Here is a 114043-nt window from a genome sequence, read left to right as displayed (position 1 = left end):
TGTCTAAGACCCATGTGGCTGCTCTCAAGGAATAGAAGGTCTTGATATGTTTTAAGATTATTGGCTAACGCAAAAACTACATGATTTTAGGATATTTTGTTAATACAGATACATAGTGACATGGAAAAATCTAAAAAAATGTTTTAACATAAAAACTTGATTTAAATAATCAAAATGAAGTGATTCCAGCAGAACATCCGCCTATAAAGTAACTTTTATTGAATCCAACATTAAATCATCCAAATGCAGGGGAGATAGGACAAAAGGCTTGCGCATTTTGGCCATTTGTGTTAATCATAACCATAACAGGTAATTTTCTGATGACAAATTCCCTTTAAAGGTCTACCTAAGCACAATGTTAGAAACGTTAGCAAAGCTTGTAGAATATATCCTAACAGCTCAGACCTAAGATCTTAAAATCATTGTAATAAGGGTTTTCTGCAGATATTGTTGCTGCAGATCTTTTTTATGTTTTTGAGGTGTGGTGGTTGTATTCAAATCTGTCAAATACCTCAAATAAATGTGAATAAAACCTTAAAGTGGCTGATTCTCTTATTTTACGGCTTTCTACAATTATCCACTGCTTGTACTTGTTCATTTTTAAATGTATCAATCGTTAGGGATTCTTGATTATCCTTGCAGTTATGATTGTGGATGTGGGTAGAACTGACTGCTTATCCAAAGTAACACCCAATACAAGTCAACAATTGCCTATCACAATTACTTTTTGACTCAAACCCTTTAAAGAGTAACTAAACTTTTATATTTTTTTAATATGTTGTCCCTAATCCCCTAAAAAAAAAGTTTGTAATATACTTAATTTTTTTTCTGTTTTTACTGTACTTTTATATGCCTAAAGCGCACCATGCCGTGTACGCTTAAAACTCTGTTCTCCCTACACAGCTGACAGCTCAGCGGTGTACGGAGTACTCATTTTATGAATGTACTATGTCAGGATTAGCTGAGCGGAGCGGGCTCCTGCCTGTGCCTGCTCCGCTAAGCTAAGAGAACTGCCTGCTCCGCTCACCCATGTACTATGCCAAGAGTTAGTAATTGTCTGGGGAGCACGGGCAGGAGCAGCAACGAGCGCTCCTGCCTGTACTCCCTGCGCAGCTGCAGCCCCATTCATAAAACGAGTACTCCGTACACCGCTGAGCTGTCAGCAATGTAGGGAGAACAGAGTTTTAAGTGCACACTGAATGGTGCGTTTTAGGGAGGAAAAAGTACAGTAAAAATCGAAAATTAATAAATAAAGTACATTAGAAAAAAATTATTTAGGGGATTAGGAACAACATATTAAAAATTATTATAGAAGTTTAGTTACTCTTTAACCCCTTAAGAACTCGGCCCTATTTCACCTTACGGACTTGGCCATTTTTTGCAAATCTGCCCAGTGTCACTTTAAGTGCTGATAACTTTAAAACGCTTTGACTTATCCAGGCCATTCTAAGACTGTTTTTTCGTCACATATTGTACTTCATGACACTGGTAAAATGAAGTAAAAAAAAAAACATTTTTATTTATAAAAAAATACCAAATTTCCCAAATATTTTTTAAAAATTGCAAATTTCCAAGTTTCAATTTCTCTACTTCTATAATACATAGTAATACCTCCAAAAATAGTTATTACTTTACATTCCCCATATGTCTACTTCATGTTTGGATCATTTTGGGAATTTTATTTTTTGGGGATGTTACAAGGCTTAGAAGTTTAGAAGCAAATCTTGAAATTTTTCAGAAATTTTCAAAAACCCCATTTTTAGGGACCAGTTTAGGTCTGAAGTCACTTTGCGAGGCTTACATAATAGAAACCACCCAAAAATGACCCCATTCTAGAAACTACACCCCTCAAGGTATTCAAAGCTGATTTTACAAACTTTGTTAACCCTTTAGGTGTTGCACAAGAATTAATGGAAAATTGAGATACAATTTCAAAATTTCACTTTTTTGGCAGATTTTCCATTTTAATAAAAAAAAATTCCAGTTACAAAGCAAGGGTTAACAGCCAAACCAAACTCAATATTTATGGCCCTGATTCTGTAGTTTTCAGAAACACCCCATATGTGGTCGTAAACTACTGTACGGGCACACGGCAGGGCGCAGAAGGAAAGGAATGCCATACGGTTTTTGGAAGGCAGATTTTGCTGAAGTGGTTTTGTTGACACCATGTCCCATTTGAAGCCCCCTTGATGCACCCCTAGAGTAGAAACTCAAAAAAATGGCCCCATTTTAAAAACTACGGGATAGGGTGGCAGTATTGTTGGTACTAGTTTAGGGTACATATGATTTTTGGTTGCTCTATATTACACTTTTTGTGAGGCAAGATAACAAGAAATAGCTGTTTTGGCACCGTTTTTATTTTTTGTTATTTACAACATTCATCTGACAGGTTAGATCATGTGATATTTTTATAGACCAGGTTGTCACGGATGCGGCGATACCTAATATGTATACTTTTTATTTATTTATGTAAGTTTTACACAATAATATAATTTTTGAAACCAAAAAAAAATCATGTTTTAGTGTTTCCATATTCTGAGAGCCATAGTTTTTTCAGTTTTTGGGCGATTATCTTAGGTAGGGTCTCATTTTTTCCGGGATGAGATGACGGTTTGATTGGCACTATTTTGGGGTGCATATGACTTTTTGATCGCTTGCTATTACACTTTTTGTGATGTAAGGTGGCAAAAAATGGTTTATTTAGCACAGTTTTTATTTTTTATTTTTTACGGAGTTCATCTGAGGGGTTGGGTCATGTGATATTTTTATAGAGCCGGTCGATACGAACGTGGCGATACCAAATATGTATACTTTTTTTTATTTATGTAAGCTTTACACAATAACAGCTTTTTTAAAACAAAAAAAAATGATGTTTCAGTGTCTCCATATTCTGAGCCATAGTTTTTTTATTTTTTGGGCGATTGTCTCAGGTAGGGGCTCATTTTTTGCGGGATGAGGTGACGGTTAGATTGGTACTATTTTGGTGGGCAAACGCCTTTTTGATCGCTTGCTGTTGTACTTTTTGTGATGTAAGGTGATAAAAAAATAGTTTATATAGCACAGTTTTTATTTTTTACGGTGTTCATCTGAGGGGTTAGGTCATGTGATATGTTACGGACGCGGCGATACCTAATACGTATACTTTTTTTCCCCCTATTTTTTACCAATTTTTTAAACTTTATTTGGGGAAAATGACGTTTTTGTTTATTTTTACTTGAAACTTTAAATTTTTGGGGGGAAAACTTAATTTTTTAAACTTTTTTTTCACTTTATTTTTTGTCCCACTTTGGGACTTGAACTTTTGGGGGTCTAATCCTTTACAATGCATTCCATCACTTCTGTATTGGAATGCATTGGCTGTGTGAATAATACTGTGTGTATTACTCATACAGCTTCCGGCCTGTGAGATCCAGGGGGCTTGATTTCACAGGCTAGTCACCGGAAGGCAGCGCGATGCCTTCCTTAGACATCGCGCTGCCTTCCATGCCATCGGGTCCCCCCTACAGCCGCATGGGGACCCGATGGCACGCCCGATCGCAGCCGCAAATCGCAGGTAAAGCCGCGAACCGCAGGTCTAATACGGGGGGGTCACATGACCCCCCCCCGGCGTTGTGACAGGATGCCCGCTGAATGATTTCAGCGGGCATCCTGTCACAATTAACCCCCGCCGCAATCTTTTTTTAAACTTAGGACGTACCTTAAGGACTCGGGAAACAGGGCATACCGGTACGCCCTAAGTCCCTAAGGGGTTAAAGGGTTTGTCTGTTTCTTTGTATATTGAAGACCTATCCTCAGGATAGGTCATCAATATCAGATCAGTGGGAGACCGACTCCTAGGAGCACTGCATTTTCTTCAGGCCGCATGCACATGGCCGTTGTGCAGCCGTTCCGTGCATTGGGGACCGCAATTGCGATCCCCAATGCACGGGCAACATCGGTGCAGCGGGCAGGACAGAATTCAACATGTCATATTTATTTGCGGTGCGGAACAACGGAAAGAAACACCACAGAAGCACTCCATAGTGCTTCCAGTGTTCCGTTCCATGACTCCGTTCCGCATCCCTGGAATTGCGGACCCATTCAAGTGAATGGGTCCGCATCCATGATGCGTGGTGCACACGGCCAGCGGCCGTGGATTGCCGACCCGCCATTTGCGGGCCGCAATACGGCCACGGCCACCCAACGGCCATGTGCATGAGGCCTCAAACAGCTGATTGCCAGGGATTCTGTCAGTCGGACCTCCACTGATCTGATATTGATGAGCTATCCTGAGGATAGGCCATTAATATAAAAAAAAGCGGACAACTGCTTTAAGAACGTAGCCAAGTTTTAAGGCTTGATTTTTCTTTTTGTTAGTTTGTTTATCTTGGCATTTCAAAAACCCCCATTTTTTGGGGGGTTTTCCATGATCATGGCCATATGAGGGCTTGCTTTACGTGGAGAAAGCCGGAATTAGACTTACCGGTAATTCAGTTTCCACGAGATCACCACAACGGCCACTAGGAGATTGACCCCTGACCTCTGTAGGGGCAGGAACAGAGAGAGGGTTTAAATCCCCCCCTCCCACCACCAGCACCAGTGTGTCCAAAATTACAGAGACAGAAAATAGGTGGTGAGAATTTTTTTTTATAAATCGAGAGGGTATTACTTCATAACCTCCCAGCTAAATACTAAATAAAGGGTAGGGAATATATGTGCCATTGTGGTGATCTCGTGGAAACTGAATTACCGGTAAGTCTAATTCCGGCTTTCCACCTCATCACCACGACGGCCACTAGGAGATATAAAAAATTATAACTTAGGGGGGGGCGACCGCCTGAAGGACTTTACGTCCAAAAGTCTGAACTAAATAGGTCTAGTCTATAATGTTTTGTAAAGGTGTGAATGTTGGACCAAGTAGCAGCTTTACAGATATCCTCAAGAGAAGCTCTGGCCCGCTCGGCCTGGGAGGAGGACATAGCTCGGGTAGAATGAGCTCTTAGATTTGAGGGGCAAGGAAGGCCTTGGATCTCATAACAGATAGAAATGGAATCCTTAATCCATCGTGTTAGGGAAGACCTAGAAGCTTTTAGACCCTTATTCTTACCTGAGAACAAGACAAACAGGTTGTTGGTTTTACGGAATCCTTTTGAAACTTCAAGATACCGTAAGGCTGCGTTCACACGGGCGAGATTTCCGCGCGGGTGCAATGCGGTAGGTGAACGCATTGCACCCGCACTGAATCTGGACCCATTCATTTCAATGGGGCTGTTCAGATGAGCGATGATTTTCACGCATCACTTATGCGTTGCCTGAAAATCGCAGCATGCTCTATATTCTGCGTTTTTCACGCAACGCAGGCCCCATAGAAGTGAATGGGGTTGCGTGAAAATCGCAAGCATCCGCAAGCAAGTGCGGATGCGGTGCGATTTTCACGCATGGTTGCTAGGTGACAGTCTATAAACTGTATTATTTTCCCTTATAACATGGTTATAAGGGAAAATAATAGCATTCTGAATACAGAATGCTTAGTAGGTGATCAATTGAGGGTTAAAAAAAAATAAAAAAAATTAACTCACCTTCTCCTCTTGTTCGCGTAGCTCCCGTCTCTTCTTTACTTCTCAAAAGATGAACTATGGGCTAAAGGACCTTTGGTGACGTCAGATCACATGCTCCAATCACATGGAACATCACCGTGGTGATGGACCATGTGATTGGAGCATGTGATCTGACGTCACCAAAGGTCCTTTAGCCCATAGTTCATCTTTTAAAGAACTAAAGACCGGGAGAACTACGCGAACAAGAGGAGAAGGTGAGTTAATTTTTTTTATTTTTTTTAACCCTCAATTGACCACCTACTAAGCATTCTGATTTCAGAATGCTATTATTTTCCCTTATAACCATGTTATAAGGGAAAATAATAACATCTACACAACACCGAACCCAAACCTGAACTTCTGTGAAGAAGTTCAGGTCTGGGTACCACAGTAGGTTTTTTATCACGCGCGTGCAAAACACATTGCACCCGCGCGATAAAAACTGAACATCGAAACGCAATCGCAGTCAAAACTGACTGCAATTGCATTCCTACTCGCGCGGGTTTGCCGCAACACACCGGGACGCATCCGGAACTAATCCGGACACGCTCGTGTGAACCCAGCCTAAGACCGAGCGTCTTACATCTAGTGAGTGGAAACTAGATTCTCTATCATTAGAGGGATTACCACAAAAGGAAGGCAAAACTATCTCCTGGTTTCGGTGGAAATCGGATACTACTTTAGGAAGAAACCCGGGATCTAACTTAAGAATAATTCTATCATTGGTGATACGGAGATAGGGTTCTTGTATTGATAGAGCTTGAATTTCGCCTAGCCTTCTTGCGAACGTGATGGCGACCAAAAACTTTAGAGAGGTCTTTAGAGATAGATGTTTGGTGGAACAACTTGACAGGGGCTCAAAAGGGGCAAGTGTTAGGCCTGTGAGCACCGTATTGAGGTCCCAGTTGAGGATCCGAGATTTTAGAGAGGGGCATAGCTGAGAGGCTGCTTTCATAAATCTTCTGATCCAGCGGTGACTGGCTAGATTTTGATCGAAGAAACAAGCTAGGGCCGAGACCTGTACCTTCAAGGTGGAAGGTCTAAGACCTAATTCGAGACCCTGCTGGAGGAAGTCCAAGATTTTCTGAAAATTGGGCGGCTCTAAGTTTGGGGCAGTGTTACCGATCCAGGAACAGAACCTCTTCCAAATCTTTAGATAGATCGAGAAGGTAACCTTCTTCCTACTCGCTTTCAGGGTAGATATTACTTGGTCGGAAAGCCCCTGTGATTTCAACCTCTGGACCTCAGGATCCAAGCTGATAACTTGAGGAAACTCGGGTTTGGGGGTAAGATTGGCCCTTGATGAAGCAGGTCCCTCCTGGAGGGAAGAGGCCATGGGTCCTCTATTGATAGGTTTTTTAAGGAAGGGAACCAGCTCCTTTTCGGCCAATAAGGAGCTATTAGTATTAGAGTTGTATCCTCTCGGTTGAGCTTCTGAATTATCCTGGGAAGTAGAGGCAGGGGTGGAAACGCATAACAGAGGTCCCAGTCCCATTGTATCGTGAGCGCGTCCAGCGCCCAAGGATTGTCCCGTGGGTTCAATGAACAGAACGTTGATACCTTTGTGTTCCTCTTGGAGGCGAACAGGTCCACTTGTGGAGTGCCCCATCTTTCTACTAGAATCTGAAACACGTCCTGATTTAGAGACCATTCGGTATGGTCTATTAACTGGCGACTGAGATAGTCTGCTTCCACGTTCAGTACTCCTTTGAAGTGAATCACGGAAATGGATCTTACGTGGGACTCCGCCCAATTGAAGATCTTTCTTTGCCACGGACATCAGCTTCTCAGATCTCATCCCTCCCTGGTGAGAGAGGTATGCTACCATCGTAGTATTGTCGAAAATAATTTTTACGTGCCGGCCCACGAGAAGGGATTCTGCGGCTTTCAGAGCTTTTCAAACCGCTTCCAGTTCTCTGAAGTTGGAAGATTGAGAGCGGGTTGTTGACATCCAGGAACCCTGAAAGAAATTATCTCCCACTTTCGCTCCCTATCCTTTTTCGCTTGCGTCTGTAAGCACTTGAATGTAGGGAGTCTTCTCTCAGGTAACTCCCAAGGACAGGCTGTTTGTGCTCTTCCACCAGTCTAAGGAGGTCTTCACTGCTGGAGGGATCAGAACTTTGTGATCCAAAGAAGACTGCTGCTTGTTCCAAATTCTGAGAATCCATGACTGGAGAGATCGGAAGTGGGATTGGCTCCATGGGACGGACAGAATGCAGGACGAGAGAAGACCTAGAAGACTCATGGCTTCCCTTATGGGACAAGACCTCCTGTTCTGAAACCGTCGGACCTTCAACTGGAGGTTTCTGACCTTGTCTGGTGGGAGAAAGGTATGCTGAACCCGGTATTCCAGGATGACCCCCAAGAACTGGATTGTGCTGGAAGGTACAAGATTGGATTTCTTCTGGTTCACCAACCACCCTAGATCTTGGATGAGAGACAGGAAGGTTAGTGAGTCTGTTCTGAGTTTGTTCTCTGAATTTCCAATCAGGAGGAAATCGTCCAGGTATGGTATAATCACCAATCCCTTGCGCCTCAGGAAGGCCACCATTTCGAACACCAGTTTCATGAAGACTCTGGGAGCAGATGATATCCCAAAGGGAAGGGCCGTAAACTGGAAGTGACAGGTTACCCCCCTGTGGTCTTGGATGGCAAATCTTAAAAGATTTTGAGAGTCTGGATGGATTGGGACGTGGTAGTAAGCGTCCTGAAGATCTACGGAACACATCAGAGCATCTCTCCCTATTAAAGGAATCAGGGACTTCAGGGATTCCATCCTGAATTTCCGATATATTATGAATTTGTTCAGGTCCTTTAAATTTATAATAGTCCGGAACGAGCCTTCCTTCTTCTCTACCAGGAAAAGATACGAGTAGAACCCCTGTCCTAGCTGTGTTGATGGAACCTGCATTATCACGTCCATCTCCAGAAGGCTCTGAACTCCCTGCAGAATCTTCTTGCGTACGTTGGAGGAGCTTGGGTTGGTAACAATGAAGCAGTCTGGGGAAGATGAAGAAAGTTCGATTCGGTATCCGAATTTTATGATGTCCCGGACCCAAGGGTTCGGGGTAATGGACTCCCAAGGAGCCAGAAAATTCTTCAATCTCCCCCCGACTCTGGCGTCATTGTTTATCCGAGGGTTTGTTTTGAGAGGAGGAAGGGTTATTTCTACCCCTGCCCCCTTTCGGATAGCTCCAGTGTCCTGACTTCCCTTTATCCCTATAAGATTTTTTCTGGTTGGTGGGGGCCCGAAAGGGATATTTCCTTTTATAGGGTCTCTCCTCTGGGAAGCCCTTTTTCTTGTCCGCAGCATTATCTAAGATGTGGTCCAGGACAGGGCCAAAGACATATTCCCCCGAGAACGGAATGGAGCATAATTTAATTTTTGAAGTGTTGTCTCCTGACCAGCTCTTCATCCACAGAGCCCGGCGGGCCGCGTTGGAGAGGCCGGCGTCTTTAGCAGCAAATCTGACAGATTCTGCCGAGGCATCTGCCATGAATGCCGTGGCGGACTTTAGTAAGGGGAGGGACCTTAAGATTTCTTTCGTAGGGGTGTTATCCCTAATGTGAGACTCTAATTCATTTAGCCACAGCCCCATGGACCTTGTCACCGAGGTGGCAGCGATATTTGCTTTTAAATTAAACATAGCGGCTTCCCACAATTTTTTTAAAAGACTATCCGCCTTCCTATCAATGGGGTCGCATAACTGGGAGGTGTCCTCGAAGGGCAAGGCAGTCTTTTTATTGACTTTTGCCACTTGAATATAGATTTTTGGTGTTTCATTGAAAATTTTTCCTTCATTAGGGTCAAATAATAGACGATTCCTGAAGGACCTGGACACCCCCAAGCGCTTCTCTGGATTGGACCATTCATCAAGCACCATATCTCGTATGTTTTCGTTGATCTGAAAAACCCGGGTTTTTTTAACCCGGAGTCTCCCGAACATCTCATCCTGTACGGAATGGGCTTTTGAGGCTTCTTCTACCCCCATGGTGGCCCAGACTGCCCTTAGTAGGTCTGGCATTTCTTCCAAGGAAAAACAAAATTTCCTATCTGATTCGGAAGTCTCAATATCAGAGGATGCGTCCTCATCTTCCCAGGCTCTGGATGATGAAGCATTTTCCGCTATCTCCTCCGAATCCGATAAAGAAGGAGATGGTCCCCTCCGTTTTTTAGATGGAGGCGGGTCCCTGGGTAAGGAGGAAATTTGGGATAAGGAGGATTTTACTTCCTCGTGTATCATGGATCTCAACTCGTCAAAAAAGGAAGGCTGTTCTTCGGAAATAACGCTAGAGATACAGTCTTTGCATAATCTCTTGCGGTAGTCGTCCGGAAGCCGTTTGAGGCAGGACACACACTTAGCTGGCTTCCTGACTTTTTTCTGAGCCTCCTTAGGGACCTGGGAAGAATAACCCCAATCAGCCATGCTAAATACATGCAGGGATATATAGCCTGAAAGCCCCAAGACAGAGAGGTGGAGGAGGAGGAACGAGCAACCTTGTACAGTGTCTTTAAAAGAAGTAACAGGGCAAAAAAGCACTTCCCCACAGGGGAACTTACGGCAGGCGGCACGGAAGGGTCTCCAGGGGAGCGGGGCTCGGTTGACATGACGGCACGCTCACTCACACACACCGCTGAGACATTCGGCGCTTGTATTGCTGGCGCCGAAGTTTTGAACTGGAGACGCATCCTAAATGACGTCACTTCCTCCGTCCAACGGAAGTGACGTCTGCCGCTTTACCTGAAGCGCTTAGGCGCGCACCCGGCTACAGCCATGGAGGCCCGGCGGGAGATCGTGGCCCGGGAGCAGGCTCACATATCATAATGGAGCGAGGCCTCCCTCCTTCACCCCTGCCCAGCATTAGTACGAAGACCGCAGGAGGGCAGGGGGAACACCAGGTAAGGTGTTACGAAGTCCATCATCTTCATCTCCCCACAGGGAGACTTTCTCTGCCCCTGTCCTCTGTAGGGACAGGAAACACTGGGGCTGGTGGTGGGAGGGGGGATTTAAACCCTCTCTCTGTTCCCGCCCCTACAGAGGTCAGGGGTCAATCTCCTAGTGGCCGTCGTGGTGATGAGGTGGAAAGTTGCATTTAATGCCATCGTTTTGGGGTACCTCTATTGTATTGTGTAAATTTTCACCCCTTAACAACAAGCAAAGTACATGTACAGCAGAAGTCGTCACTCGCAGGCACCATAGTCACTAGTTTTCTGCTGTTTCAAAGAGCAGAGGCCCGGGGCTAATGTTTGCGATCGGCCATAAGACCGATCGCAGACATTTAACGCCTCAGATGCTGTGGTCAAATGTGACCAGCTGAGATCAGGGAAACTGTTACCTTGTAGTGATAGGTATCGGAGCCTCGAGCAGGCTCCGACCTATCATTGGTATATTCCAATACAGGCCTACAGGTGCCAGTACTGCACTGGAATATACTGAATTGTGCATTCTGTAATGGTAAAATATCATTGCAGAACACAAATGGCCATCTATTGATTGCTTGTTATAGTAACCTAGGTTGACTTAAAAAAAAGTAAAGCTAAATAAAAATATAAAAAAATGTAAAAAAATTAAAGTTCAAATCATCCCCTTAACCTAAAATTAAAATAAATAATAAAAAAAAATCAACAGCAAAAGAATCACAGGTGGCACTGCTGATGCGTGTTCACACTGGTGCGTGCCTGCACAAGCCTCTCGATACCTCCAAACAAAAAACAGCAAGGTGGTGCACAATCCAAAAGATAAAGTCATTAATTCTTGCAAACTGAGATGAAGAAAAAATAGGCAGCACTCACCAATGGTTCATTTGCTTCTTTATTTCAAGCAGACAAGTGCTTCATGCGGCAAGGTAGCAGTTAGCCAGATTCACATACGAGTGGCGACGGCTGTTTCGCGCACGAGTGATCGCGCTTCCTCAGGCCACTACAGGAGCACGTCCATACGTGCTGACCTCTTATATCCCGGTGTCAGGTTGCCATGGAAACCCACAACAACCAGGTGCCGTGCACACAAGAGATCATTAATCAACATGTTTTAACAAAGAGATGCAATATTACAAAAACGCATTTAAATCATTGCGGTCATTCAGACCAAGCTGACCTGTTGCTCCTGTACAAATGATCCACTTTGCTTCTTTTTGCAAAAGGGGCGGTGTCTGTCTCCTCCTTGAACTGGGTATTTATCCCTTACGGTGAACGGCATACTGAAAATAAATTAAAAATGGCCATTCACCATTTTTTCCTCAATTCACCTCCCATAAAAATTAAATAAAAAGTCATACACACCCCAATGAAAAGAACAGATCGCCCCCTCAAAAAATATCCTAATACAGCTCCGTAGAAATAAACATAAAAATGTTAGGGAGATCAAAATATGGCAATAAACCAAGAATTTTTTTACAAAGTTTTTTTATTTTTTATATTAAACTCAAGAAAAACTATACATACCGTATGTGGTATTGTAATTGTACTGACCTGGAGAATGAAGGCAAGAGGTCAGTTTTATGGCATAGGAAAGCCGTAAAAAACAAAACCCATAAAACTCTGGAATTGCATTTTTTATTTCAATGCCACCTTATTATACATCTTGTTTCTCCTTATGTGTTTTTTTTTATATGTGTGCCCTTCTTATATATCTTTTAAATAAAAGTTATGTTTTATTTTAAATTCCAAGGCGCTGGACCTATTGAAAATTTGTTACTGAAGTCTCTCATAACCCCAGATCTGGAGGATTCATCCATGCTGCCTTTTTCTTCATATTATGTGAGTGTCTGGATTACGCAAATTTAGAATGAGCTGTGCAAAAACCTTTTTTTTTTTTCTTGGGGAAATAGTATGTCACTGAGTGACAAGTGGTTAAACGATCGTTGTCGGAGTACCACTTTAAAGGAGTATACCAATAAGACAGTTATGGTAGATCCAACGTAGAACAACCCTTAAGATACATACTGTACAGTCACCCAAATTAATCAGAGCCCAGACAAGAAAATTCATTCAGACCCCAGACCACACTCCAAAATAAATTCATACCACAGATATTAGCTATACGTACTTCACAGCACACATACACAAAGAATGGGCCCTGGAAAAACAATAACTGGCCCAATGCTGTAGGCAGGTCTAAATTGACAGAAGGCAGGGCAACACAAATGAGCAGGGCCAACATAATTACACAGTAGATAAGTAAGCAATGCCAACACAAGTAGGCAGGATCAGCAGTCCCATAGTGCAGAACAAAATACCACAGCATAGCATAATATACTGCCCAAGAGTCTGTCGCTCTGTGGTTGCCATCAATAGCTGCCGTGTTCTGTCATCCTTTTCCAATAGTTTCTAATAAAGATATGGAGAAGGGGGATTAGAGGTGAGATGTGGGCCAAAGCACCAAGCCAGCCCTACCTTCAGCATGCTGCCAGGACTTCCCCTAGTAATGACCCCTATAGTGCCCCAGTATTATGCTCCACTGAGATCATCTCATCATTATTTACCCAGTTGGTGGCAGTGAGGAGGGCTTGGGTGGTCCTCTGGGCATTGGCCCACCAGGAAATTTCCCTGTAGGGTCTTTCACCAATCAATCCCTGGTTTTGGCACAACAATGTAGAATTGCTGCAGTTCTGCACAAATTGTGCAATTTTTGTCATGTTTATCGAAAGTCCCCAAAAAACCTTGATGTGATAATATAAGGTTATCAAAGTCTTTTTTCTATCCATATGCCACCCTTTGCAGACAAGAAAAAGTGCCACGAGGGACTAGACGTTGATGAGGAAGAGGTATGGCCAGCTGAGCATGGAGAGTGACTGCCACTTCCCTATAACCTGTTTATATTCTGCTCTCCACCAATATGTACTGCAGAGGTCCTACACACTCAGCACACCTCAATGTGTGTGTGAGCCTCCTAAATTTTGGTTCAGTGGGGGGTGGGATGCTTGGATAAATCAAAGTTAACCCTTCAATCGCTGCAGCAGAAGAAAGTGCAGGTTCTGGAGTTCTCATCGTAGTCTCCTGACCTGAGCACCGTTGTCACTTTGGTGAAGAGAACTCGCATACTGTATGCATTTCATGCTGGACAATCAAAGAATTTACGGGATCTGGAGAGTTTGCCAAGAGGATTGAGCAACTCTGCCACCTGAGAAAATAAAGAGCCTCGTTCACAACAATCCCAAATGACTACAAGCTGTCATTGATGCAAAAGAAGGCGACGCATGATATAAACTTGTAGCCGAGATCAGGAAAATTGTTGTAATGATAGGAAGGAGCCTGCTTAAGGCTCCGATACCTTTTACTGGTATATTCAAATACAGGTCTACAGGTGGCAGCACTGCACTGGAATATAATGAATTGTGCATTCTGTAATAGATAAAATACCATTACAGAATACAAAAGGCAATCTAATGATCCAGATAACAGCCAGCATACCTTACAATGGCAACCTTGTGCACCATGAGATATTCCAAACCAGCTCTAATCTAACTGAAAACCAGTAAACCTTAGTTATTTTGCATCTGTTGGATAGCTTGGGTGGACCTGCACACCTAGATCAATATCATTAGGGCGACAAAAAGTTTTCTGATTGTCCTAACATAATATTCAATAACCTTTCTATACAGTTTTGTCATGTAAAAACTAATTTGCATAAACATGGGTATATGGGAAAGACATGCAAATGAGCAGAATCTGTTTTGTTTATCAACTGTCATAAGACTATGAAAACCAATAGATGGTGCTATTGAGTTATGAACAGCGCCCTCTATTGGTTTCACAGTCTTATGACAAGTCTAATATTCTTGTCAGAAGACTATAAAAACCAATAGAGGCCGCTGTTCATAACTCAATAGCGCCATCTATTGGTTTCATAGTCTTCTGACAAGAATATTAGACTGAGTCTTATGACAAGCTTATTAGTGTAGCCTTTTGCATGGAAAATTCACGAAAAAATTTGCGATTAGAATATTTGCGATCTACACTAGGATGATATCTGACACTGGGAAAGCTGGGTAATAACTCTCGATCTACACTGAGTTATTCCAAACAAATGAAGTGGGGGGCGGCACAATCAAGCAAGCACTGGATTGATGTGGAGCGGTCAGTGCAGGTAGCAAGGCTGGCGAGGAGACACGCACTCGGCGGTGCACAGCTGAGACAGTGGATAGAATGTAGCAAACTCCGGTAAGTAGGAAATGAACAGCGGCACTCACCAGTGTGCGATCACAGACGGCAGCTTTATTCCATAAGAATTAAGGCAAGGGGCAGACAATTCAAGCACGCAACTGACAGCGGCGGCCGTTTCGCGCTATCTGCGCTTCATCAGGCTGTGCGTCAATGCGTGCTTGCGTCAATACTCCTTTTAAACTCAGGTGCAGGTTACCGTCATAATGACAGACGAATCAAACCGCATCTGAGTAAGAGGAGATACATTTCAACAAATACAAACAAACAATGAACAAGCAAGAAATCAGGGACAAATACAAACACATCGTGCACATATGTTTAGACGAACTCAAAGAAACAAATTTGAAAAGCTTACTTAAAGAAATGGGCTGAGGTCATTTCTATCATTCACCCCAAGTTCCCCTAGCGCTTGTGTGCGCAGGACCCACCTGGCTTCCCTCTGCAGGGGGGCGGGGATGGTCTCTAAACCGGAGAATGAAATGCAACTAGCATCCCCATTATGGGCTTCTCTAACATGTTGGATAAACCTCGGGCACCCCTTCCCTGTTTTAATTGAGTTTAAGTGTTCCCTAAACCTTTCAAACAGGCACCTAATAGTCTTACCGATGTAATATCGTCCGCAGGGGCACAATAGCAGATACACCACGTGGCTTTCGTAAGCCCACGGCGACCAACTCCTTGCTCCACCACGACAGCTTCCATCCATACAGCGTCAAAAGAGCCGTACCACACGGCCAGTTTGTAAGATTGAGACGCATTAATAGCAAAAACAGTAGTTATTGCAGTCAGGCCCAAGATCTTAAAAAACGTCTAAAAGAGAGGGGTTATCCGGAGGGACCACTTAATGAGGATATGAGGAAGGTTGAAGAGGATTTTTCCCAGGAGAGCCTACTTAGTAGAGGGATTGATAAGAATAAACAAGGGATTGCAGACGCCAAACCTACTAGGTTTGCATTCTCATTTAAATACAGTCCTATGGCAGAGCGCATCCGCTCCGTTATTTTTAAGAATTGGGACGTATTGAGAAGAGATGCAACCTTACATGAGCTCACTGTGCAAAAACCACTGATTTCCTTTAGAAGGGCCCATACAGTAAGGGACAGATTGGTTAGAAGCAGGTTTAAGCATAGTAGGAGTGAGAATTGGCTGAATAGCAATTTACCCAAAGGGAATTTTAAGTGTGGCAGTTGCTCGTTTTGCCAGCATAATTCCCTTAAGAAGTGGATTGAATTTGGGGGTATCCAACACAGAGTCAGCACCTTCATTAACTGCAGGAGCACATACGTGGTGTATCTGCTATTGTGCCCCTGCGGACAATTTTACATCGGTAAGACTATTAGGTGCCTGTTTGAAAGGTTTAGGGAACACTTAAACTCAATTAAAACAGGGAAGGGGTGCCCGAGGTTTATCCAACATGTCAGAGAAGCCCATAATGGGGATGCGAGTTGCATTTCATTCTCCGGTTTAGAGACCATCCCCGCCCCCCTGCAGAGGGAAGCCAGGTGGGTCCTGCGCACACAAGCGCTAGGGGAACTTGGGCTGAATGATAGAAATGACCTCAGCCCATTTCTTTAAGTAAGCTTTTCAAATTTGTTTCTTTGAGTTCGTCTAAACATATGTGCACGATGTGTTTGTATTTGTCCCTGATTTCTTGCTTGTTCATTGTTTGTTTGTATTTGTTGAAATGTATCTCCTCTTACTCAGATGCGGTTTGATTCGTCTGTCATTATGACGGTAACCTGCACCTGAGTTTAAAAGGAGTATTGACGCAAGCACGCATTGACGCACAGCCTGATGAAGCGCAGATAGCGCGAAACGGCCGCCGCTGTCAGTTGCGTGCTTGAATTGTCTGCCCCTTGCCTTAATTCTTATGGAATAAAGCTGCCGTCTGTGATCGCACACTGGTGAGTGCCGCTGTTCATTTCCTACTTACCGGAGTACACTGAGTTATTACCCAGCTTTGCCAGTGTCACATATTATCACTGACTTACTACATTACATAAAGTTCGCTATATAGCTATATATTTGTTTTTTAGAATATTACGAATATTTTAAAAAACAAATATAGAGCAATATAGCGAATATGATCTCAGCGAATAGTCTTGTCATAACACTATGCAACTAATAGAGGGCGCTGTTTATGAGTCATGACTCATTAATCATGACTCCTGAACAGCGCCCTCTATTAGTTGCATAGTGCTATGACAAGCCTATTAGCTGCTGTGAGTGAATTGTCTTGTCATAACACTATGCAACTAATAGAGGGCGCTGTTCATGAGAGATGACAAAACTGTATAGAAAGTTTATTGAATATTATGTTAGGAAAATCAGAAAACTTTTTGTCGCCCTAATATTGATCTAGGTGTGCAGGTCCACCCAAGCCATCCAACAGATGCAAAATAACTTTCAAGTTCACTGGTTCTCAGTCAGATGAGAGTTGGTTTGGAATATCTCAGTGCACAAGGCTGCCATTGTAAGGTATGCTGGCTGTTTCCTGCCTCATGGATAGATTGGGCACATACCTGGCTTTTAGCATATAGCCTTAGTGTGGTTGTCTATTGTATGTCGTACAAAATAGGAGTCTAAGACGCATCCAGCTATTCTCTTAATGCTGTTTCTAAACCATTTTGATGGGGTTTCCATCAATTTTTTACCTTTTTTTTTTTATAAACCAGACATCCTCTTCTCTTCCGAGCAAGGGGTGCCTGGGGTTCTCCCATTGACTTCCATTGTATTAAATTGTATTTGAGCACCCAAATTATTCGGCCGAGCACTCAGATCTGCCGAGCATAGCGATGCTCAAGCTGAACAGCAGTTCAGCCGAGCATGCTCGCTCATCACTAGCACCTAGGTTTTAGAGGAGGACAATAAGAAAAAAAATATATATTTTTCATTAGACCTCAGATCAGACCAGCAATCAGACCAGCAATGTTAATCAGACCTCAGCTCACAGACCCAATCAAACCCCCAAAGCTAATAAGACCTCATATCAGACCCCCAATGTTAATAAGACCTCAGATCAGACCACAGCTCAGACCCCAATGTGAATGACCCCCCAATCAGACATCAGATCAGACCCCCATGCCTCAGATCATCCCTCATGCCACAGAGCTAATACAATTTAAAAAATCTACTTACCTCTCCTGCTCTGGGGGCGCCCCGGGCTCCCAGGATCCAGCTTTCTATCTTCGTCCTGCTGTCGTCTGTGCTGTGACCCGACATACAGTGTGAGGTCAGAGAACGTCCTCATGCTGTGCGCAGTCACAGCACAGCCGACAGCAGAGGACCAGGAAGCGGTGAGTACAGAGCCCAGGGAGCATTGCATTCACCGCTTTCTGGTCCTCCGGTACTAATCAGTGCTTCCATTAGTATTCGCCCCATAAGATGCAGTGACATTTTCTCCTCTCTTTGGGGGGGGGGGGGGGGGGGGTCTTATGAGGCAAAAAATACGCTATATGTTAATGGAAAATTCCAGCCCTGCCATTACCCCCTTCCTCTTGTCCCTTCCAGAGCTTGGTCTGGTCACCCCATGAAGTTCCCCAGTCTTTAATAGGTAACATTAGTTACAATACATTCCCTATAATAATCAATAAAGAGGCTCAGACACATTGTTTGCTACCTCATTTATTGACTTATTTATTAACAGGCCAGTGGTTTTGAAATGGCCCTGATGATGGTGAACCCCCAACTCATCCTTCAACACTCAGGGGAGGAAAAAAACCCTAGTGGAGGAAACCTCCAGGGAACCATGGCTGAAGGACTGCCCTTCCCCTGGGCAAGAGGGTAAAAGCCATCATTAGAAATGAGGTAGCTAAGGAAAGTCCAGGTAATTTGTCAAATCCAGTATTCGGAAAGTCTGGTAGATGCTGAATCTAGAAAATCCGGTAAATGTCAAATCCGGTATTAGGAAAGTGCGGTATAATGTCACATCCAGTAATGAGGGCAGAGACCAAGCCTGGAATCTGCCTCTTGATACAAAAGATCATTGTCCAGCACTGTCATGATGGCTTCAGTTGTCTTGGTGCTCAACCCCTTGGATCTTATTGGGGGTTTTCAGGGTCCTGGGTCTTTTCTCTCAGGCCAATGGAGACACCTTCTCTGGACAACGTTAAAGACAAACACTGAGGAAAAAAGAAGAAAGACCATTAATCATAAAATAGCTCTATATATTATATTACTTCTCTGAAATGTTTCTGGAACAAACAAGACCTTCACACGACCTTCTACTCACCTGGAAATCTGTATAGTTCATTAGTGGATATATTATCAGGCCAACAAATCCAGGCCACTCGGCCACCATGCCTGTCCTAGTGTAGATCTGCAGAAGACAGAGGGACAGAATGGAGGATTAGTGCCTGGCGGTGCTCACCAGCAGCTATGGTATGGAGTGAGATGGGAGGATGACATGTCCACCAAGAGCTTCTATATTAATGTCTATATTAATGTCACACAGGACACATGGATTACAGAAGATGGTGAAAAGTGATATGAACTCACCTCTCTGCATCGACCGGTACATAGCTGGAAAAAGTCGATGGTCATACACGCAGAAACTGGAAAGATGTGTTAAGGAAAAGTAACAATTCTATTATAATAATGTGTCCTATACTGTCATGTCTGATCTGTGCTACGGTGGGGTCAGAGGGAGCCGATAATCTCCTAGTTGCCATAGTCCAGAATTTGCCAGAATTGTCTTGAATTTTCAGACACTATGATTCAGGTTGTCCCAGGCCTCAAATAGATGGCTTAGGTATATCCTACCAGTATATGGGATTCACCTGACAGGTTTAGGGGGAAGGGGGTGTCTGGGGCATGGGCTAAACACCCCAAGTTTACCCACAACGATGTTGGTAAGTGTGTTATCTCCAGTGTATCCAACATATAACATAGCACTATACAAGTCAGCTATAAGAGGATACAGGTCAGCAGGGCCACAATGGTCACCAAGGTTGATGCCAATCTAATGTGGCATATGTGCCGACTGCTAAAGGATTTCTTGTACAGGCTTATAACTTGACCTAAGTTGTAAATGGCACAAAAGAAAAACGTCGATCCTGAGGACTGTAGGACTAATCCTCATCTGGAACGAAAGCAGAGAAATAAATGTCATCAATGTGGACGTCCTGAAAGTCTGACAAAGAACAGCAGAGGCCGTGTAATTACATGGGGGCAGTAATTCATAAGAATAGTCACCAGGGGGGCGTCATTGTGAGGTGTGATCTATTGGGTTCTATGGAAAACTAATGAGCATCAGGCAATGTATTTTCTATGGATCAAATACTAAAACTGTGTGTATTAAAATAAATATATATGTAGACATCAATTGGCTCCAAGCCATAACCCCTCTATATTACTAGTCCTAAAACCTCTGTATAGAAACTTACCGAAAATATGCCGCTCACAATGGTCCCGATGCAGCCAATCCATGCAAAGGCATAGAGGATTCTCTGGCAGATGATATGTCGCCTCTCTGATTTCTCAGACCGGATGATCATGAACCGATACTGGATGGAAGCGGTGCCAGCTCCTGAAATGGACAACACATGGGATCAGCCGGGGACTTCCTTACACACTTGTAATAACCTCCAGGACTCAGTGATGATTATAATCTGCAGTGATGGCCGCCGCTCAGCAGTGAATAGTGATTAGGGAGATAACATCATCACTGAATGCTGGAGCCGCTGATCTCCTCATGATGTTATCTCTCTATAGGAACCTAAATCTACTTACCTAGAATGGCAGATATTATGAAGACCACAGATTCAGGGAATTTTGCTCCTGTGTCAGAGAAAGAAAGCAAAATATTGGGAGTTATTTGGACACAAACGGCAGAATTGTCTCATGTCTTCTAATAGCAGAGGAGACTTTATTTCCTTCCATTGTAATCATCCTCCGTAATATGATCTAATGTCCAGACACCGTCCAGTGCATGAAATCTCAGTCTTGATCAATTCCCCCCAATGTGATGTTTTCTGTGCTAACAATTAAGAGATGGAGCTTATTAACCACTTAAGGACCCTGCCATTTTTCACCTTAAGGACCAGGCCATTTTTTGTGAATCTGACATGTGTCACTTTGTGGTAATAACTTTAAAAAGCTTTTACATATCCAGGCCATTCTGAGATTGTTTTCTCGTCACATATTGTACTTCAAGACAGTAGTAAAATGGAGTAAATTTTTTTTTTTATTTATAAAAAAAATTACCAAATTTACCCCAAAAAATTTAAATATTAGCAAATTTCCAAATTTCTATTTCCCAACTTTTATAATGGATAGTAATAAGTTCGAAAATAGTAATTACTTTACATTCCCCATATGTCTACCTCATGTTTGAATCATTTATTTATTTTTTGGGGATGTTAGAAGGCTTAGAAATTTAGAAGCAAATCTTAAAAGGTTTAAGAACATTTCCAAACCCCAATTTTTTCATGACCAGTTCAGTTATGAAGTCACTTTCTGGGACTTACATATTAGAAACCACCCATAAATCACCCCATTTTAGAAACTACACCCCTCAAGCTATTCAAAACTGATTTTACAAACTTTGTTAACCCTTTAGGTGCCCCACGAGAATTAAATGAAAATGGGAATGAAATTTCAAAATTTCACTATTTTTTTGGCAGATTTTACATTTTAATCTATTTTTTCTTCAACGCATTAAGGGTTAACAGCCAAACAAAACTCAAAATCTATCACCCTGAATCTGAAGTTTACAGAACACCCCATGTGTGCTCAAAAAGCGAAGTATGAGCGCACAGCTGGCTTCAGAGTGGAAGGAGCACCATATAGCTTTTGGAGAGCGGATTTAGCTGGAATGGTAATTGGGAGCTATGTCGCATATTCCATTCTGGAAACTACACCCCTCAAGGAATATTACAAGGTGTGTAGTGAGCACTTTGACACATCGGGCTTTTCACAGAATTAGGAAACGGTTGGCTGTGAAAACACCCACATTTTTCACTTTCACAAGGGGTAACAGGACAAAATGCACCCCACATTTCATTACCCATTTCCCCCCAAATACGCCAACACCCCATATGTGCTAAAAAAATGATGTATGGCCGCACGGCAGGCTTCAGAGTGGAAGGAGCACCATATGGAGGTTAGGAGAGTGGATTTAGCTAGAATGTTAATTGGGAGCTATGTCGCATATGAAGACACCCTGAGGTGGCCCTATAGTGGAAACCCCCAAAAGTTCCCATTTCAGAAACTACACCCCCCGTACGAACATTTTAAGTGGTGGAAAGGGTACTTTTACCAAACAGGTGTCTCACAGAAGGCAGAAATACGAGAGAGGATTTCAAAGCACACATTTGTAAAAATGAAAATTTACTAGCAGGCCCCAATTTTTCACTTTCACAAGGGTTTAAAGGAGAAAATGCACCCCAGTATATGTTCCCCATTTTCTCCCCATTTTGCGAACACCCCATATGTGCTCGTAGCCTGCTGTTTTGGCGCATAGCAGACCTCTACAGGCAAACTACAAAATATGGTTTTTGCAGACCTGAATTGGCAGACATGGATTTTAGCTGCCATGTCGCATTAAAAAAATTTCCTGAGGTCCCCAGAAATGAAAAACCCCAAGAAGTGACCCCATTTCAGAAACAGCACTCCTGTATGAACATTTTAAGTGGTGGAAAGGGTACTTTTTACAGAACAGGTGTCTCACAGAAAAGAATATGTAGTGGTTGTTGGAATATGTGGTGGAAGAATGGTAGATTCTGAAGCAGTCCTGCATGCACAGGCCAGGTTTTTCAGGGCAGGCTTCGCATTGGTAAATGGTGACTTTCCTTATCCCTCTTTTGTGACACACGCTGCATCTTTTTTGGGTCCTTAACTTCCTTGCTGTCTGGGGGACTTGACCTGAAAAATGTTGCCCTGGTACAACTCGGGCACCATGACTTCCTAAAGTATTGGGACCCAATTTTAAAGTTAATCTCCATAAGTCCGAGGTCCTCAATGTTTCTCTGCCCCAGGTACTGATCAGTAACCTACAATCCGCTTTTCCCTTTCGCTGGGCCCGTGGACACATATCTTATCTAGGCACGATCATTCCCTCCGATTTGTCCAGCCTCTTTTCTCTGAATTTTGCTCCCCTTATCGAGGAGGTCCGTAGGGACTTGAAAGACTGGAAGGGATTGCCACTATCCTGGTTTGGTAGGATTCACACACTTAAAATGAACATTCTCCCTCGTATATTATACCTTTTCCGCACCATACCAATTCCCCTCCTTTTTCAGGACTCTGAGATCTGTGATCCTTAAATTTATTTGGGCAGGGTCCTCCCCTAGATTGGGGATGAGATTCTTAACGCGCAATAGGGTGAGGGGAGGAGTGGGGGTTCCGGATTTGCCAAAATACCATAAAGCACCAATCCTTTCCTACATCTTAGATTGGTTCCATAATGGGCGCTCTAAAAGGTGGGTCCAGTTCGAGAGGCAGGTGGTAGGATTCCCATCCCAAAATCTACTCTGGATTTCTAAAGCCAGGAGACCCTCGCGACTCCCCTTACTGACATTGGGTATTTTGAAAGTTTGGGACAGAATTGCAATTCCCTTGGGTCTTACTCAGTTCCCCAGCCCTCTAACTCCCCTTTTTAATAATCCTGACTTCCCTTTGGGCCTAGGTTGTATGTCCTTTTTGGGGTTAGACAGCGCGGACAATCCTACGGTTTCTAGGGTCTGTGTGAAGGGATCCCTCCAGCCAATATCATCCTTCCCGGGCGGGTCAGCTAGAGGGGCTTGGCTTAAATACATTAGTCTGAGAGATTTTTTAACTTCACTTGGCCCCAATAACACTTTATCCAGAGATCTTTCACCAGTTGACGCGCTTTGCACCCAAACATCCCCACCTACACATCTGGTGTCTCTGATCTACGGGCTGCTCCAGGGGAGAGATGATGCCATATCTGACCTTCCCTTTGTGAAGGCTTGGGAACGTGACTTGGGGAAATCTTTTCCTACTGACATATGGGAGTGGGCATTTGAGATATCCTTTAAATCATCAATAAGCAGTAGTCTTCAGGAGAAGAATTTTAAAATTATGTCCAGATGGTACAGGACTCCGGTCCTACTGCACTCTTTTTTCCCTTCTTGTCCTAGTTCCTGTTGGCGATGTGGCCAGGGGGAGGGTAACATGTCTCATATCTGGTGGTCCTGCAACAAAATCACTCCATTTTGGGAGGCTATTAATGATCTATACGATATGGTTTGTGGCAGTTCCTCCAGATGGACTCTGGAAGGCGCTTTGCTTTCTATGTTCCCTAGCACTTTATCTACCCTGAAAAAGGGTCTTTTGAGGTTCTTTGTTCAGGCTGCACGTCTGGTTATCCCTAGATTTTGGAAATCCACGCGTGCCCCTCTCCCTGGGGACTGGCTCTCCACTTTTGAAAAAATATATAGAATGGAGGAACTTTGGGCGGAAGACATGGGCAATACTAATAAGTTCCTGAAAATCTGGACTCCTTGGATTCTATTTAAGGGTTCTCCTGATTTTATCACGTGGCTGAACAGGGGGTCGTCAGTCCCCAGGGAGATTGCACATCCCATTGGATCTTAACCCACATGTACTCGGCACGCCTTAACAAATTTTATTTTACATAGTCCTTTCTACCTCGACTTGTCAGTTCAGGGATCCCCCCCTCCCCTGTTTTCCCCCCTGTGTCCTGTCTTGTTTGTCTAAATTTGTTATGTATCCTATGTAGGAGCTCTTGATACCTCTTTCCCACAACTGGGTCTTTAAGATGCTTTTATTCTGATGTTGGGATCATATGTTATTTCTTTGCTCATATCCATGTTCACATGGTTTTTGCATACTTTTACTGTGACCATTTACCTGTATGATGATATTCTATTTGGTCCTGATTTATGTTCGGGCTATCCTTAAATGTAATGTGTTTATTTTGTCTCTTGATAATAAAAGTATTTGAACAACAATAAAGTATTGGGACCCATCCCGGCCTGGGTTTGAAAAATTAGGGCCTTGATTACCACCTCTTGGAACTGAAGGAAAGTTCCTCTGTGGCATGAAGATTGAAATAAGATGTACGCATTGCACATTGCCATCTGTACAATGTGTACGGCCAGCTTAATGTTGGGTCGTTTTGGGGTGGGCAATGTGTATTGTCATTGTAGTGTAGGAATTTTCGGACCGATTCAAATCGCTTCCGGATCATTGTCTGACTGTAAATTGGAGTCTGGTAGAAAATGTCAGAACTCCAATATTGCCTAACATTTGGCTTCTTTACTACGCCCATATGCAGAACGAGTCCCCAAAACTCCATCTCTGCTACATCTACTGGGGTCCAACCTAGGGGTCTAGCATATGGTGAACTAGTGTTCTGAGCAATGAATTGCTTCTTCAGAGAAGAAGATTTTGAAAAATCTAGCTCAGTGAAGTCCGCACAATCTATCAAAATTCCTGAGTTGCCCACAAACTCAGGAATTTGGGGCTGATAATCGTCAGGGGGTGGGGGTCCATGTGAGCTCACTCTGGGGCGGATGATGATGATGATGTAGTAGTAGAGGAATAAAGGAAAGTGGCATCCTCTTTTCCCTCACTGGCAGACTCAGTATAGGAGGCAAAGAATGGCGTATGCCTCTTCAGTACACTCATTGGAAAAAATGGCACATTTTTATTTTATTTGGGTTTGATGTGTGAAACGTGTAAACCTTTATTTAGTGTGGGGTGTGTATGTAGTGTTTCTTACACGTGAAGGGGCTTGTAATAAATTTGAAATAAAATTTAGAAGAAAAGTTGTAAAAAAAAAAAAAAAGTATTTTCTGCACAGAAAAAGTCTTCTGCAGAAAAAAAACAAAAAACTTACAGCGCAAACGCGATTAGTTACACGATCGGTGCTCAGTGGTTGCAAAATGAACGTACGCTGATGGTTCGTTCGTGCAAAAATCTAAACTGAAATTGAGAGTATATATATATATATATATATATATATAAAAACAAAAGTTCAGTGGCAGCACCGTCGATGGAAAAAATGCGGGTGCAGCAGGCCCAGTGTGGATATAAGCCAATCCAGATAGATAAAAAATAACAAAAAGGGCAGCACTCCAGGAAGTAAAAAATGAAAAAATACTTTATTTACCCATATGGGACAAGCGACGTTTCGGCTCAGTATGTGAGCCTTTCTCAAGCAGTGAGTACAGACTGTACTCACTGCTTGAGAAAGGCTCACATACTGAGCCGAAACGTCGCTTGTCCCATATGGGTAAATAAAGTATTTTTTCATTTTTTACTTCCTGGAGTGCTGCCCTTTTTGTTATTTTTTATATATATATATATATATATATAGATATATTTGTGGTCGGATCGGCTATCAGAAAGGTGAACCTAACCTATCTAACCCTATCTACAACAAGCAGTGGAGTTATGCCATAACTGCTGTGGTAGGGCAGCCTAAAGGGGCCAAAGAGCAGACCTTAGTTTAGAGTAAATATATACATACCGTTACGACACCCACTTTTGAACGCAAAAGACCTCTCATGATGAAGGTGCGGAATATACCGTATATATCACAGTGACTTCCATCTACCTTACCTCTTTGTCATGTGCATTGGCACATCGTTCTTGGAGGTGGCTAATGCTGATGCGATTGAAAGAGTGGCCGGTAACCAGAAACGATTTACTCCTATGTTGACTAACATATGAACATATTACGAGAAGGTCTGAATCCTGAGAGCTGCAGACTGAAACAAACAATGGTGAATCTGTTGGAAGGGCCTAAATGAACTCCAACCATTCGCCACGGGCCCTGATCGGACACCAACTGTTCCTGGTGGCAAAATACTTCACCTCTACTTATTCCCCAGGCCACACTTTTTCTATATATTATATATATATATATATATATATATATATATATATATTTATTAAGGACCCAAAAGTTAGAACATGGCGTATGCAGTCTTACTCTAGTAGTAGATTAAGCGAAATGTGTAAACCCACCAGGCCTGGGGAACCATAAAGTGGAATACATGGCTATTTTGATTAACGAGCTAATGTTGCCTGTAATAAGGACAGAACGTGCAGTACGCAGCCCTGCAGGGTATTGCGATGTGAGGTCACGGTTACTTAGGCAAACGAGGGTTGCTATGGGTTACTCACAGTTTGTAGGAAGACCCTGGGCAGGCGTACAGCAGTGATGGAGAGGCTGGCACAGAAGTCCTCTGGGGCACTCTCTGTATATAGGGACCAGGCCTGTTGGTAGATGAGGTACCCTGGGTGTTGCATGTGTTTAATGTGCCTAGGGCAAGGTCCCTTTAAGGTTTGTGATGCCAGTGCCTGTAACGGTGGCACACCGGTTGATAGTGGTAGGAGTAATAAGTGAGGAACACGTTATTGAGGTGAACCAAACTTTCTTTACTGGAAACAGTTAACTTTATACAGTCTTTTGTAAAGTTCCAAGTAATTCAGCAGTATAAAGCAGGCTTTATATATATGGCAGGCACAATGTTCTTTGCAAGATACACAGAGGGTAAAAACACTCACAGATCAGGCTGTACCTTCTCCTCAGAAATACTGTACACTGTTCCTCAGAACTCCTGTCTGTCTTTATCCCAAGGCCCGGATGCCCTAATGCTGGCTTTATCCTTGGTAGAAAACTTCCTCAGGTATATATCCTTGCTTTAAGTATAACTCCTTCTGCCCTTCAGCTTACTTGTCTAGCCGGAATACTGGCTCTGCTTTGCTTGTGGGAACTTGGCTTTTCTCAGGAGGCAACTCTTCCCCTGGTGTCAAATCTTCTGAGCTAACTCTGGCTCAATATCCTCAGGCAGGCTGATCCACACTCACTAGCCTCCTGGTATCAACTAGAAGCCTGGGCTGTCTAGCTGCATGTCAGGATGTGGCCCTCAGCTTCTCTCTGGCTAAGGTGCACACTCCCTTCTGTCTCTACACAGACTAACTTCTTCCTGTCTGGGTCTAAGTATATATACTAGGTGTTTCCTAGCTCCCTCTAGTGCCTAGGATGCTGAACTACACCCTAATAGGCCTGCTACACATATCACAGGAAAAATACACATAAATACATGAAAATACATAAAAAATGCATTAAAATGTACTGTGAAATACACTGCCACTGTCCCACAGGAGGTGGAGAACAACGTGGCCCAATTGACCCTTGTGTAGTGCCCACATATACCTAGTGGGACACTACAAACGTACACACCATACCTGCAGTTGTGACAGGAAATAAGCTTAAGGTCGTGATAAACTATGTATGCTGCACCTGTAGTCACGATAGGATTTGTCGTGTCTGTAGACGTGACAGACTTCGTAAATTGCGCCTTATTACTGTACCTCCTGCTGGAAGACAGAGCGATACCCAGGACTTAGGCCGGACACTAACACCCTCAGCCCGAGTTTGTAGATGAAGTAAGCATGCCTGGGAGAAGGTTATGTCCGCAAAGGCAGGCTTGGGATGACTGCTTATAAAGAAAACAATAATTTTTTTTTAGACCCAACAACCTAGAAAATAAAAGTCAGAGAAAATAAAGTGAGTGAGGCTCTAATGGCACAAGCCACGCGTGCGAGCAACCACAAGAAAAATTGTATTGCGAGCCACAGATGACCAAGCCATGCGAGCGGGTCTGAAGGCAGAAAAAGACATGGAACCTATTTGTGGTGGGACCACGCAGCCAGCCTCGAATGGCGGAGTTATGTGTGTAAAATTTAAACGGAGAAGCCATGCGTAAGGGACTCTAATGGCTGAGTCATATGTGTAAAACTTAAATGGAGAAGCCATGCGAGAGACACTCTAATGGCGGAGTCATGTGTAAAACTTAAACAGAGAAGTCATGCGTGAGAGACTAATGGCGGAGTCATATGTGTAACACTAAAACGGAGAAGCCATGCGTGAGCGACTCTAATGGCAGATATATATTTTTTTTAATATAAACCACTTATGCAGCACCAGTATGACTTGGGGACTCGCATAACCATGACCCTCTCCGACAATGAACCTAGGACGCTAACCAGCCTTCAACCATATTGTACCCCTAACGAACATCATGAAGAACGGTCATCGGACCCCCGAAGCCATGAGGCCCCCAGAAGCCAAGAGATTGAACTGGATGACCTTACAGTGATGATAAGTAATTAAAACGTGAGCCAGACCTAATGGAAAATGCATAGACATTAGTGATCCAAACCACGTGCATAAACGTAACATTAAACCAGCCGCGAACCGTGAAATTGAAACAGATGGGAGAAAAACAAGAGCCAGAGGCATTGCAGTTCGCTAAGAGACCCTTGTCGTGACAAATGAATGAACAACTGTGAAAACATAGTAGGAACTTACTCCTATTGGCCCACTGACCGCTAGGGAGCTATTTGGTGAACTGGGGCAGGAGACCAATCTGAGTGAATGCGAACCGGAAGTAAAGGCGACCAGTCTGAGTGAATGCAAACCAGGACTAAAGAACACCACAAAATGTTTTATTTTTTTTGAAGTGAACAGAAAAAGGTAGACCTATGGAATGTAACAAACCACGAGGAAAGAAACGTAAGCCTGAAAAGAAAGCAGCTTTATCGGAAGAGCAGTATCAGAGCGGTGTGCTGATTGCCCTAGTAAGAATACAGAGTAACCATTATGTAGCAATGAAAAGAAATGTAGCTTTAAGTGGAAGCAGAGTATAACACATGATGTAAGAACAAGTGGGTGAATGCAGCTCTGGATGTGAGTGGTGCCTAAAAACATGGTATGGGCACAGCTCTGAGTATGAGCATGAAGAGCATGGTATAAAGCAGCCGTATGAATGCAATCTGAAAGTGAGCAGAGTATTAATGTAATGCAACAGCGGACGCATGGACGCAGCTCTAGTAGTAAATGGTGTATAGGACAAAATGTAAATGCAGACACACGGACGTAGCTTTGAAGGTAACAATCCTAACCTCAATCATTCGACCATTAGCGCCCAACCCCCTTCGCCCCAGAGCGCTACAAGTCACGGACCGTGTAACCAAGTCCGATCCTACCGTGAATGCCAGCACTCGCCTGGCACCTTCTGCCATTGCCCAGGCGCGAATGAACCTCCACATGATGCTGCAGGAATTTTTTATATCGATGGTCACAACACCACCTCCTGTTGGCCTAAGAAAAACATAAACGTGGTTGAGACATAAACCCTGATGCAACGCCAATTAATTGACATATAGTGTACCTATAAACATAGCACGGAACCGCTGACACATGCTTGCCCATAAAATAATGTTTATAGAAACGGCCAGGCAACAATCCTAACCACCATCATCCGACTATTAGCGCCCAACCCCCTTCATCCCAGAACACTGCAAATCGCGAACCGCAGTGTGAGTCCTGTGCAGTGAGTTCGATCCTACCGTGAGTGCCAGCATTCGCATGGCACCTTTTGCTGTTTACCCAGACGTGAACGAGCTGCCACACAATGCTGCAGGGTTTTTTTTTTTTTTTTTTTTTACGACCATTGATACATGACCCTTCCAAAAACTAAATGAATAAAATACCATCACTTAAACACAGCGTGCGTAGCTTGGAGACACGCGTGCCGTATGTAACAGGTATCAGAAAACATGCGACCATACCTATTCTAGACACATGCTTACACCAATAACAATATGCAATAGCCCACAGGTGCCTATAAATAGCCTAGTAATCAGCCAGCCTGAGCCCACAGGTACGTATGAATAGCCTTGTAATCAGCCTCCCCTCCCACAAATGCAGCAATATCTTTGCTTAATACATTATATATATAAAAATATATATATATATATACACTCACCTAAAGAATTATTAGGAACACCTGTTCTATTTCTCATTAATGCAATTATCTAGTCAACCAATCACATGGACGTTGCTTCAATGTATTTAGGGGGGTGGTCCTGGTCAAGACAATCTCCTGAACTCCAAACTGTATGTCAGAATGGGAAAGAAAGGCGATTTAAGCAATTTTGAGCGTGGCATGGTTGTTGGTGCCAGACGGGCCGGTCTGAGTATTTCACAATCTGCTCAGTTACTGGGATTTTCACGCACAACCATTTCTAGGGTTTACAAAGAATGGTGTGAAAAGGGAAAAACATCCAGTATGCTGCAGTCCTGTGGGCAAAAATGCCTTGTGGATGCTAGAGGTCAGAGGAGAATGGGCCGACTGATTCAAGCTGATAGAAGAGCAACGTTGACTGAAATAATCACTTGTTACAACCGAGGTATGCAGCAAAGCATTTGTGAAGCCACAACACGCACAACCTTGAGGCGGATGGGCTACAACAGCAGAAGACCCCACCGGGTACCACTCATCTCCACTACAAATAGGAAAAAGAGGCTACAATTTGCACGAGCTCACCAAAATTGGACTGTTGAAGACTGGAAAAATGTTGCCTGGTCTGATGAGTCTCGATTTCAAATGGTAGAGTCCGAATTTGGCGTAAACAGAATGAGAACATGTATCCATCATGCCTTGGTACCACTGTGCAGGCTGGTGGTGGTGGTGTAATGGTGTGGGGGATGTTTTCAAATTGGTTTCTTGAACATGACAATGAGTTCACTGTACTAAAATGGCCCCCACAGTCACCAGATCTCAACCCAATAGAGCATCTTTGGGATGTGGTGGAACGGGAGCTTCGTGCCCTGGATGTGCATCCCTCAAATCTCCATCAACTGCAAGATGCTATCCTATCAATATGGGCCAACATTTCTAAAGAATGCTATCAGCACCTTGTGGAATCAATGCCACGTAGAATTAAAGGGATTCTGTCACCAGGTTTCACCTCTGTCAGCTAAACATATGCTGATGTTCAGGGCGTCTTCACGATTCCTAATGTGGACTTATAAATGTCATCTGTGGGCTTATTTAGGTAAAAAACAGCTATTACTAACCTGTCAGTCAAACAAATAAGGTGCCCAAGGGGATGTTAATGGATGCAAGATGCCCGCCGCACCCACCGCCGTTCGTGCCCAGCGCCGCCTTTCCGGACTTCTGCGCCGCCTCCTAATCCTCTGTGCCGCCTCTCGCTCTCCCTCCCTCCCCCCTCCTCCTGCTGTAAGATCTCGCGCATACAGGGGTTGAGCGAAGTGCCGGCGCATGCGCACTTCGCTGTAAGAAGCCAAATGGAGAAGTCCGCACGGGCGCATCAGGCAGAGCCCTGTGCGCAAGCGCGAGATCTTACAGCAAAAGGAGGGGGGAGGAAGGGAGAGCGAGAGGCGGCACAGAGGATTAGGAGGCGGCGCAGAAGTCCGGAAAGGCGGTGCTGGGCACGAACGGCGGTGGGTGCGGCCGGCATCTTGCACCCATTAACATCCCCTTGGGCACCTTATTTGTTTGACTGACAGGTTTGTAATAGCTGTTTTTTAGCTAAATAAGCCCACAGATGACATTTATAAGCCCACATTAGGAATCGTGAAGACGCCCTGAACATCAGCATATGTTTAGATGACAGGGGTCAAACCTGGTGACAGAATCCCTTTTATGGCAGTTCTGAAGGCAAAAGGGTGTCCAACCCTGTATTAGTATGGTGTTCCTAATAATTCTTTAGGTGAGTGTATATATAAAACTAACTACCACTAACTGCAGTTATTTTTTCACACACAAAATTTTTATTTTTTTTTAACTCAAAAATGTGCAGATGCTACTGAGCACACTACTGATTGGTGATCTGCAGCACGCACGCACACAGATTGTGTGTGCGTGCAAAAACTGTAGTATAAAACTTTACTACACTTTACTAAATTTTACATATATAAATAAATATAGAACTCCATATATATATTTATATAAAGCCCTAACTACCAGTTCTTTTTTAACCCCAAAAAATTATGAAAAATTGGCAAAAAAATCAGCACAAATAATCCGCAGGTGCTGATCAGGCAGGTACGCACTGAAAAGCAATTGGCGGTCACAGATCGCATGCAGAAAAAGTGATGCAGAGCTGGAAAATAAAAATAAAAAAATACCAAAAAAAGTGCACGGACCAAATGGCGTCCGTAAAAAAAGGATGGGGGGGACGGGGGGGGTGGAAAGGGACAGGGACAGGGATGGAGGGATCTGCAACAACTGCAAATGAAAAAGAAAAATATGTGCAGCTATTCCAGATGTTCTTCTTTCTTCTTTTCAGCAGCAAAGAGGTTAAATTCGCAGTGGTGGTACACCACAAGTCCCAGCAAGCTACAGCAGCACAGAAAGGCACAGAACCTCTCTGCATGCAGTCACCAGCTAGAATGGCTGCTTGCAGGGAAGTTCTGCCTCTTCCTGTGCAGCTAATAGCACTGCCATTGGCTGGAGTGTTGTTCCAGCCAATCGCAGCGCTGGCAGGGGACCCAAAACACTGGTGTCCCCTGCCTCACCTCGGATGTGACTGGTGCTGACCAGTTCAGCACAGTCCACTGACCTCCTCCCGACCCTCCCCGCAGCTGCTGACAGCTTCGTGCGCTGCGATGTGACTGACACATTGATCGGCCAATTGCAGCGCTTGGAGCTGCAGGGGGGTGGATCGGCACCATGCTGTTCTTTCCCGGCATAGCTGCCTGCCAGTAAGAGCAGCCATGCTGCCGCGATTCCACCCCGATCTTCCCCCAGAGCCCCGCAGACCTCATGAAGTACATGTACGTCATGGGTCCTTAAGTCCGGTCAAGATATGACGTACATGTACGTCATGGGTCCTTAAGGAGTTAAAAATAATACTACTGGATCGGTTTATAATGGATGCAGATGGTTGTATTATCAGTAATGGAAGTGTTTTTGCTGAACCCTGCCGGATCCAGCAAAAATGCAAGTGTGAAAGTAGCCTAATACAGACATCACATTATTAAAGATCCACTACTAGCACGGAGTGGGACACTGCATTCCCTATAGTATGTGTTTGGAGTGTGGGAGGAAACTGGAGTACCCAAAGAAAACCCACACAAACATGATAGGGTTATTGGGGAAGTTCTCTCGGGTCCCTCACACACCATCTCACCCCTAACCCTCAACCTCCCCCACCCCATCAACCCACCAATAAAGACACTGAGGCAGATGATTGGAATTAAATGGCCACAGCAGCCTTTTTATTAATATAACATAACATCAAAAACATGTACATCATGAACCCGACGAAGGAGGTTCCTGAAAGCCCTAGTTACACTCTAAAACAAGTGCACCAAAAACACCCGGGTAAATACAACTTGCCTCCAGCCGCGCCACACCAGCTCGGAGACCCTCGAGTGCTGTATCCCCTTTAAACCGCCTGATTACCAAAACCTGGGAGTCCAGCCCCACCAATTGAGGCCCTCCCATCCACAAACACCAAGTCCTAGCCCAGCTTCCAGGACCTCCTACCGCCACACCTGCCGTGACAAACAGATTCGACCTCCCGCCACCAAGCCATACAACAAGGGGGGGGGGGGGGGGGGGGAGCTCGTTCCAACTAAAGATGGAGCCGGATAGCCCTTAGCGCCACCCTTATAAACCCTCAGCTCCGCCCCTACCTCCCAACCGCTTCCTCACACCATTTAACCCCTTCCTCGCCTCACCAGCCCTCACCTACCTAACCTGCGTTCCCTCGCTCCCCAAAACCTATCATGGCAGCCTCCCTTAAAGGCTGTCGCCCCCCAGTACAGCTGCACTTGATAGGGTTATTGGGGAAGTTCTCTCGGGTCCCTCACACACCATCTCACCCCTAACCCTCAACCTCCCCCACCCCATCAACCCACCAATAAAGACACTGAGGCAGATGATTGGAATTAAATGGCCACAGCAGCCTTTTTATTAATATAACATAACATCAAAAACATGTACATCATGAACCCGACGAAGGAGGTCCTGAAAGCCCTAGTTACACTCTAAAACAAGTGCACCAAAAACACCCGGGTAAATACATCTTGCCTCCAGCCGCGCCACACCAGCTCGGAGACCCCCGAGTGCTGTATCCCCTTTAAACCGCCTGATTACCAAAACCTGGGAGTCCAGCCCCACCAATTGAGGCCCTCCCATCCACAAACACCAAGTCCTAGCCCAGCTTCCAGGACCTCCTACCGCCACAGACGCGCAAATTGAACCAACTAACTCAAGCTTGCGCGCCCCTCCACACCACCAATGCCCGTTCGATCCCGCCCTGCAGACCCAGGGCCCATAAATCCACCCCCACCGCATTAAGGTGAACCCCGTCCGCTCTCCAATAAGCCCCCTCACCAGACTCCAAATCAAAATGCCTCACTACCACAGAACCGTTCCGGGCCACAAACTTTCCAACTGCCCTATTCACCTTAATACGAGCCCTATTGACCCGCTCCACCGACCGCGCCTCCCGCCAACTCTTCCTCGGGACAATATCTGACCACACCACCACCAGCCCCGGAAACAAGGCCCACAACCTTAGCAAGTCAAACTTAATGTCCCTTATCAGCTCTCTCACCGGCTTCACCCCCAAATCGTTACCACCTGCATGAACAACTAGGACATTCGGGGGGCGATCCAGCTGAACAAAACGATGCACCTCCCTCAAAACCCCACCCCACAACATACCTCGATAGCCCATCCACCGTATGGCCGCAACATCCCTGCTAATACCCAACTGCCGCCCGTTAGGCCTCACGTCAGCCCGTATCGCCCTCCATAAAACAAAGGAATGGCCGATAATCCACACCAACACCGGCGAATGACCTAAAATACAAAAGAAACAATCAACATCAGAGAACAAACCCTAAACCACAAACCATCAGACTTCCCCAAGCCGCACATAGGAGCGGAACCTACTAGACTCCCACCGCCCAATCCTCCGAATAACCTCATCACTCACACCCCTCCGCGCAGCCTCCGTGGCTGCCCCAATCCTGAAAGAGTGACCCGTGTAACACCCTGGGTCCACCCCCAGGCTCCGCAAACACTTCTTCAACACAGCCAGAAACTGATACCGGGACAAAAATGCCCCATTCTCATGCCGAAGCAAAGGGGCGCCCGCCCCCCGCAACCCCGCACCATACTCCCGCAAGCAAACCACCGGGCACATAGCACAGCCCGGAACCGAAAACAAACAAACACAACGACCCCGCCCCTCCTGATCCGTCTTTGACGCCCTCAGCCGAATCACCACCCGATCCGGGAACACATCCACATCATCATCACGCAACCCTCCCGCACAGCGAACACTCCGACTCACCAATTCCCCCAACCGAAACGCCCCAAAAAAGGCCAGCGAATACGCTGCCTTAAACAAACGAACCTCACTCCCCGAGCTGCAAACCAACTCAACCTGCACCCCCAGTCTCAGCAACAAATCAAAAGACACCGGCCGACGCCGATCCTCCGACCTCCACCCCCTCCGCCAGCCCTTTAAAACCTGCCGAACCACAAAAGCCTTGGTACAATCCACCAACCCCCGCACCCGAAACCCAAACGCCAGGCCCGCCATGCACTTGTTAACCCTAGCCACCGACCAACCCTCCTCCTTCTTCCACCCCAGGAACAACACTAAAGGAATCTCACCAGCATCCACACCTAGCCCCAACATACCACACCACTCCCCCCAAGCAACCCAAGCAGCCTCGTACGCCGCCCACGTCCCAGCAGACAGGGACGCCCTAAACAGCCTGTTCACCGTACCTCCAATATCTCCCACAACAACCCCGGGCACTCCATCCAGACGACGTCCGCGTCCGGCGCCAACTGCCGAAAACGATCCCACTGTGAACGAGAAAGAGCATCCGCAACACCATTAGAAACACCCGGCACATGCACCGCCAGCGCCCAAACATTCAATGACAAACAACTCAGAACCATATGCTGCAACAACCTTACAACCTGAGGGGAAGAAGCAGACAACTGATTAATTGCCTGCACTACCCCCAAGTTGTCACAATGAAAACGCACCTTTTTATTCCTAAACTTGTCCCCCCACAACTCCAAAGCCAACACAATGGGAAATAACTCCAACAACGCAACGTTCTTGACCCAACCCCTCTCCACCCACAACGAAGGCCAGCGTTCCGCACACCACTGCCCGTTACAATAGACCCCAAAACCAACCCCCCATGCCGCATCCGAGAAAAGGTCAAAATCCACACTATCCACTGCATCCCCCAAAACCAGCGCCCTCCCATTGAAATCCTCCAAAAACCGAGCCCACACCCCCAAATCCCCCCTCAACTCCTTCCCCAAACGGATGAAATGGTGCGGAGCCGTCACGCCTGCAAAATATACGCCCCATGGGCATAATCCGACATGCAAAATTCAATTTACCTAATAATGACTGCAAATCCCGCAAACAAATTTTTACTAACCGGCTCGCCCAGGCCACCACCGCACGCAAATCCAACAACTTGTCCTCCGGAAGCCTACACTCCATGGCCACCGTATTCAACACAATCCCCAGAAAACTAAGCTCGGTAGTGGGCCCCACCGTTTTACCCCCGCCAACGGAACCCCAAAAGACGCAAACACTGATTGCAACGTAGCGAGCAATACCGCACAAACCCGAGAACCCGCCGGACCTAAACACAAAAAATCATCCAAATAATGAATGACCGACGTGCTCCCTGCAACCTCCTTCACCACCCACTCCAAAAAACAACTAAAAGCCTCAAAATACGCACAGGACAGGGAACAACCCATCGGCAAACACCTGTCCACATAGAAACCCCCTTCCCAAAAACACCCCAACAAATGCAGGCTATCTGGATGCACCGGAAGCAGCCGAAACGCTGCCTCGATATCCGTTTTTGCCAACAAGGTCCCCGGACCCAACCGCCGAACCCACTCCACAGCCGCATCAAACGAGGTATAGACCACCGAACATAATTCGGGGTCAATGCCCTCATTGACCAACGCCCCCTTTGGGTATGACAGGTGATGAATCAACCGAAACTTGTTCGGTTCCTTCTTCGGAACCACCCCCAAAGGTGAAACCCTAAAATTAGGCAAAGGCGGCTCCGAGAACGGGCCATCCATCCTCCCCAACCCCACTTCCTTTGCCAATTTTTCCGCCACCACCCCCGGATGATCCCCCGCCGAGCGCAAATTCCTCCCTACAAAAGGGGCCGGCCCCGGATCCGACGGGATCTTAAAACCAAAACTAATACCTTCCCACAACAACTGCGCCGCAACCCGATTCGGGTACCTATCTAGAAACGGCAACATCTTTTCCACCCGCACCGGCGTCCTGCCCTTTTCCACCATTCCCCCCCCCCTGCTGCCGTCCCCCCCTAAAACACCGTGACGCTCCATGTCCTCCACCACAGTTGGTGCACTCGTGCTTGAACTTGCACTTAGCACCGAACTTACAGGTTCCCTCATTAAAGAGGAAACACAACCCCTTTGCCACCGCCGCCCTAGAACCCCCATCCCCCCGAAAGGACTGCCCCTGCCGCCCCGGCGCAGTCACCCGCATCCATAACCCTATATCCTTATGGTCCCACCGCATAGACAGGCGGACCGCTTTCCTCTGCCTAAATTGTTCATCGTACCGCAGCCACCCCACACCCCCATAAACCCGGTACGCTTCCCCAATCGCATCCATGTAGCAAAATAGCGCCGAGCAACACTCCGGCGCCCTCTCCCCAATCACGCTAGCCAGTATCGCAAACGCCTGCAACCAATTAGAGTACGTGCGCGGATTCAAACGATACCGCCGCTTCTCATCCTCTTCCTTCTTCCCCTCCTCGCGACGCGCCCTATCCAGGTTAAACCGTTCCAGCGGCAATAATGAAAAAATTTCAATATATTCCCCCTTCCAAATCCTCTCTCTCACCTCCTGCTTCAAATGCGCCCCCAAGGGGCCCTCGAAACAAACATATACCTCCCCTTGCGCCGCATTATCAACCTTGCGCCTCTCCTCCTCCCCACCGGCCTGCGTCTGCACCGAAACCGCCTCACTCACCCGACCCGCCGCCACCGGAATCCCCACACCAACACCGCCCGGCCCCAGAGAAGCCTCCTGCCCCCCCCCACGCCGGTGACCCTCCCAAACCAGCCACCCATCCCGCCAGACTCCCTAAAAGCTGGCTAAGGCCCCCTATTAATTCTCCCTGGCCTCCACCAACCCCTACACCCCCCTGAACCCCCACCAACGTCTGCAATGAATTCCCCATGGTCCTACCTGGCTGCCCGGGCGCTGTGAACCCCGCAGCCATGGGTCCGGAATCCTGATGCTCCATCCTCTGCGACGAGACGTCATCACACGGCACCACCACGGAACAGGAACCCCGCACCCCAGCCTCCAAACTGCTGGGTATGCCGGAAGATGTCGAAGATGATGCAGGCAGCTCCTCTGCACGCCTGCGCTCCGCTGGGCACGCGTCATCCCACTCCGCATCCAAAGGCCTGGGCCTCCTGTGGCCTGACACCACGCGCCCAGCCTCGCTTCCAGCACGTGCACCGCTCCCCCGTCGCGCGGGCCTCCCCGCAGGCCCTGGTCCAGATCCATCGTCGCTAGCAGGGGAAGGCAGGGGGGGAACCCCTGCCCTGCACAGGACTCCGCCGTACCGCGGGATTCCTCCCACGCCGGGAGGACGATGCTGGGGGTCTGCTACGTCCTCCCCGGCGCGGAGGGTCCCTAGGGGGGCTCCCAATCCGGCGCCGAGTCCGTGGGGTGTCGCTTAGGCTAAGGCGCGCCGGCGGCCGTACCCGCCGCGGCCATTCGCCCTCCGACGACGCGCTAACTGTGCCCGCCGCCTCCCCACTGCAGCTCGTTCCAACTAAAGATGGCGCCGGATAGCCCTTAGCGCCACCCTTATAAACCCTCAGCTCCGCCCCTACCTCCCAACCGCTTCCTCACACCATTTAACCCCTTCCTCGCCTCACCAGCCCTCACCTACCTAACCTGCGTTCCCTCGCTCCCCAAAACCTATCATGGCAGCCTCCCTTAAAGGCTGTCGCCCCCCAGTACAGCTGCACTTGAGGAGAACATAAACACCATGCTGATGCTGTCCTTGGTCCTTGTAGTCAATGGAGTATATTCAGACCATGGTCTTGTTACCAGTGGGGTACCTCAGGGATCTGTTCTGGGACCCATATTGTTTAATATCTTTATCAGCGAAATTGCAGAAGGCCTCAATGGTAAGGTGTGTCTTTTTGCTGATGACACAAAGATTTGTAACAGGGTTGATGTTCCTGGAGGGATACACCAAATGGAAAAGGATTTAGGAAAACTAGAGGAATGGTCAAAAATCTGGCAACTAAAATGTAATGTTGATAAGTGCAAGATAATGCACCTAGGGCGTAAAAACCCAAGAGCAGAATATAAAATCAGTGATACAGTCCTAACCTCAGTATCTGAGGAAAGGGATTTAGGGGTCATTATTTCAGAAGACTTAAAGGTAGGCAGACCATGTCATAGAGCAGCAGGAAATGCTAGCAGAATGCTTGGGTGTATAGGGAGAGGCATTACCAGTAGAAAGAGGTGCCGCTCTACAGAGCACTAGTGAGACCTCATTTGGAGTATTGTGCTCAGTACTGGAGGCCATATCTCCAGAAGGATATTGATACTTTGGAGAGAGTTCAGAGAAGAGCTACTAAACATGTATAGCTTGGAAGAAAGACGAGACAGAGGGGATATGATAGAAACTTTTAAATACATAAAGGGAATCAACAAGGTAAAAGAGGAGAGAATATTTAAAAGAAGAAAAACTGCTACAAGAGGACATAGTTTTAAATTAGAGGGGCAAAGGTTTAAAAGTAATATCAGGAAGTATTACTTTACTGAGAGAGTAGTGGATGCATGGAATAGCCTTCCTGCAGAAGTGGTAGCTGCAAATACAGTGGAGGAGTTTAAGCATGCATGGGATAGGCATAAGGCCATCCTTCATATAAGATAGGGCCAGGGGCTATCCATAGTAATCAGTATATTGGGCAGACTAGATGGGCCAAATGGTTCTTATCTGCCGACACATTCTATGTTTCTATATCTTGCGCCTGTGAACAAACCATCATGCTGTCTCTGCTCCTGAAATCCTGTGTCTGTGCACATCACCCCCAGGCCCGAGCATGCGCGGTACAATACCCACTATTGGTAGCTGGATCAATGATCAGACTGCGCATGCGCCGTTTACTGGTGTGAAATAGGATAAGAGGAAGAGGAAATTGTACAGCGCATGCTTGGGACTGCTGATAATGTGCGCAGGCGTGGGACTTCAGCTGCAGAGACAGTGACGTAAGCAGGACACTGGGCTGGCTTACATAAAGACAGGGGAGGAGTTTTTGGTGAGCTCCACCGAGGGGCCTGGGCACTTGCAGCAAAAGAAAATGCCCCTGGGAGCTTGCAAGCTCATTAGCACATCTCTTCAAAGTTAGATTTTTCCGCTTCACAGCAGTAGATAATGGAAACAGAGGTTTGTGAACCGTGTTTATGAACAATGCAATCCAAGCATTAGCTGACAGACTCCCTCTAAATTTTAGCGTTGTTCACCATGGGGCTTAAAGTGTTACCTTTGTGCTCTGGGTCAGTGTGATTACACCCATACCAAGTTATTCCATTATTTGGAACTTTTTTTTACACTTGAACTTTTATTTCCATTTTTAGGTGCAATCCTTTTAGGTGCAATCCTTTTAGGTGCAATCCTTTGATCAACTACATAACACACTGCACCACTGCCTGTCATTATTCTACAAAGGGCAGTGCAGCCCGGTGACATAACTTCTTGGGCCACCTGCACACGTTGCGGAATACGCACGGTTTTTCCCCGCATGTATACCCATGAGGAAAAACTGCAGCGTAGCACAGTACCAGCAAAGTGTATGAGATTACACAAATCTTATGTACACTTTGCAGATTTTTTTCTGTGCGGAAATTGACCTGCATTGTGGATTTCCAAATCCACAGCAAGTCAAATATGTTTGCGGTTTTAGCCTTTTCCAATGAAGGGTGAGACCTGCGGCAAAACCACATCAAATCCGCACCATAATCTGCAGTTAGAAATTGTGGATTTTGGTGAAGGTATGCAGCAGAAATACACACAAATTTGCCACGGAAATTTGTGTGGATCTTATGTGCGTTCACCGGCACCCGTCTGCAGGTGGCATTAAAAGGACAACTCTATTTGGGACCCCATGTCTCTTTATGTAATTCTATGGGCAGCATATTACAGCGGCAGTTCTGCCCTCCTATTAACCAAAACAGCACAAAATTGTACATGTGAGAGGGTTAGAGACAGCTTTGCTCCCTCTTACAAGAAAACATGCATCCTTCAGGGTACATACACATGACCGTGCTGTGTTTTGCAGTCCGCAAACTGCAACTCTGTAAAACACTCGACGTAAACGTTTCAAATTTTACGGAATGGACAGGGGCGGCGCTATATAGAAAATGCCTATTCTTGGCATGCTCTATATTTTTTGCGGGGCCACGGAATGGAACTGCATAGTGTGCTGCCCGCATCTTTTGCAGCCCCATTGCAATGAATGGGTCGGCACCCGTTCCACAAAATTGCAGAACGGATGCGGACCCATTCATACGGTTGTGTGAATGTAGCCTTACATTTGACCCTGTTGTGGTGAGCACTTCATCTGTTAGATCACCTCAGGATAGGACATAGATAGCCGATCGGTGGGTATCAGACATTAGCAGCTGTTTGAAAAGGCATCGTGCAGGTGAAACTCCAAATATTAGGTCTCTTTCACACAGGCGTCGCGTGTGAGGGCGGGATAAGATGCGGGTGCGTTGCGGGAAAATGCGCAATTTTTCCACGCGAGTGCAAAGTGTTTTAATGCGTTTTGCACTCGCGTGAGAAAAATCGTCATGTTTGGTACCCAAACCTGAACTTCTTCACAGAAGTTCGGGTTTGGGTTAGGTGTTGTGTAGATTGTATTATCTTCCCTTATAACAAGGTTATAAGGGAAAATAAAAGCATTCTTAATACAGAATGCATAGTAAAATGGGGCTGGAGGGGTTAAAAATAAATAAAAAAGAATTAAACTCACCTTAATCTACTTGTTCGCGCTTCTCTTCTTTCTTCTTCTTTGATGAGCTGGAGAAAAGGACCTTTGGGGACGTTACTGCGCACATCACATGGTCCGTCACATGATCCATCACCATGGTGATGGATCATGTGATGGACCATGTGATGACTGCAGTGATGTCATCAAAGGTTCTTTACCCAGGTCCTGAAGAAAGAAGAGAAGCCGGGCTACACGAACAAGTGGATAAGGTGAGTTTAATTATTTTGTGTTTTTTTTTTTAACCCCTCCATCCCTAATTTACTTAGCATTCTGTATTAAGAATGCTATTATTTTCCCTTATAACCATGTTATAAAGGAAAATAATAAAGATCAGGTCTCCATCCCGATCGTCTCCTAGCAACCATGCGTGATTTTCACGCAACGCACAAGTGATGCACAAAAATCACCGCTTATTTGCACAGCCCCATTGGAGTGAATGAGTCCGTATTCAGTGCGGGTGCAATACGTTCAACCTCACGCATTGCACCTGCGCGGAAATCTCGCCCGTGTGAAATTCATTTATTTCCGTAATGCAACTTAAAAAACTAACTAACATATGAGATACTCATTACATGCAAAGCGAGATATTTCAAGCCTTTATTTGTTATAATTTGGATGATTATGGCTTACAGCTTATGAAACCCCAAAGTCACAATTTTGAGGTCCCCTTTGCTCAGGGGGTATGGGTTAATTAGCTGACTAGAGTGTGACACTTTGAGCCTCGAATACTGAGCCTTTTCACAAAATTCTAATTTTAAGTTGCATAACTGAAATAAACTTTTGCACTATATTCAAATTTTTCGAGTTTCACCTGTACATTGTATAGGGGCTCTGCTTGGTATTGCAGCTCAATCTCATTCACTTGAATATCCCTTAATATCGACCAGATTTCCCGTGACAGATTTTCAGTTCCATCATCTACACTGTGCAATGAATACTGACCATTTCCTTTGAAAGGACCAACCCTCTCAAAGTAAACGGCCAGCAATTTTACTAGGTCATCTCAATGGACATAAACAACCAGTTTCTTGTAGTATGGGCTGCTTTGTGCAGTTCAGTCCACAAGAGGGCAGCATTGCTGTATTTTTCGCAACGTTACTATATGGCGCAGAAATGATACAGTTAAACTACGTATGTGTAATTGTTGGAGTAATTGCTAGGCAACATTGCAATAAGGGTAGACATCTTTCTGTGGAAAAGGACCCTAAGTATGTCATTTAAAAAGCCCAGCTTAACTGAATGTCAGCCACAGATTTAACCCTTTTTAGCCACTGAGGATTTTAAATTTTTGCCTTTTCCGTTTTTTATTCTCTGCCTTCCCAGATCCGTAACTTTCTTATTTTTCTGTTCACATAGCCGTATAAGGGCTTGTCTTTTGTGGGATAAGTTGTACTTTCTAATAGCACCATTTACAGTAATATTGCATAAGATGTAGTGGGAAGCTGTAAATAAATTCCAAATGGGGTGGCACTGAGAAAAAAACCGCAATTCTGCTATACATTTTTTATTTTTTTAACAGCGTTCCCTATACAGTAAAAATGACCTGTTACCTTCATTCTTCAGGTCAGTACAACTACAACGATATCACATTACTATCATTTTTTTGTGTTTTAATGCTGAAGAAAAATAATAGTTTTGCGTCCCGCCCCCGAACTCCCCGCTAAAGGACTGCCCCGGCCGTACAGGCGCCGTCACCTTCAACCACAGGGCTATGTCCTTATGGTCCCACCTTATTTCCAGGCGTACCGCCTTCCGTTGCCTGAACTGCTCGTCGTATCGCAGCCATGCCACCTCCCCATAAACCCGATACGCCTCCCCAATCGCGTCCAAATAGCAAAACAGGGCCGAGCAGTTCTCCGGCGCCCTCTCGCCAATCACACTAGCCAGAATCGCAAACGCCTGTAGCCAGTTCTGAAAAGTTCTCGGTATCAGACGATGTCTACGTTTTTCCTCCTCCTCCTTTTCTCCCTCCTCCTTCCGTGTCCTATCCAAGTTAAATCTATCCAGCGGAAGCAGGGAAAATATTTCCACATACTCCCTTTTCCATATGCGGTCCTTAACATCCTGTTTCAAATGGCCCTCGAAACACACGTATACCTCCCCTTTTGCCCGGTCATCTAACCGTACCGCGTCGACCTCCGCCGCACCCCCTGCCTGTGTCTGCACCGATACCCCCGAACTAGCCCCTGATCACACCCTCTTGCCAGGTTGAGCCCCCTTGGGTCTCCTGCCACCCCCCAAGCTGGTAACGGGGATGCGCTCCCCCATACCCCATGCCGCTACCAAACCCGCTAAACCCCCCAACAACTGCCCTACGCCTCTGCCTAAATTCCTCTGGGATCCCTCACCTCCCCCGTTACCCGCCCCCAACTGTGCTAAGGGTCCCCATGCGCACTCACCTGGCTGCCTGGGTGCTGTGTCCCCATCAGCCGAAGGTCCTGAATCCAGAGGTCCGGTCCTCAGTGTTGACGCCCCCCTGTGCCGTCCAGAACTGCTCTGCACTCTGCTCCCTGGCTGAACTTCCACCAGGAGCGTTATGGCTGCTGTCCACCACGAGGTCTTCAGAGGGGGCGGAGCTTCTACCAGACTGCCGTCCTGATGCAGGTGATGGAGGCCTGCTGCCCGGCTCCACCTTGAATGGCAGCAGCCCCGTTCGCCCCGATTGCCTGACCGCGCTGAGGGGTTCCCCCTTCCCCTGGACAAGGGAAAATGCCCGCCGAACCTGGATCTGTAAGTAGCACGAGGTGATCGTGCCAGGCCACCTCGAGGGCTCCGCCTGTCTGCCGGATTCCTCCCACGCCGGGGACCACGGGAAGGCGTTTTCTTGGCTGATCCCTTGCGTGGAGGGTCCTCTGGAGGGCTCCGTTTTCGGCGCTGAGCCCGGGGGAGGGGGGGGGGTGTGGGCTGAAGCGCTGTGGCCGGGGCACTGGGGGCTGAGGCAAATCTGTAGCCTGAGCCGCTCCCCCTAACACCTGCTGCAACTGCTCCTGGACCCAGCCGCGTCCCCGCACCTCCGCCTCAGCTCTCAAACGCACGATGGTTTTCTCCAGCTCCATCTTGCACTGTCCACTTTCCCGTTTTCTCTCACCAAAATGGCCCTTTTCTCCCCCAAACATCCCTATTTAACCCCTTAACCCCACATTCAACTTGACCAATCCCCGATCTCCCCCACTAACACCAGCCTCCGCCCTACCCACTCCCGGCCGAGGGGAACACAATGAAAGAGGGGAGGAGAGCAGGGGCGGCCACCCAAACCAAGGGGTCTGCCTGAACCCGACTGAATGAGGCCTAAGGGCACCTGCACACTAGTGCACACTGTCTTGCACAAATTTCTGTGCATTTTTCGTACCAAAAAACCCATGTGTTTCTGGCATGGAAAGGTGAGATCTGCAGCAAAACTGCATCAAATCGTACCAAAAAAAGTTAGAAATTGCGGATGTGCCTTCACCCGCACCCATGTGGCCTTACAGTGACACCAGCAGTTCCCCATGGGGGGGGGATGCTTTTTACCACCTGCTAGAAGGGACACCCACAGAACATGAGCCCCTTAAGCAGGCATGACACAGGCCTGGAAAATAAAAGAAACCGCCATCTATATACGGCGGCATCGCCTCCAGGTAAAAAGTTCAAATCACCTTTTCACAATTTTCTAAAAGTGCAAGGCTGGTTTAAAGGGCTTCTGTCACCCCACTAAACTCTTTTTTTTTTTTTTTTGTGTACTTATAATCCCTATCCCGCGATATTGCTATACATTATGTTATTAATAATTTTCGTTCAGTAGATTTGGCAAAAAACGTACTTTTATGATATGCTAATTACCTGTCTACCAGCAAGTAGGGCATCTACTTGCTGGTAGCAGCCGCAGAAAACCGCCCCCTCCTCTTGTTAATTGACAGGGCCAGCCGCGATCTCCTCCTCCGGGCGGCCCTGTCAGCATTTCAAAAATCGCGCACCTGTGTTGATTCGGCGCAGGCGCTCTGAGATAAGGAGGCTCGCCTCCTCAGCACTCCCTCAGTGCGCCTGCGCCGATGACGTCTTCTGTTTCTATGGAGCTCTTAAAGGGGTTGTCCGGGTTCAGAGCTGAACCCGGACATATCGCCATTTTCACCCAGACAGCCCCCCCTGACTTGAGCATCAGAACAGTTCATGCTCCGATGCTCTCCCTTGCCCTGCGATCTCGCAGGACAAAGGCTCTTTTGTTTACAATAATGGGCGGGATTTAGCGCTGCCCTAGCTGTTTTACTGGCTAGAGCAGCGCTAAAGCCCGCCCATCAGTGCCGGTGACATCACCGGGCTCCCTGAGCAGCCGGAAGAAGAGGCTTCAGCGCTCCTACAAGGGACCCGGTACGTCGCTGTCACTTCCGGCAAAGAATTTCCTATAAGAAAACGGGGCTTCAGAAACATGTGAAAAAGGTAGGACATGGATGTATGTTATACGTATGTCTGTCTTGTACTAATAGAGTAAAGTCCTCAATCCTGGACAACCCTTTTAAATGTATGAACAGGCACATGAGAATACCCAGCTGTCAGTAATAAATATGTAAGTAAATGTTTATGAGGGCAGGAAATCCACTACAACCGTGCAGAAAACATGCAGGTAAAATCTACTAAAAATAAAATAAAGTGCGCTGCCCAGGGCCGCGCCTGCGCAGTTACACAGCGTACGTCACTCCTGCCAGTACGTGCTGTCCTCTCTATGGTATGGACGTACACGCAGTCACTTCCGGTCACATGCTGTGTGAGGGCAGCAGGAGCCGCCCAGAGTGTGACAGAGCCCCCGAGCTCCAGGTGGAGCTTCCTCCCTTATCTCCTCAGCCTGTGTGACCATCATCAACATGGAGTTCAACGTGAAGAAGTTCGCGGCCGATGCCGGCACCTTCCTGAGCCGCGCCGTGCAGGTACGGGAGCGGGCGGCCTCCGCATACTACTGCGCCCTGGTACATTGGGTGAATGCTGGGGGCACATATAGCTGTGCCATGCCACTTAAAGGGGCGTCGACTGATGCTGCCCAGAGTTATCTGCTGTGTCTCCAGTACAGGGCATTCAGTCATAAGTGGCAAAGGGTGCGGACTGTGCCCCCTGATGTATGGGTATGGCAGTAGTGACACTTGGTGACAGCATGCGCCTGCACTGCCAGTAGTAGGACCCCCACCCAGCTGGTGGATAGGGGACACCTCTAACAGCCGGAATACCCCTTTAACCTGTTACTGTAGACTCCGGGGATCCACTCATCCGTACCAGTGGATCCACAAGTTGAGGGTCCGCGCACACATGAATTTGTCCCTGGTGTTTTTATTTTGTTGTTGTTTTTTTAAATCAAGAATAAGCGCTGCAGTTTTTGTGGTATTGTTTCTAGTGGTTTTTGCATTCAGTGGCCCAGGTCTAATAATCCTAAAGATGGGTCCGAACATTGTAAGGCTACTTTCACGCGTGCGGCAGAGTGATCAGGCAATCTGCATGCAGGCGGACAGCATTTGTAGCCGGATCCGGATGCGTATCCGTCTTACAAATGCATTGCAAGAACGGATCCGTGTCTCCGGCTGTGAGCTCTCCACTGCGATTGGACGGCGCTACAGCCAGGGAGAAGGAACGGAGAAACGGGGCGGACTCCGCCCTGGTGAACCTACCATACAGCGCGGGAGAAGGTAACGGGGCCACAGCGGGCGAACGGAGCGGCGCTCAGGGATTATAGTAAGTGCAGTGAGATCCCTGGGCGCCGCTGTATATGTCCAGATAGTTATCTTACAATGTCGGACCAGTGAAAGGTCCTCTTTAAGTTGGATTTACATGGGTCCAGCAGCAGCAGACTGTCGGGACAGAGGCGTTCGTTCCTGTCAGCCGGCTGCTGGTTCAGTGGAGGTGAAGTGATGCATTTACAGGCAGCGATCACCTTCACAGTATGAGGAGGAGGGATCACGATTGCTGTGCTCATCCTACATTGTTTCTGGGCAGCAGATCGCTGTTTAGACTGCACAATCTGCTGACCAGAAACTAGGATCAGCGGCGCCTTTACACGTAGGAACGTTTGTTCTTGATTATCTGCAGGTATAAATCCACCTTTAGGCCGTCCAGACCCTCCCCAGATCTATCGCAGGGGTTCGTGCTGGGTGATGCGTCTGGTGCAGGGAGACACTTGTCTCTCCCTCTGTACCCGCTATTGATTAGCTTACTTTCAGACTGAAAAGCAACACACTAATAACAAGTGGCGCTCGCCTCCCAGGTCTGTGGTCCTCTGATGCTCTCTGCTTCCTGGTCCCGCACAGCTGTGTCACCAGGGGTTGGTGCAGCCTGATCAGAAAGTGGAGAGCGGCGAGCGACCAGGCGGCATCAGAACAGGATTTACGAGGGTTCCACGAAGTGAGGGCTTTGTTTCCCACAGCAATTTGTGGGGTGAGACGAGGGGGTTAAAGGAACTCTCCAGTGAAAGTAAGCATAAACGAAACAATCCCAGTTAGGCCTCATGCACACGACCCTCTCCGTTTAGTTGTCTGCAAATCGCTGATCCGTAAAACACAGATCTTAGCCGTGTGCATGCAACCATTTATTTTAATTTTTTTCAAACTCCTGTGGAAATGTCTTATCCTTGTCCACAAAACAGAGAAGAATAGGACTAGGGATGAGCGAACTTCTGTTTTTAGGTTCGGCATAGAAGCTTCCAGATATCTAAGAATTCCAGTATGGATTCCACTACCACGGACCATAACGGATTTCTTAGATAAGGGTACTTTCATACTTGCGGCAGAGGATTCCGCCAGGCAGTTCTGTCACCGGAACTGCCTGCCGGATCCTGCAAAACGTATGCAAACTGATTGCATTTGTCAGACGGATCAGGATCCTGATCCGTCTGACAAATGCATTGAAATTCTGCATCTGTCTCTCCGGTGTCATCCGGAAAAACGGATCCGGCATTAATTTTTTTCAAATTTTTGTGGTCTGAGCAATTTGCCGGAACACTCAGGGCCGGATCCGGCATTAATGCATTTCACTGGGAAAAAATGCCGGATCTGGCATTCTGGCAACTGTTCCGGAATTTTGGACGGAGAAAATACCGCAGCATGCGGTCCTGAAAGGCAAAAAGACTGAACTTGAAGACATCCTGATGCATCCTGAACGGATTGCTCTCCATTCAGAATTCATGGGGGTGAAACTGATCAGTTCTTTTCTGGTATAGAGCCCCTAGGACGGAAAAGAATAACGCTAGTGTGAAAGTACCCTAACCCGAACCTTGTACGCCGAACTTGAAAACAGAATGGGACGTGTTCTATCTTTTTTTGTGGGGCTGCGGAACGGACACGTGGATGCTGTCCACATCTTTTGCAGGCCTTTGAAATGATCCGGTGTGCATGAGGCCTGACGATATCAGTGACTGGAGGGCACCTCTCCTCTAGCTGTACCTCAGCCGCCATGACAGAGCACTACTCCCCTCATCAGGCTGTGGTCAGGGACTGCTCACACCCCAGTCTCTGGGTGATGGGTATATCTGGCTGGACGACAGTGAACCTGTCCTGGAAACCTCGCTGACGGTGTAAAGTGCTTGTAGTGTTAGGGTGTCATAAGACACACGTGCAGCTCCTAAACATGTAGATTTGTGTCGTATGATCAGGAGTCATGTGCTCCTAAGGGGTTAATGGATGAGGACAAGCGCAGCCATTCAGTCCGCCTGATTTCATACATAATCTGGAATATTACAGATGTTCTGGCTTCTCTAGTCCTGACAGCGTCTTATCATGTGTTTTTATGCTGAAGCTTCAGGCTAACTTCCAGCATCTGCTACAGGTCCAAGCATAAATGTCACCTCGCGGAGAATTTACTGCTCCCCCACCCCTGACGTCTGCTGCAGTCGAGCGCCGATCACATCTCCGCTAAAGGTAATCCAGCAGAGGATCCGACTACCAGTTACCGTATCCAGCAGCATAGCCGCACACTGCTGGACACCTCTCTGTCCACATTGACCATAAGGCAATCCGATGGCGGCTTTCCTTTATAGTCAATGGCCATGCCAGATACGGTAAGGACCAAGCTACCAGATTACCTTGAGCAGAGATGTGAACCTACCCTCACAGCCGTGAGTTACCCGTGTCTTACGTAGTTATACTGTTGATAAGGTTGAGAAAAGACACAGAACATCAAGACAAACCTTTAAACTTATCGTGTTGATCCAGAAGACGGAAAAAGTCTCTGAGGCAGAGGCCCATTGCCCCATATCAGGGGAAAGATGCCTTCCTGACTCCAAATTCGGCAATCACAATAAATCCCTAGATCAGCGCCCCTTCTTTAGAAATTAAAGGGCACCCCGGCTGACCTGTTACATGTGCGCTTGGCAGCTGAAGGCCTCTGTGTTGGTCCCATGTTCATATGTGCCCGCATTGCTGAGAAAAATGATGTTTTAATGTATGCAAATGAGCCTCTAGGAGCAATGGGGGTGTTGTCGTTACACTTAGATGCTCAGCTCTCTCTGCACTCTGATTGGCAGGACCAGACAGGTGTGATCACGTTTTCACTGCCTGGCCTGAGAGAGCAGAGCCTCTGGGTGTAACGGCAGCACCGCCATTCTGTGCTCCAGACTAAAAACAATATCAAGGAGCCATTGGCTTCTAACCTGCAAAATTTAGGAGCCAAATAACATTTTTAGTCACCAAATTTCAAATACATATAATATTGCTGAGCATGGGGTTCTTAAAGGCTGCAGCCCGCGCAGTTAAAGGGGTTGTGCGCTCATTTCCATGAGCTGTCAGACTAGCCAGATTTGTGTTGGTAATCCCCAGGTCCTGGCTCATTCGCTTCCGGGCCTCTGCTGCTTGTCTGCTTTTTCGAGAATCTCATTCAAACAAAAACTTGACAGAGTAAGGGCTCATGTACACGAACGCATTTTCTTTCCGTGTCCATTCAGGTTTTTTTGCGGACCGTATGCGGAACTATTCACTTCAATGGGCCCGGGAAAAAACTGAAGTTACTCCATGTGCATCCGGTTTCCGTATGTCCGTATTTCCGTTCCGCAAAAAAAAATAGAACATGACCTATTATTTTCTGCATTACGGACAAGAATAGTACTGTTCTATTAGGGGCCAGCTGTTCCGTTCCGCAAAATACGGAATGCACACGGATGTCGGCCGTATTTTTTTTGCGGACGCAAGATGCATACGGTCGTGTGCATGAGCCCTAAAGCACATAATTTAGATTTGGATGCTATGTTCTCCTCTCCAACCTTTTAGCCCCTAGGAGTACAGCACCAAGCTACACTGACACATTGTAACAAACACATAGCTCTGTCACCTGGATGGGTTTTCAGCCTCTGTACATATGCGTTTATTCACTGTGTGTTATTACCTCCCTATTTTCAAACTCTCTGCTTGCTGTCAGCCTCTGGGACACTGAAAACTATCTTAACCTTCTACTTCAGGGGTACTCAACTGGCAGACCGTGGTTGCCAACTGTCCGGACCCCTGCATGCACTCGGGTGCCAGCTCTGCAGGGGCTCCAGAGGCCAGAAGCAATGAGCGCTTCCATTAATACAGATGGCAGCACTCATTGCTGGAGCGCAGGGAGCTGGGTCCTGTCGCTCCCCACGCTCCTCCCCTCCTTTAGGCCGGCGGCTCTCTGAATGGTGAAGCAGGAAGACTTCACCCTGCAGGCACATATCGCGCTGCCGGTGTGTGTGGGCGGGGCCTGCAGTCTGAAAATCTGCATAAGCTCCGCCCGCACAGTGCTGCAGAGCGATCTGTGTCTGCAGGGAAGAGAGAACTGTGAGCTTCAGGAACGGGACAAGGTGAGTAGTTACCGTGTTTTGTTTTTGTTTTTTAACACAGGGCGCACAGTGGGCATTTCTACTCTGCAGGGGGCACAGTGGCCATTTCACATGTGAAGGGGCCACTGTGGCCCTTTGTGGGGAGGAACTAAGGAGGCATCGCAATGTGTCAGGGGCACTAAGGAGCATCATAATGTGTGGTGGCACCAAGGGATCACCCTGCGGTGAGGGTGCACTTAGGGGTATCATACTCTGTGGATCACTAAATATATACTGTCTAAGGGGCATCATTATTTTTAGGGGACACTGAAAGGAGATTAGGTGGGCTTGGAGGTGTGGATTATTGTAAAAATAATAATAATAATGCAGCGCTACACGCCAATGGTGTTGTCCCTCCTTATATATATTTTTGACTTGGATATGTGGACCTTTACAATAAGTACTTGAGTACCCCACTTATTACAGCTGAGGTTCCGTTACAATGTATCAGCGTAGATAAAGCATGGCGTTTACCACTGGATTGTAGGTTTTGGATGTAAGCATGAGCGTCTGCATTCACCGACAGCAAGCAGACATCTTGAATTTGATGCAGTGTGGCAAGAGGAGTTTAAAAGGGAGTTCAGTTTTGAAGATAAAGGTTTGTCTGGACTGGTCAGTGTCAGTATACACCGTGTAGGCCACTACAAGCACGTCCCTTCACAAGAACATGTCACTTTGTTTGCAAAGTTGTCACACAGCAAACACTCACCCAGCACATGGCCAGTTCCCTTCTCAGGATCTATGTGCACGCCAGCCGGGACCACACACAGGCGACGCTTCTGCCCACCAAGCCAATCAGCGAGCAGAACACAGGAGGAGACTCACAACCGTCCAATAGAAACGAGCATTGTTCGTGCAGCAGCGAATACACATGAAGGGGCGGTTACCGCGTGAGCGATGGGTGGGAAAATTACTAGCCAATCGGGGTGAGGTGAAAGACTCTACTCCAAACTTATCAGACTACTGGAAGCGGGAGCACAGGATGCGGGAACCCAAGCCACGCCCACCCTCTATGCCGGGTAGTGTGAGCAGACGTCTGCGGCGGATGGTCCAGGCGCAAATGGCGACATGACTACAAAGTCTTGTCGCCATTTTGCAATTCTAAGTTGCATTGGTGACCATTTTGGTCGCCATCTGGAGCACTGCCTGTTGCTCCTAGAGGTTTATTTGCATATATTAAAACTTCATTTTTCTCAGCAATGCGGCACATATGAACATGGGACCAACACGGGTGTCTTCAGCTGCCAAGTGCACATGTAACAGGTCAGCCCGTGTCATAGGTACAAAACTGCTGACAGATGCCCTTTAAGTAACTTGCAGTATTTGTGCTTTCAATAAAGGAATCCAGACCCTTCTGGAACCTGGTCGGTGTGTCAGCCATCACCGCCTCCTGGCGGAGAGCTCCATAGCCTCACTGCCATTACACTGAAGTAGGGGTCAGCAACTTCCGGCACTCCAGAAATTGGGAAACTACAATGCCCAGAATACTCTGTTCACTTATATGGGAGTTCTGAGAACAGACGAGCAAATGTGCATACTGGGAGTTGTAGTTTCACAACAACTGGAGTGGGGGGGGGGGGGGGGTTTCTGTCCCCTGAACTAAAGAATTCCCATTTACATTATGATGAAGACTTCTTTCCTCTAGACGTAGAAGATGCCTTCAGCAGATCAACCAAAGCATCATCCCTCCTCCCAGATATTGTTCCGGGGTCTTCTGCATGTCACTACCAGGGTTTTCACATTTTGCGGACCTGTATATATCGGTGCGCTATTGCTCCGCTCGTAGCCTGCGATCTTCTCCACTTCTACATCGTCGATGGTTTGCAGCAGACTGCTGACGGTTGTGTGTAAAGGTGGCAGAGGATATTACACGCTGGGGTCATGCTTTATATATTAATGGGGTGGTCCCATAGAAGACAATTATCCCAGTGTACATGATAGGAGTAGTCTGGTCAGCAGGAGTTTGACAGTTGGGGCCCCCACCGGTCATGAGAACAGAGCTGCTGTGTCCCCCTGTTTTAGTGGAGTTGCACTTGTCTGTTGCTCAATTCAACTCTGAGACTGCCGGAGACAGAAATGTAGTGGGGTCCCAGGGACTTGAACAGAATGACTGCCTGCTGAACGTGCGCAATTGATGCTTCCTCCAAACAGAGAAAAATAGGGCCCCCATTCTGCTGAATGGCATGGATCCCGGTAGTAGAGTGGATAAGAAATGTTTTTTTGTTTTTTAGAGTTTTTTTTTAATGTGGGGTGACCCCTTTAAGGTAGTTGTGTAAAGTTCTCTCTTGTTCTCATATGTACAGTTTAGGGGCACTTTCACACTAGCGTTAAAGTTTTCCGGTATTGAGTTCCGTCCTAGGGGCTCAATACCGGGAAAAAAACGCTTTTGTTGTATCCTAATGCATTCTGAATGGAGAGCAATCCGTTCAGTATGCATCAGGATGTCTTCAGTTTAGTCCCTCTTAGGCCTCATGCACACGACCGTTGTTGTGCTCCGTGTCCGTTGTTCGGTTTTCTGCGGACCCATTGACTTTCAATGGGTCCGTTGAAAACTCGGATAATGCACTGTTTGTCACCCGCGTCCGTGAGCCGTGTTTCCAGTCCGTCAAAAAAATATAACCTGTCCTATTTTTTTTCACAGACAACGGTTCGCGGACCCATTCAAGTCAATGGGTCCGTGAAAAAACACGGAGGCACACAAGATTTTCATCCGTGTCCGTTTTTTTCCTATCATTTGCAATCATGTCTGGTGATCCTCCAAAAATCAAGGAAGACACACAGAAACAAAAACTGATACGGATCACGAAACAACGGAACCCCGTTTTGCGGACTGTGAAAAAATACTGTCGTGTGCATGAGGCCTTACGGTATTTGGCCGGAGAAAATACTGCAGCATGCGGTATTTTCTCCGGCCGGAATGCCGGATCCAGGACCAATGCCGGATCCGGTTACCCGGTGTGCGCATGCGCAGACCTTTTAAAAATGTGAAAAATAAATAAATACTGGATCCGTTTTTCCGGATGACACCGGAGAGACAGTTCCGGTATTTCAATGCATTTGTCACCCGGATCGGAAACAAATGCTATGCGTTTGCATAAAGATTTCCGGATCCGGCAGGCAGTTCTGGCAACGGAACTGCCTGCCGGAATCCTGTAACGCAAGTGTGAAAGTACCCTTAGTTTTGGTATCCACAGACATCATGAGCCGTATATAAGTGAATGTATTATATGTAACCAGTTGTATCGATACCCAATCGATACTTTTGTACCGGTATCGATTCGATACCAGGGTTTACCTTTTACCGATACTAGGCTGCTCTACTGCGCCATGTTCCCTCGGCAGCACAGGGGAGGAGGAAGGAGTCTCTCTTTTCCCCCTGTGCCGCTGCCACCAATGAGAGGAGAGAGGGGGAGGGGAGGGGCTGTGGCCACTGCGCCACCGCGCCACCAATGAAAATTGGTGTGCTTGGTACTCACAGACCACAAATTCCATCATTATACAATCAGCAGGACATGGGTGTCGTATGCTAAGTGCATATATATTAACAGTGTCTCATGACCGTGGCCATCTTCACTCTATGAACACATGCCCCGGCATCAGTTTTTTGGCCTGTACCGCATATCATAGGCACATACTACACGCTAGGAGGATGCCCTATGTGAATCGCCTTTATAGCAGCTATCTCCATTCTCTAGACACTTACTCTTCTTCACCTCTCTGCTCCTACAGTTTACAGAAGAGAAGCTTGGCCAGGCAGAAAAGACCGAGTTGGACGCCCACCTTGAGAACCTTCTTGCTAAAGCTGAAAGCACCAAAGTATGGACTGAGAAAATAATGAAGCAAACGGAAGTTTTATTACAGCCAAATCCAAGTAAGGCCTCCTCCAGTGCGCTCACATTGTGCAGTCTGAGTTATATTGCCCAAGGCGAGGGTGAAAAGTAACGCAGGAATCTGTCCTCTCTAGAAACGTTAATTGGGCTGAGTCTGGTGGTCAGCTCAGGTCCAGTCACGTGAATGCCTTTTAACTCTTGTCCATCCAGGGAATTGTTTTAGAGGATCCTCACATATGGTTCCCATGTATGGGTCGGTAGACGTCCATAGACCCGACATTTAATGCACACAGGTCCCACACTAAGGCTGGGTTCACACGAGCGTGTCCGGATGCGTCCCGGTGTGTTGCGGCAAACCCGCGCGAGTAGGAACGCAATTGCAGTCAGTTTTGACTGCGATTGCGTTCCGATGTTCAGTTTTTATCGCGCGGGTGCAATGTGTTTTGCGCGCGCGTGATAAAAAACCGACTGTGGTACCCAGACCCGAACTTCTTCACAGAAGTTCAGGTTTGGGTTAGTTGTAGTGTAGATTGTATTATTTCCCCTTATAACATGGTTATAAGGGAAAATAATAGCATTCTGAATACAGAATGCTTAGTAGGTGATCAATTGAGGGTTAAAAAAAAATAAAAAAATTAACTCACCTCCTCCGCGTAGTTCCTGGTCTCTTTTACTTCTTTAATGATGAACTACAGGCAAGGACCTGTGGTGACGTCAGATCACATGCTCCAATCACATGGTCCATCACCACGGTGATGGACCATGTGATTGGAGCATGTGGTCTGACGTCACCAAAGGTCCTTTAGCCGACAGCTCATCAGAAGAGACTGGGAACTACGCGATCAAGAGGAGAAGGTGAGTTAATTTGTTTATATTTTTTTTAACCCCTCCAGCGCTATTTTACTAAGCATTCTGTTTTCAGAATGCTATTATTTTCCCTTAGAACCATGTTATAAGGGAAAATAATACAGTGAATAGACTGTCACCTAGCAACCATGCGTGAAAATTGCACTGCATCCGCACTTGCTTGCGGATGCTTGCGATTTTCACGCAACCCCATTCACTTCTATGGGGCCTGCGTTGCGTGAAAAACACAGAATATAGAGCATGCTGCAATTTTCACGCAACGCACAAGTGATGCGTGAAAATCATCGCTCATCTGAACAGCCCCATTGAAATTAATGGGTCCAGATTCAGTGCGGGTGCAATGCGTTCACCTACCGCATTGCACCCGTGCGGAAATCTCGCCCGTGTGAACGCAGCCTAAGAGGTCTGAGAGAGACATAGAAGAACCACAGTTGCAGTGTGAAGAACCTCAAGCACTTATAATAGCTGTGAGCCACACGCTCATTCGACTTATTCCACCACCAGCCATACATGCATGCATCTTCAATGGAGAGAGGGAAATTAGCTGCTTCCAGGTGCCTCTGGCAGTTCTGATCTTCCACCTGAACAAAGGATCCTTCTTTCCCCTGACATCTGCCGCAGGGAATTGTTGGGATACCCCATACACATTAGGAGGTCGGCAAGCTCAAATCATACTAATCTAATGTATTTGGGGAACCTCTGCCCCCTCTGTCCGTGCATTTGACAATGGAACAGAATTCTGGCTGCGTCACATTCTGTTATTAAAGGGGTTAACATATGAACAACATTTACCACCAATCCACTGGATTGCCGGGGGGTCTGACTCTTGGGACCCTCAGAAATGACAAAACAGGGGTCCTCAAGTTTCCTGTGTGAACGGAGCAGTAGTGCACATGCATGACCACCGCGCCATTCACTATATATGGGATTGGCTCGTTCCATGCTTTGCCATATCTGTCAGTTCCATAGACATCAATGGAGCAGTACTGCTGAGGATCCTCAAATTTCTTGATCGCTGGGTGTCCCAGTGGTTGGAGCCCCCCTTGATCATACAGTTTTCACCTATATTATGGATGTTAATATTTTGCTTTTAAAGGAAATGTGTCGCCCAAAATTTTATCTGCATTTAGAAAGCATTAAGAAAATGTCTTTATGGCAGCCCCATGATCCCATAGACACAATGGTCAGGAAGGGATCTCATTGACTTCTATGGGTTTTCTAGGCATGCTCTTTGACCTGTGCAAGGAAAGAATAGATAAGCTTTGACAATCGCCTATTGTGAATGATGGACTCTGACTTATCTATACACTGAGGTGATATCATTATAGGCAGGATTATAATGACAGATAAGCAGATAACTGCAGTAAAGTGGTCTCTACAGACCAGCCTGTTAGGCTTAGTGGCCAGTTTGAAAACAAATCTGGATAATGTCATGGAAAATTTAAAATCATCTCATCAAAAAATAAAATCTGAATATGTTAAACATGGAAACGTTGAACAATAGGTAATTTTCTAAAGAGACATTCCCTTTAAGAGAAGAGCTGGAAGTGCAGGACGATGTGTATCTGATAGTTGCCTGGGTTTCTATTGAACACAACTAACCAGTGCATACATTTCAGCTCCCAAGCAATGCTCATCCCTCATATATTTTCGGGCGGGTTAGACGACAGAATGTATTTTTAGATGCCTTAGATGTTGGCGTTGTTTTCGCTGTCATTCGCGGAAGCTCATCACTGTCTGATGAAGGCTCCAGATGATGTTGGTCTTTGCTCTGGATTAGCAGTTTATTGCACATGTCCTCCGCACAGATTCTTGGAAATCCCTTGTCCTCTTGGCGTGTTTGTTATGATGGCTGACGGGTTGTAATTTATTGCCTCATTTTGCTGGTGACTTCCTCTGATGTTTTAGCCTTTTGTTTTTTACCACCCCCCCCCCCCATCTCCTCTTTACACAGGGACGTGAAGGAATAGGCTGTGTGTTTATCTGATAATGGCCGTCTTCCTGTGACCAAATCCCCCTTTTCCTTCCTCTGTTTGACCAGCTAGACTCTACTGGGATTTTAATATAATATCTTGGAAAGGCCGAAAATATTCCGATTGAGAAATAGTTTTCGTGCTCATGTGCTGTGAGGCGTCAATAGGATTTTCCCTAAGGACATATGGCAATGTTCCTCTGGGTGATGGGTTAAAGGATAGCTTCACAGAAATCTGACCAGTCCAAAACCGGATTTGTTATATTTTTAGGAATCCTTGGGGTCATTTATCAAACTGGTGTAAAGTAGAACTGGCTTAGTTGCTCATAGCAACCAATCAGATTCCACCTGTCATTTTTGACAGCTCCTTTAGGTAAATGAAAGGTGGAATCTGATTGGTTGTTTTGGGCAACTAAGCCAGTTCTTCTTTACACCAGTTTGATAAATGACCCCCTATCTTCCTAGTAGTCCTTCTATGATCCTAGAACTCCATGCACTATAGGACTATAGGCAAATCCTCTGTAGATTTTTCGGATAATATCTAGAAGAATTCCTAAGCGGAAGCTCTGCCTTCTGCCGCGCACTGAACATTGGCCAGTGGATCAGTTCACAGATTATCCCCGTTGTAATTTAATGGCGCTAGTCCTGGAATTTTCCATGCGGAATACGTGTAAAGAATGAACATACCGTGGAGTTTAATGAGCACTGCGCGTTCATTATTCTGCATGGATTTTCTCTGACAACCCATTCACATGTATTGCCAGCAGAATGTCAGTGGGTTCTGTCAGAATTTATTCCCCAAACTCGCGCCTAAATCTTGACTGAAGCTTTAGGGCAGTTTCAGACGAGCTCGCCCAGTGCGGGAAACACGCTTCATGTTGGAGCGTGATTTCTAGAGATAAGTGACGTTCTCTAAAATTTTGCAAAAAAATTCACTTAGTGACAAATTACTTTGTTACAAAGCATATTTCTTTGTAAGTAGCGGGTGCAATGACCCGCAACGGCGATCATGTCGTCCCCCCATCATTGAACCCCTCAGATGCCACTTTCATCACTGATCGCGGCATCTGAGAACCTTATTAAAGCATTTTAGTGTTTTCAAATAAAAAAACATGTCATCGTACTTACTAGGGATCGACCGATTTTCGGTTTTACCGATATTATCGGCCGATATTCAGGATTTTGAACGTTATCGGCATCTATTTTGCCGATATACCGATAACGTATTGGGAACACAGAACGCGCTGCTCTCATCGCTCTGTGTTCCCTCAGCAGCATAGGCGAGAAGGAAGCAGTGTCTCCTCCCCCTGTGCTGCTGCTGCCGCCAATTAGAGGAGAGAAGACAAAAGAAGGGGAGGGGCTGTGGCCACCGCTCCACCAATGAAGATAATTCTTTCATTAATTCATATACAGGAGGCGGGAGCTGGCTGCAGAATCACATAGCCGGCTCCCCACCTCTATGAGCGGTAGCTGCGATCTGCGGTAGTTAACCCCTTAGGTGCGCCCCCCAGTATTAATCATTGGTGGCGCAGCGCGCCCCCCACCCCCATCCCAGTATTAAAAACGTTGGTGGCGCAGTGCGCCCCCCCACCCAGTATTAATCATTCGTGGCAGTGGCCACAGGATCCCCTCTCCCCTGCTCCTCCGATCAGAGCCCCAGCAGTGTAAGCCTGGGGCTCCGATCGGTTACCATGGCAGCCAGGACGCTACTGAAGCCCTGGCTGCCATGTTCAGCTCCATGCTGCTGTGTGCACAAAGCACAGAGCAGCAGGGACAGTGTGAGCTCCTATTCACCCTGATAGAGATCTACCAGGGTGAATAGGACAAGGGTTCTAGTCCCTAAGGGGGCTAAAAGTTAGTAAAAAAAATAAAATAAAAAATATTAAGTATAAATGAGAGAGAAAGATTTACTAAAATAAAATACACGTTAACAATAAACATAAATTTTCAGCAGATTTGTGTAGGAAATTTTATTATTTTTTTTTCAAAAATGAAAATTCCCAGAATATCGGTATAAATTATCGGCCTAAAAGTTCACAAATTATCGGTATCGGCCGATCCCTACTCCTAGTACTTACCTCATCCATTAGATACTTCCCTCATCGCGCTTAAATGGATGAGGGAAGTATGATTTTATTTTTTATTTTTTTTATTATATAAATGGGTTGTCCAGGTTCAGAGCTGAACCCGGACATACCCAGAATTTCACCCATGCTCCGATGCTCTTCTTTGCCTTGCGCTGAATCAAGCAAGGCAAAAGCATTTTGTGGAGTTCCGGTGACATACCGGGCTCTCCTCCCGGCTGCAGGCTTCCGCCCAGCAGTGAGCCCGGTGACGTCACCGGCACTGATAGGTGGGCTTTAGCGCTGCCCTAGCCTGTAAAACGGCTAGGGCAGCGCTAAAGCCCGCCCATCAGAGCCGGTGACATCACTGGACACATTGCTGGGCGGAAGCCTCCGCCCGACAGTATGTTACAGTAAATAAAGAGCCCTTTCCCTGCGCAGGGGGGCTGCCTGGGTGAAATTCCGGGTATGTCCGGGTTCAGCTCTGAATCCAGACAACCCGTTTAATATTTTTACTGCCATTTCAGGGAAAATTGATTCGTTACCATAAAGCACAAGGAAATTCGACTTTGCAGCCAATCAAACTTTTCTTGAAATTTGGATTGAAGTCCACTTTGTGAGCACCAGTGATTTCCCATTATGGACATTGCTCCTTTCACTGGACCGCATGGTATTATGATGATTTATAATGCTGTGTGTCTCTGCCCGGCCTCTGCTGCAATGATTTGTACTTGCATAATGCTGTCATTACAATTCAGTAGATGCACGGTTGGACAGATCAGTATCCATAACAGGGGAGTGTGTTTTCCACACTGGACACGCTTATTTGAAATTACCCTTAAAGGGGGTATTCCATCCTCAGGGAAAGTCATTGATATTTGAATAAAGGGGGTTCCAACTGATGCTGCCTTGAATGTGTCTTGCGAGTGCTGCAGTGTTCATCTGCAGACCATCTACACTGTTGAGAAGGTAATTACAGCTTCCAAGTTTTTACTTGACTGGGGCTAAGCTGTGATTACCTTTTAATATATAGGTGGCATGCCGGTAAACATCGCTCCACTGCTGTGGCCCATTCAAGCTGCTGATCGGAGTGGGTGCCAGAAGTGGAACCCCACATTGATATTGATGGTCTATCCTGAGGTGAAGCAAGAGTACCCGTTTTAATGTGTGTTGTCCACTCCCATAAAATGTCCCCCACACTGAATATACTTACCTCGGTCCCTAGCGTCACCCGCGATGCTAGGGAGGCCAGTCACCGCCTGCCATTGGCTGCTACCCCCTGACACCGGGACCCAGGTAAGTATATTCATTGTGAGGGGCCCGGCATATGGGGGTGCTTTTTTTTTTATAGGATTGGATAGCCCCTCTAAAGGGAATCCGCTACAAAACAGCCCCCAAACTAGAGTAAGTGGTGTTTGGTGTAAAGGACGCTGAGTGCGATTATGTAATCTTTATCTTCATATTCGCTTGCGTTCCGACGCTGTGCTCCCACAGTAAATGCATTGAGATGACTCCTGAGCTCACGCACATAATGGAGAGGACTCGAGGAGGGGTTCTCACGATGCACAGCGTCAGAATGCAAGGGAGTATGAAGATAAAAATTATATAATCTGATTCGGCGTCGCACTATACACCCCTTACTCTAGTTTGGGGGGTGTTTTAGAGCTGACAGTTTCTCTTTAAAGGGGTTGTCCTACTAAGGCCACTTATCACCTAACCTGATCAGTGGAGATCCGACCACAGGGGCCGGCACCTTATTTCCCAATGCAGCTTATGTCTTTTGAAGTCACACAACTTGAGATACCACTTATATCTAATAGATGCCTAATTTCAAAACTAAGAAAGAACTCAGTATTTGCGGACTAACCCCCCCCCCCCCCTCCAATACAATTACAACAGAAAACTTTATGTAATCAGGCGAATTGCTTAATTGCTTTATGCAACTGCTTGAGACGGCTCAATTCTGTAATGTACAAGCAGAGGATTCACTGCAGGAATCGCCATGAAGACTGAGACGAGAAGTATTTCTTTGTACTCCTCATCTGTGCATAAATCAGTAGTACATGAAGATTAATACACCAAAAAGGGGTTGTTGAAATGAAACTTTGTATGTGTGACTGTAACGATGACACACAGTTGGGTCACATTCTTACGAACCACCTGTTAATATCCAGAGTAAGGCTACTTTCACACTTGCGGCAGTGTGATCCGGCGGGCAGTTCCGTCGTCGGACCTGCCGATTTGGATGTGACTAAAAGCATTTGTGACTGAAAGCATCATGCGGACAGACGGATCAGTCTTGTATTTTTTTTTCCACATTTTTTCCGGTCTGCGCAGGCCGGAAGGACGGATCCGGCATTCAGGCAAGTCTTCATTTTTTTTTGCAGTACGGTTTTATCTTTTGCCTGATCAGTCAAAACGACTGAACTGAAGACATCCTGATGCATCCTGAACGGATTTCTCTCTATTCAGAATGCATGGGGATATGCCTGATCAGTTCTTTTCCGGTATAGAGCCCCTGTGACGGAACTCTATGCCGGAAAAGAAGAACACTATTGTGAAAGTACCCTAACCACCCTGTGCAGCACAATAATCAGGTAGACGGGCTGGGAGCAACCTGCTAAGGTTAGGGTTAACCATAACCTTGGTAGGTTGAGCGAACATGACGATCGAGGTGGTCCCACAGATGCTCAGTTGGATTCAAGTCTAGGGAATTAGGGGGCCAGGGTTCTACATGAAAGTCTTGTTCATGCTCTTACAACCAATGTCGACATTTCACATTGTCTCCCCCAGGGCGGATGGGATTTTCCAGTAAGACAATCAGCATGTATGGGTGTACATGATCTGCAAGTATGGGTTCATACCCAAATCGGTTGAGAATAACTTCCACATGGATGAGTGGGCCCAGAGAATGCCACCAAAACATCCCCCAGACCACAACACTGCCACCACCAGCTTGTGTTCTTCCAAGTGGTGGCTGCAGGATGTTTGTTCTCTGATGTTTCTCACCTGGCTTGCAAACGTCCATCCATTCAACGAAGCAGAAAATGTGACTCCTCAGAGAAGGCAACCTCTGCCAATTAGCGGAGGTCCAATTCCAATACTGCTGCGAAAATAGATGCCTTTTCAGCCGATGCAATTTAATTAGCAGAGGTGCAGTGACCATCCATCTGCTTTGGAGCCCCATACGCAGTAGAGTTCACTGAACCGCTGTTTTAGACACACGTCAGGTAGCCTCTTGGTTCATGTTGACGGTGAGCTGCTCCACCGTAGTGTGTCAGTATCCCCCGTGCACCAGTTTCCACATCGCCTATTCACAATGGTGCCATTTGTCCACTCAAAATACACTTTCACCACAGCAGCACGGGAACCGTTCACAAGCTGTGCAGTTTCAGACATATTGCCATCCCATAAATGCTGGATTGGAGATAAATCTGGAGATCAGACGCCCAAGGAAGTGTTGCAATCTGGTGGAGACATTCCTTCGAAACCCTTAGGCCTCTTTCACACGGGGGTGTCCGGATTAGGTCCGGATGCGTCCCTGTGCATTGCGGCAAACCCGCGCGAGTAGGAACGCAATTGCAGTCAGTTTTGACTGCGATTGCGTTCCGATGTTCAGTTCTTATCGCACGGGTGCAATGTGTTTTGCACGTGCGTGATAAAAAACCGACTGTGGTACCCAGACCCGAACTTCTTTACAGAAGTTAAGGTTTGGGTTAGTTGTAGTGTAGATTGTATTATTTCCCCTTATAACATGGTTATAAGGGAAAATAATAGCATTCTGAATACAGAATGCATAGTACAATAGGGCTGGAGGGGTTAAAAAAAAAAATATTTAACTCTCCTTAATCCACTTGTTCGCGCAGCCGGCATCTCTTCTGTCTTCATCTGTGAGCAATAGGACCTTTGATGACGTCACTGCGTTCATCACATGCTCCGTCACATGATCCATCATGTGATGAGCGTAGTGACGTCATCAAAGGTCCTATTGCTCACAGATGAAGACAGAAGAGATGCCGGCTGCGCGAACAAGTGGATTAAGGTGAGTTAAATTTTTTTTTTTTAACCCCTCCAGCCCTATTTTACTATGCATTCTGTATTCAGAACCATGTTATAAGGGGAAATAATAATGATCGGGTCCCCATCCCGATCGTCACCTAGCAACCGTGCATGAAAATCGCACCGCATCCGCACTTGCTTGCGGATGCTTGTGATTTTCACGCAACCCCATTCATTTCTATGGAGCCTGCGTTACGTGAAAAACGCACAAAGAGGAGCATGCTGCGATTTTCACGCAACGCACAAGTGATGCGTGAAAATCACCGCTCGTGTGCACAGCCCCATAGAAATGAATGGGTCAGGATTCAGTGCGGGTGCAATGCGTTCAACTCACGCATCGCATCCGCGCGGAATACTCGCCCGTGTGAAAGGGGCCTTACTGTGTGTGGACAAGCATTATCCTACTGAAACATGCTAGTTGGAAGCCCGGCCATTAGAGGAACACATGTGGCCGCTGGATGTCCTGCACATATCGCTGAGCTGTTTGGGTCCATTCACACGTCTGCAATTTCGCGGAACGGAATTGCAGACCCATTTATTCCTATGGGGCAGCACGATGTGCTGCCCGGACACAGAATTGCGGACCCGCACTTCCGGGTCCGCAATTCCGTTCCCGAAAGAACAGGCGTATTTTATTAGTACCGGCAATGTGCGGTCCGCAAAATGCGGAACGCACATTGCCGCTTTCCGTGTTTTGCGGCTCCGTGGATCTGCAAAACACGTTGCGGACGTGTGAATGGAGCCTTAGTGTCCCTCGTATCACTGCTAGAGATGACCAACTGTCCTATGTGGTGGCTCCCCAGATCCTCACACCAGCAGTTGGGGCAGTGTGCACCGCAGCAAAGGCAGAGGCCTCCATACTGCAAACCGACCATTGTCGAATCCCAATAAGAACCTAGATGTATTGCTAAAGATAAGGTTCCAGTATGTAGCTGTCCAGGATTCATGACAACACTGCAAACCAAGTGACCGTGCCTGGTTGTCAATGGCAGAACACATAATTGGCACCATGACACCAAATTTTCTTCTGCTAAGCACCTTAAAATACCCCTTGTAGAGACAGGGCTGTGTAATGAAGGTGCCACCTGTGTCTGGATGGTGGACAACCAAACTGTGGAGCTGCTCGTGCTTGTTGGCGGATCAAACGGTCCTCTCTACTGATGGTCTGTCTGGGCCATCCGAAGCCTATTTGTTGTGTATGTATGCCTTCACATAACCATTGCTCCCAGGACCTCCTAGCTCCTCGGTCAGAACAGCCTAGATGGCTGGCATTTCATCGAAACGACCATCCTGCTCATCTCAGTCCAATGATGCTCGCCGCTCTCACATTCTGTCAACTGGGCAAAATATCATTGAATCCATCGCAGAGGCATGTCCAGCAGTCAACAATATCTTGCCAAGAGGTGCACTACTCAAAAGCAAATCTAGTTAATACGCATACACAAGACTTCTGATCACTCCTACATTTAACTATACCTCTGCCTGCATTTGTAGAATGGCTATAGTTCCTGTCCAACCAGATATCGGATGGGAATTTGGTAATTGTATTTGTGCCTATGTATTTTTATAGTTCATTTATGTCTTTTTCCAGAAATTACATATGAAGTTTTTTAGGCTTCTGTCTCGTGACCCTTTTAAACTCTTTTCTCATTCCTTTGGTTTCTTAGACACCAGGATAGAAGAGTTTGTCTATGAAAAACTTGAGCGAAAAGCACCAAGCCGCCTGAATAATCAGGAGCAGCTGTCCCAGTACATGATTGATGCAGGGAATGAATTTGGGCCAGGAACAGCATACGGTGAGTATCTGCGATGGCGGTGAGCGAAGGTTGCACAGCTGGAAGAATAAGCAGAGTCCCACACAACATATGTTAGCATTGTTGGGTGTAATTCGGTTTCATGAGCAAAATACGACGCGATAAACTTGTTGTTTTTGACCTTTTTTTGAGGGCGATTGTTTATCTAGAACATTTACTTGTCCAGCAGGAGAAGTCCTCCCTCATCGCATGGTTTACATGTATCGTGAATCTAAAATCAAAATCATGAGACCTTCCACATAAAGGAATCTTCTCGTGTTTAATCTAAGCTAGATTTGTGCGCTGGAGGAAAAGATTGTGGGTTTGGTCATGATATAGCTGTGCAGGGTAAAGCCCATATCCTTCAGTTAGCTGTTGGCTGAATGCTCCTTCAGCCAAGAGCTTTCTCTCTCGTCCCCCCACCTCCATACATATGCATGGTCGGCTCATCTGAGCAAGAGGTCTGAATGTGGAGAGGGGAGAAAGCCACTGGAGGTGGCTGGTCTCCAAGAAAATAGGAGCATAGGGCAGAATATCTGCCATCAGGGAAGGGTTAGGAGGCCCTAATACGTATCAGTTGGTTGGCTGTTTCAGATTCGGCTAAGCTAGTGTTAAAACCTTGCCTCCCAGGTTTTAATTTACTGTGCAGATAACTTTTATAAATCGTATCTGCAATTGAAAATATCCTCGGGCATTGAAGTGAAATGTTACCTCTTACTGAACTCCCCCCCCCCCCCCCCCCCCCTGCCCTTTTTGAACCTTTCTGCGGTCATGATAATTCCAGCCTTTACCCGCAGAATTTGTATATTAGATGGAGCCCCAGTGGGAAAATGAAATTCCAAGAGCCCTCTTTCCCTGTGCCCTCAGTAGTCTAGCCTCCCAGTGCAGTTATTTGTCTTAGGGTGCATTCACACGACTGTTTCCGCTTCGGATCCGCAGAACACTGATACCAGCCATGTGCACGCCGCATTTTGTGGATTGGAGGATCCTGCCCTTTGATACAAATGCCTCTTCTTGTCCATAAAACGGACAAGAATAAGACATGTTCCGTCTTTTTATCAGGGCTGCGGAACGGTGTGCTGTCCGCATCTTTTGCGGCCCATTGAAATGAATGGGTCCGCATCTGATCCGCAAAATTGCGGAACAGATACAGAAATAAATATAAGGTCTTATGAATGGGCCCTGAGGCTGAATTCATTTTGTGGGCAAGAATATGCTTTTTTTTATGGTAGGTCCTGGGGAAAATTGTGGGACCACAAAACAGATACGGTCGTGTGCGGGAGGCCTAAGGCCTCTTTCACACTTGCGTTGTTGGGATCCGGCATGCACTTCCGTTGCCGGAGGTGCCTGCCGGATCCGGAAAAACGCAAGTGTACTGAAAGCATTTGAAGACGGAACCGTCTTCCAAATGCTTTCAGTGTTACTATGGCACCCAGGACGCTATTAAAGTCCTGGTTGCCATAGTAGGAGTGGGGAGCGGGGGAGCGGTATACTTACAGTCCGTGCGGCTCCCGGGGCGCTCCAGAATGACGTCAGAGCGCCCCATGCGCATGGATGACGTGATCACATGGATCACGTGATCCATGCGCTTGGGGCGCCCTGACGTCACTCTGGAGCGCCCGGGGAGCCGCACGGACGGTAAGTACACTGCTCCCCCGCTCCCCACTACACTTACCATGGCTGTCAGGACTTTAGCGTCCCGGCAGCCATGGTAACCACTCTGAAAAAGCTAAATGTCTGCTCCGGCAATGCGCCGAAACGACGTTTAGCTTAAGGCCGGATCCGGATCAATGCCTTTCAATGGGCATTAATTCCGGATCCGGCCTTGCGGCAAGTGTTCCGGATTTTTGGCCGGAGCAAAAAGCGCAGCATGCTGCGGTATTTTCTCCGGCCAAAAAACGTTCCGTTCCGGAACTGAAGACATCCTGATGCATCCTGAACGGATTACTCTCCATTCAGAATGCATTAGGATAATCCTGATCAGGATTCTTCCGGCATAGAGCCCCGACGACGGAACTCTATGCCGGAAGACAAGAACGCAGGTGTGAAAGAGCCCTTAATGTGTGGAGCCATGGTGACACCCTTTCTACTTGGCTGTGCCCACTTTTATTACCAAAAAAAAAAAAAACATTTTGAGAGCAGTGGAAAACCAAATGTTCCTTTTTTCTGGTGGTTTTTCTTTTAGTCACGTGCAGAATGTTATAAAATAAAATAAAATAAATCTGTTAACGCATGAAATTCATGGCATCTGTTTTTACATACATTGAAGGGGTTGTCTCTTCTCACGGGTTGTCTCTTCTCAGTGGGGGTGGAAGCAAGAAGCTCTTGAATATCGGGACTCTTTGGCTTGGGCTGGAGCTGCTAGAACCTAGCGGCATAAAACTGGTGACAGATTCCCTTTAAAACATTAATATAAGTCACTTAGTGCCTCCTTCCCTCTGTTTAGTCCACTGCTTAGTCCCTTTAAAGAATGTTCATTGTCAGGGGATACAGCCACTGCAGCAATATAGCAGCAGTGGCCGCGCTTGCACAGTGCAGGAGAGCGCTCCGGCCTCTCTGGTGGCTGGGAGTGTGAAGAGGACTACGGGCACAGCAGCTACCATCCCAGACACCTCTAGTCTGTGTAGAGCAGCTCCAGGGCATGCCCAGTAGCCTTGGAGCTGTTCTTCACAGCTACTTCACTGGCAGCTTGGTCCCTCGGCTCTGAAGCTGCTAATGAAAATGCTTCACTAGCAGCCTCGGGAAGGCATTTGAATTTTTTAAGTTGATTTCTATATTCCTTATTCTTTACCCAACTGTCACTGTAATGCCTTTTTAATTTTGAGTTTTTGTACTCTCTGTGCTGCTGTAACACTGTGAATTTCCCCACGGTGGGACTATGAAAGGATTATCTTATCCTAACCCTGTTTGCCTGTGCCATCAGTCAAACTTTGAATCACTTCCCCCATATGCAGCAGAAAGGTCAGAGCTAGGAAACCATGGCAGCCCTGAACTTCCAAGGTAGGAAAACCCCCTTAAAAAATGCAGAAAAACATTTGTGTGTGTGTGTGTGTGTGTGTCAAGGAGCCGTAATAGCTTCATGTCCGCTCTTCTCTAAGTGCATGGAATTGTTCACAAAAGTGTTAACGTGGTGAGCTGCGGTAATGGCTAATACGTGCAGCACTCTTTCAACAAAACACCCTCTCTACAATAGAGTGTCAAGAATTTTTTTTTCCCCTCAAATGGACGGATTATTATTTTTTTTTAAATCGGCATTTACATTTCCACACGGTAATAGTACAAAAGTCGGCCTCAGAAACCAGTTTTATTTCTTGAAAGCCAGTGGTCATTTGTGAACATGAAGGCTGCGGACCTTTTGCAGTGAAGCAACCATGTTTGTCAGATGTGCTAATACCTCAACACAGTTGACTTTAGCTATATATATATATATATATATATATATATATATATATATATATATATATATAGCTGCACGATATGGGAATTTTGTGCGATTGCGATTTGGGCCCTAAAAATTGCGATAACGATGTGCGATGCGATATTTTAAGGGAATTGTGCTAGAGGTCTATTTGCTTGGATTTTCCCATATGAGCCGCTGACGCGGCTGGGTATGACATAGTTATGGGGGATCTGTGGATGACGCTGTGTTGTGGGGGATCTGTGGGAGGACGCTGTGTTGTGGGGGATCTGTGGGAGGACGCTGTGTTGTGGGGGATCTGTGGGAGGACGCTGTGTTGTGCGGGATCTGTGGGAGGACGCTGTGTTGTGGGGGATCTGTGGGAGGACGCAGTGTTGTGGGGGATCTGTGGGAGGACGCAGTGTTGTGGGGGATCTGTGGGAGGACGCAGTGTTGTGGGGGATCTGTGGGAGGACGCAGTGTTGTGGGGGATCTGTGGGAGGACGCAGTGTTGTGGGGGATCTGTGGGAGGACGCAGTGTTGTGGGGGATCTGTGGGAGGACGCAGTGTTGTGGGGGATCTGTGGGAGGACGCAGTGTTGTGGGGGATCTGTGGGAGGACGCAGTGTTGTGGGGGATCTGTGGGAGGACGCAGTGTTGTGGGGGATCTGTGGGAGGACGCAGTGTTGTGGGGGATCTGTGGGAGGACGCAGTGTTGTGGGGGATCTGTGGGAGGACGCAGTGTTGTGGGGGATCTGTGGGAGGACGCAGTGTTGTGGGGGATCTGTGGGAGGACGCAGTGTTGTGGGGGATCTGTGGGATGACGCAGTGTTGTGGGGGATCTGTGGGATGACGCAGTGTTGTGGGGGATCTGTGGGATGACGCAGTGTTGTGGGGGATCTGTGGGATGACGCAGTGTTGTGGGGGATCTGTGGGATGACGCAGTGTTGTGGGGGATCTGTGGGATGACGCAGTGTTGTGGGGGATCTGTGGGATGACGCAGTGTTGTGGGGGATCTGTGGGATGACGCAGTGTTGTGGGGGATCTGTGGGATGACGCAGTGTTGTGGGGGATCTGTGGGATGACGCAGTGTTGTGGGGGATCTGTGGGATGACGCATAGGGCCATGAGGGGGGCCAGCATAAGACATATAGCATCTTATGCTGGTTCCCCTCATGGCCCTATGTGTCCCCTCATGTGTCCTAAACTGCGCACATAACTGGCTTTGTGTGTAAAGTATTTTACTAGTGTGTAAAACAATCTCTCTCCTATTGATAACATGGCAGCCTGTTACTCACTGTCACTATGAATGCACTGCAGCGAGCGGCAGCGAGCTGGCCGGCCGGCGTGTGACTGACGTCACTTAGTAACGCTCCTGCTTCCTGAAGTGGGAGGAACGTTACTAAGTGATGTCACCGCTCGCTGCAGTGCATTCATCTGAAAGTGAGTACAGAGGCTGGACCTGTTATCAATAGGAGAGAGATTGTTTCACACACTAGTAAAATACTTTACACGCAAAGCCAGTTATGTGCGCGGGGCCCCTTCATATATAATCGCGGCATTTCGGCCAAATCGCCATATCGCATTTGCCGATTATCGCGATTCGATTATTTTTTCGATTTATCGTGCAGCCCTAATATATATATTAGGGGTGCACCGAAATGAAAATTCTGGTCCGAAACCGAAAATTTAGGATGCCCTTGACCGAAAACCGAAACCGAAACTGCCTTTTTGCCCAAATACTTTTAAAATACTTTTTTTTTAATGATTTTATTAATAATTCTTTTTCATGAATTTAATAAATCATATTATATATGGAGAGGGGGATCTGTGGGTGGCTCTGTTATGGAGAGGGGGATCTGTGGGTGGCTCTGTTATGGAGAGGGGGATCTGTGGGTGGCGCTGTTATGGAGAGGGGGATCTGTGGGTGGCGCTGTTATGGAGAGGGGGATCTGTGGGTGGCTCTGTTATGGAGAGGGGGATCTGTGGGTGGCTCTGTTATGGAGAGGGGGATCTGTGGGTGGCGCTGTTATGGAGAGGGGGATCTGTGGGTGGCGCTGTTATGGAGAGGGGGATCTGTGGGTGGCGCTGTTATGGAGAGGGGGATCTGTGGGTGGCGCTGTTATGGAGAGGGGGATCTGTGGGTGGCGCTGTTATGGAGAGGGGGATCTGTGGGTGGCGCTGTTATGGAGAGGGGGATCTGTGGGTGGCGCTGTTATGGAGAGGGGGATCTGTGGGTGGCGCTGTTATGGAGAGGGGGATCTGTGGGTGGCGCTGTTATGGAGGGGGGGATCTGTGGCTGGCTCTGTTATGGAGAGGGGGATCTGTGGGTGGCGCTCTTATGGAGAGGGGGATCTGTGGGTGGCGCTCTTATGGAGAGGGGGATCTGTGGGTGGCGCTCTTATGGAGGGGGGGATATGTGCACTGTTATGGGCATAACAGTGCACAGATCCCCCCTCCCCATAGCAGTGCCATAGACCGATCCCCCTACCCATAACAGCCCCGGCCCTGCTGCTCACAGCAGACTAATCACTCACTGCATCTTTATTTTACCTTACAATCGTGACGCTCCAGTAACAACTCTGCAGGCAGAGCGGAGGGCGGCGTAACGTCACTTACTCACGTGACGCACCTGCTCCGCCCACTTTATGAATGAAGGAGGCGGAGCAGGCGCGTCATGTGAGTAAGTGACGTTACGCCGCCCTCCGCTCTGCCAGCAGAGTTGTTACTGGAGCGTCACGATTGTAAGGTAAAATAAAGATGCAGTGACTTAAAGTAAACCGCCCGCCCGCAGATGGTGAGCTACTTGGTGGGTGACAAATCCCACACCCCATATTTTCGGCCGATATGTAACAATATCGGCCGAAATGGATTGGGTACATTTTCGGCCGATATTTTCGGCTGCCGGAATTTCGGTGCACCCCTAATATATATATATATATATATATATATATATATATATATATATATATATATATATATATATTTACATTTACACATAATTAAAAAATTTATATGAAATTTCTGAATATTTACAGGATGAGGCCTCATGCACACGACCACATTTTGTGGTCCGTAACTCTCAGATCCGCAAAATATGGATGCAATCCATAGGGTGAGATTTATCAAACTGATGTAAAGTAGAACTGGCTTGGTTGCCAAGGGCAACTAAGGCAGTTCTACTTTACACCAGTTTGATAAATCTTCCCCATAGACTTCAACGGGTCCGTGGTCCGCATTTTGTGGACATACTCTATCTTTTTGCAGAATATACATACGGATGCGGAAAGCACACAGATGATCCGTTCCCTTTCCGCATTCACGAACGTGTCCTATATTTGGCCACAAAATGTGGACCACAGACCCATTGAAGTCAATGGGTCTGGCAAAATATATACGGTCGTGTCCATGAGTCCTGATACTGCTGACTTTCTCAGTCTGGAGCGTTTGGTCATTACGTGTAATCAAACTGCTGAATAAGGCGTCCATTAATAAAGCATTCCTGGTGGGTCAGATGCTGAGAGTTGGAGTGAGAGGTCCCCCGTATGCCAGCACTACATTCATTTTATTTTCTGAGGGTAACGCGTTTCGTCTTTGTGTTTCAGGAAATGCTCTTATTAAATGTGGGGAAACAGAGAGACGAATAGGAGGAGCTCACCGGGAGCTTGTACAGACTGGAGCCATTAACTTTCTCACTCCCTTGAGGAATTTTATAGAAGGAGATTATAAAACCATATTGGTAAGTATATCACAGGCCGGAGCTCTATGTGCAGAATTCACGCCGTTTGTCCAGTGACTCATTGAGTCGTCATATTCCTATTTAACATGTTCTTACTACAAAGTATAAACTACTGGGTTTCTGATGAAAAATGACTACTTAATAGCGAGGGATTGTCATGGAACTTTACATGCTTGTTGTGTATTTGGATACGTTTTTGTTCCATGAGACGCCTCCTTTTAACATATTTGCACACGTCGTCACCTTTGCCTTATACTGTACATACGTACACCGAGCAGCCATAGCAATAAAACTACTGGGAGGTGCAGTGAATGACAGTGATGATCTCGAGACAATGACACCTCTCAATGGGTAGGATTGGTTAGTCAATTCTTAAAGGGGTTTTCTGAGTTTTAAAGGGGTTATCCAACCACTATAATGAATCTCCCCGTCACGCGGATCAAAACATCCGGCGATGGGGGTGATTTGGGGGGTAGCCAATGTGTCACGGTCTGTGTTGTGGCTGCGGCAGGTAAGTGCATGTTGTTTTTGGGCTCTTACCTGCCGATCCAGTGGCTGTTCACTGGCTCTCCCTTTCCTTGCAGCTAGGCCTGTGGAGACTCCTGTTCATCCGCGTCTAGGATGAACAGGTCGTCTCCTGCTCCCTTTTATTCAGGGATCATCAGGGCGACTCGGGGTCCGAGGTTCCTGCGTATGAGCCCACCTACCATCTAGGTCTGCTCTTACGGTTAGGAGTCAGGGCGGCTTAGGAGGTGACCTGCTCCCTTCCCCTGTGTCATGGCCCAGTTGCTATCCTGTCTTCTCCTCATTGTACGGTGGAGAGTTTTCCCTCCATTCCCCACCATGACAGTATGTCCCACTAGGAGGCCCTCAAGGACTGGGCAGATAAAACACCCAGGACAGGAGCAAAGCTCCAGCACCAACAAAGGCTTGAGTACAACTGGAAGCCACAGGTGATAATACCATAGTGGCCACACCCAGCCAGGAAGTTAACCCCTCCAGCACCAGACAGGGGAGGAACCAGGAGAAGGAGAGCAAAGCCCATACATGCTGCGACAACAACGCGTTGCTCCTGGCAACCAGCATGTAGGCTGATGTGTCACGGCGCACAACAAAGATCGTGACACAATGGCAGGCCGCGACGGTGACCAGCCTCCCTAGCATCACCGCTAGGAAGGCTCGTCCCTGTAGCGGCCTGCTACTGGCTTAACCCCCCCGTTGCCGGATGTTTTGATCCATGCGACGGGGAGTTGCTTCGGCTGCTGTGCAGGCATCAGAAGCTGGGGAGCAAGGTAAGTACAACCTGTGTGAGGGGCCCGGGCATTATAGGCTTTGCATAACCCCTTTAATACTGATGACCTAGGACCACCACCGATCAGCTGCTTGAGAAGGCATCGGCACTAGGCCAGTGAAGACACGTTCATGTGTCTCGTGGCCTAGGCACAGCTCGGCCCCGTAGACATGAATGGGGCTGTGCGCGATGCCAAGCACAGCCGCTATACAATGTACGGCACTGTGCTTGGTGAGCTGCGAGAAGGCTGAAGTGCTCACAGGAACTCCGGTGCCTTCTCAAACAGCTAATTGCGGGGTCCTGGGTGTTGGGCCCTCACCAGGCAGATACTGATGACGTATCCAATACTACTCTTAAAGATGTAATTGTATCACATACAGCATAGTACCTTGTTGCAACAATGTAGAGAATTGTTGCACCTTATGATTTGTATCTCCGTTCCCATGGTGATGTGACTTCATCACGTTCGACGCCCATGTAGGCGGCCTATTTAAATGTGTTTCATGCAATAGTTCATTATGCTTGACAAAGGCTCACACCTGAGCCGAAACACGTGTCGCATCTGTGCTATTTCCTCCTATGCTGAAATAAAAGTTTGAAGATTCCACCTGTGAAGTGCCGGTCTTCTGTTCCATATTGTAAGTGGGCTTTTCATACCCTGGACGCGTGCACCACGACTCTGCCAGAGGAGTGCCGACTGCTTTCACCTTTTTGATGACGTATCCAGAGGAGAGGTCATCGGTATTAAAATCTCAGAAAACCCTTTTAAGGTTGATTTTGTTGGAAGCAGGAAAATGGGCCTGTAAGAGGACCTGAACGAGTTAAGAAATTGTGATGGCTAGACGACAGGGTCAGAGCATCTCCAAAATGACAAGTCTTGTGAGGCGTTCCCAGCATGCAGTGGTTAGTATCTATCAAAAGTGGTCCAAGGAAGGACAATCAGTGAGCCCATGACAGGGTCATGAGCATCCAGAGCTTATTGATGCACTTGGGGAGCAAAGGCTGGGCTGTCTGGTTTGATCCTTAGAATGAGAAATCAGTATAAAAGGACTGCGGAACAGACTGCTGCTAATGGTACCAGATACCACAGGACACATTCAGGTCTCTTGGAGTCCATGTCGTAATGAGCCGTGGCTGCTTTAGTTGAATGAGGGTACCAACACCAGGGACCCCCGCTGATCAGTTGTTAGAGGAGGCGTCAGTGCTTGCGGTAGCGCCACAGTCTTTTCTCAGCTCACCGAGCACAGCGCCGTACATTGTATAGAGACTGTGCTTGGTATCACAGCTTGGCCCCATTCACTTCAATAGGGCTGAGCTGCACATAGGCCATGTGACCGATGAACGTGACGTCAGATGTCCTAGGCAAAGCTAGAGAAGGCCGCAGCGCTACTAAGAGTGCCCGTGCCTTCTCAACCAGATAATCTGTGTGGGTCCCAGGTATCGGACCCCCAACAATTAGATATGGATGACCTATCCAGAGGATAGGTCATCAATAAAAAAAAACTGTTGGAAAACCCCTTTTAAAGGGGTGGGTCCCATCTCGCCGTTACTAGGGCGAGGATGGGACTAAGCACCGACCACCAGGTGGCTGGGAAATGGGAGCGGGCCATCGCTCCTTGGTTTCAGTAGCACCCATTACAGTGCATAGGATCTAGGGAAACAACGTAGCACCTATTCTATTCTGTTATACTAACTTGGAGACTGCATAGCTTCTATGCTACAGAAGTACGCCATTTCTGTTTATAGGGCAGTGGGAGATACTAAAACTGGCCCACTCCTATGGTCGGCGCTTAGTCCCATCTCACCTTAGTAAGGTCCATTCACACGTCTCCGGATCCGCAAAACACTGACACTGGCCATGTGCACATGGCTGGCACTATAATAGAAAATGCCTATTCTTGTCTGCAATTAGAACATGTTCTATTTTTTGGGCGGAGCCGAAGTTCGGGGCCGTGGAACGGAAGCGCGGATGCGGACAGCACACAGTGTGCTGTCTGCATCTTTTCCAGCCCCATTGAAAATGAACGGGTCCGCACCCGTTCCGCATAATTGCGGAATGGATCTGGACCCAAAGTGCGGACGTGAGAATAGACCCGAACAGCGAGAATGGACAGCCCCTTTAACAGTGCATTATCACATTTATGACCGCTCCCATCATGCCTTGGCAGCTTTAAGGGTTTCCTGGAAAATACCACCCTATGACAGTATGTATTGTTTGTATGTGGTCGGGCACGTAAATCTATGTGCTGTGAGAAAACCCAGCGGTGTCCCCAGAGGGCCCCTCGTGTTCTTTATATTTTTTTCCTGTTTTTTGTTTCTTGAGTGTTCATAGAATAAAATCCTACAAGCTGCTGCGCTGCAGAATCAACGGCGCCATGAACTTTGGCATCAGTTTTCCTCCTCTCTTTATTTTCCGTACTGCTTATTGAGCCATTATGCAATAGAGATGTCGTAACACGGCTCCCTCTGTATTTTCACTTTCCTCAGAGAGAACGGAAGCTGTTGCAGAATAAGAGGTTGGATTTGGACGCTGCAAAGACCCGATTGAAAAAGGCAAAAGTTGCAGAAGCCAGAGCTTCGGTAAGTAGATGATATGACAAACAAGTGGAAAAAACCCGTCACTGCTGCTCCCTGTGGTTAAGTAGACGGAATTGCTGACCTGACAACATGTGTGCTTTGTGGTGAACAATTGGAAGGTCCCAGATTCCTCGGTGAGCAGGGCAACGTATAGCAGAGCAGGCCGGCACAATACATGGCATTCTCCAACCTGCCTGGGAATGACATCTCCGTAATTACCTGCGTTATTATGTCTATTATTCTCAGCGTGTGTTCCTGCCTTTTGTTGTGCGTTCTAATGAAAGGAAGTAATCTGTTAGCTGTTCAGGTTTGCATTAATTGGGACCACGTCCTCTTTTAACCCCCGAAAAGCATGGTCAGTGAGGCATTTTTCTCTTGTCTTATAAAGGTATATTTTTAAAGGGCATCTATCAGCAGATCTGTTCCTATGACACTGGCTGACCTGTTACAGGTGCGCTTGGCAGCTGAAGACATCTGTGTTGGTCCCATGTTCATATGTGCCCGCATTGCTGAGAAAAATGATGTTTCAATATAGGCAAATGAGTCTTTGGGAGCAATGGGGGCGTTGCTGTTACTCCTAGAGATTCAGCTTCCTCTGCCACTGCCGCACCCTCTGCACTTTGACAGGGCCAGGTAGTGAAAGCATCATCATGCCTGCCTGACCGTATCCATCACAGTGGAGAGGGCGCAGCAGTTGCAGAGAGAGCAGAGCCTCTAGGAGGTGTAATGGAAACGCCCCCGTTGCTCCTAGAGACTCATTTGCATATATAAAACATCATTTTTCTCAGCAATGCGGGCACATATGAACATGGGACCAACACATATGTCTTCAGCTGCCAAGCGCACATGTAACAGGTCAGCCGGTGTCATAGCTACAAATCTGCTGACTGATGCCCTTTTAAGTACCACAAAAGCGCACCACAGGAGGACATTTTTTTTTTTATTCCCATCCTCTAAATCTGGGGACACTCTAGTCTGTATACACTATAATATGATTGGCCATGTTGATTTGGAGAAGAAGAAAGGAGATGCTGCCCATGTACCCCAGCCCCACTGTATTAAAGTCTATGGCACCCTTAAAATTAAGGTCACCTTACACATTAGAAACCTATATATAGCCCAAAAATCTAAGTTTAGGACCCACACCTAACTATATCATGAAAACCAACCGAAGAAAATGTGTCAATAAAGTACAAAAACACATACGGTATAAGACTAAAGTAATCACAAAATAGCATAATTTTATTGAAAATCACATAGAGACCTGATTAGCACAAGCCACAAAAAAAACTATTAACACAGGCCACAATACATTTAAAATATTAAAAACCAAGAGGACCGATGGTGGGCTGTCGGTATATGTTGAAAAGTGCAGGTGCAATATTCATGATTGGTCACTAAAAACAAGGTTGGTTCAACAAAACCACTATGGCTCAAAAATACATGATAGAAAAAATTCCTATACACATATATACAAAAAATACTTAACCATGTGGGTGATAATACCCCCCTTGAAAAAGCTGAGTTGTCTGACAGAGGTTTTCTCCTCTCTCCCTATTGAAAATACAGACAAGCCGAGCCAGAGGTGTACTGGCACACTGAGCCAGAGGTGTACTGGCACACTGAGCCAGAGGTGTACTGGCACACTGAGCCAGAGGTGTACTGGCACACTGAGCCAGAGGTGTACTGGCACACTGAGCCAGAGGTGTACTGGCACACTGAGCCAGAGGTGTACTGGCACACTGAGCCAGAGGTGTACTGGCACACTGAGCCAGAGGTGTACTGGCACACTGAGCCAGAGGTGTACTGGCACACTGAGCCAGAGGTGTACTGGCACACTGAGCCAGAGGTGTACTGGCACACTGAGCCAGAGGTGTACTGGCACACTGAGCCAGAGGTGTACTGGCACACTGAGCCAGAGGTGTACTGGCACACTGAGCCAGAGGTGTACTGGCACACTGAGCCAGAGGTGTACTGGCACACTGAGCCAGAGGTGTACTGGCACACTGAGCCAGAGGTGTACTGGCACACTGAGCCAGAGGTGTACTGGCACACTGAGCCAGAGGTGTACTGGCACACTGAGCCAGAGGTGTACTGGCACACTGAGCCAGAGGTGTACTGGCACACTGAGCCAGAGGTGTACTGGCACACTGAGCCAGAGGTGTACTGGCACACTGAGCCAGAGGTGTACTGGCACACTGAGCCAGAGGTGTACTGGCACACTGAGCCAGAGGTGTACTGGCACACTGAGCCAGAGGTGTACTGGCACACTGAGCCAGAGGTGTACTGGCACACTGAGCCAGAGGTGTACTGGCACACTGAGCCAGAGGTGTACTGGCACACTGAGCCAGAGGTGTACTGGCACACTGAGCCAGAGGTGTACTGGCACACTGAGCCAGAGGTGTACTGGCACACTGAGCCAGAGGTGTACTGGCACACTGAGCCAGAGGTGTACTGGCACACTGAGCCAGAGGTGTACTGGCACACTGAGCCAGAGGTGTACTGGCACACTGAGCCAGAGGTGTACTGGCACACTGAGCCAGAGGTGTACTGGCACACTGAGCCAGAGGTGTACTGGCACACTGAGCCAGAGGTGTACTGGCACACTGAGCCAGAGGTGTACTGGCACACTGAGCCAGAGGTGTACTGGCACACTGAGCCAGAGGTGTACTGGCACACTGAGCCAGAGGTGTACTGGCACACTGAGCCAGAGGTGTACTGGCACACTGAGCCAGAGGTGTACTGGCACACTGAGCCAGAGGTGTACTGGCACACTGAGCCAGAGGTGTACTGGCACACTGAGCCAGAGGTGTACTGGCACACTGAGCCAGAGGTGTACTGGCACACTGAGCCAGAGGTGTACTGGCACACTGAGCCAGAGGTGTACTGGCACACTGAGCCAGAGGTGTACTGGCACACTGAGCCAGAGGTGTACTGGCACACTGAGCCAGAGGTGTACTGGCACACTGAGCCAGAGGTGTACTGGCACACTGAGCCAGAGGTGTACTGGCACACTGAGCCAGAGGTGTACTGGCACACTGAGCCAGAGGTGTACTGGCACACTGAGCCAGAGGTGTACTGGCACACTGAGCCAGAGGTGTACTGGCACACTGAGCCAGAGGTGTACTGGCACACTGAGCCAGAGGTGTACTGGCACACTGAGCCAGAGGTGTACTGGCACACTGAGCCAGAGGTGTACTGGCACACTGCTGATTTCTGCCACCTTCAGCAGTGTGCCAGTATTTGGCATTTAGAAGGATCCTGTAAAATGTCAGGATCATTTCTCTACTGCGATGGCCACATCAGCATTTCAGTCTTTTATCTTTGCTTATCTATAAGCAATGATTTACGTGGCTTTGTGTGTGGTCCCTGTGTAAATGATGACGGGATGACCTCCTTTTTGTTTAGTTATGTTACTTCTAAATCCTTAAGATTTTCCAGCAATGCATTAGAGGTCATACTGATGGAGGTGTATAGTAAGCACACATTCACACGTTGAGGTTCAGGTACACGTGACTCTGCATAACATGGCACTTTGTGGTTATGCCCTTATTAACCACGTGGTATTACAAGTGAAACATGTAAAATAAATGAGTGCCCAGTAGCACCCGCAGTGCAGCCAAACGCAAGCTCTGCTGTTTCCCTAACTCAGAAAAAGCATAACTTGTTGTGCTACGCTGTTTCCGTAGCTCTCGTGCCCGGCAATAGGAGCTACTGAGACAGCAGAGCGCCGGAGCGCTCTGCTGTTTCCTGGCCGGGAGATGGTCGGGATCTCATCTCTCCTTAGTAACCGAGATATGAGACAACCCCTTTAACAGTCTCGCACACAGTTTTGCAGGCAGTTGCACAATCGGTTGATCCATAAACTGCACCGCCATTACCAATCAGTTTGAAAAAATTGACAATTTGCAGTAAACCATGCTGGGGCCACTTGTGTGCGCCGTGCCCACTACATGGGAACGTCTACTGTGTGATCTGTTCATCAGTGTCCTAAAAGTAGATTCTTTGTGATTCCATGTCACACACTACAACCGTTTAAGGCTGTGAACAGCTTCGAGCCAATTTATCTTTGTGATTTTGCGGCTAAAAAAATTATCACTTTTTCAGTTGGTCTTTATTAAAAATGTTCAGTCATTTTATTTTTTTAAATACAATGGTTAAAAATCTGTCTGTTTGCAGAGGATCACTTCTCGGGCCCCTGATCTCTGATCTCTTGACCTCATAAACCCTCATTTAAGCCATATTCTCTTATCAGTTTGGTAAGCCTTTAGCTACACTGAGTGTTTGAGGTTGAGAACTGTGGTGGGCACAGGAGCCCAATGGCTTCCTACCCTGCTGTTCACCCTCATAGGAAACAGGGCACTAGGCTTGAAGTCTGAGGCAGTGTACAGATGACATAGGTACGCAGGCATTTAAGGCCTCTGGCTGGAAGAGACCTGTGGCCTGCACTGCAGGTGTATGGCTGAACCTACTTGTGTAGCCTTACCTGCTGTCCATTTGGTTGGGCCACTTTTAGGTGCTTTCCAGAGCCAATTTAAGTTGCTAGTCCGCCCTTGAGTCCTCCCCTGGACTACTCTGTACACACAACATCCCGTAGAGCAGGGACGCCCAACCTGCAGCTCTCCAGCTGTTGTAGAACTACAATTCCCATCATGCCCTGCTGTAGGCTGATAGCTGTAGGCAGTCTTTGCATGCTGGGAGTTGTAGTTTTCAACAGCTGGAGAGCGACAGGTTGGCCATCCCTGCCGTAGAGCATGCCACATTTGTTGTTCTGTCTGATTCATATAGAATCCATCTGAAAACCCCTTTGTATGCCGCCTTATGAAATCAGGACCGTAAAGGCCTCAAGCACTACAATAGGAACTCTGTGATAAGGTCTTAATTAAAGGGGTTCCCCAATCAGTTAAAGGGAACCTGTTACCAGGATTTTGTGTATAGAGCTGAGGACATGGGTTGCTAGATGGCCACTAGCACATCCGCAATACCTAGTCCCCATAGCTCTGTGTGCTTTTATTGTGTAAAAAAAAAAAAGATTTGATACATATGCAAATTAACCTGAGATGAGTCCTGTCCCTGACTCATCTCACGTACAGGACTCCTCTCAGGTTAATTTGCATTTGTATCAAATCTTTTTTTTTTTTACACAATAAAAGCACACAGAGCTATGGGGACTGGATATTGCGGATGTGCTAGCGGCCCATGTCCTTAGCTCTACACACAAAATCCTGATGACAGGTTCCCTTTTAAAGGCGTATTGCTAGGATTTGCCACCCATCGCTAGCAATATACCACAATTGTATGAGATAAGACAACCCCTTTAACTGATTGGGGAAGAAGGAAATCCTTTGTTACTGTGGACACGGCACAAGCAGTTCCCTCCACTTGCAGCATTTAATCTGCAGAAATGCATATGTTATGAAGTAAGATTTTTATTTTCCTGCATTGACAACCAATGTGTTTGCACAGTTGCAATCTGCGGAAGGTAATGAACATGTCTCCTGCGTACCTGCACTTTGATTGTAATGTCTTTCTCTGCTTCTTGTGTCTTGAACAGATTCTTACTTTACTGTCAATTTTTTTTTTTTTGTCTTTGTATGTGTGCACTTAAGCAATTAAGCACATCCGAGCCTGTGCGGGATGGCGGCTTTATGGTAAATTTCTCTTACATGCTCAGCGTGTTGCATGTAAAGTGGCTGCAGGTTTGTTGGGCTCCCATCTTCATTTGATTTACTGTGCTTTCTCTTGCATTGTATTGGGCCTCGTTCACAGTCTCCTGGAAAATCGTGCAGTTTGAATCACTATCTGAAAAAATTGTAGACCAGATCTATAATGCTCTATTGCCCATACAACCGAAAAGTGCACTGTTTTTTTTTTATTAGTATTTTTTACACAATATGCCAGAACTTGGTATACTCGGTCATCTCGCTTCACTGCAAGAGAACCCACATTCATTGTCCAACCTATAGACAAGTCTCCTCCGTTATAGTCTAGGTTTGTTGTACCGTCCACAGCGTGTGTTTCATAGTCCGTGGGCTATCCCTCTGTTCCATAGACCAACCCTCCCATGTCCGCAGGACAGTACGTCTCAGTGGTAGCACCATTCAGCTTTTGGGGCTCTACAACTTCCTGCATACCTAAGCTGTCAGGGTGGGAGTTGTAGTGTCTCATCTATGGTATGTCGAGCTGTTCACCATGTGTATATCTTTTCTTTTTTCTCGCCGCCGTATAAAATGACTGCACTGCGAGCAGCCAAACTGCAGTATCACTCTCCATTCTTCTATAGGAGGATCTTCACGCTGCCCTGCAGGAGGGACCTGGTGACCCAGACAAGTACTTTTATATGAGTTCCTATGTTCCTAACCGTTCTCAGATGCATCCTACCTCCTTGATACTGCATATGCTTTCCTCTACTTACAGCTACAGAGCCGCTAGAAACGTAATAGTGTCAGTCTGCCAGTTGTGCAGCTTGAATCCTGCTGAAATTCAGCATCTTAAAAAAAAAAAAAAAAATGGTTTAGAAGTCCGTCTTCTGCCAAATGAGTACATTCTGTACAGCGGAGTGAGTGGAGCAATCTATTTTGGCAGGATCTGACTACATAGGATCGGTTCGTAGTCTGTAAGCACGGAGAGACATTGGTCTGTGTAAATACTGTAGACACTTTAAAACTTGGATCAGAATTCGGCTTCAGTTTAGACTGTTACCTCGGAACCGAAGCCGAGTTCAGATCCGAGTTTTATAGTGGTTTTCCACTTTTAAAATCAAATACCGAGGTTATTCAACAAAGTCTCGCGGGACTTCGCGAATGACTGACTTCGCCTCATCGGAGGCCGTACATTTTAATGCTGTATGGAGACGGATCTCCGTTCAGCATTAATCCGAAGTTTTAAGCGAATCGACTTCGGATCTAGGATCCGGAGCTCTCTTCGCTCATCACTAGCTCTGAGCATTGAACTGCCTCTCCCTTCTGCTCTGAGTGTCAGCTGTAGTGGTTTCCTAGTTGGATGCTACAGCTGTCACTCAGAGGAGAGGGGAGCTCAATACGGAGAGCCTTTCACCCCCCCTGGGTACTTGCAGGAGTAGTGCCTGGTCAGAATAAAAGTTCCTATTCACACTACTCCTTATAATAAACTAGCCACAAAATGTATGTTTGTTCTGCTCTTCCCAACCCCTACCTAGTGCTGTCAGCAGTTTTGCTTAGTCAAAGACTCCCTTTAAACAGTGGATGTAGGTGGCTGCAGGCAGAAAGAATTTTATCCTTTTTACCTCTTCTTATTCCGGTTTATTAAAAAAAAACTGCGCTCCCGCCACTGTAAAGGTATATTAAAATAAATTGGCACATTTATTAATATTGGCGTATTATATGCTGGTCTTAATCTAGTCCCGCTAGTGTCAGGTGCACACCTCTTAATTGTGGTGCCTCTGTCTAGGTTCATGAACAAAAATCTGTGCCAGCGAGAGAGCTGGTGTAGATATCCGGTTACCTCTAGATTGTAATCAATGTGTTGGACTGGCTATGGCCGCCCCCACACTTACTACTTCTCTCCCCACTCCAAACACCTTTTGGAAAAGTGGCAAGTGGCGCTCCAAACTCCCTAAAAATTGCTAAATTTAGCACCAACGTGACATGCAATTTTTTTTGTGTTGCACAGGGCTTGATAAATGCCGCCCATAATAATGGACCGATAGATGGTTTCGTTCTGTTCCATTTAAATTCATTCTTTTGATATGCATACAATGTTTTCCGGTTTACATTGCTTACCAAAAGGCAACTTTGTAAAAGCTTTTGATTCATACTTAGATTTGGATTTCCTTGGAGTCCCCTTGTAGCATAATACAGGGTGAGGCAAAAGTCTGGACACACCCGTTAACTGGTGCCATTTGTAGAGAACTGACTACCAATATGTGAAACTATGAATTGGGAGGGCGGCTGGGTTATTTGGTGGAGGAAACATTTTGAAATCCGCCATATTGATTTCAGCTCAGGTTTTCCAATGGGATGGGGTTGGGTGATGTATCACCCTTGGCTAGAATTTACACAAACTCACTGGGAGTGTCAGTTGAGACCTAGCTTTACCTGTTTACCAGTTAAGCGAGGTCAGAGTTTCCGAAAATGCTTCACATGACACATTCAGTGTGTCCACCATTCTGCCGGATGCACATGGTTAAACATTTTAAAGGGGCTGTCTCACTTCAGTAAGTGGCATTTATCATGAAGAGGAAGTTAATACAAGGCACTTACTAATGTATGATTATTATCCATATAGCTTGCTTTGCTGGCTGGATTCCTTTTTCCATCACATTATACACTGCTTGTTTCCATGGTTACAGACCACCCTGCAATCCATCAGTGGTGGTCGTGCTTGCATAATATAGGAAAAAGCACCAGCCTATGTGTGCTCCCATGGTCCCGGCCACCAGAGAGGCTGACGCTATTTCCTATAGTGTGCAAGCACGACCACCACTGATGGATTGCAGGGTGGTCTGTAACCATGGAAACGAGTAGTGTATAATGTGATGGCAAAATGAATCTAGCCAGCAAAGGAAGCAATATGGATAATAACAATACATTAGTAAGTGCCTTGTATTAACTTCCTCTACAAAGTAAATGTCATTTTGTTGAAGTGAGACAACCACTTTAAAAGAGATGTCCGAGATTTTGATGCTGATGACCTATCCTTTTCATTGGGGGTGCAGCACCCAGGACCCCTGCTGATCATCTGTAAGTGCCGTATCCTTCTACGTGCTTACTAAGCACAGCGCCGTACATTGTATAGCGGCTGCACTTGGTATCGCAGCCCAGTCTCATTCACTTCAATGGGTCTGAGCTGCGCCTAGGCCATATGACCAATTTACCGTGTCGTCACTGGCCTAGGAAAAACGATGAGAAGTCTGTGGCGCTACTGTGAGCGCCAGTGCTTTCTCACACAGCTAGTTGGTGGGGGTCCCGGGTGTCGGACCCCACCAACAAGATACTAATGACCTATTCTGAGGATAGGTCATCAGTATTAAAATCTCGGAAAACCCCTTTAATCCAGTCTTCGTGAACATGCTGAAGAACTTCAGGTGCTACCACTTCACATCACTGTTGGGTTCGCCATTTTAGGGGAGCCTTATTGCAGCTGAAAATCTTTCCTCCACCAAATAATGCAGCCTCCCTCCCAATTAATATTGGAATCAAATTTCTACAAATTACACCAGTTGAAAGAGTGTGAATTTAGGGGAGCAGAATATGTTGGTATTATACATTAAATTGTCTTTCGTGTTTTTCATGCTGGTCAGATGTGGACTGATGAAGTGACCCAGGTGAGTATATATTGTGCTCCTTCACTTAGGACTGGTAGCCATCTTCTTTATAGCCATCTATGGGACTGGTGGGATGTGATAGACTCCCTCAGCTCTTCTTCATATAGGTGAATTCACTTGAACCTTAGGACATCCAATCTTTTCCTCATGGAGGCAAATTGGGTAAAAGAAGACCTTCTCGCTGCTTATTACCCACCGATTACATTCTGTTGTAGAAAACGGTTTTACAGATGATAAAATGTGTTTTCACATTGTTTTCTTCCCCAGAATAGGGAAATACCAGTCCTCAGCTCTGGAAATTCTGCTGAGTGAAGACTTGTTTTTCTTGGTTATTGCACTTTTGTATTGGAAATTTGCCATTTATTCAGTGACTAAACATAAGAAAAGCATAAACAAGTGACACCAATTACAGAAAGCTGGCACCAATGTATGCTCAACAGGTAGTGCCAATATTCTGTTTATCATAACTCCTGATCAGTAGAATAAAGACCTTCTAAGCAGACCTGGAAAACCATATTTTTCTCATTTTATGCAAGGCAGTTATCATAATGACAACTTACAGTCTTCAAGTAAACTACTCGTAATGTGTTTCTCGCTAATACGTCATTGACAATGGCACTGTTAATTACTGGTATTGGTGGAACAGACTCTAAAGGCCTCTTTTCTTGGGCCAACTAAGCAGGCAGTTATCGGGATTGAACCATTGCCTACTAGTCTGAGAAGGTGATAGCTGCATTTACATGCAGTAGTCACCTCCTCTGTATGGAGACAAGCAATTGTGCAGCGTGCCGGTCCGCAGGGGAGAACACGTGAGGTTCACGGTGGGCCGAAGAGTACAAACAGTTCATCGGTTACTCACGGTTTAGCAGACGCCTCCCTGGGCTAGCAGTGCAGTGAAGGGGAGAACAGCACTGGATTCTCCGGGGCACACTCTATTACAGGGGACACCGGCCAGGTGGTGATCGAGGCACCCTTGATGGTGATTGGGTTTTTGAGTGCTTGTGCGGCTGGGCCCCTGACTTAGGTAATGTCGTGACGCCAGCACCTTGGTGGTACAAAATGATGAGTGGTGGTAGTATGGAGATAGAAGAATGAGGCAGAGTTGAATCCAACTGAGAACTTTACTATAAACAGGGTCTTGACAACAGTTTACATCCAGTTATGAAACAGTCTCTTATAAACATGCAGGTTGGATGTGATGAATCCCAGTTACAGGCTGTACATGTAGTTATGTCTCAGGCTATAGTAGCTAGTTATGTACTCGCTGATATTCAGCTCTTTGCCTTGCTTCAGTCTCAGTGGAGGTAGTTCAAGTCTTAATCTTCTACACACAAGTGATGCAACAGAAATCTTATCTGTCCTTAAAATAACGGTTAGGCTGCCGGGAGCTAATAAATCCTTCACCTTGATACAAAGGCGCCTAGAATAATGGCTTTGTCCTTCCTTTGTCTTTTCCAAAATCAACTTGGTAAAATCCACTTGACACTCCGGAAGAGTAGACGATAGAATACAGACTTCACCTCTGGCTATTTTCCTGACTTGACACTGAGATATAATTGGCTCCTCTGGGCCGTGGAGCCCAAGAGAGCGCTGAGAGGAAAGGGGACCTCTCCATCCCCCTAGCTCCTCACTCCATCTCCTTCTTCCTCCACACACTCTAAACAACTCACTGAACTGTGGTGCTACCCCCATCTAGTGGTGAAATGTGTGCAGTGCACCTGACAGCCTGGTAACAGGGATTTCGCATAAGAATAAAATACAGCATGATATAACATATGACATAACAAGCTTTTGCAGTGTCCACGTACACTGGTGGGACGCTGCAATTGCACATAGCAATTATCGGGAAGAGACGTTCCTAGGAATGCCCTTTGAGGTAATTGCCCCCATCAAAAGCCAGTGCAAAGGGGTTATCCAAGACTATAACGGACCACCCAGAATGGCCAATCCGCTGTGATAATCACACTTACCTGGTCCCTGCACTGGGTTATATCTCCATTGCTCCCTGGCCAGCTCTTCATCTCCCTGCTGTGTGAAATCCTGTTGACAAGGGGGGCACATGACCACTGCAGCCAGTCATTGGGTGCAGCGGGCACCTGCTCCCCTTGCATCACAGGTAACACAAGGGGAGCAGGTCACCGATGCAGCAGTCAAGCAAACCCCCCAACCCACCAGCAGGGACATGATGATCTGGCTGTGGCGCTATGGAGACTGAATCCAGCGGGAAGGACCAAGTAAGTATGATCACCCCCTTGGGTCTGCCACTCAGGGAAGTCTGTTAGTTTTGGATACCCCCTTGCTCTCGTAGCAACAGCTAGAGTAGGCATTGCAGCTTATCGCACATCTCTCGAAGCGTCATAGGCAGACAACAATGACACTGGGTACCCAGCATAATGAAGGCATAATGGGTGGGACAGGAGCTGATGATGACCCAGAAGCATCGGTGCTCATGATATCTGGGAGGAATGTCCATAACACAGTGATAGTAAAGCTTGGGCAACACAGCAACTGAGGCTCACATAGAAATCTGAGGCTTCTGTATCTTCTCGTGTCACCAAAACTGCGGCAACGTTGTATTTAGCAATGCTTCAGCATAGGAAAAACATTGAGAGACTGGGGTTAAAAAAAAAAAAACTCCATCAAAAGATGGCATGTTGTATAAGGCTCAAGCTGGTGAGATGCTGGCACACAGGTCGCTGGATAACCATGATAATTACCTATGACAAAGAAATTGGAAGCCAACTTCCTGCAAATAGTGAGTGAAGAAGACGTAGCAGAGCAGATGTGGATTGTATAACTAGATGCGTTGCGTAACTAGCAGAGAAAAGTGTTGTGATTTACTAGGCGTCTGTGGTCGGTGTGCCCAACCCCCACCACAGGCGCGTAAGCCACTGGAAATAAAACATTTGAGTATGTGAAAAAGAAGGGAAGCTCCCATGTTTACTGTTCCCTCAGAAAACCACAGACGTAGGCCGCACGTCCTGATGTGAGCCGTGGTTAGTGGGAGCAGGACACGGGTCGTCACATCTTGTGCAAGTTAACTAGCAGAGAACATAACGTAATTGGATGCTGTGTGCCCATGACTACTGGGGCCGTCTGCCTTTGGAAAAATACACACGAGACATGTTTCTAATGGCGGTTTTCTTTCTCAAGGCTGAACAGGAAGTGAGAATAACGCAAAGTGAATTTGACCGGCAAGCTGAGATTACACGTCTGCTGCTAGAAGGCATAAGCAGTACACATGTAAGTATCCCCTGACCTGGACTTACAGAGGAATGTCAGCCACTGGCGTAAGAAGACCAACACATATCTTTACAATAATACATGCTAATAATTGAAAAATGATAGATATAACCCTTCCCCAGCTGATCGGGCTGAGCAGGGTTCGTCAAACAGGACAGGACTGTACCGTCTTGCAGGAGTCCAGAGGGGAACCACTACTGAAGGCCACCTCTCAGGCCGGAATGGAGCTAGAGTCACAATCTAAAATTTTGAACAAGGTTGAAGTGAAAGCTACATATGCTAACTCAGCTTGTTGGGAGGAGGACGAATGGGACAAGAAGGGAGAGGAGGAGAATCCAGATCTAAGGGCAAAGGGATGACCTTAACCTTTCATGTTATCTCTGTACCTCACTCTGATTCTCAGCTATCTGGGAGGGAGAGGGGTCTTTTTATTTTATTTTTAACTTTTTTCAAAAAAAAAGTTTGTATTATTGAAAAAATCAGCGCAGATTGGAAACAATGGGTTAGGAAATGGATGCAGTTTATGCAAGGATATCTGTGCGGAGTGCGTGCCTAAATCCACATTTTATGAACGTACCCTTACAGGGACGATTCTCTATGGAGCCTGTAAACTTGCCAACAATAGGAAACTTTGGTTACCACCAGAATTTTCCTTTAAGGGTAAATGTACACGTTCAGGATTTGTGTGGAGAATCTGCATCAATTGGTGTGGATTTACATTTCCTCTCCTCATTGAAGTGAATGGAGAAAATCCGGTCAGGAAAAATTTAAATAATTTGACATGCTGTGGATTTTAAAATTCACACTGCAAGTCAAAATCCGCGCAGGAAAGAATCTGCATCATGTACATGAGAATTTCAAATTCTCATAGAATACAATGTACATGACCTATGGTGCGGATTTTTCGCACGCGATCCTGATTTTGTGCGTTTATATAAAATATATTGTCATGTTCTTCTGTCTGTCTTTCTTGGATCCTCGTGTAGGCCGTAGTTGATCTTGCAGCCATGCTTGTCTTGTTAGCTTCTCTTTGAGAGGATAATATGATATTATAATGCATTGTATTCCCATAAAGGCACATCATTTGCGTTGTCTGAATGACTTTGTGGAAGCCCAGATGACCTATTTCGCCCAATGCTATCAGTATATGCTGGATCTTCAGAAACAGCTTGGCAGGTAAGTACCAGTGGTGTGAATGTGGTATTTTGTGTATGTGGCTCAGTGCTGATCTCCACTTTCAGTATAATCTTAAACAGAATTGGCCACTGAGACAGACCCCTTTTAAAGGAGTTCTCCAGGAATTAAGAAAATGAAAATACGTAAATATTATTTTATTATTAATATATTCCCAAATACCTTTCATTAGTTATAATGGCTCGTTTTCTCTGGGGAGCAATCATTAGGAGAAATAAAGTGGCCGCCATCCTATTAGAACACACAAAACCTGTCCTAATCACACAGGAAGACAAGTTACTTCACAACACTGAGCTAAAGACCTGCCTCATCCTCCTCTCCTCTCTGCTCTTATTGGCAGGGATCATGGTCCTGAATACAGTTTAATATGATCTTCAGCCGAATCTCTGTAGGGATGATGTGTCCTGCTGTGTGAGTAGGACAGGTTTTGTGTGTACTAGTAGGACGGCGGCCATTTTATTTCTCCTAATGATTGCTTCCCAGACAAATCGAGCCATTATAACTAATGGAAGGTATTTGGGAACATATTTTATAATAAAGTAATATTTAGGTATTTTCATTTTCTTAATTAAGTGAATCTGTCCTTACAATATGCTGCCCTCCATTAGGTAATTTGTATTTAAAGGGGTTTTCTCATCTCAGACAATGGGGGCATATAGCTAGGATATGCCCCGATTTGTCTTATAGGTGCGGGTGGGACCCACACCTATATCGAGAACGGAGCCCCGAAAGTGAAGGAGGGCGCACTGCGCATACGCAGCCGCCCTCTATTCATTTCTATGGGGCCGCCAAAAATAGCCGAGCGCTGGCTCGGCTATTGCCGTCTGCCCCATAGAAATGAATGGGAACATGGGCCGCGCATGCGCGGCACGCTCCCATTCACTTCTATGGGAGAAGTGGGGATTAGCGCTTGGTGGTGGACGGAAGCAGGGAAATCTAGGGTCCTCCAGCCACAGTGCTCCCCGCTCCGTTCTCTGACCCGCACCTATCAGACAATGGGGGCATATCCTAGCGATATGCCCCCATTGTCTAAGATGGGAATACTCCTTTAAGTGCATGGCATCTTGGAAAATGGCACAAACAATATAAAGATCTTTAATATTGCAGCATACATATGTGTCTGTAATATTCATGAGCCCTGCCCCCACCGGCTACCACTTCCCTGTGTACCGTAGTATAACCCTTTGGCCCATAGAGATGTGTGAACCTGTTCTGCTTTTACTTGTGAGGCATTTCCTGAACAGGATGTGAACGTAACTCGTATGTCTGCATGTTTTTCTTCCGTCAGTTGGCACAGATGCCCAGTGAACATGCACGTCCTGATATATTGCCCTTAGCTAGGTCATCATCGTATGCATTCTCTGAGATACACACGCTAGCTGGTGCTGCTGCCCACTGAACACCCGTTTAGGGCGATGTGATCATATTCATGGAACCTCTCATACTAGTGATGGTGCCCTTAAGAGTTGCGCATAAATAGGGAAGGGTTGTCAAACCTCTGCATTCTGCTAGACCTGCAAAGGGAAAATGACTTACCTGCTTCCCGGCACCAGCTCCCAGTTCAGCACTGGTAATTGGAATGCCGTTCACCTCACTTTGGAGGGCCCTGAGGCATCTGTTAATTTATTTTTAAAAAAATTGTATACGTTTAAACTGATGGCAAAAAAACATGATGTGAATCCAGCCTTACTGCTGCCATCCCCACAGGTGGACGTAGACATTGTGGCCATGGATCATCCCGTGCATGGCACTAGTCTCTCCAGTGCACTGTATGTGACCTGCGCTAATAATTCGAACATAGAAATCCAAGGAAAGCGCGTTCGTTTTTCCTCATGGGCTCCCCGTACGTTCACACAGATAATCACTGAAATCAAATCTTCGATGCTTCCCACATTTCCGATCTCCTATGTTCCTTTCCAGAAACACAAAAGAGAGGATTCAATCTTGTGTGAATGTATGAGGAATAACGGAATATTCCCTCTTTCCTTGGATTTCTATGTTTGAGTTATTGGCACCATGGATCTAAATATTTGAATATTGGTGTGGTGAAGGTACCTACTTCAAGTGATCCTGCAGTTCTGAGCTATTGGACTCTGGACATTTAGCTGCTAGGTTTCGATGCAGTCTTCCCCAACCAGGGGGAATATCTGCAAAAGGGTCCATTCACACGTCCGTAAGTGTTGGCCCACTATAATAGAAAATGGCTATTCTTGTACGCTATTGTGGACAAGAATAGGACATGTATTTTTTTTTTTGCGCAGCCGAGGAACGGTATGCATCTTTTCCGGCCCCATTGAAAATAAATGGGTCCGCACCCATTCCGCATAATTGCGGAACGGATCCGGACCATTCATACGGACATCTGAATGGAGCCTTAGGGTCCATTCACTTGTTCGCGGTGTATTGCGGATCCGCAATACACCAGGCCGCACATGGTCAGCGCTAAATAGAGAAGTCCTATTCTTCTCCACAGCTGCGGACAAGAATAGGACATGTTCTCTTTTCTTGCGGAGCTGCAGACTGGAAGTTTGGGGCCGCGCTCCGGAAATGCGGATACGGAGAGCACATAGTGTGCTCTCAGCATCCATTCCGTCCCCATATTTATTTATTTTCTGCACTTATATAGCACTGCTATATTTCACAGCACTTTACAGACATTAGCATCCAACTGTGCCCAATGGGGCTCACAATCTAAGGTCCCTATCAGTAAGTATTTGGAGTGTGGGAGGAAACCCACGCAAACACGGGGAGAACATGCAATCTCCATGCAGATGTTATCCTTGGTCGGATTTGAACCTAGGACCCCAGCGCTGCAAGGCATTAGTGCTAACCACTGAGCCACCGTGCTGCCCATAGAGAATGAATGGGTCCGCACAATTTGCAGAACGGATGCGGACCACACTTGCGGACGTGTGAATGGAGCCTTAATAAAAGAGAATATTGTTATTGTTTATATAAAAAAAAGTTCTAAGGTTAAAAACAAATTTAAAAAGTCTCTAGTTACCAAACAAAACCTTTAAAGTAACAGGGTTGGAAGGGGTCCGCCCCAGTGTGCAGTATAATACAGGTGCAGTGAAGGAGACGTCAGGAGAAGTAAGGGCCATCATTTTCTTTAATGGTAACAGCGCTTGTCAACAAGTGAAACAATAGAAATGATTTTTGAAGTAAAATGTCGTTATTGGTGCAGCAGGTTCAGTAGCCACTTTATTTATATATATATATATATTTTTTTTTTTCAGCTTTCCATCAACTTTTGCATCGAACAATAATCAGTCGTCCCTAACGACTATGCAAAGTGCTTCTCTCCCGTCAGTCTCTGCCTCCGCTCCATTACCTGCTGCAAGCAATTCTGTGGTTACATCAGGCTTCAGCGAGCTGAAAGCTGCGAGTGGCAGTAGAAGGGCCAGAGTTCTGTATGATTACGACGCAGCAAACAGCAGTGAACTATCACTGCTTGCAGATGAGGTAATTATGTCTGATGAGAAGACGGGTCACACTGACACCTAGGTAATCCATCATCCTTATAAAACCCTGGGTAATAGAAGCCAGGATTGGAGAAACCGGTCTCTTTCATTGATTTTCTGCTTGTGCCGGTGTCTTCAGTGTAAAACATTTATTTCACGTTTTTATATAGCGACAACTTATTTTGCCCTGTTGTATGGCGAATCTCTCCAATCACTTCCTGTCCTTTGCGGGGCTAAGGGCTCTTTCACACTTGCGTTGTTTTGTTCCGGCATAGAGTTCCGTCGTCGGGGCTCCATGCCGGAAGAATCCTGATCAGGATTATCCCCATGCATTCTGAATGGAGAGAAATCCGTTCAGGATGCATCAGGATGTCTTCAGTTCCGGAACGGAACGTTTTTTGGCCGGAGAAAATACTGCAGCATGCTGCGCTTTTTGCTCCGGCCAAAAATCCGGAACACTTGCCGCAATGTCGGATCCGGAATTAATGCCCATTGAAAGGCATTAATCCGGATCCGGCCTTAACCACCTCAGCCCCCAGTGCTTAAACACCCTGAAAGACCAGGCCACTTTTTACACTTCTGCACTACACTACTTTCACCGTTTATTGCTCGGTCATGCAACTTACCACCCAAATGAATTTTACCTCCTTTTCTTCTCACTAATAGAGCTTTCATTTGGTGGTATTTCATTGCTGCTGACATTTTTACTTTTTTTTGTTATTAATCGAAATTTAACGATTTTTTGGCAAAAAAATGACATTTTTCACTTTCAGTGAAAAAAAAACGAGATCCATATAGAAATTTTGCTCTAAATTTATTGTTCTACATGTCTTTGATAAAAAAAAATGTTTGGGTAAAAAAAAAATGGTTTGGGTAAAAGTTATAGCGTTTGCAAACTATGGTACAAAAATGTGAATTTCCGCTTTTTGAAGCAGCTCTGACTTTCTGAGCACCTGTCATGTTTCCTGAGGTTCTACAATGCCCAGACAGTACAAACACCCCACAAATGACCCCATTTCGGAAAGTACACACCCTAAGGTATTCGCTGATGGGCATAGTGAGTTCATAGAACTTTTTATTTTTTGTCACAAGTTAGCGGAAAATGATGATTTTTTTTTTTTTTTTTCTTTCAAAGTCTCATATTCCACTAACTTGTGACAAAAAATAAAAACTTCTATGAACTCACTATGCCCATCACGAAATACCTTGGGGTCTCTTCTTTCCAAAATGGGGTCACTTGTGGGGTAGTTATACTGCCCTGGCATTTTAGGGGCCCAAATGTGTGGTAAGGAGTTTGAAATCAAATTCTGTAAAAAATGACCTGTGAAATCCGAAAGGTGCTCTTTGGAATATGGGCCCCTTTGCCCACCTAGGCTGCAAAAAAGTGTCACACATCTGGTATCTCCGTACTCAGGGGAAGGTGGGGAATGTGTTTTGGGGTGTCTTTTTACATATACCCATGCTGGGTGAGATAAATATCTTGGTCAAATGCCAACTTTGTATAAAAAAATGGGAAAAGTTGTCTTTTGCCAAGATATTTCTCTCACCCAGCATGGGTATATGTAAAATGACACCCCAAAACACATTCCCCACCTTCTCCTGAGTACGGCAATACCAGATGTGTGACACTTTTTTGCAGCCTAGGTGGGCAAAGGGGCCCATATTCCAAAGAGCACCTTTCGGATTTCACTGGTCATTTTTTACAGAATTTGATTTTAAACTCCTTACCACACATTTGGGCCCCTAGAATGCCAGGGCAGTATAACTACCCCACAAGTGACCCCATTTTGGAAAGAAGAGACCCCAAGGTATTCGCTGATGGGCATAGTGAGTTCATGGAAGTTTTTATTTTTTGTCACAAGTTAGTGGAATATGAGACTTTGTATGAAAAAAAAAAATATATAAAAAAATTATCATTTTCCACTAACTTGTGACAAAAAATAAAAAATTCTAGGAACTCGCCATGCCCCTCACGGAATACCTTGGGGTGTCTTCTTTCCAAAATGGGGTCACTTGTGGGGTAGTTATACTGCCCTGGCATTTTCCAGGGGCCCTAATGTGTGGTAAGTAGGTAAATGACCTGTGAAATCCTAAAGGTGCTCTTTGGAATATGGGCCCCTTTGCCCACCTAGGCTGCAAAAAAGTGTCACACGTGGTATCGCCGTATTCAGGAGAAGTTGGGGAATGTGTTTTGGGGTGTCATTTTACATATACCCTTGCTGGGTGAGAGAAATATCTTGGCAAAAGACAACTTTTCCCATTTTCTTATACAAAGTTGGCATTTGACCAAGATATTTCTCTCACCCAGCATGGGTATATGTAAAATGACACCCCAAAACACATTCCCCAACTTCTCCTGAGTACGGCGATACCAGATGTGTGACACTTTTTTGCAGCCTAGATGCGCAAAGGTGCCCAAATTCCTTTTAGGAGGGCATTTTTAGACATTTGGATACCAGACTTCTTCTCACGCTTTGGGGCCCCTAGAATGCCAGGGCAGTATAAATACCCCACATGTGACCCCATTTTGGAAAGAAGACACCCCAAGGTATTCAATGAGGGGCATGGCGAGTTCATAGAAATTTTTTTTTTTTGGCACAAGTTAGCGGAAATTGATATTTTTAATTTTTTTCTCACAAAGTCTCCCGTTCCGCTAACTTGGGACAAAAATTTCAATCTTTCATGGACTCAATATGGCCCTCACGGAATACCTGGGGGTGTCTTCTTTCCGAAATGGGGTCACATGTGGGGTATTTATACTGCCCTGGCATTCTAGGGGCCCTAAAGCGTGAGAAGAAGTCTGGAATATAAATGTCTAAAAAATTTTACGCATTTGGTTTCCGTGAGGGGTATGGTGAGTTCATGTGAGATTTTATTTTTTGACACAAGTTAGTGGAATATGAGACTTTGTGAGAAAAAAATAAAAAAAAAAATTCCGCTAACTTGGGCCAAAAAAATGTCTGAATGGAGCCTTACAGGGGGGTGATCAATGACAGGGGTGGTGATCAATGACAGGGGGGTGATCAGGAAGTCTATATGGGGTGATAACCACAGTCATTGATCACGCCCCTGTAAGGCTTCATTCAGACGTCCGGATGCGTTTTGCGGATCGGATCCATCTATCAGTGCATCCGTAAAAATCATGCGGACATCTGAATGGAGCTTTACAGGGGGTTGATCAATGACAGGGGTGTAATCAATGACAGGTGGGTGATCAGGGAGTCTATATGGGGTGATAACCACAGTCATTGATCACGCCCCTGTAAGGCTTCATTCAGACGTCCGTATGCGTTTTGCGGATCGGATCCATCTATCAGTGCATCCGTAAAAATCATGCGGACATCTGAATGGAGCTTTACAGGGGGGTGATCAGGGAGTCTATATGGGGTGATCACCACAGTCATTGATCATGCCCCTGTAAGGCTTCATTCAGACGTCCGGATGCGTTTTGCGGATCCGATCCATCTATCAGTGCATCCGTAAAAATCATGCGGACATCTGAATGGAGCTTTACAGGGGGGTAATCAATGACAGGGGGGTAATCAATGACAGGGGGGTGATCAGGGAGTCTATATGGGGTGATCACCACAGTCATTGATCACGCCCCTGTAAGGCTTCATTCAGACGTCCGGATGCGTTTTGCGGATCCGATCCATCTATCAGTGGATCCGTAAAAATCATGCGGACATCTGAATGGAGCTTTACAGGGGGTTGATCAATGACAGGGGGGTAATCAATGACAGGGGGGTGATCAGGGAGTCTATATGGGGTGATCAGGGGCTAATAAGGGGTTAATAAGTGACGGGGGGGGGTGTAGTGTAGTGTAGTGGTGCTTGGTGCTACTTTACTGAGCTACCGGTGTGCTCTGGTGGTCGATCCAAACAAAGGGGACCACCAGAGGACCAGGTAGCAGGTATATTAGACGCTGTTATCAAAACAGCGTCTAATATACCTGTTAGGGGTTAAAAAAAACACATCTCCAGCCTGCCAGCGAACGATCGCCGCTGGCAGGCTGGAGATCAACTCTCTTACCTTCCGCTCCTGTGAGCGCGCGCGCCTGTGTGCGCGCGTTAACAGGAAATCTCGGCCATCGCGAGATGACGCATATATGCGTGACTCTGCGCAGGGCTGCCACCTCCGGAACTCGATCCTGCGTTAGGCGGTCCGGAGGTGGTTAAGCTAAACGTCGTTTCGGCGCATTACCGGATCCGACGTTTAGCTTTTTCTGAATGGTTACCATGGCTGCCAGGACGCTAAAGTCCTGTTTGCCATGGTAAAGTGTAGTGGGGAGCAGTATACTTACCGTCTGTGCGGCTCCCGGGGCGCTTCAGAGTGACGTCAGGGCGCCCCACACGCATGGATGACGTGATCGCATGGATCACGTCATCCATGCGCATGGGGCGCTCTGACGTCATTCTCGAGCGCCCCGGGAGCCGCACGGACGGTAAGTATACTGCTCCCCCGCTCCCCACTACTACTACGGCAACCAGGACTTTAATAGCGTCCTGGCTGCCATAGTAACACTGAACGCATTTTGAAGACGGATCCGTCTTCAAATGCTTTCAGTTCACTTGCGGTGTTACGGATCCGGCGGGCACCTCCGGCAAATGGAGTACACGACTGATCCGGACAACGCAAGTGTGAAAGAGGCCTTACAATAGACTTTCTTGGACCTGAGCACCATAGGCCCAGTATAATAGAAAGCAAATTCACTCATTCATGTCATGCTTAGATGCCACTGGTCCTTCTTAGGCTACTTTCACACTTGCTTTCTGCTATTGAGATCAGTCATAGGATCTCAATAGCGGATGAAAACGCTTCAGTTTTGTCCCCATTCATTGTCAATGGGGACAAAACTGAACGAAATGGAATGCACCAGAATGTGTTCCGTTTGGTTGCATCCCCATCACAGACAGAATAACGCTGCAAGCAGCGTTTTTCTGTCCGTGATGTGGTACGGAGCAAGATGGTTCCGTCCTGACACACAATGTAAGTCGCTGGGGACGAATCCATTTTCTCGGACACAATAGAAAACGGATCTGTCCCCCATTGACTTTCAATGGTGTTCATGACTGATCCGTCTTGGCTATGTTAAAGATAATACAACCGGATCCGTTCATAACGGAAGTGTTTTCTCGTTCATTCCATTGGGGGACACAGACCATGGGTATAGCTTAGAGATATTACTAGGAGGGACACTATGCAAAAAACAGAAGCTCCTCCTCCTCGGGCTATACCCCCAGGCACCTCCAGGAGAACTTCAGTCTTTGCTTAGTGTCCGTTCAAGGAGGTTGACATTTATTCTTCTCCTGTTTGTTATTTTTTTCTGGTTTCAGATGGGGACGCAGGTCAGCATTGCGCTTTCCTGGCCCCTGTGGAGGGTCTGCCACGGTCTTCTGAAGGTTCCTGGCTACCTCCCATTCCCCCACAGAAGAAAAGTGGATCCAGGCTCGACATGTTAGCTCTGGCATCCCACCAGCTGCTGGGACACCTGCTGCCTACCCTCCACCAGAGCACTGCTCTCCTTGATTGGAGTCAGACGTCTGAAGAGGTGAATCCCTGCTGGTCTGGACATCGAGGGAGCATGCTGTGCAGATAAGTATTGCCTGCTTCAATCTCCCTCCTTCCCCCACCCCTTCATGTCGTCTGTCTGGCGCTCTGTGACCTGAGGTGAGCTAGAGAAGGACCGGCTGGGGGCATTTTTTCCCGTTGGGAGGGGGCGTTCTGGGGAGGGCTGGTGATTCCACTGACTCTGGGAACAGGTTGCGTTTCCCTACCTGCCTGCAGCTCAGACTATGGCCGCATCGGCGGCAATCTTAGCACTGAAGGAGTGTATTTTATTTTATCTTATGGCCGCTGCGCTCTCTGCAGCTCCCGCCGGCCTGCTCCTCCCGATATTAACCCCCGTTGTGCCGTATCTGGCGAAGGGGTGTATTTTGAAATGCGCGCGCGCGCTTATTTTGCGCCGCAATGACGCGTCCAAGGGGGCGGAGCCTCGGCGTCCAGCTCTGTCTCTCCCTACGCCGGAGACTCTGCTGGATTGCGGCCGTGCAGCTCCTCAGTTCTCGGTGACCGGAGACTTCTGCTGTTGCCTGGGTGGTAGGAATTGCAGCAACCTGGTAGGAAATCTTTTTTTGGAATACCATCATGCCTAAACCTGGGGCCCCTAAGCCTTCCAAGGCTTCATCTCAGGCTCCACTGGAGTCATGTAAAATATGCCTTAGGCCTTTTTTTGTCACTGGTTCCTGTGACTCATGCCCTGCTCCTGGACAGGATCAGCCTCCTTCTCTTGCTCAGCCCGGTCCTCCCTCTGCCCCTGCGGATCCAGCGGTACCCGCCTGGGCCTCCGCCATGTCTAATGCGGCAGCTGATCTGGCCTTAGTTGCCAAGGCAGCCATGTCCTTCATGGAGCGCATGGCGGCTACTACTCCAGTGGCATCCACCACTCCATCCCCTCTCAGTGACTCTCACAGAGGGCGTCTGACTTCTAAAAGGCAGCGTGAGCGGCAGCATTCCTCCTCGGATGACTCCGCTTCTCCCCCTCGCCTTGAGGCATGCCCGGTTGACACTCCCCCTCGCAGGGAGCGCAAATCCGATGGGGAATTGTCCGGATCGGACGAAGTCACGGAGCGGGAACCCCTGCCTAAGCTTTCCACCATGGTAACCGAGTTGGTGGCAGCTGTCCGTGACACTTTTAATATACAAGGGGATTCTCCTCCCTCCACTAGTCGGGAGTTCTCCCTTTTTCCACCCAAGAAACAGGAGTCCGCCGTGTTCCCTATTCATGAGGAATTCACTGCGGTCCTATCAAAAGCTTGGGATCGACCTAATCAAAAATTTTCGGCCACCAAGCGTATGGATACGCTTTATCCTTTTCCAGCTGACACAGTGGAAAAGTGGACTTCTTCCCCTAAGGTAGATCCTCCGGTGGCCAGGTTAGCCAAGAACACGGCCCTTCCCGTCCTAGACGGTTCCTCTCTGCAGGATGCGGTGGACAGACGTTTGGATTCACTTTCCAAGTCCATCTTCTCGCTGGCGGGCGCTTCCCTGCGACCGGCCTTTGCTTCGGCCTGGGTCGCCAGAGCCCTTACAACGTGGTTGCAGCGCCACCACCAGGATCTGTCAGAGCAGGACGCCTCTGCAGATACTCTGGATTTTATCATCCAGATGTCTCAAGCGTCTAAATATCTCTGTGAGGCTTCAATGGACATCGGCTCCCTCTTTGCCCGTATTTCGGCCCTCTGTCATTCAGCGCAGGGAGGTCTGGCTGAAGGTGTGGGATGCTGATGCCTCATCCAAGCGTTCCCTCGCTAACCTTCCCTTTGAAGGGTCCAGGCTCTTTGGGGCTCAACTAGATGAATTCATTTCTGCCGCTACAGGGGGCAAGAGCACTCATCTACCCCAGCCCAGGACCAAGCGTCCCTTTCGGTCTCGGCCTTCAGGTTTCCGGGGCCAGTCCTTTCGTCGCTTCTCCACTGCCAGGACGCCGTCGTCCTCATCAGCAGGGGGATCCCAGGACTCCCGCAAGAAGCCTTTCTTCAAGCCCCAGCCCTCTTGGCGGCCTCGGGCGCAGTCAGCCCGTCCTCCTGCTCCCAAGCAACCCTCCGCATGAAGGAGTGCCCCCATCCCTCGTGGTGGGGGGCCGTCTGCTCTCCTTTCAACAGGTCTGGAGGGCTCACGTTCAGGACGCCTGGGCTCTGGAAGTGGTGACGTCCGGCTACAAGTTGGAGTTCGCGTCCAGCCCGCCGGAACGTTTTTTCCCTTCTCGCGTTCCGGGGGATCCAACCAGGGCCTCGGACCTCTTTTTTGCGGTCTCCTCTCTTCTGGACCGTGGTGTCATTTCCCCCGTTCCCCCAGAAGAGCAAGGGACAGGTTTTTACTCAAACCTGTTCGTTGTTCCAAAGAAAGAGGGGTCAGTGCGTCCAATCTTGGATCTAAAACTTCTCAACAAGTTTCTACGGGTGCGGAAGTTTCGCATGGAGTCCCTTCGCTCCGTTATTGCTTCTCTGCTTCCAGGAGAATTTCTCGCGTCTGTGGACATTCAAGACGCCTACTTGCACGTCCCTATTGCAGAGTCCCACCATCGCTTTCTGCGCTTTGCCATAGGGGGGCGTCATTACCAGTTCGTCGCCCTACCTTTTGGGTTGGCAACCGCCCCTCGAGTTTTTACGAAGATTCTGGCGCCTCTCATGGTGCTTCTTCGCACCAGGGGCATCTCTTTGTTACCATACCTAGACGACATCTTGATAAAAGCTCCGTCTCTTCCACAGGCCGAGGACAGCGTCCGAATCACGGTTCAATCCCTGGAACGGTTCGGATGGCTGATCAATCTCCCCAAGTCCTCTCTGCACCCCTCCCAGAGACTCTCGTTCCTGGGGATGATCTTGGACACCTCGATTTCTCGGGTGTTTCTTCCAGATTCCAAGGCTTCCCAGATTCGTCTGGCAGTGGTGCTCCTTCTACGCTCTCCACGTCCCACCATTCGGGAGTGCATGCGGGTGCTGGGCCTTATGGTCTCCTCTTTCGAGGCGATTCCGTACGCCCAATTTCACACTTGTCCGCTACAACAGATGATCCTTGCCCTCTGGAACAAGAACCCTCGGGGTCTAGACATTCCTGTTCGTCTGTCCCGGCAAGTTCGAGCGTCTCTCCCTTGGTGGCAGTCTCCCCTGAACCTATCGTCAGGAAAGTCCTTCCTTCCGTTCTCCTGGACGATAGTCACCACCGACGCCAGCCTCATCGGTTGGGGAGGTGTTCTCCGGAACCTCACAGTTCAGGGTGTCTGGTCGACGGAGGAATCCCGTCTCCCGATAAACGTTTTGGAATTGAGGGCGATTTTCCACTCCCTCTCCCATTGGACTCCTCTCCTTGCGACTCGCCCGGTGCGGGTTCAGTCGGACAATGCCACGGCTGTGGCTTATGTCAACCATCAGGGCGGGACTCGCAGTCGGGCAGTAATGCGGGAAGTAGCGAGGATCCTCTTATGGGCGGAGTCTCATGTTCCAGTATTGTCGGCAGTGTACATCCCGGGAGTCGACAATTGGACGGCGGATTTTCTGAGTCGCACCAAGGTGGATCCGGGAGAGTGGTCTCTCCATCCGGAGGTGTTCGAGGACATCTGCCACCGATGGGGCCGTCCGGACGTAGATTTGATGGCTTCCCGGCTCAACCGCAAGGTGCCGGTGTATCTTGCCCGCGCTCGAGACCCACGGGCGGGCGGGGTGGACGCGCTGGTATTTCCATGGCAGCGGTTCAGCCTCCTTTACGTCTTCCCTCCGATTCCTCTGTTGCCGAAGGTGCTGCGCAAGATCGAGGCGGAGGGGATACCAACCATTCTCGTCGCTCCGGATTGGCCTCGCCGCGCCTGGTTCTCCAGCGTCGCTCGTATGTTGGCGGACGTTCTGTGGCCTCTGCCCGACAGAGAGGATCTCTTGTCTCAGGGGCCGCTCTTCCACCAGAATTCACGGCAGCTGCGTTTAACGGCGTGGCTGTTGAGACCGCCATCCTGAGGAAGAGAGGCTTCTCTGATGCGGTGGTGAGAACCATGATCAGGGCTCGGAAACCGGCTTCTTCACGAATCTATTATCGTACCTGGAAGGCCTTCCTGGTTTTTTGTGAGAAATCGGGCTACTCGCCCCTACGTTTCTCTGTCCCAGTGGTGCTGTCTTTTCTCCAGTCCGGCCTCGACATGGGTCTGTCGCTCAGTTCTTTGAAGGGTCAGGTTTCTGCTTTGGCTATCTTTTTTTCAGAGGTCCATTGCCTTTTTGAGACCTGTAAAAACCTTCCTGCAGGGGGTGGCGCATTCTGTTCCCCCGTATGTGCCTCCCTTGCCCCCCTGGGATCTCAACTTGGTTCTGCGCGCCCTTCAGGCGGCGCCCTTTGAACCTCTGAGGGAGGTCTCTCTGGTTTTACTCACCTGGAAGGTAGTTTTTCTGGTGGCCATAACCTCCATCAGGCGAGTTTCGGAGCTGGCCGCACTTTCCTGCCGGGAACCTTTTCTGGTCTTTCACCAGGATAAGGTGGTGCTCAGACCGTTGCCTTCTTTTTTGCCCAAGGTGGTTTCTCCCTTCCACCTTAACGAGGATCTTGTCCTGCCCTCTTTTTGTCCTTCTCCGGCGAACCCCAAGGAATGCGCTCTCCACTCCCTGGACGTCGTCAGGGCCCTGAAGGTGTACCTGGGGGCTACCGCTTCCTTCCGGCGTTCAGACTCTCTCTTTGTGATTCCTGAAGGGTCCCGTAAGGGCCTGGCGGCTTCCAAGGTCACCGTGGCGCGGTGGATCCGTTCCGCTATTGCTGCGGCATATCGCGCTCGTGGCCATGTTCCGCCGTTGCGGATTACCGCTCACTCCACAAGGGCAGTGGGAGCTTCCTGGGCTAGACGCAATCGCGCATCCGTTTCCCAGTTGTGTAAGGCGGCCACTTGGTCGTCCTTACATACTTTCACAAAGTTTTATCAGTTACACTCTCTGGCCTCGGCTGATGCTGCTCTTGGGCACAGGGTATTGCAGGCTGTGGTTCCAGTTTGACTACTGGACGTTTATTCCTGGCGGTGTTGGATTTGTTCTTTTTTCCCACCCCATGGACTGCTTTGGGACGTCCCATGGTCTGTGTCCCCCAATGGAATGAACGAGAAAGGGAGATTTTTGTGAAACTCACCTGTAAAATCTTTTTCTCGTAATTTCCATTGGGGGACACAGCTCCCGCCCCTTTTTTGGTTTACGCCTTATGGTGTGCTGTGTGATGGTTTCCATAGTGTTTTGTTTCCGTTCTCCTTCTCCTACTGCTTTTGCAACGACTGAAGTTCTCCTGGAGGTGCCTGGGGGTATAGCCCGAGGAGGAGGAGCTTCTGTTTTTTGCATAGTGTCCCTCCTAGTAATATCTCCAAGCTATACCCATGGTCTGTGTCCCCTAATGGAAATTACGAGAAAAAGATTTTACAGGTGAGTTTCACAAAAATCTCCCTTTTGCTGATCCATGACGGATCCAGCAAAGAGGCTGCTGTGAAAGTAGCCTTAGTCCTCATTTCCAGTTGACGTCCATGGAAAATCCAGACATGTTTCATGCATGAAGATGTCCGTGAAGGATCCGTGTTTGGTCCACATGTCCTTTTTTTTTTTTTTTTTTTGCGGTCCATGTGTCATCCGTATTCCATAGGCACTGCTCAGCTGACAATTAAATTTATCAGTGGTCAGTGAAAAACAGACCAAACACTGATGCCATGTCCATATAGTGCCAATGGTTTTTAACAGACTCATAGACTTCAATGGGCGTGTTCTCCGCATCACGGACCAACATAGTGCATGTCTCCGTGATTGTTTTCACTGTCCCACGGTCTGAGAAGTGAACAAACGCATTAAACTTGATGTGAAAATGCGGCTAGCACATATCCGTGAAAGATGCCTAAATGAAAGAATAAAAGTGCACAGAGGATGGCATTCAGAAAAGCATGTAGGAAAGAGGACAGCCCTTACAGCTTCACCATTTTTACTCCTTACATAGCATTAAGCGTCAGTGCATGGCAGTTCTGTCCACCCTTGCCTTTAGAGAAATGCTAAAGAATTGCTATGATGGTGGTCATTTTGCATTGCCAATGTTCGCAACACCGGGTATGGTTCAGAAAGAGAGCACTTAAAAATTCTTTAGAGTGACATCAGCAGAAGCTTGTGTAGTTCTTACTAGGTGGGGGATAGATCTGCTATAGCCCTTAAGCTGTGTAGCACTTGACGGTATCAATCTGCAAAGCTCTAATTGTCTTACCGGAGCTCCTTGGTCAGTTTTCCTATAAATTTGAGAACCTCAGAGCCGACCTGGTCTCTCCCGTACCATGGCCTGCACATGTGCACCTAGTCTGGCTCTGGACAATGTTAAGGACTAGAGTTGAGTGAACCTGAACTGTAAAGTTCGGGTTCGTACCGAACTTTACGATTTTTTCCACCCGAACATTTACGTAAAAGTTTGGTGTTCGGCGATTTCTATGGCGCTTTTTGAAAGGCTGCTAAGCAGCCAATCAACAAGCGTCATACTACTTACCCCAAGAGGCCATCACAGCCATGCCTACTATTGGCATGGCTGTGATTGGCCAAGTGCACCATGTGACCCAGCCTCCTTAAAAGCTGGAGTCACGTAGCGCTGCACGTCACTCTGCTCTTTACTAGTGTAGGGATAGGTTGCTGCTGCTGTGAGGGAGTGAGGGAGAGATTAGGGAGGGAGAAATACAACGAAGTTGAGAGCTGAGAATCATCGCTCTTTTGTGGGTGCAGAGCACGCAGGTTTTGTTCCTGCCATGAGCGTTTTTTTTTTCTTCAGACACTTTTTTCAGTGGTCATCGGCGGCCATTTTACCGCAGTTGCCGTGCACCAGCACAGCATTGCATGATCTGACGATTGTCTTCAGGCCATACTGCTCTGACCCAATCTGTGTGTGACCAAACCTATTTATAAGTAGCTGAACTAAAGCTATTTTGCTGAGAATCTGTCATATTAACCAGCCCATATACACCGCTCTGACACGATCTGTGTGTGACCGAACCCATTTAGAAGTAGCTGAACTAAAGCTATTTTGCTGAGAATCTGTCATATTAACCAGCCCATATATACCGTTCCCTTTATTTTTTATTTCTTGCTTGGCGGAACGCTAACCATTAGGAAAAATTCTAATAAGGGACGCGGTCATGGTGGAGGGAGAGGATGTGGCCGTTCTGCCACAGCTACACGTCCTAGTGAACCAACTACTTCGGGTCCCAGTAGGCGCCAGAATCTCCAGAGATATTTGGTTGGGCCTAATGCCGTTCTAAGGATGGTAAGGCCTGAGCAAGTACAGGCGATAGTCGATCGATTGGGTGGCCGACAGTGGATCCAGCACGTTAACATTATCTCCCACCCAGTGTTCTGCAGAGAGCGCACAGGTGGCGCCTGAAACCCATGCCCATCAGTCTGTCACATCACCCCCGTGCATATCAGGGAACCTGTCTGAGCCTCAAGTCATGCAGCAGTCTCTTATGCTGTTTGAAGGCTCTGCTGGCAGGGTTTCCCAAGGGCATCCACCTAGCCCTTCCCCAGCGGTGGAAGACATAGAATGCACTGACGCACAACCACTTATGTTTCCTGATGATGAGGACATGGGAATACCACCTCAGCACGTCTCTGATGATGACGAAACACAGGTGCCAACTGCTGCGTCTTTCTGCAGTGTGCAGACTGAACAGGAGGTCAGGGATCAAGACTGGGTGGAAGACGATGCAGGGGACGATGAGGTCCTAGACCCCACGTGGAATGAAGGTCATGCCACTGACTTTCAGAGTTCGGATGAAGAGGCAGTGGTGAGACCGAGCCAACAGCGTAGCAAAAGAGGGAGCAGGGTGCAAAAGCAGAGCAGCCGTGGCAAAGACAGTTTGCCTGCTACTGGCCACCGCCACCAGGGATCGAGCACACCAAAGGCAGCTTCAAGGAGTTCCCTGGCGTGGCACTTAACACAATGTGCTGACGACAAGACCCGAGTGGTTTGCACGCTGTGCCATCAGAGCCTGAAGTGAGGCATTAACGTTCTGAACCTTAGCACAACCTGCATGACCAGGCATCTTCATGCGAGACACGAGCTGCAGTGGAGTAAGCACCTTTAAAACCAAGAAAGGGCTCAGGCCCCTTCTGCTGCCGCCTCAGCCTCTTCTTCCGCCTCTGGAGGAACGTTGGCACTTGCCGCCCAGCAAACGGAGATGTGCCACCAACACTGCCACCTCCGTCACCAAGCATCTCCACCATGTCACACGGAAGCGTTCAGCTCTCCATCTCACAAACCTTTGAGAGAAAGCGTAAATTCCCACCTAGCCACCCTCGATCTCTGGCCCTGAATGCCAGCATTTCTAAACTACTGGCCTTTGAAATGCTGTCATTCAGGCTGGTGGAGACGGACAGCTTTAAACAGCTCATGTCGCTTGCTGTCCCACAGTACGTCATTCCCAGCCGCCACTACTTCTCCAAGAGAGCCGTGCCCTCCCTGCACAACCAAGTATCGGATAAAATCAAGTGTGCACTGCGCAACGCCATCTGTGGCAAGGTCCACCTAACCACAGATACGTGGATCAGTAAGCACGGCCAGGGACGCTATATCTCCCTAACTGCACACTGGGTAAATGTAGTGGCGGCTGGGCCCCAGGCAGAGAGCTGTTTGGCGCACGTCCTTCCGCCTTCAAGGATCGCAGGGCATCATTCTTTGCCTCCTCCTCCTACTCAGCTTCCTCCTCCTCTTCTACCACCTCCTCATCCGGTCAGCGACAGACCTTCACCACCAACTTCAGCACAGCCCGGGGTAAACGTCAGCAGGCCGTTCTGAAGCTGATGTGTTTGGGGGACAGGCCCCACACCGCGCAGGAATTGTGGCGGGGTATAGAACAACAGACCGACGAGTGGTTGCTACAGTGTAACTTCGGCCTTCCCGCTCACCGCCTCATATGCGACGTGCCCACCAGGTGGAACTCCACCTTGCACATGCTGGCCAGACTGTGCGAGCAGCAGCAGGCCATAGTGGAGTTTCAGCTGCAGCACGCACGGGTGAGTCGCACTGCGAAACAGTACCACTTCACTCGTTTCGAGTACTCCACCAACATGGCCAGTGGCTATACCACTTCTATGTTTCCTTGAGAAAATACTTAGGGCGATGATGGAAGAGGATGTGGGCCAGGGGGAGGAGGAGGAAGATGGGTCAGGCCAGTCTTTTAGAAGTGACTCAGAGGGAGTTTTTTTGCAACAGCAGAGGCCAGGTACAAATTTGGCTAGCCAGGGCCCACTACTGGAGGACGAGGAGGATGAAGCATGTTCACAGCAGGGTGGCATCCAACGAAGCTCGTGCCCATCATTGGTGAGTGGCTGGGGGGATACGGAGGACGCAGACGATACGCCTCCCACAGAGGACAGCTTGTCCTTACCTCTTGGCAGCCTGGCACACATGAGCGACTACATGCTGCAGTGCCTGCGCAACGACAGCAGAGTTGCCCACATTTTAACGTGTGCCGACTACTGGGTGGCCACCTTGCTGGATCCCCGTTACAAAGACAATGTGCCGTCCTTAATTCCCTCACTGGAGCGTGATCGGAAGATGCGCGACTACAGGCGCACGCTGGTAGACACGCTTCTGAGAGCATTTCCGACTGACGCCGGGGGACAAGTGGAAGCAAAAGGTGAAGGCAGGGGAGGAAGAAGAGGTCGGCAATGCAGCTCTGTCATCGCCAGCACCTCAGAAGGCAGGGTTAGCATGGCCGACATGTGGAAAAGCTTTGTCACCTCGCTGCAACAACCGGCTCCAACTGCTGATATAAAGGGTGTAAGCAGGAGGCAGCATTTGACCAACATGGTGGAACAGTACTTGTGCACACGACTACACGTACTGACTGATGGTTCTGCCCCTTTCAACTTCTGGGTCTCCAAATTGTCCACATGGCCAGAGCTTGCCCTGTATGCCTTGGAGGTGCTGGCCTGCCCTGCAGCCAGTGTACTCTCTAAACGTGTGTTTAGCACGGCAGGAGGCGTCATTACAGACAGACGCAGCCGTCTGTCCACAGCCAACGTGGACAAGCTCACGTTCATTAAAATGAACCAGGCTTGGATCCCACAAGACTTGTCTGTACCTTGTGCAGAATAGACAGTTCTAACAGCCTCAACCATCCATCCTTGTACTCAAGTGCACTTATTCCTTTTTTTTTTTTTTTTTTATATGTCCCAATATTTTGGGGTATAAACCTATGTAAAAATGCAAAAAAACACATCTGTGTTGGCTACCTATTCCTTCTTCACCGCTGCTTCCACCTAGACCGCCATGTGAGCCTACACCGCCACATCCACTCATTCACCGCCTCCTCAACCTCTTCCTCCTACATCATTCCTAATTTTTATTTTTTTTAAGGTCTTTTATGTTATTTTAATTCATTTCCCTATCCACATTTGTTTGCAGAGCATTTGCCATGCTCTTAAGCACATTTTGCTGCCTTTTGCAACCCTCTAGCTCTTTCTAGGGCTATTTTAGTGGCCAAAAGTTCGGGTCCCCATTGACTTCAATGGGGTTCGGGATCCGAACCCGAACTATTTTTTTTAAAGTTCGGCCGAACCCGAACATTCAGGTGTCCGCTCAACTCTATTAAGGAGCCTTTAGATGGCATGATGAAGGAAGCGTTCCTTACTGACAATCACTTGCTCGTCAGTGGAGGAGAAAGCTGCATTTACATGCAGCGATCTCCTCCACAGTTTGGGGAGGAGCGATCAATAATGCCCTCTTTCGTCCCCATACAGAATCATTGTTAATGGGCAGGAGAGGCTGTTTAGACGGCACAATCTGCCGCCAGCAAACAGTGATTTAGGTGACCACACAAACAATCCAATTACCTGATGAACGAGGGTTTTGTTTTAGTCAGGTAAATTACTATTAATGAGTGATCGCACGTTCCTCAGCGATAATCTACCCGAATATCAGGCAGTGTAAATGGCCCTTTAAAGGGGTTATCTAATCAGGCAGCGATGGTGACAGTCTATTGGCTGCTCCCCCATTGCCGGTTGTTTTGATCCACGCGATGGGGAGATACAGCGGTGGCCGTGCAGGGATCCAGTGGGACGCGGGTGCTGGGGAGCTAGTAAGTATGCTCTAGAGGAGGGGGCGGGGCATTCTGGGGGTCATTATAGGGATTGGATAACCCCTTTAAAGGGGTTCTGCACTTTGTTTTAACTGATGATCTATCCTCTGATTGGCGGGGGTCCGACACCCGGGACCCCCTACTATCAGCTGTTTGAGACAGCAGCGGCGCTCCAGCACTTTTTACCGCTGGCCCAGTGACGTCACGACTAGTATCAACTAGTGTGGGCGGGGCTAAGCTCCATTCAAGTGAACAGAGCTCAGCCCCGCCCACGCTAGTTGATACTAGTCGTGACGTCACTGTGCCAGCGGTAAACAGTGAGAAGGCTGCGGCGCTGCTGAAACAGCTGATCGACGGGGGTCCCAGGTGTCGGACCCCTGCCGATCAGATGCTGATGATCTATCCAGAGGATAGATCATCAGTTAAAACAAAGTGCAGAACCCCTTTAAAGTATCACATTATCCAGTTCATGAGTAGCCAAGCACTAGATCACTGAAGGCTACCAAATTTCTCCACATCCTACCAATTTGTCATGGACTCAAACCAAAAGCTGCAAGACTTTGTTTCGGTTTTAGTTCCCACCTTATGAGGATAATGGTTTACATTGTGTTTCTTTCATTTCAGGTCATAACCGTGTACCACATTCCAGGAATGGACTGTGACTGGTTGATGGGAGAGCGAGGCAACCAGAAAGGCAAAGTGCCAATTACCTACCTAGAGCTCCTTAACTAATTCACTTTTTTTTTTTTTGTTTTGTCTTCTCCTTAAGTGCCGAATTTCATCAAATATAAAAATATTTATATGCAATTAACTTGATATCTGGTAGGTGTAAAGCTGGCCATGCACATTAGATTAATGCTAGCTGATTTTTGGCAGGATCAGTCCACCGGATTGTCCTGATTGTTCCCAGATGGCAAATACCAGGAGAAAGAAGGGTTGGCATGTCGAATTTCCACATGCCCAATCCTTTTGTTAGGGAAATAGGTTGCTGCCAGAGGCGTCTGACAGCAGCTTACTCCCCATTGAGAACACACGCATGCTCAGCCGAGAGAAGCCGGGAGGTATAGCTGTCCAGCTAAAGTGTATGGCCAGCATCAGGGTCTTCCATGTATAAATGTCTTCTATGAAATTCAGCAATGTCAAGCTGGCCTTCCTCAAACTGCCACCTCTTGCATTATAGGAACACTCCACATTACATGTTATCATGGACTGTGAGGCGTTGCCAGAACTGCCCAGTATGAAGAAGCTTTTGCCATGAATCTGAAAATATTTATTTAGTGGGTTAAACTTTATTTTATCCCTTTCGCTTCGGTAAAATATAATTGCGTGCCAAATGCTTTATTCCCAAAATTTTGCTTACTTTTTTTTTTTTTTTTTTTTTTTTAAGTCTCATTCAAGGAATATTTGCCATGCACTTTCAAAACTTCCCAGAGAAATGTCAGTGTGGTGGGTGATCTCTCCATCAGACCAGAGACATCTGCTATAGCTGCTGTCCTAACACATTCTGATGTAACTGGCGTTGAGCACAATCCCTTACACCCCTCTAGGTCACGTTCACAGGAAGCTCCTAGGAAGTAGAGGATGGAGCAGCACTTGCTTTGTAACATAGCAGGGTGCACGTCTCCTAGAGATCTGTCCGAGGTTCCCTTGAAGAGGACCTGTCACTCTAGTCCAGGTTCAGGAGATGCCATTTTGCTATTTTTTTTTCTTGATCTGCTTCTCCGTTGTGCCGCTATGTCACCCATTCGGTTTTGGCTAATTACTAGCATCAGTACAACGAGGAGGAGACCTCTTCTCAGTGGGCCTCCCCCATCTCCCTAGCTATGACGCTGTCCAATCATTGCAGACCACTTCACAGACAGGAAAAAGACGAGCTGCTCTCGAGAGATTTGGTAAATCTCTCGAGAACAGACTATTTAAGCAAGTACTATGCTCTCTTACATAGCCTGTTCTCGCAACATTACCAAATCTCATGAGAACAGCTCGTCTTCTCCCTGGCTGTGAAGTGGTCTGCAGGAATTGGATCGCGTCATAACCAGGGAGAAGGAGATGCCCACTGAGAAGAACTAAGGTCTTCTCCTCCTTCCTGTACTGCTGCTTGTAATTAGCATATTAGGTGCCAAAACCAAAAAGGGGCATAGTAGCACAACAGAGGAGCGGATCATGAAATAAAATGGCAGGCTGGCATCACCTGGACTACTGTATCAGGTATTGCTTTTAC

General features: G+C 47.2%; 1 protein-coding gene across 1 annotated transcript; it reads left to right on the top strand.

Moving 5' to 3' along the window:
• The first annotated feature begins 47369 nt into the window (after positions 1–47369).
• Positions 47370–113684, top strand: SH3GLB1 (SH3 domain containing GRB2 like, endophilin B1). The gene is made up of 9 exons (XM_040408844.1): positions 47370–47530; positions 56146–56287; positions 66875–67003; positions 74001–74134; positions 77913–78005; positions 90460–90549; positions 91625–91725; positions 94983–95208; positions 112447–113684. Exons 1-9 carry the CDS (start codon positions 47468–47470, stop codon positions 112552–112554), a joined length of 1086 nt encoding a protein of 361 aa, XP_040264778.1. The 5' UTR covers positions 47370–47467; the 3' UTR covers positions 112555–113684.
• The last annotated feature ends 359 nt before the right edge of the window (positions 113685–114043 follow it).

The sequence above is a fragment of the Bufo bufo genome, chromosome 9 (genome assembly GCF_905171765.1).
Source record: "Bufo bufo chromosome 9, aBufBuf1.1, whole genome shotgun sequence".
Classification (NCBI taxonomy): Eukaryota; Metazoa; Chordata; class Amphibia; order Anura; family Bufonidae; genus Bufo; species Bufo bufo.
The sequence above is the reverse complement of the archived record's forward strand: the minus strand, read 5'-3'. Positions and strand labels throughout refer to the sequence as shown.

Bases quoted from the DNA above. Each gene is read 5' to 3' on its own strand.
- SH3GLB1 (XM_040408844.1), top strand. From the start codon at position 47,468: ATGGAGTTCAACGTGAAGAAGTTCGCGGCCGATGCCGGCACCTTCCTG. The intron at 56,288-66,874 runs GTAAGGCCTCCT...TTGGTTTCTTAG, and splicing joins TTTATTACAGCCAAATCCAA to ACACCAGGATAGAAGAGTTT. The intron at 90,550-91,624 runs GTAAGTATCCCC...ATTCCCATAAAG, and splicing joins AAGGCATAAGCAGTACACAT to GCACATCATTTGCGTTGTCT.